General features: G+C 51.2%; 4 protein-coding genes across 8 annotated transcripts; 3 read left to right on the top strand and 1 right to left on the bottom strand.

Moving 5' to 3' along the window:
• Positions 1–204: 204 nt before the first annotated feature.
• MRPL34 (mitochondrial ribosomal protein L34) lies at positions 205–2,495 on the bottom strand. 4 transcript variants are annotated; one of them, XM_077331899.1, is made up of 2 exons: positions 2,346–2,495; positions 205–844 (listed from the first exon to the last, which is right to left on the bottom strand). In XM_077331899.1, exon 2 carries the CDS (start codon positions 820–822, stop codon positions 517–519), a length of 306 nt encoding a protein of 101 aa, XP_077188014.1. In that variant the 5' UTR covers positions 823–844; positions 2,346–2,495; the 3' UTR covers positions 205–516. The 4 variants fall into 4 exon arrangements, with proteins under 4 accessions (XP_077188014.1, XP_077188013.1, XP_077188012.1 ...); XM_077331898.1 differs by having other exon boundaries at positions 2,281–2,491; XM_077331897.1 differs by having other exon boundaries at positions 2,307–2,489.
• A 4,661-nt stretch (positions 2,496–7,156) lies between these two features.
• ELL (elongation factor for RNA polymerase II) lies at positions 7,157–58,622 on the top strand. Its single transcript, XM_077331892.1, has 12 exons — positions 7,157–7,348; positions 23,699–23,746; positions 30,598–30,719; positions 30,976–31,139; positions 34,949–35,202; positions 36,810–36,925; positions 42,432–42,531; positions 46,865–47,336; positions 50,399–50,465; positions 50,644–50,815; positions 51,743–51,787; positions 55,988–58,622. Exons 1-12 carry the CDS (start codon positions 7,217–7,219, stop codon positions 56,102–56,104), a joined length of 1,809 nt encoding a protein of 602 aa, XP_077188007.1. The 5' UTR covers positions 7,157–7,216; the 3' UTR covers positions 56,105–58,622.
• Positions 58,623–72,822: 14,200 nt separating this feature from the next.
• Positions 72,823–88,044, top strand: ISYNA1 (inositol-3-phosphate synthase 1). Of its 2 annotated transcripts, none has more exons than XM_077331889.1 (11): positions 72,823–73,106; positions 73,637–73,755; positions 77,691–77,852; positions 78,844–78,973; positions 79,345–79,538; positions 82,273–82,422; positions 82,730–82,945; positions 84,121–84,285; positions 84,773–84,886; positions 85,061–85,278; positions 87,647–88,044. In XM_077331889.1, exons 2-11 carry the CDS (start codon positions 73,642–73,644, stop codon positions 87,855–87,857), a joined length of 1,674 nt encoding a protein of 557 aa, XP_077188004.1. In that variant the 5' UTR covers positions 72,823–73,106; positions 73,637–73,641; the 3' UTR covers positions 87,858–88,044. The 2 variants fall into 2 exon arrangements, with proteins under 2 accessions (XP_077188004.1, XP_077188003.1); XM_077331888.1 differs by having other exon boundaries at positions 73,632–73,755.
• Positions 88,045–104,741: 16,697 nt separating this feature from the next.
• Positions 104,742–113,324, top strand: LRRC25 (leucine rich repeat containing 25). Its single transcript, XM_077331887.1, has 3 exons — positions 104,742–104,841; positions 106,524–107,393; positions 110,829–113,324. The coding sequence occupies exons 1-3, from the start codon at positions 104,780–104,782 to the stop codon at positions 110,965–110,967; spliced, it is 1,071 nt and encodes a 356-aa protein (XP_077188002.1). The 5' UTR covers positions 104,742–104,779; the 3' UTR covers positions 110,968–113,324.
• Positions 113,325–121,896: the final 8,572 nt, after the last annotated feature.

The following is a 121,896-nucleotide window of genomic DNA, read 5'->3' as shown; positions in this document are numbered from 1 at the left end:
ATTCTTACCACTACGCCATACTGGAAGAGTGTCAAGTACCTTTGACGGGGGACATTATTTTGATAGACATGACATTTCATCACTTTATACTTCAAAGATAAAGCAGCAGAATCTCTGAGCAAGTTTCCTCTATGGTCGATATGCGCAAAGAACCAAGTACTAACTACAAACTGTTGCAATAAAAACACTCAAACACTCCACAGCTGAATGACAAAAACAAACATAAAGCTTGGTATTATCTACACTTGCATCTCAATTTTTCTCATTTTTGTTTTGAAGCCATGAAACATTTATTTTTATAGGAACAGAGCTACTGAAGCATGCCAAATGAGAGGATCCCAAGGATTTCCCCCTTTCCCTTGAAAGTGCAGATTATAGCTAAGGTGGGTGCATGGATGTGTTAACCACATTTCACCAATAAAGCAAGGAAATACATTAATATTCAAACAGATCTTGATCTCAGTTCTTGAACTCATGTTTCAGCTTTGTTCTTCTGGCGCTAATCCTTCTGAGCCATCAATGTGACAAGGATTTCCTGCCCTTCAGCATACGTCGGAGGATCACTTCAATCCCACTGGCTGTACTGATGCGCTTCTTCCAACCATGTTTCCGTTTCCGTTTAATGTTGGATGGCTGGTATTCATTCCCCCGAGCTTTGGTGCGGATCTGCTGATGACTCCATGGTAGACCTTGTCCTAGAAATTTCTGGCAGGCACCCACAGGGTCTAGTGAGATGTGGTGGTCCAGAGGCCGTCCCCATGTCATGGGAAACACTGAAGCAATTCCACGGCGGAAGAGGATGAAGGTGGCCCCTTGCTGCATCTGGAGTACGGAATTTGGAATTCTGAAGTGGAGAAAAACAAAACCAGATAGTCATAACTGAGAATATCCTACCCACCCCAAGCCTTGTGGGTTTTATTACATTTATATCCCAACACTCCCACATAGTGGCTGTGGCAGGTAACAATAACCCTCATAAAACCTCAACAATCATAAAATCTCCATTAAATCTCCATTAAAACCCATTATAACTCATCCTTGATGGCATCATAAACCCACCCTTCACTGCTCACAGACTATAGGAATGGGCTCCAGGAGAGCACACTCTGGCAGCTCAGGATCTGGCTAGCACAGGGAGGGCCCCTTATGTTACTCACCCTGGCATCAACCAAAGACCTGGTGGAAGAGCTGGGAAAGTTCCATCAGGACCCTCAGCTCTCCTGGGAGCTCATAACACCAGGTTGGGGTCAAGACCAAAAAGGTCCTGTCCCCTGCCGAGGCTAGATGAGAGCCCTGGGGGGGGGGGTAAGGCAGTCTCCCAGTGATGTGGGGCCCAAACCCAAATAAACAGAGGCCTAGTGGAATTAAAGGGACACAAATGTTCTATTTTGCTTCCATTTATTCTATTTTGGGGGATTTTTCTCAGAACTGAGGAAGAGCAGGGAAGCAGGATTAGAATTAGATAAAAGAAAGAGGCAGCTGTAAAGAACTAAGATGGATACTGGCAGCATGAAAACCAGACATGCCTCATTTGGGTCAGTCAAATGTTTTCAGGCGCTCATTAAGAGCCAGCAACATAGGATCCACCCCAAGCCAGTTTTTCTTCTGGGCCCTCACATCTCTACCGTAAATGGTATTTGGGTAATACAAACACAGTGGCGAATGGGCAAGTTTTACCTTTACACAATAATAATTCCAGAGTGAAGAAAGGGAAGATGGACGCCCTCAGTTATTCTTCCCCCTGTCAATACTATTGTAAACACCACCATGAACAGCCCTCAGTGTATGTTCACAAGCTCGATTCCCAGCATTATTTAAGAACAAAGTGTAAGTCTGGTGGCACCTTTGAGACCAACAAAGTTTTACTCTCGGTCTGAGCTTTCATGCGTATATATACTTTTTTCAAATACTATCCTGAAAACATGCAGGCACATGAAAGTTTAGATCCAGAGTAAAACGTTGTTGATCTCAAATTTGCCTGGACTGAAATTCGATTGTACCGCTGCAGACCAACACGGCTGCCCATTCTGAATCTATCCACAGTATTTAAGCTCAGGGAACCTTATCCTGCATTAATGATAGTCCATGCACTGTTTGGGATTGTTTTGGCGTGTCCCAATAAGGTACTACACGGCTGTTGCTATGGGCCAACATGCCCGCCTATGACCTCTTGGTCTGAGAATCCCTGTACGTGTTCACTGGCTCACTTTCCCCATCAGTATTTAAGACGCTCTGTGCATGCTCAGAAGCTGCCTTTATCCAGCCATGTGCCACCCCTACCTTTCACCACCAAGCCCTTTACCTGCCTCCCCAAGGTACACGGCTCCCTTCGGCGCTTCTCAAACCTTCAAGTAAAGACGGTGCTCATTGGCCCAAGCGGACGAGCCAATCCAGAAGGCGGTGGCCGGAATAAGCCGGAAGACAATTGGAGGTGGCGCGCGGGATTCTGGGAAAGGCCAGGCCGCGCCGCCCTCTGGTGAGTGGCGGGGGGAAGCGTCGCCTGCCGAACCTTTGCGAAAGTACATTAAATCAGCCACGCCCATCATCCAATCCGCGGTTGAGCAATGAGATTTCCCCCCCGCCCCATCCTGTTACGTCAGGTTGCCTAGCAACAAGCTAAAAGAGGAAAACACTTCATTATTATTCATATAATGCTACTTCAGACCAACACGGCTACCTATTTGTATCTACTTCATTACCCAATATTCTCTGCGCGGCGCTCTTTAAAAACAACCTTTTAAATTGTTTTACTCGTAACTGAGGTGCATATGTTACGTAATTTTTCGTTCTATCATCCTTTTTGCCGTTTTCTCCACCCTCCTAAGTTTCCAAGTGAAAAAATGCCTCCCATAGAGCTTTGCGGCACACTGCGCCTGCGTATTAGGTTCGAGGCTTTTGCAAAATGCCTGAGGGCCGAGGCTTTGATGGGCACCCTTGATGGGCACCCATCCATCCATCCTATGGCAGAGTTACACACAGGAAACATGCAATTATATAAAATACGTATGTGGCAAGTAGGTACACCTGTTATGCAGACCACCTGGGCAATCCCCCTAAATCCTAATTTCTGCATTTTCAGTCCACTCAGTTGCAGCTGGGGAGTGTCCAAAGAGCTCTGTCACATCTCCCTGGAAAACATGATGCTCACATTCCTGGGACACAATGGAAAATAGTTTGGTAGACTGCACCACAACTGCATTTGGGACCGAATATTTTGCCTCAAGCAGACCTGCACAACTGCCAAAGCCAGTTCATATTCTATTAGCTTTCTTTCATACTTTACATGGCTCCTATAGATACCCATTTATAACCATTTGCTAATACAAATACTCAAAAAAGAATTGAACAGAATGGAACAGATTTCCTTAAATGGGGTTAGTTGCCACGAGGGGCTAATTAGAGCAAAGATGCATAAGTAACTGAACAACAAAGACTGAAAATTGGACCTGGCTAGCACTCTTGTGGCGCAGAGTGGTAAGGCAGCCGTCTGAAAGCTTTGCCCATGAGGCTGGGAGTTAAATCCCAGCAGCCGGCTCAAGGTTGACTCAGCCTTCCATCCTTCCGAGGTCGGTAAAATGAGTACCCAGCTTGCTGGGGGGTAAATGGTAATGACTGGGGAAGGCACTGGCAAACCACCCCGTATTGAGTCAGCCATGAAAACGCTAGAGGCGTCACCCCAAGGGTCAGACATGACTCAGTGTGTGCACAGGGGATACCTTTACCTTTACCTTAGCACATGTAAGAAGAGCCTAATTCTGGGAGCGATCGAGGGCAAAAGAAGAAGGGGATGACAGAGAATGAGGTGGCTGGATGGAGTCACTGAAGCAGTAGGTGCAAACTTAAATGGACTCCGGGGAATGGTAGAGGACAGGAAGGCCTGGAGGATCATTGTCCATGGGGTCGCGATGGGTCGGACACGACTTCGCACCTAACAACAACAACAACAAAGCACATGTAACATATGTTAATAGCAGTGAATTGGCATACAACAGATGTGAGAACTAAATTTTAGCCCAAAGCCCCTCCCCCCAAAAAACCCACCATTTCATTTTCTGTCCATAAGTGAGAATGGTGTGATTTAGCATGTGGAAAAGCTGATATATCTGATAAGCCCAGGGGGTTCCATTGTCCTGAGTGTTGTAATAAGGGCATTGTTCGCATTTAATGGCATATACAGTGTTGTAAGATGAACAAGTGAATGGGCGTGAGATGGCATTGGTGATACTGTTAGATTCAGTGACTGTGTTGGCTGGGCATCTGGGTTTGTTGCAAGCTCTGATACCAGTGTTCATGTTCAAATGAGATGTTGTATTATTGTGAGGTTTTGTTTTGTTTTTAGATTGGGGGGCTGCCTGAAAAAGCTTGCTCCCCAGTTCTTGTGAAAGAGAAGTTATTATTCAGTAGAGGTTGTAAGTCACTGATGATGCATTGCAACATTTTGAGTTGAGATCCATAGGTGACCACAAGTACTGTTCTGTCATGGTCTCTTGTGAGCCTGTCTTGCCTTCTGACTTTGTAAACCTGTTTCTTGACTTCATCTGGTGGGTACTTTAGTTAAAAAATGGTTTCTTGTAAACATTTCAGGTGATAATCTCTGTCTAGAGGATTGGAACAGATGCAGATATAGAGTAGAGCCTGCTTGTATACAATGGGCTGTCTTGTATGTTTAGGATGGTAGCTGAAGGCAGGCAGGCATTGTTGATAGTGGGTTTCTGGTACAAGGTAGTGTCTATGTGTCAATTGTGTATTTTTATAGTAGTGTCCAGAAAATGTATTTCTTGCATAGATAGTGTCAAGTGTTGTAAGAACTCACAATGTACTTCTATAAAAAGAAAGCTTTCTTGAGAAGTTATTTCAGACACCTAAACTAGCGAAGTCAAATATGCCCAAAGATACATTTGCAAACCATTTCAAGAGAATTCTCCCGCCCAAAACTTGAAGGTTCCCAAGGGAGGGGGGAGAGGAGCACCAGGTGCAATAAACCAGGGTGTATTACTTCTCCCACGTCCTTGGGCTGCCCGGCGCCTACTGACAAGATAACTGTTTTTGTTAAAAAGAGCAGGCCTTGCTGGCCAGTTCAAAAGACAAATAGTTCACAGCAAATCATGATAGCAGGGTACAGCAGACAAGTTTTGATTTCAGGCAGACAGCTAAATATAATGGGTCGAGGTTACACAGAGACCCAGAAGCGAAAGGTAAAACTAAGGCTAAGCAAACATGGAGAGACTCAGGCTAATATAGAGATTCATGGCAGAGAGCAGGCACTGATCCTGACAGATAGGTTCATTGTCAGGTTGGTGGGAGAGTGGAGTGAAAGTCACTGAATGCCTGGAGAAATATGTCCAGGGCTTCTTTCCCATGTGTCCACATGATAAAAACGTAATCAATGAATCATGTTGCTCAAAGTCAGCCATAAAGTTGTTGATATGGAAATGTAGAATCATAGAATCATAGAGTTGGAAGGGGCCATACAGGCCATCTAGTCCAACCCTCTGCTCAATGCAGGATCAGCCCAAAGCATCCTAAATGTAGATGGATGTGACGTCCCTTATCCCTCCTTAGGGAGCACACCAGTAGGCCCGCAGCAGTGACACCAGATCAGAGAGGCCTAGCCCTGGGGTGCACTTGTTGCTCTGGTGCTGTTTCCACTGCCAGTCTTCCAAGGCTACTCCCACCATCCGATGAGCATGAGCAGTCTTGGAAGACTTGCAGGCAGGCAGGCTGGCGGTGGCTAGCGCACCTCAGCACCCTGGCTTACTGTGCTGGTGCCACCCCCGCCAGGCTTCCAAGGCCGCTCCCACACTCCAGAGACCGGGAGAAGCCTTGGGAGACTGGCTGAGTCAACCTTGAGCCGGCTGCTGGGATCGAACTCCCAGCCTCATGGGCAAAGCTTTCAGACGGCTGCCTTACCACTCTGCGCCACAAAAGGCTCTTAGGTGTAGTGGTTAGGAATGCAGAATTCTAATCTGGCAAGCCAGGTTCGATTCTACATTCCCCCACATGCAGCCAGCTGCGTGACCTGGGGCTGACTGAGCAGTGATATCAGGGCTCTCTTAGCCTCACCCACCTCACAGGGAGTCTTGTTGTGGGGAGAGGAAAGGCAACTGTAAGCTGCTTTGAGACTCCTTTGGGTAGAGAAAAGCAGCATTTAAGAACCAATTCTTCTTCTATGGTGGCTAAAATAGTATTTTCTGGAAGGTTGTATATTGTGTTTTCCTCAAAACATAACTAGGAGCTCTGATGGCATAGGGTCCTAGAACAGAGTCCATATCTCTCCAAGGTGATAGTCCTATGCCTGAGACAATTGGGTGGCCTGGCATGCCAGGTTTGGGTATCTAGGGAGGAAGATCATAGAATCCTAGAGCTGGGAGGTGACATTTAGGCCACCTAGTCCCACGGCCTACTCAATGCAGGATCAGCCTTAAGCATCCAGGATAAATATCTGTCCAGCCCCTGCTTGAAGACGGCCAGGGAGGGGGAGCTCGTCACCTCCTGAGGAAGCCCATCCCACTGCTGATCTACTCGGACTGTGAGCGAGAGAAACTGCCTTGGTTCCCGCGGGGTGTGTGAAAAGCCCTCTTCCTCAAACATCCCATCGGTTTATAAGCTCCTTTGATTCTTTTTGGATGTCCTGTGTGGGCACTTGAAGGAGCCCCTGGACTCAAAAGCTGGTCCACTCCCCGGCATCTCCAGAGAGGACATGCAGTAACAGGTTTAAACGACAAGTACAACGATATAGGCTAGATATCAGGAGACAGAGTAGTGCAGCAGTGGAATAGGCTGCCTAAGGAGGTGGTGAGCTCCCCCTCACTGGCAGTCTTCAAGCAAAGGTTGGATACACACTTTTCTTGGATGCTTTAGGATGCTTTGGGCTGATCCTGCGTTGAGCAGGAGGTTGGACTAGATGGCCTCTATGACCCCCTCCCAACTCTATGATTCTATGACTTTTGTCCCCGACCGTCGCCCCAGGCTACACTTGGCTGCCGCTTTCCGCGGTCCGTTCTGGCCACGCGCTTGTTTAAAGCCCGCGGGAAGGGGAGGGGGGGCCATACGGTCCCCGGGGTGCTTTGCGGCTGCGCGGTTTGATGACGCCGCCCGCCGAGGGGAGGGGAGAAGAGGAGGGGAGGAGCGTGGCGCGGAGGGGGCGGGGCTGCTGCATTCCCGATGAGGGGGCGTGTCCTCGGCCCGTCCGCGGCCGCCGCCGGAGGCTCCCAAGATGGCGGCGCTGGCGGAGCGGGGCTACGCGCTGTCGTGCGGGCGGCTCGGCCGCGGCACCCGCGTCTCCGTCTTCCACGTCAAGCTCACCGAGTCGGCCCTCCGCGCCTTCGAGGCCTACCAGGGACGCAAGGTGGGTCGGAGGGCAGCGGGGAGGGGACCCCCCCAGGAGGGGCGTGAGGTACAGAGCTCTCTCCCCCCCCCCAGCCCTTGAGGCCGAGGCGAAGCAGCAGCCCCCCCCCCCACACCCGTTGGCACGGCTCCCCCGGTGGTTTGCTTACCCCCACCCCCCAAAAGGTATAAGCAGGCCAAAGTGGGGGGCAAACCGGGTCCCGCCCCCGCGGGAAGTGCCAAACATTCCCCCCCCCCCCAAAAAATAACAAGCCTTCCCAAAGTGGACAGGCCTGGGCCAGGAAGAGGGGGAAGGAGATGCTCCCCACCCCCTGAAAGCAATGGGAGGAGAGCCCTTCGGCTAGGTGAGTCGGATGCCAGGAAACATCCCCCCCCTCCACTAGGGAGATCCTTCCAAGAGGAGTTGTGGGGGGGGGATCGTTGGGTCAGGCACCCCTGACTGCCAGATGAAGACCCACCACAAGCGGGAGCCCTCTCACCCCCCCCCCTCCAAGTCGCTAGAGGGATCAGGGTTTTATCTGGGACTAAGTAGGAAGAACAACCTTTGGCGATAGTCCCATCTCCCCCTCCCCCCCCCGTGAAAAATTGGGGTGAGAGGATGGAAACTCATGGACTGGGGGGGGTGGGGGGTTGCAACTTTTCTTCAGCGCAAGAAAGCATTTGAAATAGGGGAGGTTAGGAGGGGAAGGGGGGGCTCAAAGTGGGAGACACTCCCCTCTTTTCACAGGGGAGGGCCAGATTGTGGAGGGAGGGAATAAGAGAGCAGAGGGGCGACTGGGTCTCCTCCATGCAGGGGGCATTCAGTGTTGAGCCTTCTTGATGAGCGGTCTCCCATCATGGCACAAACCAAGGGGTCAAGCAGAGCGGCTGTCCTCTTGGCTGCAGCATCCTTTATAGGAGATTCCCCCCCCCCCCCGGCCTGGGCTGAGGTGGCCCCTGTCATGGAGTGGCAAGCTTGCTGAGTGAGAGAGGTGTGGGCAGGCTTGCTCTTACTCAAAATGAAGGCCAGAGCAGGCTTCTGTGTCACATAGAACCCTTCCTCGGCCTGGTTAATACACACATTCTAATGCAGCAGAACAAACGTAGGGTCCAGTCAGGCACCTTTAAGACCAACCAAGTTTTTTTTTTCAAGGTATGAGTATTCGTGTGCAGCTTGTGTCGGACTGCGTTTGCAGACTTTTTCAAAACTTAGCGTTCAGATGGAAGTCACAAGCTGGTGTGTCACATCCCTTGCAGGAGCACCTTCAGAATGCTATTCCCTCCCTTGCACCACCACCACCTCCATAACTTAGAAGAGCACGTTCTCCTCTTTGGACACCACTTGGCTGAGATCTGTTGGGTTGGCATGGAAGCCTTTGTTGGGGCCTGTTCTCCTGGCCTGTGGCCTTTCCCATTTGCCCCCAACATGAGAACAGTTGACTCCCTCTCCTCCCCTTTCCCCCCAGGTCTGGCCAGTTGATACATTTGGTGACTTCCCTTGGGTGCTAATGTTTAAGTGGTAGTTTTGAGGAGCAAAGAGGGAGTGTCTCTATGGGACCAGGGGCATCTACAGCTGATCTGGGTTCTGCTTGGACTTGTGTAAACCTGCCCCCCCCAGTGGCTGAAGTGCTGGCTTGAAGGGGAGGGGGCCAAGCATCCTGCATTTCTGAGGCTTTCCTCTGGTGGATGGGCATGAACACTTGGAAAGAAGAACTGAAGCTTGAACAGGGGGAAATGGCAGCTTTGTTACCTTTCTTGCTTGGGGGGGTCTGTGATGTCTCCAAAGCAGGAAAAAACCCATCCCCCTCTCAGTTCTGCCTGGGGCTTGTCCTCACACCTTCCTCTCCTTTTCTCACCCCAAGGTGGGTCAATAGTTGCATCCTTTTTGCCAGGCTCCTAGTGCTGTAGCAGCTGCCTCATGACTCTATTTTTAACCCTAGGGGTGTGGGGTTACCCAAAGCCAGAAGGAGGGTTCCTGCTGATGACATGCTTGAGGCACTGATCAGCTGTGCCTGATCTCCTTCACACACACACACCCCACCAGAAGAGTGTTCTGCAGCTCTTGGACCAGTGGGGGGAAACTGCAAGGGGGGCACGGGGAGTGGTGTGCTTTTCTTCAGGGTGGAGCTCGCTCTCTCTGGTCTGTGGATAACTGTGCTGGGTTAAATGCTGCACAAGAGAGATGGAGGTGGGCTTAATTCTCTTCACAAAGAAGGGAATCTTCTCACACGTGCCTGCCATACAGCTGGCTGTTGGTGCATCAGGCTCTAGTGTGTAGCTGTAGACCTGAGGATATCTACTACCATGGGACACTGTGGGTATGCCGCCTGTGGCCACTGGACTGACAGCCTGATCAGGAGAAGGCTTACGGACTGGATGATTTGAAATTGGAGTGTGGACTGATGAGAAGCACCTGGCCCTTCGATACCAAGGGTTAAGGCATTTGCATACAGCCTCCTTGTTGAGTGTTCTGTGAATGTGACTACCAGGTGTTAGTGTCTGCGTGAGTTGTTGTGGAAGGATGACCGCAGCTCCCTATCAGGCATCTAGACTTGTTCCTGTATGTCATTAGCTTCTGCTACTCTCCAAGCCCTGGCTTTCGCCCGCAGGATTTGAGTTGGAATTCCTCTTGGTGACTGAGCAGCTCTCTGGCCTGGAGGATTCTGGGAGAGGATACTGTACAGCCAAGGCCTCTCCAAAAACAGTCTGAGACCAGGAAACAGTCTGAGTCCAGGTGTACCTTTAAGACCAACAGCGTTTAATTCATGGTCCGTGCCCATGAAAGTTCATACCCAGCGTTCAACTTTGGCAGTGGACTCAAACTTGATTCTGTTGTTTGGGACCAACATGGCTGCCCACTTGAATCAGAGGCCAGGAACGGCTCCTGCGGTGGATTATTCAGAACTGCTCGGATAAAAGTGCTGTGGAGTTGCCCTGGTACCTTCACCCACCACACTGGTGAATTTCCTGCCAGGTTTTATAACTTACCAAACAGAACAGAGAACTTACATCCAGAATTAAACTTTGCTAGTCTTAAAGGTGTCCCTGGATTCAGACTTTGTTCTGTTACTTCAGATTGTCATGTCTACCCACCCACCTGAATGTGATACCAGCTTTGTAAAGCACCAAGCTGGAAACTTTGTCTAAAGCTTGGCTGGTCCTTGCATGTGCATTTGGGCTTTGAGGCTGGCTTTAAAGGAAAATATTTCCTTCTATTGTCTCCTAAGCTTTCGCTGAGTCTCAGAAGTTGGGAGGAACTAGCTATTTGGGTGCCCGGTAACTACTCCAGCCTTTCTTAACTTTTTTCCATTGAGGAAACCCCAGTAGTGAACCATACAGAATATGGTTGGTAGGCATAGCTGTGTACATGCCCACCAAGGGCCCTTCCCCTTCCCACCCCCTCCAGGCCCATCATTGGCCATTCAGGGAGGGGTGTGTGGGTTTGACCATATGGTCATGTCACCTAACAAATATTTAAAAAATAAATTCACTCCCACCCAGTCAGGAAACCCTTCCAAGACCATCAAGAAATCCCAGCTGAGAAAGCCTGAACTTCTTTGTAGGTGGGACGGAAGGCTGTGCTCAAGCAGGCAATGGGGAGAGGTTGGGAAACATAAAGAGCTCTCCCAAATGGCCTCCACTTTGCAGGCCCTAGGGCAACATGGGCTCACTCTAGGCCTGGAGCAAAATGTGGCTTCTCGTGAGCATTACTGTATGGCACCGTGGCATGTGGGCACCCTCTTTGAGCTGCTGGCAGGTGTACAGTGGGGCAAGCAGGTGGCTAGACCCTGCTTAAGACGTTCATGCGGGTGAAGCCAACCTGAATGCTGTCAAGGTTTATTCAGATATCTAGGAACCAGCACAGATCCCGCTGCTGTGTGTGCCGTTGCCACTGCAGAAAGGGTGAAGACTGGCCCATGATTGATGCGTTTTTGCCTAGCCCCACCCTATATTTAAGCCTTCCCCAAGAGCCTCTCTCCTGAGATTCCCTCCCGCAGCCGGGCAGACCTGTCTGCATACCCTGCGAGCTGTCCCTCCTCCCTCCTCTTGCATGCTGGTGCCAGGATCTGTCGTAACCACAGCCCAGTGGCGTCACTCGAGACAGAGGGTGGTTGTGGTATCCCAAAAGGAGTCTGCCTCTGGGCTGCCGGCTCAGTAAGAAGGCCTTCCTTGGGGCGTGAATCCCTTTCCGGCCTGGCCATGACACAAGGCTGCTGGGTGATAAAATATCTGTCCTGACCACTTGTTTGTTTCTTTGGGAAGGGATCTAGCATTTTTGGTAACATGTGGGGCTGAATTATAGAGAGTCAACTCTTTTTCTCCTTGAAACATTTGCGATGCCTGGATTGCCAACCAACTGCTTCATGTACTCCTGCTCAAGGTGGGTGGCTGTGTTAGCCTGTCCTTGGCAGTAGAAAAGAGCAAGAGTCTAGTAACACGCTCAAGACGAACACAATTTGGTATCTGAAGAAGTGACGAGTGACAAATGTGATTAGTCTTGAAGGTGCTCCTGGACTCTGGCTCTTTTCTACTCCTGCTCAGTCATTCTGGCAACTTAATATTGCTGGCTGACAGGCCACTGTTTATGTTATTTATTTTGGGATTCCTATTCCTCCCCTTCTTCAAAAACTCAGGCTCCCTTTACTGTTTCCCCTTTTGCTAGAGCAGCCATCCGCAGAAGCCTCAATAAGGTACTAGTCCACAAAGAATGCTCCCATCCTGTGCTGCCTCAGGTGTCTGTTAGTCATTTGTGAATCATGGCTTTGCAGACAGATGCTGTTTTCTCCTCTCTTGGTTGGGAGCCGGCTCTAAGCAATTCAGATCTCAACCTGCCGCATCTCCTTGCCCACTTTCCATACATCCAGTGGGACAGTGACACCATCGCCTGCCTTGCAGGGTCAACGAAAAGGTTGTCGAAGGGGAACCTGCATCTTAGATATCTTGGGGAAACTGCAATATAAATACTATCGTCAGAAGGAGAGGCTTTAACCTTGTGTTTGGGGACGGCTCCTGCTTCTGCCCCTGCCTGATTATGAAACAGCGTTTCCGCTGAGAGCCTTGGGTTTTTGCAGGTTTTCAGATAAGCGAGGAAGGATTGTCTCCCATTTTTGTGTCCAAAATGAGTGGTTGCTTGTAGGGCCTGGCAGCAAACCAGGAGGTAGCTCTCCTTTCTTGCACCCTGTGCTGTTGGTTGACTTGGGGAGAAGGGATGAAAATAAAAGGAATAAAACGGAAGTATTTGGACAGGGTTGAAGTTTTTAGCAGCAATCCTTTGCCGGGTGCAGGGACCCTCATTTGCTTGAGCTGGGGGCAGGAAGCAGTGTGCAAGGAGAACTCTGGCTGAGCGGCTGCTGCAGCTCCCTCTGGCTATGTTTACCAAATGGCTGCTCCAGGGCATGTATCTCTTTACCTCCCATGGGTGCGCGGAGAGAGTGGGCAGCACAGTTGGGTGCTCTTCTGTACCTCCTTGCCACCCCTCCTGCGGCCCATGCAGGGAGAGTAGATGTCTTGGGGGCCCCAGGAGCTCTTTGTCCATAGTGCCCAATATCAAGTAAGGAAGAGGAGTGAGTCCCAGCTGATCTTCAGGAGCCATCTTGGCGCCCAGGTTCCAAGGGCCACAGTGCACTGCTCCCAGAACTGTGCTGAAGTTCACAGGACTGCAGCTTGTCAGATACTGAAAGTAGCAAATGAGCCCTGCCTAGTCTGATCTTGCCAAGGTGGTTGCCTTATGCAAATGAGACCCATAGCGCTCTTTAGGAGAAGGTGGAGGTTCCCTGCAGATCCACCCCTGAGGCTGCCTTACTGCCCATCGCACTCCTGGCCCACCTGGCTCAAGTTCAGAAGGCTCTGGGGCAGAAGGCTGGCCTTTCTTTCACTTGGGGTCCACCCTGAAGCTGTGAGCTCTCTACTTCCCTCTATTCCTCCTCCCTGGGGGAGAGGGTTCTCACTGAGCCACCAGGGATTGGGGTGGGTGACTTGGATGTGCTTATAGGGATGCAGACCTGGTGTCCAAAGTAGAAATCCATCCGAAACTCTTGGCCAGCTTGGCAGAGCTGTGACCTTGAAAGCCTCTCTTCCCCCAACAAAACTCTGGTTGCAAATTGGGGAAGGAAAAAACTCTGCATGTACTTCGAGGACTTCCCATTATTTCACATGGCCCAGCTTTGCTTGTAGCACTAATGCAGTCTTGCAGATAAAACTGCCTCATTCTGAGGTGACTTCCTTCTTTTCATTGACAAAACATGGGCCTTATTTCTGTTTCTTTCTTAGGCTGTAGAGAGCAGAGCTCAGGAACCAGACAGGGAGTAAATCTGGCCAAATCCTGCAGAACCTGGTTTCCTTCTTACTGCTTTAAAGGGGGAAGGTGACTTCTGAAGAGGGCTGCAACTCCTCCTGCAGTCTTGGGGATTGCTGCTTCACCTGTCCTAGAAAGGAAAACCAGAATTTGCCTGATCACCTGGGGCTGATATTGACTCACCATAGGTGAGCAAGTAATGGTTACTAGCAACCCGGCATTAATAGGCAGGTCTACCCTGGATTTAGAATTTCTGTTCCCCTGAAGTTTTGCTTCCTGTATATAAATGTATTCCATTTCTGTACTTTGGTGGAAGAGCCCACATTCCTGATAATTGGATTCAGCCCCACCTTCTTTTCTCAGGCTTTGATGCTTCGAGTATTATTCGTATGTGTGCTAGCCTGTAAGGGCCATAAACATGCCACTTGGGTAGAAACAAAATGCTAAACTCCATACAACAAAGTTTGAGTCCAGGGACACCTTTAAGACCAACAAAGTTTAACTAATTCATATGCCCAGAATTAAACTTTGTTGGTCTTAAAGGTGCTCCTGGACTCAAACTTTGTTCTATTGCTTCAAACTAAGGCAGTCGCCTACCTGAATCTAAAATCTGTGAAATCCCAAACCTCAAAAGTAGCTTTGAGGTGGCTGGTGATGAAGGATAGACCAATGAGTGTCAGTGATTGGTCCCTCCTGTCTGCTGATCATTACATAGGGGCAAGGAGGTTTGTCTGGAGTTCTCTGCGTGTGTATGTGTGTGTGCGCACGCACACATGTGTTGCCTCCTTCCTTTATTTCTCAGGATTAGCTTTGAATGTTGAAGGAGATGGCGCAATGCAGTGTGTGATCCTGTCATAACAAACTGATGTGTACAGCTGAGTTGGAACTGAGTAGCCAGCCTGTAATAACAAACAGGGGACAAAAATAAGTCCTGCAAGGAAGTGGGTTTTGGTTTCCAAGTTTCCTCAGTGATTTCTGTAAACAGGGGAGAGCTGTCTGTTGACTCGGTGGCATTTTCACGGGAGAAAGAGGGGGCCCTCTTTGACCTGGGCTTAAAGCATGTCCAGAGTTCGGCGCAAATCCCTTCTTTTGAGAACATTGAACCAGGATTGGCCTGTGTCCCTTTGAAGCTGCTAGAAAGCCAGAATTAGGCAGACTGTTGATGTCCTCAGCACGGGCATTAACGGGCACTGCATCTTCAGGGGCAGGGGCAGAGGACTGTTTGCCCCGCACCCCAAGTCCTTCCCCGAGGTTCAAGCTGGGGTGTTTTGCTGCTGAGCCGTGGCCCCCTCCTCTGACTCACCGGGTTGCTTGGGCTTGTGATCTTCTCTGCAGTGATCTGGCTTGGCCATGATACAGCCATCAGCCTTCCTCCCTAGGAAGGGTCAGCTTCCTCTTGGCCCAGGGAACGAGACCTTCCTGGCTTGACAGCATTGTTAGGACAGCATGTCAGCTGGAGGGATGGGGCCTGTGATGGGATGCAGCCCCTGCAGGTCGGGGGGGGGGGGGATGCACCAGTGGCTTTGTTATCACTGCATCCTGCAATGGGAATGTTTCTGAGGTCCAGGCAGGGCTTTAAATCACATCCAGAAGCACTAATCTGGAGGTCACTTGAATAGGTGGCTTACTCCAAGGAACTGTTGCTGGCCTGAGAGAAGGCAGTGAGGAAATAAGTGGGGGATTTTCCCACCCCCCACCCTTTCCTATAGGAAAATGAAGCATGGAGACAAAACACTTGGGAAGGATTTGAGCGCTGAGCAAAGGGCTTCTTAAGACACCCCCCTCTCCCCTGGTCAAAATGTATTGTATGAAAATATCTCGGGATATTTTCCATTTTTCCCGTGGGGGGGAAAGCAGATGTTGCCAGGAGCAATTTAAGGTAGGGTTTTGCTTGGATGGCAGACAACACTCTGCAACATCAGATAATCCCTGACTTGTGGATGCTGCCATCTACGGGGAAGCCTTTGCTTTTTGCTCCGTGTAGGGCAGGGCTGGGCCCAGCTCATTGTGCATTAGGATGGGTTACGGGATTGTAAAGCGGGGGGTTACGATTCACGGCCCCCCTCCCGTTTGTGCACTTTTCAGAGGCCTCTAAAAAAGCTGCTGCTTGGCTCTTGACAATTATCCTGTCTTCTCTGGCCTTGGCTTCTCCTCAGCCTGGAACTTAATCACTGGGGAAGACAGGAACACCAAGTTAAAAAGAAACCTGCCCAGCTGCAGAGGTACACACACCCTCACCTTCCAGCCCAAATCCTGCATCCGAAGAATACTTCCGTATTCAGATGGTGCTTGCCTGTTAATCCTGCTTGTATCATTTGTGGCCATCTCTGGGTTCTGCACCTACCGAGTGAGGCAAGATCAGCTGTGGTGGGTGCAGCTCAAGTGCTTTCAGCCACTCTGAACCTGGCCCCATCCAACTGTTAGTGTTGCCCCACTGGCTTGAGGCCTCCTCCAGGCCTGGCCCCCTCATGTCTGGTCCAGAGGATGGGAAAGAGTGTCAAGGCCTGGCTAGAAATGGGCTCTTCTCCCCATCTCCCATCTCCACCCCATACCGAGGGTGACCAGCACAGGCATGCAGTTTGCGAAACAGTCTGTATTGCCTATCTGGGTGCCAGGGCAGCCTTCTGAACCATCTCCCTGGAATGGCTAGTTGTCTTGCTGAAGGCATGCAAATGCTCTTTCTGTTAATGATTGTGACAAACACACACAAAAGAAAATTCACTCCCAGCTTAAGCGTGTGTGTGTGTGTCCCCCCCCCCCACTTGCCTGGAGACAGCTTTTAATTCGCCACCAGTGGCTGGTCAGATCCTTTATTGGCAGGGCTGCCAATTTTCCCCTCCCTTCAAATGTCACCCCGTTACCCGCCATGAGTGTGTAGGAAAGGCAGGCTATAAAAATAAAGATTTATTTATCTTATCAACTCGACAGGTGGTGTTGGGCTATCCATTCCCTTCACCTGAGGAACCTTACTGGGCCTTTGAGAGGCTTTCTAAAGGTACATAAAGAAAGTTGGAGTCCAGGGGCACCTTGAAGACCCACAGTGTTTGTTTCAAGATATAACCTATTGTGTGCATGCACACTTGAAAGAAAGCTTGTACCTTGAATAAACCTTTGTTGGTCTTCAAGGTTCCACTGGACTCCAACTTCCTTCATGTACGTTTAGACCCAACAGGCTACACACCTGAATCTAAAGCTACGTGAGGCATTTTGATAATGCCGACTGACCCATAACATCTACAGGTCCCCCCCCACCCCCCCAGACTGAGAGATCGAACCTGCTGAGGGAGTGTCAAAGTTATTGTTGAAGAGCTGTTCTAGTTGGTGTGTTATTGTTATTGTTGTACTGTAATATTAATTTTGATAGTGTTCTATCTAAATGTTCCAAAATGTTTTATGTAAACTGCCCAGAGCCGTAGGGAGGGGTGGTATAAAAATATAAATAATAAATAAAATAAAATAAAAAATAATTCAAACATGGTATAAACCACAGAATGGTGACTTTTGACTCAAAACTTTAGTCTCAGTTCTAACTAATGGACACTTAATGTGGTTTGACACATATTCTTGCGGATGTGGTAGGAAGTTGTCTCCTTAACATTTCCCTCTGTTGTGGAGTCCCACTCCTGGCAAAGCATTGATAAGAGAGATCGGAGGCATCCAACCTTTTCCACCTGTGAATTGCCAAAGGGCTCCTTGCTGCTTCTGGGGGAGGGGAATGGTAGCCATGAACTACAGGGTCCCTTGGTCTGTAACAGGAGCCTCTTTGTGCAGGAGCAGTCTACATCTACACAGGGAGAAGGGCCCTCCCCAGAATGCCCAGTTCCTGAGCTTTGGGGAATCATTGAGTAGGTCACTGGGTAATGGGGTGCTTATGGTTCTGTCCAGTGAGGCCATAGAGGTGGGCAACTTAATACTGGGCCGTTTTGAGCACTGTTATTTATTTGTTTGGCCACCATTTCTCCTTGCAGAACTCAAGGCAGCTTACAATAGAAATAAAACGCTCCCAATAGACACAGTAAGAACACTATGAATAAAACAGGAATTATAAAAACACATAAGATGACACTTCAAAAGCTACAATTAGGACTTTTGATAAATAATGGTCACAACAAATGGCAGTCCTTGAATAAAATGTCTTCAGCTTCCTCCTGAAGGTCAAACGTCATGGCCTAGCTCAGCAGTCCGCAAGCTTCTGCTTGCCGCGGACTGCTGCGGAGTGGTGGGCGGAGAGGGCAGCCCAGGGGCCCGCGCACGCGCTGCAGCCCCAGCACAAACGCGCATGCGCAGTGTGCCGCACACGTGCGTTTGCGTCCGACAGTCCGCGCACGTGTGTTTGCGCAGCTGCCATGCTGGCGGCCGCGGCCGCCCCTCCGGGCTGCGAGCATACCGGCCGCTAAAGCGGCCGATTAGCTTGCGGCTCAGCAAGCTTCTCTTCCCTCCTCTCCCGAAGTGAGAAGCTTGCCGGGCCGCGAGCTAATTGGCCGCTTTGGCGGCCGGTTTGCTTGCGGCCTGGCGAGCTTCTCGCTTCGGGGGGGGAGGGAAGAAGGAGCCGCGGCCCGGCGCTGAGGCCTTCGCAGCCCGATGCCGGGCCGCGAGCCGCGGGTTGGAGACCACTGGCCTAGCTCACTTTCTTGCGGAGGCTGGTGTGCAGTTGTGGGGCTGCCACCGAAAGGCCCTCTCTCATTAGCAGTCCCCAACCTTTCTGTGGTCAGGGACCGTCTCCGGGGCGAGGGGAGAGCTGACGGCCCGGGCGCTGCACGGCAGTTGCGTGGAAACGTGAACTCGCAGTTGCCGCGCATGTGCGTTTTCACCACCAGGGGGGCGCTAACGCGCACGCGCAACAACTGCGTGTTTGCGTCGCCGGCGTGCCAGGCCTGCCTCTTCCCCGAGCTTCTTGCTGTGTGGGGGGAGGCAGGCGCGGCTGCCGGCAGCCTGGTACCGTGGCCTTCACGGACCAGCACCGGGCCGCGGACCGTGGGTTGATGACCCCCGTCTCTCATGTTCCCACCAGACAAGTGTCTGTGATGGGTGGAGCAGTGAGGAGGGCCTCTCCCTGCGCTCTTAATTCCCAGGTAGAAACGAGCAGTTAGAGCGGGTGCTGTGTGGCTCACCCCTCCGCCAGCACCCGCAAAAGAGGATGATTGTGCTTGGGGTACAAAACCTGAACGGGCCGTGTCACCTCATGCAGGAGTGTGCAGAGAAACCTGGGAGACCAGGTCACTGCTGGCTCAGCTGGCCGGGCTGGGCTTGGCAGCTCATGCGCCGCCAGAAGCCCAGAGCCAGAGCTAATTGCCACCTGGGTGGAGCACAAGGGTGCCCATTAGCAAGGTGCCATCTGACCCCATGCCTGCCCTCCTTTGGGCCCTTCCTTCGGCACATCCCACAAAAACCTCCTGGATATTTTGAATGCCTCTTCCCCCCTCCCCCCCCCCAGCAGCAAACAATGGCAAAGCCACTTCTTCACCATTCACACTCTCTCCCCTTGGGTGCTGCTCTTCCACTCCTCGGCTTCTCGCTCTGGCTCAGCTGGGCCTTGGAGCAGTGCTTGGTGGGGAAAAGAGATTGGGGAGGGGGCATAGCAGTACCATGAATAGCCCCAAGTTCTGGAAGGGGGAGACTTGTTCCTAAGCAGGAGGGAAGTGCTGAGTTCTGAGCAGCCCAAGGGTTCCAGGTTCAGTGAAAGAAAAGCACAGGCCCTGCATACAGAGAGCCCCTTTCAGACAGAGTGGCTGCCAACATTGTGAAATTTGCCAAGCGTATGGAGCCCTTTGACCTGAGTAGTTCAGGGGGTTCTGTTTTACTGTGGGTGCCTGGGCCTCTCTGGAGCGGGTGGAAGGGGGCTGGTGTATTTCCTTGCTGCCCCCCTGCCTGGTGCCCTGTCGTGCCAAAGGTAGTGCCACGTTAGAGAGAAGCAAACCCACCAGTTTCTTGGAGCTCCATGAAGACATCTCAAGGGGGGGGGGGAAGCTGGTTGCTGCAGTGCTTCTTAACAAGCCAAGGGACTCTGTGCCTGCGTCCCAGGTGGGCTTTGGAGGCGCCGTGCGCTGTTTGCGTTTTCCGCACTTTGTGTCTGTCCTCAACCCCTGTCTGGAGAGCTTGTCAGCCTCTCCGTACAGCGCTTGGTGCTGGGCCATCGGGCGTTAAGGCAGCCTTGCTGGGGACTGCAAAAATCCCCCAGGCCAGTGTCAGGGTCTTAACTAGCCCAATTCCTTATGCTAGCCCCTTTGCAGCCCGCAAGGAGTGGAGGAAAGTGAGAAGCTACGTAAACGTCCCAGCCTGGGGTCACCCAGAGACAATGCGACTTGTCACAGGCAATTAGGGAAGCAGCTGTGTGCAAGCCCACTCTAAGACTTGGCTCATTGCTGGGGGAGCATTGGGACTTTGAGTCCTGCTGGAAAGACAAAAGGAGTAGCCTTGCGGGATCGTTCTGATGGTCCATCCAGCACAAGCAGGGACACTAGAGGCCAAAGCTTTCCCCTGTTGATCCCCCCCCCACTTGCATCCAGTATTCAGACCTGGGCAGTCTCTGCTCATGGAGTGTCACTTTTACTATCAGTGCTAATAGCCACCCGTGGGTCTGTTTCTCTCATGAAATTGTCTAAGCCTCTCCAAAGCTGTCCCCGCGGGTATTCCTTGCTGCATCTTGGTGACAGTGAGTTCCAAAAGCCAATGCTGCACTGTGAATGAAGGAATGCTTTCTTCTGTCTGTCCCGAATCTTCCCCTGGTCATCTTCAGTGCGGGCCTTCCCCTGACCTTGTTCTAATCCAGGGGTAGTCAAACTGCGGCCCTCCAGATGTCCATGGACTACAATTCCCAGAAGCATTCGCTGGCAGGGGCTCCTGGGAATTGTAGTCCATGGACATCTGGAGGGCCGCAGTTTGACTACCCCTGTTCTAATCGGAGGTGGAAAAGGCCCTCGCAATCTTTTTTTACCCTCTGAATAATCACGTGTTTCATTCCTCAGCTGTCCTTTTTCCTTCCCAATCTGAACTAGTTCTCCGGGGTGGATGTAGCCCCCCCCCCCCCCCAGTTTCTGTTTCAAAATCTCGAAAGATTTTTTTTTTTTTAATTCAGGTGCCGGAGAGATGGGAGTTTAGGCTTACTGGAAAACCAAAAGTTAGAAAGGCATCGTAGAAGACCGCTGCTTATTGGGCAGAGGTGGGAGATGTTGTTTTTTTGATATTTGGAAGCTGAGGGTTTTTCTATGAAAGAAGTTGCTCAAACAAAATAATGGGCTGTTGAATCTGGAGGTGTGGTCAGCGGCTGAGAGTAAGGAGTTGCAGGGAGGGCTGCAGGGAACTTCCACATTCCGTGGCAATCTCAGGGAAGGTCTCGGCTTCTCGGCCCTGTTGTTGGTCGTCCAGAGGAACTATGTGGGACTAGGAGGCTGTACTAGACGGGGTCTCATTGGTCTGATCCAGTCTCTCTCTCTCTCCCTCTCCCTCTCCCTCTCCCTCTCCCTCTCTCTCCCTCTCTCTCTCTCTCTCTCCCTCCCTCCCTCCCCCCCTCCCTCCCTCCCTCCCCCCCCAACGCTTTCCCCTTTTGATCCCCCCCACTTGCATCCAGTATTCAGACCTGGTCTGTTTCTCTCATGAAATTGTCTGATCCTCTCCAAAACTGTCCCTGCGGGCATTCCTTGCTGCATCTTGTGGCAGTGAGTTCCACAAGCCAATGCTGCCCTGTGAATGAAGGAATGCTTTCTTCTGTCTGTCCCGAATCTTCCCCTGGTCATCTTCAGTGCGGGCCTTCCCCTGACCTTGTTCTAATCGGAGGTGGAAAAGGCCCTTGCAATCTTTTTCTACCCTCTGAATAATCACGTGTTTCATTCCTCAGTCCACCCCAGTTGTCCCTTTTACAAAAAGGGATGGACAGAAGCATAAGGTTTGGGGTTAGGATTAATCTTACTGAGTTACTTTTTAAGACAAGGAAGTTACTGGTCCTTATTGTTGCAAAGGCACAGAACAATCTTGGAGGAAGAAGGAGCAGGTGGACTACACTATTGCGGGTTTGAGAGTCATGAAAACGTCAAAGGAAATATGCAACATCAAAGTGCTGAATCATAATGCATCAGAAAATTAAACTCTGCACGTCATCCTGGCTTAAACAGAAACTTAGGTTTCCTTAGTCCCCATGCCTCTAATAGCTCTATGGGACCACTTTTTAGAAATTTTCATTTGCTCTTCTTAATTTAATTCTTGCTGTTTCAATCTCGACACTCCTCACGTCTGTTATATGGCACTGTTATGTCTGTTGATTGATGATGGGAGCCACACCTGACCTTTCCCCCTCAGCTCCTCCCTTTCCCCTTACATAGAGATAGAGAACTTACACACGAGAGGACTCGGGAGAATTCACACTAAGCCCTCGTTCCCCACCCTTGCCCATGACTGTATGATTTTCCTTCATGTAGCTGTCTTCCAAAGTGATCTGAGACTTGCCAAAGCTGGTTGTGAAATAAAGGTATTTATTAATGATTATTATTTGGATTTGTTTCCCACCGCTATTGGAAAACATCTTGTGGCGGGTTACAGTAATAGAAACCCCGCAATAACCGGTAGGAAGCTTACAAAAACCCCACCCACCCTTGAAGGTACAGTTGTCTTTTAGTCTTTAAGGTACAGCTGAACTTTTATTTTGGTGTAAGACCTCCACCAGCCAAGCCTTCCGTGCAACGTCTTGTACCTGCTGGATCAGCTTAACTTGGTGAGGTCCTTAGAGTGTCACACTAGCAACAGTAAAATCAGAGTCCAGTAGCATCTTTAAGACTAACAAAGATTTATTCAAAACGTGAGCTTTTGAGTGCAAGCACCCTTCGTCAGACTATGATCTTGCATGATCATAGAATCATAGAATCATAGCGTTGGAAGGGGCCATACAGGCCATCTAGTCCAACCCTCTGCTCAACGCCGGATCAGCCCTAACCATCCTAAAGCATCCAAGAAAAGTGTGTATCCAACCTTTGCTTGAAGACTGCCAGTGAGGGGGAGCTCACCACCTCCTAAGGCAGCCTATTCCACTGCTGAACTACTCTGTGAAAATTTTTTTTCCTGATATCTAGCCTATATCATTGTACTTGAAGTTTAAACCCATTACTGCGTGTCCTCTCCTCTGCAGCCAACAGAAACAGCATCCTGCCCTCCTCCAAATGACAACCTTTCAAATACTTAGAGGGCTATCATGTCCCCTCTCAACCTCCTTTTCTCCAGGCTGAACATTCCCAAGTCCCTCAACCTATCTTCATAGGGCTTGGTCCCTTGGCCCCAGATCATCTTCGTCGCTCTCCTCTGTCCCCTTTCAATTTTATCTACGTCCTTCTTGAAGTGAGGCCTCCAGAACTGCACACAGTACTCCAGGTGTGGTCTGACCAGTGCCGTATACAATGGGACTATGACATCTTGTGATTTTGATGTGATGTCCCTGTTGATACAGCCCAAAATGGCATTCGCCTTTTTTACTGCTGCATCACACTGTCTGCTCGTGTTTAGTTTACACTCGAAAGCTCACGCCTTGAATAAATCTTTGTTGGTTCTTAAAGGTGCTACTGGGCACTTCAGACCAACACGACTACCTATTTGAATCTACACTAGCAACCGATTCAGGTGGATGGCTGTGCTGGTGAAGCACTAGAACAAAGAATGAGTCCAGTGGCATCTTTGAGACCAACAAAGTTTCGCTCAAGGCCTAAGTTTTTGTTTATTTCAGGGTATCGGCAGAATGCGTGCCCATGAAAGCTCATAGCTCGAATTAAGTGTTGTTGGTGTCAGAGGCTCAGTGCAGTGCCCTTGGACCTCACCAGTCTCACAGAGTGATTTGAGGATCAAAAATGGTGGAGAAAAAAAATGGAGGAGGCCTAGTCAGCATTTAAAGTGAGCCTGTGGGGGCGGGGTGAGGTTTATCTGGTCCTTGAAAGGTGTGCTCCTTGGCCAAAGGCTGTGCCCAGCAGACAGACGGATGTTCCCTTTCTGCAGGGAAGCTGCACTCTTTGCTGTAGACATCAGAGCCTTTGTGTTAACCTAGGCTTTCAAGTCGGTCTTCCAACTCAACCAAAGCCCCCCTCTCTCTCTCCTCTGTTGCAGGATGCTGTGGTGCTGAGACCATCAATCCAGTTCCAAGGAAATCAGGGGGTGAGTTGATTAAGGGGCATGGGTGGAAGATTTTTATCTGTTGGGTTTTGAGGATTTCTTTTTAAGGTTCCCTATGGTGCGGGAGTCCTGCAGGCCAGGGCTGTATCCAAGTCCCTGCAGCCGTGGCCAAATGTTCCATGGGAATTGTCGACCCTGTATGATACCATAGCTGGGTTGAGCTGCCAGGGGTGATGAGTTCAAAAGAAGTACTTAGCAGTTTCCAAAGGCAAAAATGTATGGGTTTTATCTTTCTCCCTCCCTGGTCACATGCTCTCAACCTTGCCTACCTCACAGGGTAGTTGTGATGGTAAAATGGGGAAAGGAGAACCATGCAGATGATGGAGGAAGGTCAGGAACAAAATTCTTGGTTTGTTAAATGGTTGTATCGTGCTGACTAGGCAAAGGAAGTGGACAACAGAAAAGGGGGTGTGAGGGCTAACTAAGTGTATACATACCTATCTATGCACTGGTTTTTGAGCCTTGCATTTGCCAAGCACCCTAAGAACTGTATCCTCAATCCCTAAATGCACGACACTGTTTGTCCACCCACACACACATACCAACCTAGGTTGGCTCTTGGCTAATACCACCTGCCCCAAGGCAAGACTTGTGGAACTAAGCCATGCATCTTTCTGCCTCCATGAACCCCAGAGTGACTGGGGCCTCTGTAGTCCTGGGACTGCTAGTCTTGGTGGCCCTGTTGAAATCTCTGAAGCCACCAAAGTGAGCCTGGGCAGGGATCCCTGGCTCCCATGCCTCCGTTAGCCCTCTACGTTGCCCCTCCCCCACAGCTGGATGAGTCATGCAAAGCCAAGTGGGCACGTGCAAATCAGCATGCGCTTCTGCAACGGGGACTTCGGCTTTTGGGCAAAGAGTTTAGAAGAAGATTCCCTTGAAGGCGTTTGGAATGCCCAGGTCCCTGGTCTTGGTCCAGCTACCTTTAAATCCGGGGATGCAGCAGCTGAAATGAATCTGCCCAGTGCAGATAATGGGAACAGAGTGGAGGAGGGCGAGAGAGACTTGGCTGCAAATATACCCCTCCCTTGCTCGGTGAGAGCGTTTGTGTTGAACGACATTGTGGGGCATGGGGATTTGTGAGCCTTCCACCCCAGGGTCTTGACCATGTCTCCTGGCGAGTGACAGACTGAGGGGCTGCTTGGGTTCAGTCTCCAGCTAGAGCAGTGGTCCCCAACCTTTATTAGGCTGGGGACCGGCAGGGCATCGGGCCGCGCCCGCGGGGACCGCGCCCGCGCGGGCCACGCCCACGCTTCTGCCCGCGCCCGCGGGCCGCGCCCGCGCATCGAGCCGCGCCCGGCCGCGTCCGCGGATCGGGCCGCGCCCGGAAGCCACGCCCGCGGATCGGGCCGCGCCCGCGAGCCATGCCCGCGGATCGGGCCGCGCCCGCGAGCCACGCCCCAGATCGGGCCGCACCCCGCGGGCCACGCGGGCGCGGCCTGCACGGGCGCAGCCCGGCCCTGATTCCCTCTTCCCGCCCTCCCGCAGTAAGTAGCTTCCCGGGCCGCAAGCTTGCAGCCTGGGAAGTTTTTTACTGCGGGGGGGGGGGGCGCCATGGCCTTCGCGGCCCGGCGCCGGGCCGCGGCCCGCAGGTTGGGAACCACTGAGCTAGAGGGTCCCAAGTACTGGTGCTCATAGAGAGCTGCTGCTGGTTTGAGGAAGCCAGGTGGAGACAGAAGGACCAGAAGTCTGAAGGCCTGGAACTCAGAAGCTGAGTCCCTGCGTCGCACACATGGAGGAAGATCAGGAACAAAATTCTTGGTTTGTTAAATGGTTGTGTCGTGCTGGCTAGGCAAAGGAAGTGGACAACAGAAAGGGGTGTGTAAGGGCTAACTAAGTGTATACATACCTATCTATGCACTGGCTTGTGAGCCTTGCATTTGCCAAGCACCCTGTATCCTTAGTCCCTAAATGCACGACACTGTTTGTCCACCCTGGGTTCAAGGCCCAGTATCTCCAGTGTAAAGGGCTTCCTCCCCTTGAACCAACACCAAGCTAGATGGTGAGCAAAGGCTCTGACAGGGGCTAAGGCAGCTTACTTGGCGTAGATAGAATAGCTGAAAATGAACCTCCGCCCTCCCTGGTGGTCAGAGGCAACCTGCTGCTCCTTGCCACATGCTCAGGGCCTCTCTCCTCCCTTGCCCCCACTCTGGGTCGACCAGGGGCATCCAGTTGGGAAGGCAGAGGCTTAAGGGGACAGAAGGGGTAGAACTCATTTCCTGATCACCTTGATCTGGCTCCAAGTGGAGCAGGGGTGGGGGACAAACTAACCCGAGGGGGCCACGATCTGAGACTGTAAGCTCCTCTCACTGACTCCCTCCCTTCCTTGCTGTTCCCTTTCTTCTGAGGACACCTGGAAAGCTTTTGGGAAGATGCAAAAACGAGTCAGCTTTGCTGCCGCATGGGTACCTTGCAGCTGGCCCATAGAGAGGGTGGGGGTCCGTTAGGTGTTTTACCTGGGCCCCAACCTTTCCAGTTGGACTCACAAAGCCATACAGACTCTGCTTTTGAATAAACTTTCTGGGGTGCTGTTATTTTTTTAAAAATCCTGTTCAGCTCTTGCTTTGCCTTTAGCTTGATTAAATGATGCTAAAAATTGGGCTGTTAACAGGCAGATTAGTTGGCTGCTGGTGTTCTTTTGGCTTCTTCTGGACTCAGAGGCTGAGTCAGTCGAAGCCTCTGGGAGGGACGGCTCTGAGCCTGCTTGACTTCTGTAGGAAGGTGGGGTCTTTCCCACTGTGAGCCCTCCATTCTGCAGTCCGCTCCTTGTGATTTTGTCCGGGGCAAATCTGAAAAGTTCTTTGTGCCCTGTGCAGACCTCTCTGGCCATGCACTCTGTGGCCGGTGAGCTTTGAGCAGCTTCTGCCCGCTGGCTGATCAGTCCTCACTGCTTATGGCTCTGGTGTTGCTGCAGGTCATTTGAGTTTTTCACCTGGTGCTTTCATTGGTTTACCCCCTTGGGCTGAGAGCATGGGCTATTGGTGCTGTGGGCTAAATGAACGCAAGATGCACTGCCTGGTGGTCTGGGGAGGAGAGGGGGCTGAGATAGGCGGTCTCTTTGTGGCTGTGGCTCTCCAACCCTTGCTGCCCCTTCCAATCCGTGGACTGGTAGATGGCAGAGCCAAAGGGTGCAGCAGAGCCCCTGCCAGGAAACACCAGCTGCCTTGGGCTTTCTCTCTTCTGATTGGCTGCGGCCCTCTAGGGGGGTCCTTCTGACAAAGGTCCCCTGAAGTGAGGGCTGCCAACTGGCGCAGAGCCAAAATGTATCATCCCATTTCCACACACAGGGCCTCTGATAAATGTGGGCCACTGGAGCTTTCTGCAGCGTTTAATTGAGCAACGTCCCACTGAGCAGCTGTCTCAGGAGCAGGAAGTTTATCCTGGGGCTGAATGTGAGGGGGACTGAGCTGGATTCCTCAGCCCCTTGGGTGGGAAGCCTCAGAGGCGCTGTTTGCACACTGTCTTCAGTAGGTCCTGCTCCAGCAGTTGTGGCGTCTGCAGGGGCTCTGGCCAGGAAAGGGCGCTTCCTGAACACAGCACATTGATCCCCTTTGGACGTGAGATGTCAGGGACTGAACTTAGGGCCTTGTGCCCATAGAGAGTGTCCTCTGACCCCTTGGGTCTGGATTTTGCAGTGGACAGGCCCCATAAAAAATAAGTATCTGTCTTTTCCGGAACACCCCAGCCCTAGATTGCATACCAGGTCTTAGCATAAACTTGGAGGTGCTATTTTGCCTCAGTTTAGCGCTTCCTGGATTTTACCTGGATCTCAGTAAAGACTTTGGACAAGATTCCCCATGATGTTCTGATGGGTGAACTGGAGGACCACAGACTGGATTTTCGGAACCGCACCCAAGGAGTGGTTGTCAGTGGTATCTTATCCGAGTGGGAGGAGATCATCAGCGGGTGCCACAGAGCTCTCTACTGGGTCCAGTACTTTTCAGCCTTTTAATCAATGATCTGGATGAGAGGTTATGGCGGCTACTCATTAAATTTGTGGATGACACCACATTGGGAGGAGTAGCGAACACCCTAGAAGATAGAGAAAGATTTCAATGAGTTCTGAACACTCTGGAAAAGTGGGCCAATGAGAACCACATGCAGTTCAATAAGGAGAAGTGTAGAGTTCTACATCTGAGTCACAAAATGAGAAATATGCATACTGCATGAGAGATACACTTGTGGGTAGGAGTGTGTGTGATGAAGATCTTGGGGTACTTGTGGTCTGTAAGCTAAATATGAACAGACAGTGGGATGTGGTGGTAAAGAAGGCAAATGCAGTCTTGGGTTGTATCAACAGAAACATCGAATACAAATCACAAGATGTCATAGCCCACTGTATACTGCATTGGCCAGACCCCACCTGGAGTCCTGTGTGCACTTCTGGAGGTCTCACTTCAAACTGGATATAGACAAAATTGGGAGGGATCAGAGGAGGGCAACAAATATGATCCAGGGCCTGGGGACCAAGCCCTTGAAGGAAAGGCTAAGGGACTTGAGAATGTTCAGCCTGGAGAAGAGAGAGGACATGATTGCCATCTTTAGAGAGAACCAGCTTGGTGTAGTGGTTAGGAGTGCGGACTTCTAATCTGGCATGCCGGGTTCAATTCTGCGCTCCCCCACATGCAACCAGCTGGGTGACCTTGGGCTCGCCACGGCACTGATAGAGCTGTTCTGACCGAGCAGTGATATCAGGGCTCTCTCAGCCTCATCCACCCCACAGGGTGTCTGTTGTGGGGAGAGGAAAGGGAAACTATAAGCTGCTTTGAGCCTCCTTCGGGTAAGGAAAAGAGGCATATAAGAACCAACTCTTCTTCTTCTTCGTATTTGAATCCACTTAGAGGAGGACAGGGAGCGGTTTGTTTTGGCAACAGAGGCTAGATCCAAAGTAATGGGTTTAAACTAGTTGGAGAATGATATCTGCTAGATATCAGGAAATAAATTTTCAGAGTAGTTCAGCAGAGGAATGGGCTGCCTCAGGAGGTGGGGAGCTTCCCCCTCACTGGCATTATTTATGCAGCAACTCGACGTCCTTATTCTAGATGCTTGAGGCTGATCCTGCATTGAGCAGTGGATTGGACTGGATGGCCCCTTCCCACTCTAGGGTTCTCTGAGTCTAATTCAGCAGTGGAATGTGCTGCCTCAGGAGGCGGGGAGCTCCCCCTCACTGGCCGTCTTCAAGCAGTGGCTGGACAGAGAATGATCCTGGGTTCTTGAGACTGACCCTGCACTGAGCTGGAGGGTAGGACTGGATGGCCTGTGTGGCTTCTTTCCACTCTAAGATGCCAAGGGCCCAGTGTGCTTTGTGTCTCTCTTCTGGAAGTCTGCCAGGTGAGCTGTTGCCTCTGTGTTCCTGAAGCCAGGACAGTGGCCCTAGCCAAGGCTGGGGGCTTACAGCAGAAGCACAGGTGTGCTGGGGGATGGGGAAAGGCCAGCTGAGGAGCCCTGGCCCTGAGATGCAGATCTTTTCCATTCTAGTTCAGAGATGAATCTCCTCCAGGAAGCAAGGCCAGTTACTCTCTTGCTCTGAGGTGGCTTCTCCTCACCAGCTGCTCGAAACTGAACATTTTTTTTTAATCTCCGCGGGGTCACCTATTCCCCCCCCCCCCGAAACAATGGCCTGTAAGAAAGGCAAAAGTTGCAGCTGTGGCCTTGGTCTGTTTTTCAGAGGTGGTTGCATATAAGCAGCAGCAGCAGCAACTGGGGGATCCCCCCCCACACACACACACACACACACACACATCTCAGCCAGGCAGCCAAGAGGCCCTCAAGTGTCTGTTTAAAAATAATCCTGAGGAGTTCTTGGTCAGATCCGCTCCAGTACTGAAAGGAGCCTGTCTTAACGGACATGTTAATGGGGGACTTGCAGCCACACAGCGTGACCCTTTCCTGCTTTGCTGGCGTTTCCTTGGAGACAGTGCCAAAGAAATTCTACAAAAGTGCCAGATCTCATTTTTTATCCACACGAAGGCGGAAGGGAGGGCTCAGGGGCCCTGTGCACTTGAACTGCTTGCCCTAGCACTGCAGGCTGTGTTTGCAGGGACCCTCCTTGTGCATTTGGAGCCAGCTTGTCACGGGCCAGGACTCAGCATAGCCTTCCCCCCAGTGGGAGATGTTTTTACACTGGGGAGCACTAAAGTTTGCCCCCGAAGTGACTTCAGGCAGGAGCCTGGCCCCATCATTCATCTGAGCTTAGCAGAAAGGGCTGTGAGGACAATCCTGCTGCAAGGAAACAGTTCAGGCATTCAGCAGGGACACATGAAGTAGAATCATAGAGTTGGAAGGGGCCATACAGGCCATCTAGTCCAACCCCCTGCTTAACGTAGGATAAGCCCTAAGCATCCTAAAGCACCCAAGAAAAGTGTGTATCCAACCTTTGCTTGAAGACTGCCAGTGAGGGGGAGCTCACCACCTCCTTAGGCAGCCTATTCCACTGCTGAACTACTCTGACTGTGAAAAATCTTTTCCTGATATCTAGCCTATATCGTTGTTCTTGTAGTTTAAACCCATTACCGCGCGTCCTCTCCTCTGCAGCCAATGGGAGGGTGGAGGGCTGTCTCAGTGGCCCTGCACATTCTGGGCATGTAGAAGTTTCCCAGATCAGTCCAGACATCTGCAAGTGGTTGGAAAAGGCCTTTTTTCTTCTTGCCTGAGAACTGGGTGAGGCAGCTGCCAGGCAGTGCCAGGCAGTACCAGGCTAGATGGTGTTGGGCATCTTCTCCTCCTGGCCATGAATGGTCTGGATCGCTCCTTATGTCTCTTGCTTTGTTTTTTCTTTGCTGTGCTAAAAGTTGGAGCCCTGCGGTTTCCCCTAAGCAGTCCTCCTCTCCCAACAGCACATCTCAATACCCAGGCCAGATTCTCCAACGGAAGCCCGGACCTTCTCGTTTTATCTCTCCCATATTGGCAAGGACAGCCCCCAGGGGAGCTTTGACTGCATCCAGCAGTATGTGTCCAGGTGAGTGGGGCTTGCTCCTCAGCTGCTGTTTCTGAAGATGAGGCCCCTGAGAGCCAGCTGCCTGGGAATGTGTTGGCCTCTGCCCCTGGCTGGCCTCACGCTGCTGGGCCAGGCATGCCTTGGCCGTGATCCAGCAGGACAGCTCTTACGTTCTGGATGTGCCGATACATCTATGCTGCATCCCCCTCTCCCTGAGAGCAGCTCCTTCTGCCGGTTTTCTTGCTGGTCATTTTAGTTTTCTTGCTTTGTTCCACAGTGACGGGGACATCCAGCTGGATTGTCTGGGCAGCATCCAGGACAAAATCACCATCTGTGCCACTGATGATTCTTACCAGAAGGCCAAGCAGAGCATGGCCCTGGCGGAGGAGGAGACGCGGAGCAGGAGTGCCATCGTTATCAAGCCCGGAGGCCGCTACGTCGGTAGGTGAGGGGAAGGGGCACAGCGTGTCAGCTCTGGACAGCACATTCCGAGCCACCTTCCGGAGGGCAGGATGCTCGGGAACTTTAAAAGTTGCCTTTCGCGTAGATTTCTGAATAATGGGAGAATATCCTGTCTGAAGCTCCCGCTTTTAGCGGGTGGGAGCAGAATGATGCAGTTTACAAGTGGAGTCCACTGTCGAGAGGGACTCATGTACTGTGGTGTCCTTATTAGGGCGACCAGAGAGAGGTGCTTTCAAGGGGAAGTCGACAATTAAACTGGGAAGATGCACTTTTGGCAAGATGGTATTTAGGGCACATGTCGGTTGGAGCATGTGTCATCAGGAAAGTTCTGAACAGGACTTTTTGAAGAAGAAGGAGAAGAAGGAGAAGGAGGAGGGGGAGGGGAAGAGGAAGAGGAAGAGGAAGAATTGGTTTGTCTATCCTGCTTTTCTGTACCTTAAGGAGTCTCAAAGTGGCTTACAGTCACCTTCCTTTTCCTTTCCCCACAACAGACACCCTGTGAGGGAGGGGAGGCTGAGAGAGCCCTGATCTTAATGTCCAGTCAGAACAGCTTTATTCGTGCTGTGGCAAAGCCAAGGCCACCCAGCTGGCTGCATGTGAAGGAGGAGCTGGGAATCAAACCCGCCCCGCCCCCCATTAGAAGTCAGTGCTCCTAACCACAACTCCAAGTTGTCTCTCAAGCAAGCTTGTTACACAAAGGACCCTCCCCCCTCCTTGCACATTCCTGCCAGGTTGCACAGCACTTCCTCTCCTGTATTTTTAAAAAATATCTGCCAACTTCGTAGCATCGAAGGTCTGCTCTTGCACAGAGAGCTTTATAAGAGGAAGGTGAACAGGAGCACGAAGGGGAGGGGGCTGCTTGGTGAGCCTACAGCTTTTAATATCTATCCACCTGCTTGCAGGTATGTTCAGAGCCTGATACAAGCTTGTATGCTGAGACTCTGGGCCTCTCTCTTCCAAGAAACATAGTACTTGTTTAGCTGTGTGTTGGCCTGTGGCAGAACGGCTATAGATTGCAGTCCGGTAGCTCCTTGGGGACCAACCAGACTTTGGGGACTTTTGAAACTCAGAGCTTGTCAGATAGCTCAAAAGCCAGTTTGGTGTACTGGTTAGCAGTACAGACTTCTAATCTGGTGAGCCAGGTTTGATTCTGCACTTCCCCCACATGCAGCCAGCTGGGTGACCTTGGCCTCCCCACAGCACTGATAAGGCTGTTCTGACCCAGCAGTGATATCAGGGCTCTTTCAGCCTCACCCACCTCACAGGGTGTCTGTTGTGGGGAAAGGAAAGGGAAGGCGACTGTCAGCTGTTTTGAGACTCCTTTGGGTAGAGAATAGCAGCATGTAAGAACCAACTCTTCTTCAAGCCTCCCCAAATCTTGTGGGTCTCTAGGGCAGGGGTGGCCAAACTGTGGCTCTTGAGATTTCCATGAACTACAGTTCCCCAGAATGTGCGGGCAGGGGCTCATGGGAATTATAATCCATGGATATCTGGAGAGCCAGAGTTCTGCTCTAAGGTATTCCTGGACTCCAGTCTGTGGCTGTTGTACAGCTGTTGTGCAATCCACACAAGGCAAGCACATGTGTACCTACCCTGGGTTTGTTTTTGAAATGAAAGGTTTATTGAAAGGGCTGTTTAAGTGCCAGTAATGGCCACACTTCTTGCCTGAGGTTCATTGGCTTTCTGCCGAGCAGTCCTAGAACCTTTGGGGGACGGGATGGGGCTCCTTAACTCATTTTCCACCTGCTGCTTCCTCAGAATCCTCATTCTTCCTCTTTGCTCAATCTCTTTTTTGCCACACAGTGGGGAGAAAATATTTTTTTTTCCTTGTCGGGAGATGGAGTGGGATTTTGAGCACTTGATCACAGGGGAGCATAAAGGGTAACGCAAACCCATAGGCTGATCCTTGTGCCTCTTGGCAGCATCCCGTGGCGGATCTTTGTTTGGTACTCTTCTGAATAGCGTTGCTTAGTTGAGACCTGGCGGTGTGCAAGGAAAATCCACTCCATGTGAAGACCAGTGGACCAGATAATCCTATGCTGGGGGCCAAATTTCCTGCTCCACGGACCCTTCTGGGTGTGCTTCCTAGTTCTTTGTCCAGGCTGCCTTCTGCAAAGCGTAATGAGCAGCTAGAGATAGTTCTTCCCCACCCCCCACGGGTGGTTTGCAGATTACCCAGTTATCCCTGACTCATCATGTGGAGTCAGCCAGCACTTCCGCCTGGGGAAGGAAGAAGCGCCTGGTCTTGCACCCTGCTGGGGAGAGTAGCAGAGCAACTGAGCAGCTCTTGCATCCACACTCCCCCCCCCCCGCCCGAACACGCAGTTAAAGCAGATTAATGTTGGTCAGAAGAAACAGAAGAGAGTTGGGAGTCCAGTGGCACCTTTTAGACCAACACAGTTTTATTCTGGGTGTGTGCTTATACCCAGAATTAAACTTTAGTTGATCGTAAAGGTTCCACTGGATTGAGATTTTGTGCTGTTAAGTGGCCTTTGGTAATTGGGGTCAACAACCTTTTTGAGACTGTGAACATCTTTGGAATTTTGAGAGGGGATGTCAAGCAGCTTCCCAAAATGTCTGCTGCCGAAGGTCAAGCCAGACAGAACCACCCCCCCCCCCCTAATCCCCTTATGGGGGAAAAGAAAGGTTGAGGGCCTCGTTTACTTTCTGGAGCACTTGATGGGCAATGTGTGTGAGCTCCAAGATTCCTGTGGGTGTTGTAATGTGTTAAAGGAATACATTCTTGGCTGCTTTTGAGTCAGGAGGTGTGAACAGACCTCTGGAAACTCCCCTTGCCACCTGCTCGCCACTGGCACCTGGTCATGCCTTCTGACGCTCTCTTGGCTGTTGGCAGCTGGCCGAGCTGGGCACGGAGGCGTCCTTTCTCTTATCGAGGGTCCGGCAAACCTTGCCCGCTCCTTCTGAGTTGTCAAGACAAGGGAGGCGGTACTAAGGCTTTGTCACACCACAAAACAGCACCCGAGTTTCTTGTTTTCTTGGAGAACCATCAGTGCCCCTCTCCTGCTGGAGCTGGATCTTGCACAGACGTAAATGGGCCTGCATGAAGAGGGAGGAACTAAGAGGAAATCTCCCTGTTGCAGTTCTGGGTAAAGTCTGATGCGGTTGATCCTGATAGCCCTGCTCTTCAGTCACGCTGTCAATCCTCAGGCACAATGCTGTATGGGAGGCTTTCTCAACTTCTTTACCATTGAGAAACGCCAGAAGTGGCACAATGATGCAGAATATGATTGGGAAGCAGAGCTGTGGACACGCCCCCCAGGCCTCCCTCCCCTTCCCACCCCCTCCAGGCCCATCAGTGGCCATTCAGGGAGAGGTGGGTGGATTGACATGGCCATATATGGTCTTTTCACCCTATAACTGTTTAACACATTTAAAAAATATATTAAAAATTAATTAACTCCCACCCATTTGGGAAACCCTTCCAGTGCTGTTGAGAAAGCCTGCTGTAGAGGGAAGCCAGGTTTGGAGAGACCTGGGGGGGGAGTTAATAGGAGCATGTGGCAATGTGCTTCTTCCATTTAGATTCAGATCCCCACTTGGACGTGAAGCTGACTGAGCCAGCTGGCCTTTCTCAGCCTAACCCAACTCACAATCCCTAAGATCCTTGGAGGAAGGGTGGGGTAAAGAGTCAGATATGGAGTTTGTTTTCCTTCTCCGTTTGCTGCTGGACTTGAACAGGAGCCACCCAGCTCCATGCTTTTCTTCTTTTGGTCCTGCTTTTGGCCACGAGTTTTCAATCCTCACTGTCCCTCCCTCCTCACCCCTAGGCAAGAAGGTCCAGATGCGTAAACCCGCACCAGGAGCATCTGACACGGTGCCCTCGCGGAAACGGCCAACACCCATCAACCTCGCCAGCGCCATCAAGAAAAGCAACAACGTGGTATCTCAGCGACCCTTCAGAGACCGGCTGGTGCATTTGCTGGCCCTGAAGCCCTATAAGAAGCCGGAGCTGATCCTGAGGCTGCAGAAAGACGGCCTTACTCAGCAGGACAAGGATGCCCTGGACAGCCTCTTGCAGCAGGTAAGTCTGTCCTTGGTCCATCCTCTAACACAGGGGTCCCCAATCCCCAGTCCGTGGATCAGTCGGTACTGGGCTGCAGCTCCTCCTGGTCCTCCTTCCCGGCTGCTGCCTCGGGGGCTGCCCTTCCACTCTGCTTCTGGCTCACCTTTGGTGCTCTCTCCCCACTATGGCTGGGGCTCCCCCTAGGTGTGGCACTGCGCAGCTGCTGCTGACAGCGCCCCCCAGTGGGTGGTGGGAAGTCAGGGGCGCTGGCGGGAAAGCAAGTGGAGCAGGGACTCAGGTGGCAGCGGCGACTTCCCTCGGCAAAAAACTACCACCACCACCACCACCACCCCGGCCTCAGTAAAATTGTCAAGCGTTGACCGGTCCCCGATGATAAAAAGGTTGGGGACCACTGCTCTAACACTCACACACCCTTTCCCTGCCCCTGCAGCCAAGAGGTGGCCTCCAAAGGACTTTTGCTGGTCAGCCTTTGATACACCAGTTTTAATGGAGCCTCCACATGCAACAGCAGCGTGCCTCTGAATACCTGTAATGCTGCTTTTGTGTTCTCCTTGAGTATTGTTCTGCAAAGCGTCTCACTATTGGTAGTACTGGGAAACGGGATGAGGAGCTTGGAATTGCTCAAGGCAGCAGGATGCGACCCTCACCTAAGCCAGAGGAAGTCGAGATAACATATGTGGCCCAGCTTTGGATCTCTGACTCTGAGCACTATATGCCCCTTTCTCCATCTGGCATCAACCCCCAATTCTCACACCCATATCAACCCCAAAGCCTTTCCCAAACTCCCTGGTTCCATCTTTAGCAGTGCTTGCTCCCTTTTCCTAAGATGTGTGTGGGAAGGGGAGGCGTGTCTGGAATGTCTCTCTCCATTTGCTTTTTAACAAAAATGCTAGCCGTGTATTTTTCATGATCCCAGATTCTGCACAGGATGGTCGTCTCCCCAGAGACGTAAAATCTGTACTGCCCTGTGAATTATTCTCCCCTGTGCTATTGATGGACACCTACAGTAAATCTGGCCAGCCAGTTTGGTGTAGTGGTTAGGAGTGCGGACTTCTAATCTGGCATGCCAGGTTCGATTCTGCGCTCCCACATATGGAACCAGCTGGGTGACCTTGGGCTCGCCACGGCACTGATAAAACTGTTCTAACCGGGCAGTGATATCAGCGCTCTCTCAGCCTCACCCACCCCACAGGGTGTCTGTTGTGGGGAGAGGAAGGGAAGGTGATTGTAAGCCGCTTTGAGCCTCCTTCAGGTAGGGAAAAGCGGCATATAAGAACCAACTCTTCTTCTTCTTCTTCAAAACTTCCTTCCAGAGCATGTAAACATTTCTCAGCAGTGTAGTGTTGTTGTTAAGACTGGTGGCCTGTCGTCTGGAGAACAGAGTGTGATTCCCCACTCCTCCACAAGCAGCATTCTGAGTGACTTGGGGTCAGTCATAGTTTTCTCATAGCTCTCTCAGCCTCACCTCCTTCACAGGGCGTCTATTGTGGGGAGAGGAAAGGAAAGCCACTTGGAGACTCCTTTGAGTAGTGAAAAGCAGGGTATAAAATCAACTCTTCTGCTCTTCCCGCTCATCCCTCCAACCCCCAACCCCCCCTTTACAGGTTGCAAACGTGAGCACTAGAGATGGAACGTGTACCCTGAAGGATTGCCTCTACAAAGAAGTGCAGAAAGACTGGCCTGGGTATTCAGAAGGAGACCAGCAGCTACTAAAAAAAAGGTTCCTTTTCCAGTATTAGATCTGGTGTCTGACTCAAGATTGGGGCCTCCGGGTTGTTTTATGTTCTCAGGAGCCTCTAAGATTCGTTACTGGGAGTAACAGGATTCTGAGGGAGCCTGAACTGGAGTCCTGCCCAGAGCATTGTGGTCATGTGGGCAAGAGATGCTCTGATGGATTCTGGCTCGACATGTAAAGACAAAACAGGCTCGTTTTCTGCTGTATGCCATCCTGCCTGCAAGCTGGTGTGCTCGGCATGGAGGATGGCATTCCAAAATTGAATCTTCTGACCCTGCAAAGGACATAATGATGGCCACAGTCTTTGAAAGATGATTAGATGGAGGTCTGTCGGTGGCTACTAAGTCATGGGGGCTAAAGGGAGCCTAGAATCACAGAATCAGAGTTGGAAAGGGCCATACAGGCCATCTAATCCAACCCCCTGCTCAACGCAGGATCAGCCCAAAGCATCCAAGAAAAGTGTGTATCCAACCTTTGCTTGAAGACTGCCAGTGAGGGGGAGTTTTCTCAGAGCTCTCTCAGCCTCACCTCCTTCACAGGGTGTCTATTGTGGGGAGAGGAAAGGTAAGCCACTTGGAGACTCCTTTGAGTAGTGAAAAGCAGAGTATAAAATCAACTCTTCTGCTCTTCCCACTCATCCCTCCAACCCCCCCTTTACAGTCTGCAAACTTTACAGGTTGCAAACTGCACTCAGAGGCAGTCATTTCATTCAAAAGAAAGTCCATCTAAACTTCCGGAAGAAGTTCCTGACAGAGCGGTTTCTCAGTGGAACAGTCTTCCTCGGGAGGTGGTGGGTTCTCCATCTTTGGAAATTTTTAAACAGAGGCTAGATAGCCATCTGATGGAGAGGCTGATTCTGTGAAGGCTCAAGGGGGTGGCAGGTGACATTGGGTGAGCGATTGGGATGTGAGTGTCCTGCATAGTACAGGGGGTTGGACTAGATGACCCAGGAGGTCGCTTCCAATTCTATGATTCTATGATCTATGGCATCCCAGTGCTGAGAGGCAACATCAAGGGAAGGCCTTGGCGTCACTGCCCTGTTGTTGGCCATCCAGAGGGACTGGATGGACCCTCAGTGGTCTGATCCAGCAGGGCTGTCCTGATGTTCTTATGACGCAGTTCCCCTTGTTCTAGTCTTGTCCTTGAAGGACTGCTATTGGTGGGGAGAGGACAATTAGCATGGCAAGGCCAGACTCGAGGCATGGGGTTCTTCTACCTGTTGAAATGCTTGTTGCTAAAGACGCTTGTCCCGGATTTCCCTGGGAGGTGCATTTGGGTCACTGAGGAGAAGGCAGGCTCGGTGGTTAGAGCACGTGCTTTGCCTTGGAGAAGTGCTGCCAGGCAGAGTGAGTGAGACCAGCCATCTGACTAGGTATGTGGCAGCTTCAGGCAACTGAGCAGAAGTCCAGAGCAGTTTCTTCCTTCTGGCAGCTCAGCAGTGGAGTGCCAGTTCCATATGCAGGAGAGCCTCTCTGGCCTAGTCTGGAGAGCCCTTGCCAGTTCACACGGCCTGGCCTTCTGTGTAAGTTTCAGGTGTGTAGATAAACCTGCTGCTCTGGCTCCTTTCTGGCCCACAACCTCCCCACACACATGCAGTATGGCATTGGGGCTGAGCTTCCTGAGGGCCTCTGTTGGTTTTCTCTTAAGTTTAAATGAAACAAGGTTCTAGTTTTGTCGGTTTAAATACATGCTTGGAAACATGGGTAGCATCTAGAGGGCAGCGTGCAAATTTCATCAGTTGACAGTCTGGGTGTCAGATGACAAGGACTGCCTCCCAAGACTCTGACTGGAATTCCACAGCTTGACTCCCTTTACCTAATCTCCACCTGACCCTTGGGCTACCAGGAGCTGCACATTTTGGGGGCACAGCCCTGCTCCTCCCTTGCTGGAGCTTGTTTGGGTCTGTGTTCAGGGGGTTCATTTGCCCAAATGAGTGCAAGGGAGACATGAAATGCCTCCTCTTCTGCATGATGGTTTGAGGTGCTGCAGCTCTCCCCAGGCACAGCCTCCCCTGAGCTTTCCTGCAGTCCATTGTAATTTTCCATTCCGCTCTGATTTGGCATGGAGAATGTTTGCATTGGTTACAAGATCACTGGAGGTTCCACCAGCGCCAAAGCAAACGCCGGGCATTTCAGACTCCTGTTTAAACCAACAGCGTCTCGTCTCTGTGCCAGCCAGGCTTCCCAGCGGAGGGAACTGTTCCCAGAAAGGGAAATGAAACAGGTGTGGGCGGGGGAGCCTTTCTTTCCCTTCAGCCAAAAGGGGAGCAGAACAGATCCAAGCTGCGAGGACCGAATATTCATCTTATCTGTGAGGGGTCCTTCTCCCCATAGGTATAAGAAGATATCCTGGAGTATTTTCATACCTTGGTTCAGGGAGGCAGGCTCACTTCCTCCCACCCCCCATTTCCTGTGTGGGCGTGCCTTTCTGCTCCAGTTCAAGACTTCCAGAGCAACACTGAGGATTCCGCCCATAGGACCCACATCATCAGTGGAACAGATCTAGCCTCTAATATACTCAACAAGAAAGAACTAGATGGAAGAGGAGTCTGAAAACTTAAGTAAAAAAGAGCAAATTGCTCACAGGCTTAACAATGATAAACAAACTTATAACCATAGAGAAGTGGAAGGAACAGTTAGCAACTCCTAGGGAGGGATGAAGATGTCTTCCTATTTCTCTGGGGAGAAAGACCCTTCACAGCTAAGACTAATGTTCATTCTCCGCAGAGGCGGAAGACATCTTGGGACCTTCCCGAGCAGTGTGCCTATGGTGGGAAGTTGCTTAGGAAATGACTTCTTCAAGAACTGCTCTGCCAAAGGAGGCATCTTCAGAGCTAAAGAGGTTGACTTTGTAGTGCTCCGTGAAGGTAGATATTGAGGACCAATGTGGATTAAAGAGGAAGAGGAGGAAGGTTGGTAAAAGTAAAGTTTGGAGAAAAGAGAAGAAAAAGATCAAAAAGTAGAAAGCCGGAGCCAAGAGACACACCCACACAGGAAACGGGAAGGGGAAAAAAGTGAGCCTGCCTCCCTGAACCGAGGGATGAAAGCACCCCAAGATGTCTTCTGCCTCTGCGGGGGAACTGAGCATTCTCCTGCTCAGGGGGAGCCACACTTCCAGGGAAGAGCCCACCTGCAAACAGATGGATGTTGTCAAGGAGCTGAAGTTGTTCTAGGATTAAATCTGAACCATTTATTGGTAATTCAATGATTCTTTTTGGATCTGACTAAACCGATTCAGGCCAAAATCGATTCATGCCAAATATGAATTCAGGCACATATTTGGGTTCCTTGTTTGCAGATACCTCCCCATCCCTTCCCAGAAAAGGATGGGGAAAAGGGGGTGGCACCGGCACCCCCATAATGCATGGCCTCCCAGTAACTGGTGGAGCCTCCAGTGATCTTGTAACCAATGCAAACATTCTCCGTGCCAAATCAAGAGCGGAATGGAAAATTACAATGGACTGCAGGAAAGCTCAGGGGAGAGCTGCACGGCTTTCCTGTCACTTGAGGACCTGAAATGGTCCCAATGACTTTCCAGCGTTTCTTCTAATCCCCTCCTCCCAGTAACTGGAAGGAGGTGGACCCAGACCTTGGGCCCATGAAGTCCATTATTCCCCTAGACCAAGGCTTTCATGTAACTCTGGGATTCCTGGAAGCGTTTCCCGAATGGCATTAATTCTGTATATGCTAAAGTTGTTAGAACATTTATCAGGTGATGTGAACCTATATGGTCATGTTGACTTCCCCCACCAGAAGGCCAGTGATGGGCCTGGAGGGGGTGGGAAGGGGAAGGGGTCCTGGCTGGCTATCTATACAGCTCGGCTTCCAAACCATATTCTGCACAATTGTGTCACTTCTGGGGTCTCTTGGAGCCTGAAGAATATTTCAGGGGGTTTTCAATGGTATAAAGTTGAGAAAGGCGGCCCCAGATGGACAGAACCCCAGTAATTTATTGTTTATTGTTTATTGTTTATTGTGTAAGTGTTTCTATGCCACCTTTCCGTATGGTTCATGGCTAACAGGTTGCAACAGTAGTTAAAAACATCCCCAGCTAAAAATGAAAATAAAATTGCAGGCTTCAAATCCCACCCACCCACCCCCCAAAAAAAGATGCCTGACATTCATCCCCCCCCCCCCCAAGAAAAAGCCTTGGCAAGCAGGCAGGTGGTCAGCTCTCCCCCTATCCCTTGCCTTAAGTTTCCACCTGAGCCTCTTCCTCCGCGAAAGGCAGGCTCCTCTCTTGTTGGGCGGACCTCATGGGCGCTATTAATGCCAGCGTCCCCATTTGTAGCCGCAGTGAGTGACAGCGACTGAATTTTGTCTGAGCCCCAGTGGGAGGCAGCCCGAGTCCCAGCCAAAACTGAACTACAATTTTATTTTCATTTATTTAGTTTTAGATTTATTGCCTGCCACTCCTAGAGGAAATACAGCATAAAATGTAAACTCTAAAAAACCCAAAGTTACACAAAGCCCAACAAGATGGCAGCGAAGATTAACCACGTTTCCCTCTAACTCTGCACTCTCTTTGCAGCAGGCCCTGTGCTTCACAGGTAGAAGGCAATGTAGGGTGTCTGAATAGTCAAAGGCCGGGGGCAGAATGTTCCAGCCCTAGCCTCAACCAAACACCTGGTGGAAAAGCTGTCTTGCAGGCCCTGCGGAACTGTGATAGCTCTGTCAGGGTCCTCATTTTACCAGGAAGGGGCCAAGACTGAGAAGGCTCTGATTGAGGCCAGGTGCACTTCAGTTGATCAATACCTGCAGAGCAGAGGGCCCTGCGCAGGGCATTGGGAGATAAGCAGGGCATTGGGAGATAAGCAGTCCCTCGAGTAGGTTAGGCCCAGACAGTGAAGGGCCTTAAAGGCCAAAGCCAAAACTTTCAACTTTATCTGGAACGCCACCAGTAACCAATGCAGCTGCTTTAGCACTGGTCGAATATGGGTCCTCTAAAACAGTCGTCCCCAACCCCCGATCCAGGGACAGGTACCGGTCCGTAGATCAGTCGGTACCGGGCCGCAGCGCCTCCTCGTCCTCCTCCCCAGCTACTGCCTCGGGGGCTGCCCTACCACTCTGCCGCCGTCTCACCTTTGGTGTTCTCCGGCAGCCACCATGGCTGGGGCTCCCGCTCAGCGTGGCACTGCGCAGCTGCTGCTGGCAGCGCCCCCCAGCAGGCGGCGGAAAGTCAGGGGCGCCGGCGGAAAAGCAAGTGGAGCAGGGGCTCAGGCAGCGGCGACGTCCCTCAGCAAAAGACTACCCCAACCCTGGGCCTCAGTAAAACTGTCAAGAGTTTACCGGTCCCCGGTGATAAAAAGGTTGGGGACCACTGCTCTAAAATGTCCCAGTGAGGACCCTGGTAGCTGCCTTCTGCACCAGCTGTAATTTCCAGGTAAAGGAAAAATTTTTTTTTAAAACTTACCAATAATGTTGCTATGGCATGTGGCATGTTGCTTTGTCAAACCCTGGATCTGACCCCCCAACTCTTCCTCTCCTTTCAGGAGACTCTGTCAGCCACAGAATGCCAGCTGTGCCCTGGAGAACCCTGCTCTCAGCCCCCCCAAAGACAGTACTGCACGTTTTTCCACTTCCCCTCCTCAGGTAAGCTGCTCCGTATTAGCTGTGGTGGGACCCCCAAGGCTGGGGAGACGTGCGGGGGCCAGGGTGTGGGAGGGACACAACCCTCATGGATGGGGATGCAGCAGCCGAAGGGTCTGCCCTTTGAGTAAATTATGCAGACACAAAGCTTCTTTTAACATCCATCCGACATATAGAATATAATAAAGGCCAGGCAGGTCCTGGTTGAGTCATAAAAAGTGAAGCCCCAAACAACTCAATTGAATTCTCAGAGAATGTGGATCTCACAGTCAGAAATTGTGTCCAAGAACTACCATTCTGACTCAAAACGCTTACCTGCCTGGCTTTTATTATATTAAATATTAAAGGCCAAATGGGGATTTTTTGTATGTGTGTGTTATTTACTTGGCCACCCAAGAAGACCCTCTGGGTTGAAATGCATCAGGTCATTGGTAGCCATGAATGGTGTTCTTGGGGACTATGATGATGATGATGATGATGATGATGATGATACCTGTTCAGTCGTTTCCGACCCTCGGCGATTCTATAGGAAAGTGTTTGCCATGTGTCCCTGTCTCTGACTGCTTCTTTTAGTTGTTTCATGGTCATCCCTTTATCGGCTTTCCTTTGGCGACCATGTTTCCTTTTGCCGCTGACATGCAGCATTTCTTTGGTTGCTGTAAATCAGGATTTGTTTTTAATTGTATTTTTGTTTGTAGTTTTTATGCCTATTGATGATTGTATTTTATTCTAATTTTCAATTTGCTCCACCTTTGAGTTCCTTCCAGTTGTCTGCCGTGCAGGGGATAACGGCATTCCTGGAAGAAGCTTCAGTCCTAGACCCATCCCAGTCAGGTTTCTGGCTTGGCCATAGGGTAAATACAGCACTAGTCGCCCTGACAGATGACCTCCATCGCCAGTTGGACCGAGGCGGGTCGGCACTGCTGATATTACTAGACCTCTCAGCAGCGTTCGACACAGTCGATCATGAGCTTCTAGCTCGCCGCCTCATCGATGCCAGAATAAGAGGGACAGCCCTTCAATGGCTGATCTCCTTCCTCTGGGATCGTAAACAGAGGGTTGCAATAGGAGAGAGAACATCAAACCACTGAGTTCCACAAGAACCAGTTCTCTCTCCTATCCTATTCAGAAGAAGAAGAGTTGGTTCTTATATTCCGCTTTCCCCTACCCGAAGGAGGCTCAAAGCGGCTTACAGTCACCTTCCGTTTCCTCTCCCCACAACAGACACCCTGTGGGGTGGGTGAGGCTGAGAGAGCTCTGATATTACTGCTCGGTCAGAACAGCTCTATCAGTGCCGTGGTGAGCCCAAGGTCACCCAGCTGGTTGCATGTGGGGGAGCGCAGAATCGAACCTGGCATGCCAGATTAGAAGTCCGCACTCCTAACCACTACTCCAAACTGTTACAATTCAACATCCTCATGCGTCCTCTCACACAACTGGTGCAGAAGTTCAGGCTGGGTTGTCATCAACCTTGAGCTGGCTGCTGGGATTGAACTTCAGACAGCATGTCGCTGTCTTACCACTCTGCACCACAAGAGGCTCATTAGCCAAGCTACTAGCGTCCTATCTGGTCACAGTGACCCATGCAACAGTCACCTCTAGACTGGACTTCTATAACTCACTCTATGCAGGCCTGCCCTTAGCCTTGACCCAGAAACTACAACTGGTCCAAAATGCAGTGGCCAGGATCCTCACAGCTACATCGTGGAGGTTCCACATCCAGCTCATTCTCCATCAACTTCAGTGGTTGCCAGTTGAATTCCAGATCAGGCTAAAGGTTTTGGTAGTTACCTTCAAGGCCATACATGGTCAGGGTCCCAGTGTACCAGAGGGACCGCCTCCCTGCCTATGCTCCTCAAAGAGCTCTACGCTCCGCCACTACCAACCAGCTAATGGTCCCTGGGCCTAAAGATGCCTGCCTGGCCTCATCAAGGACCAGGTCCTTTTCGGTCCTGGCCCCCACCTGGTGGAATGAGCTCCGGAGGAGATCAGTGCCCTGACGGAGCTAAAACAGTTCCGCAGGGCCTGCAAAAAGGAGCTCTTCCGCCAGGCATTTGGTTGAGATCAGACTTAACCAATAACATCTACAGGGCCCCCGCTCCCTCCCTCCCAGGACTCCATCAGTACACCCTGGGCCCGTTTGCACTGTTCATTGTTTGTACTGTTGCACTGTTACAATTATCAGTTATTGGTATTATTGTTCGGATATTTATATGTTATGGCCTGTTTCATGTATTGTTTATATGTTTTTATGTAAACCGCCCTGAGCCTATGGGGAGGGCGGTATATATAAATATAATAAATAAAATGAGAGCAACTTTGTCAACAGGGAGTTTTTGACTCCCAACAACTCATTCCCCGTGTTGGCCTTGAAAATGCTACCAGGCTCAAATCTAGTTGTGCTGCAGCGGGCCGACACCGCTGCCCTCGGAGTGCCCTTTGTCAGCAGCAGCTCTTCCAGGTGAAAGGCAGGCAGGCAGGCAGATGCCTAGAGAAAAGCCTGCAATTCCCACAATTGAACGACCATTGCCCCCCCCCCCCATCTTGTATGAGCAGACTGCAGCCAGTAAACCGCAAACCCCTTCCCTTGGGTTGCCCTTTGCGTGAGGCAGCTGAAGGAAAAGGACTGGGTTGTCCTTTGGATCCTGCCCATTCATTCCACTAATGGCAGCCCTTTCCCTGTGCTCAGAGGTGCTCAGAGGGCAGCTGTGGGATCCAACCCTGTTAAATCCAGCATGGGATGAAACAAATTCCTGTTTCAGTCTGTCTTGATTCAGCAGTGGGTGTGCCGGACTGGGAATACCTCTGTTCAGATCCACACTCTTACCTGATGCTCCCTGGGCCAGTTGCACACGGCACATAAACACCCCCTTGGCCTGAGGCACCCTGTAAGGCTGTTGCAGGAACCAGAGGGAACCTGGGAGCATTCTTTGAAGCAGCTTTCTTCAACTTCTTTTACCATTGAGAAACCCCTGAAACATTCTTCAGGCCTTGAGAAGCCCCAGAAGTGGCACGGTCGTGCAGAATAGGGTTGGGAAGCAGAGCTGTGGACACGCCCACCCGGGGCCCTTCTCCTTCCCACCCCCCTCCAGGCCCTTCACTGCCATATTTGGGAGGAGTAGGTGGTGGATCAACATCAAATTATATATATGGTCATATCACCAAATAAATATATTAAAATATATATAAGAAATTAATTAACTCCTACCCGTTTGGGAAATTCTTCCAGGGCCATCGAGAAACCCTGGGGTTTCAGAGCCTGCTTCAGAGGAATGGCTGGGCAGCAGCCGCTCAGCCCTCCTGCTTGGGCCTTTGGTGTTGGATTGGCTCCCATAGGCTGGGGTGACTGCTGGCAGGCTGGCCTAAACTTCTCCAACAAGAAGTTCCTGACAGCTAGAGTGGTTTCTCAGTGGAACAGGCTTCCTCGGGAGGTGGTGGGTTCTCCATCTTTGGAGGTTTTTAAACAGAGGCTGGAGAGCCATCTGGCTGAGAGGCTGATTCTGTGAAGGTTCAGAGGGATGGCAGGTTACAGTGGATGAGCGAGAGGGTTGTGAGTGTCCTACATATTGCAGGGGCTGGGACTAGATGACCCCCGGTCCGCGACAACCCCCGGTCTGCGATCCGCTACCGTGCCGCAAAGGCCTCGGTGCCTGGCCATCATGCCTGCCTCCCCCCCCCCCCCCGGCAGAGCGAAGCTCACCAGGCCGCGAGAGAAGCAGCCGCTTTACTCGCGGCCCGGCTAGTTTTCTGCTGTGAGAGGGGGGCGTGGCCGCTGGTGGGCACAAACGCACATTCGCGGAGCTGCCGCGCATGCGCGTTAGAGCCCTCTGGTGGTGAAAACGTGCATGCCGTGGCAGTTCTGTGCATGCACATTTTCACCACCAGGAGGTGCTAACACGCATGCACGGTGCCCGGGCCGCCGGCTCTTCACCACCCCCAGAGGCGGTCCTCAACCTTAAAAAGGTTGGGGACCACTAGACTAGATGACCCAGGAGGTCCCTTCCAACTCTATGATTCTATGAACAAAGTGTGAGTCCGGCAGTACCTAAAGCCCAACAAAATTATTTTGGGGGGGGGTAAGCAGTTGTGAGCCAGTGCTTCCGTAGGGGAGGGGCTGTGGCTGTGTGGCAGAGCAGCATGCGGGATGTCCCTGGCTCAATCTCCAGTACCATCTCCTGCTCAAGGGATCAGGTTGTGATAGGAAAGACCCTGGAGAGCCGCTGTCAGTCTTGAGTAGGCCGTGCTGAGCTTGTTTTTCCAAGGGTCAAGGGCCAGGGAAGGCAGTCCCATGTTTGCTTGGCGCTTCTAAGTGTTTGTTTCTGTTGCCTTCCCCCAGAAACGATCTCAGCCGTCAGAATTCAGTGACCCGCTCTCCAACAAAAAGCCAAGGATTTCTCGCTTTACCCAAAGGACTCCGCCCGTTTTCAACGGCAAGCTAAACTCCACCAATGAGAAGGAGCCCTCTTTGCCCACCGCAGTGGATTCGATCCGCTCCAGCTCCCTTTTGCCGCTCCTGGAGCCCCCGAGGCCTCACGACCCCCTAGCGGACATCGGCAACGACGTTAGCCACAACGGCAAAGACTTTGAGACGCCAGAGCCAGCTGAAAGGCTAGTGGCGACTCAGCCAGCCACGGACTATGCCCAGGCGAGCCAGCACAGTTCTGGCCTGCATTCAAAAACCAAGAAGAAACCTAAGAAGCACAGGGAGAGGGAGAGGAAGGAGGAGGAGGAGGAGACTAGACGGAAGGCGCCCAGCAGTGCTCTTAAAAAGGACGATGCGAAAACGTGTTCCTCGCAAAGCACGGCAGGTGGGCGCAGCTCGTATGGGCCGCAAAGGGAAATCCTTTTTAGGAGGAGAAGGGAAAAGCAAGTCTGTATCATTTGCTGCCTCCTTGAGCAGGTCCTCTTGGCCCAGAATTGCGATTGACTTCCAAGAGTTGTGTTTTGCTATACAGCAGTGGTTTCCTAATGTTGGGCAGTCTTTTAGGGGGAGGGACTGTGGCTCCGTGGCAGAGCCTTCTACTCAGCATCTCCAGGTAAAATAGCCAGGTGGGACCTGACGTGAAAGACCTTTCTCAACTGGAGACCCTGGAGAGTTGCTGCCAGTCTGAGTAGACCAGAATGGCCCTGGATGGGCGAAGGGTCAGATTCATAAGGGAGGCTGGTTGACAGCAGGCTGGCAAGTCGTAAGCTTTTTGTGGGGCGGCCAATCTGCCCTTGGCTGACCATCCCCATGAAGTGCAAATCACGCCCTGCATGAGTGTTCCACCATCCTGAATTGATAGAGACAGACGGCGTCTGGCTTCAGCACCTGTCATTGCTGGGGTCACCCCCCCCCCCCGGCGCTAGAACCTTCAGGCCCCTTGTTAACTAGAGAACTGGGTTCTGGGATCTTCCTGGGGAACCTCTGCCTAGGAGGTATGAGAGGAGTCCATTTCGTTTACTAGAACCTTCCTGAAACAAACCACCAAACAGAGGGCAGGCCATTAGCTCAATGGCTAAGCAAAGAAAGGCAGGGGGAAGAGGCAGTCTGTGATGAAAAGCCCCCCCCCCCCCAGCAAGAGTGCAGGTTGGAATGGAGGACAGGCCCCTGTGCATGGGTGGTGCTGAGCAAGCAGAGTGGCAAAGCAGCTCCGACCTCCCAGGCTGCTTGCTTTGCCAAGTGCCCCCCCCCCCCTGTGCACAGGTGCTTTGGCCCTTCTTCCTCCTGCCTCATGCAAAGCCTTTGGGTCCAGTGTGCTCTCTTCGGACAGGCAGGGGCTGAGAGAGGCCCTTCCCAGACCACAGCAGATGTCCTTTTCTGCTGCAGCCACATGCTGAAACCGTTCCTCCCAGCCAGCTCTTTGGTTTCTGTTTCTCTCTTTGGTCGGCATTCAGCCCTGCCGAGAAATCTCCTGCGAACTTGGGAGCCGGCTTAGAAGCCTGGGATGGCTTCTGTTGGTCCCGCTGAAAACATTGCTTGACCTGCCTTTTCTCATGAGCATTCACTTTGCTGCCTTTGGGGCTTCCACGCTAACTATTCTGCCAGATAAAGCGTGCTTCCCACGTGTGGCCAGGAGGTGGCAGTCAAGTGCATTACTTCTTTTTGCTTGGGCTGCTTTTACTCTTGCAGCTGCCTCTAATCTGGAGAGCTGGGTCTGATTCCCCACTCCTCCTCCTCCTCCTCCTCCTCCTCCTCCTCCTCCTCCTCCTCCTCCTCCTCCTCCTCCACGTGCAGCCAGCCGGGTGACTTTGGGCTAGTCACAGTCCTGTTAGAACTGTTGTCACAGAGTAGCCTGTCTCAGAGCTTTCTCAGCCCTACCTACCTCTCAGGGTTGTTGTGGGGAAAGGAAAGGAAGGTGACTATAAGCCGCTTTTGAGACTCCTTCGGGGAGGGAAAAGTGGGGTAGAAAAGCCCAGCTCTTCTTCTTCCCCTTTATAAAAGCTCCCATGGGAGAAATCGGCTCCCTCACAAAAATCCCACAACCCAAAGCTAAAACTGTAGGGAAAACTTTGAATGCCACAATGGATGCCAGCCTGCAGGCCTGTGTTCCTTGGCTCCTGCATGGGACAGGGATGGACCCTCTCATTCCACACATAACCCCCCCCCCCCCCCCGCCCTCAGCAGAGCAGTTCGCCTCCTGATCAGAAGTGAACTCCTGTGATCTTGCACGGGGACAGGGGCAGTGAGTGGCAAAACCTTTTGCGCCTCCCCATGGCTGCCGAGTGGGGCTTCCTGTGTTTCTGGGCCGCTGCTCAGCCACACGGCTGAGTGGGAGCCCTGAGGGGCTCCTCAGGGCTCCCACTCAGCCGTGTGGCTGAGCAGCTGCCTGTAGAACTGGGGAAATAACCCTGTGATGCAATGAGAGAACTCATGGCAAAATGCAGCCCAGGTTTTCCATTAAGGGTATTAAAATCCAAATCGAAAGCACCCACCAAACTTTTTGGTGCCTTTAGGAAATGAGTTCAGAAATGAGGCTCTTCTCCAGCATCCAAACTGCGACTTTTGGCCTGATGCTCCCCTGCAGTCTGACCCCGGAACTACTGCCTCTGTGCCAGCCACCGCATGCTGGCCCTTTGCCAGCTTCTTGTCTCCCACCAAGAGCCTCCCACCTCCCGTGACGACAAGAGAGGCAGGCAGCCCCTGTGCTGCAGGTGAGAGAGGCAGGCAGCCCCTTCTTGCTGGGCTGGAGGCAGCTCTGTGCTTTCCTGCACCCGGCTTGAGTCCGGCCCGTCCTGGAATCTCACCCCACTTTGCCTCCCACGAGGTCATTCCCAACAGCCAGGGTTCCCACTGCTCACTCCGGTTTCCCAGGGGCAGAAAGCATGCAGGAGAGGGGGAGCTGTGTAAGTAGGTGGCTAGATCGCGGTGTCCAGAGACCCTGCCCATGCCGCACTTGCAAGGGGCTGCTGGAGCCTTTTGACGCAGCTCCTGGAAAAGAAGCTTGGGGGGTTTTGTCACTGGACTCTGCAGCCTCTGAGCTCCCTCAGCTCTGGTGTGTGTGGTTGGGGAGCTTGTGTGGGGTTGCAGACCACCCTGCCTTATGGCTGCTCAGTCCAGCATCACTTCAGGCCCCTTCAGGTGGGATTGCTTTGTTCGTAATGTGAAAGGGGGACCCTTAGCCCAAGCTGTGTCAGGCCACAGTAGCGTTTGTGCTCTGATGGATTTGAGGGCAGGCTTCCTGTACGTTCCGATTTCCTCTTTGGCGATGTGTTCCAATCGTGTGCCTCTCAAGGTGCCAGTCCTCAGTGAAGACTGCAGTCCAGTGGCCCTCTGGGACCCCAGAGGCCGTTTTATTCCAAAGTGGGATGCTTTCACAACTGGGCATATGAACAGTTCTCTTGGGAAAATGTTGATTGCTTTTCTTCCCTCCCTCTTCCTGGTTCTCAGATTTGAGCAGAGCCTGCAACAGCTGCAGTGTTCCGACGTCCACCTCAGAGATGCCGGATTATTTGCTGTGAGTCTCAGAGGCTGCCCTGCCATGGTTGCGGGGCGGAGGGGGGGGGGGGGGAGCTTGGTCTGCCCCATCCTCATGGAACTAAAGTTAACTCGAGCTTGGCTGCTTGAAACTCAGCTTACGGGTTGAGGACGAGCGAGTGTTTAAAATCTTGGCTTTCTCATTCTTTCTGCCGCAGCAAATACACGGCCGTCTCCAGCTCAGAGCAGCGGCAGAGCTACAAAACTGACTTCAACACCGAGTACAACGAGTATCGGGACCTGCACAGCCGCATCGAGAGGATAACGCGGCGGTTCACCCAGCTCGATTCGGAACTGAAGCAGCTTTCGCAGGACTCCGCTGAATACAAGGTGTGCATGGGGGGAGGCAAAGAGCCTTCTCGCCGGAGGCGGCTGGAGAGGCCACGGAATAAGCTGGGGATGCTCCAGGGCTGCCCTCCTGGAAAGTTTGCCAAAAGTCGCCAGCCCAGAGCAGTTTCCTCTGGACTGCTGTGCATCTGTGCAGCAGCCCTAGAGGCGAGGGAAGGGAGCACACCAGCCGCTGGCCACAGGGCAGGAAAATTAGGCTGTGGTCAGAGGGCCTGGCACAAAGCCAGTGAAAGCCAGGGCCCAGTCCTGCATCCTTATCTCCCCCCAGTTAGGGCATGAGGGACGGGGGGTGGGGTGGGGGGAGAATGGCATTAGAAGCAGTTTGGGGCAGGAAACTGGGGTGTCAATATCTGCCTAAAGAAAGATTCCGGTGGGTCGCTATGTTGATCTGGAGCAGCAGAGTTGGGAGTCTTGTGGCATCTTGAAGGCCAACCAAGTTTCATGCAAGTTTTCATGCACATGCGCACTTCCTCCAGTAAACGTGGTCTGTTTGACTGTATTCACCTTCTGTTCACCTTGGATAAAACTATGTTGATCTTAAAGGTGCTCCTGGACTCCACTTTTGTTGGAGAATTTCCTTAGGGGGATAGTGGCTGTTTTACGATGGCCTCAGAGCCATATAAGGGTGAACAGCCCCATCGCTGAGCAATACTGAGCAGCTTTCTGAAAAAGCATGGAAGGTCTGAACTGTCATTTGGACTGAGCGATGGAAGAGCTACTTATGTTGCCCTAGTTTCCGTGGGAGGGATTGGGTGTGGGACAGGGCAGGAGGTTTAGGATCCTCCTGATCCCGCCCCCCCCCCACACACACACTTAAAGCTTAAAGGGAGGTCGTGTGCTGGACTTCAGACTTGTGTTTCTTCACGCTCAGAGCTCAACCTGACACAGGGCATGTCATTCCCCTTGCAGATCATCCGCGACCAAATCCTGCAGGAGTATTGGAAAATCAAAAAGGTGAGTTGGCTGGCCTTTGTGAGAGCAGCACAGCGAGCCTCCGCTTCACCATGCTTGTCCAGCAGGAAAATCCCAGCAGCCAAGGACATCTCAGGGGTTAGGGGTTGTGGAGGTGCTTCCCTTGCTAACCCGGCCATGCTTGAGATGTTCTCTGCTCCCTGACCTCTCTCCTCCTTTTGGCTTCCTGTTTCTACCCTGTGCCCGGTCCTTGGCAGGGTCCCCTCTTTCTGATGCCCTCCAACTAGGGTTACCACTGTCAGGGAGTTGGGGAGGGGGCAAGTTGGGAAACTCCAGGAGATTGGGGGGGATGCACCTCAGTAGTGTACAGTGCCAAAGAGTCCACCCTCCAGAGGAACTGACACTTGTAGTATGGGGATAAGCTGTAATATCAGGGGATCCCCATGCCCAATGTGGAGGCTGGTATCCTTGCCTCTGGCCTGCTCCACAGGGTTCCTTGTGTTTCCAGGATCCTGTTCCGTCACAGAAGCCTGCAGGTGGCTTTGTGGCTGGGATGGCTGCAGCAGCTCGGCCCGATGCCTCGCCACTTGAGGCTAGATGGGGGGCAACCTGAGAAAGGCTGTGGCTCCAAAATTGTGGAACTCCTCCCCAGGGAGGTTTGTCTGCCTCACTCTCTGCGTCTTCAGCCAGTGAAGATTTCATTGTTGGTCTGGTACGCCCACAGTGGCTGTTGTTGACTCTTCTGCTTAATTGTTTTAATTGTTTTCATCCATATGCATGTGCTGTAATGTTTTAATTATTTTATTCTTTACTGCTTTTGGGACCCTATGTTGGGTGGCGCATCAGCCAAAAATGCTTCTAATCAAAGAAATAATGTCCCTGGTATCTACCTTAATAGTCTCTGGTGAGATTGGAATATATAAACTCAGCCCTGCTGGACCAAGCCAGGGAAGGTGCATCCCGTCCATGTGAGATGGTGGCCCAGTGGTTCCTCTGGAGCAGCCAAAAAACAAACAAACATTATTCAGTCTTTGCAAAACCCCGGAAGTGATGTCAGCAGGCCACACCTCCCTGCCATGCCCCCAGAAGTCATATAATGAGAAATGACATCATCCAGACACTCCCACCATCATGCTCCAGCCTTGGGCAGTGGAGCAATGGATGCCCACCCGAGCCCTGTAGAGTAGGCTGCTGGGCAGTTTCTGGTGTGTGTGTGGGGGGGGGACACACACCCGAAACTGCCCAGCAGCCTACTCTACAGGGCTTGGGTGGGCATCCATTGCTCCATTGCCCCCTCCCACCCACCCCTCAATGCAGTTAAGCTTGAGAGTACTTAACTCTCTGAAGTCCAGTCACTACTATGTGTGATGAGCCTCAGCCAGCAAGGATTTTTATGACTGCCCCCCCCCCTTTCCATCCCCTCCAGGCCGAGGGGGGTGCAGCATATGATAATACAAAAAACTTTTTAAAATATATATTAAAAATTAACTCCCACCCAATCAGGGGTAACCCTTCCTTCTGAGGCTGGTCAGAAGGGTAACCACAGGATTTCACAAAACTCCTGCTGAAAAATCCTGCTCTGGAGGGCCAACAAAAGGACATAGCGGCCTGATATGAACCTCAGAAGAGCCTTGCTGGATCAGACCAAGGGTCCATCTAGTCCAGCCTCCTGTCTTACACAAAGACCAACCAGTTCCTCTGGAGAGCCAGCAACAGGGCAAAGAGGCTGAAGCCTTCACAATAACGAAAGAGCCCTGCTGGATCAGACCAGTTATCTGTCTTGTCCAGCCTCCTGCCTCACGCAATGGCCAACGAATTCCTCTGGAGGGGCAACAACAGGGGTATAAGAGGCTGAGGCCTTTCCCTGATGCTGCTTTTGGCCCTGGGATTCAGAGTTTGACTGCCTGTGAATTTGGAGATTCCTTTTCCTAACCATGGCTAGTAACCACTGATGCACCTCTCCTCCACAAATCTATCTAATCTCCTAAGGATGTCTATGCCTGTGGCCATCACTACATCCTCTGGCAGCGAATTCCACATTTTAATCACCCATTGAGTAAAGAAGAACTTCCTTCTGTCTGGCTTGAATCTCCCACCCCTCAACTTCATTGGTTGTCCCCAAATTTGAATATTTTTGGGAAAAGGAGATAAAGGTCTCTCTGTCTGCTGTTTACTCTTTGCTTAAGTTTATAAACCTTTATGACACCCCCTCCTCAGTTGTCTCTTTTCTAAATTGAGAAGTCCCAGACTCTGGGGTTTTTTTTGTTTAATTTCTTTATAAATGTACAGACTGCCCTCTCCGCCATAGCAGACTCTAGGCGGTGGACAGAAGTTCAGCCTCTCCTCCCTTAATCACCTTGGTTGCCCTTTTCTGTACTTCTTCCAGCTCTGCAGTGTCCTTTTGGAGAGAAAGTGGCCAGAACTTCACTCAGTATTCCAAATGGGGCTGTACCATAGATCTCTGCAGGGGCATTACAATATTGGCTGTTTTGTTCTGACCTCTTTCCTAATGATCTGCTGCATGGAGTTTGCCTTTATCTCTGCCAGGGCACACCGAGTCAACATTTTCATTGAGCTAATCACTACAACCCCATAGTCTCTTTTCCTCTCAGGCTCCATAAGTTGGGAAGCAGCTTAAAACAGGAAAATTTTTGCTCCATTGTGGATCAGCTTATGCCAGCCTTCCTCTACTTTTTTTACCATTGAGAAACCCCTGAAGTGTTCTTCAGGCTTCGAGAAACCCCAGAAGAGGCGCAATTGTGAGGAACATGGTTGGGAAGCAGAGCTGTGGACACGCCCACCCAGGGCCCCTCCCCTTAACACCCCCCTCCAAGCCCATTAGCCATTGGGAGGTCAACATGACTATATATGGTCCCACCCGTTCAGGAAACCCTTCCAGGGCTTCACAGAACCCTCATTGAGAAAGACCGGATCACGCCCTTCTACACTGAATTTCATTTGCCACACTGTTGTCCACACACACAATTTGTGGAGATCCTCCTAGAGCTCTTTGCCTTCCAGCTTGGTTTTCACCATCCTGAATAATGCGATATCCTCTGCAAAGCTTGGCTACAGCCCTGCTCACCTTGCCTTCCAGATCATTTAATGAACAAATTAAGTAACACTGGTCCCAGTACTGATCCATGTGGGACAGCCCTGCGCATTTCTTTGCGAAAACCATTGTTTTATTCCTGCTTTTTCGTTTCCTGCCCTGGAAGCGCATTTTAATCCTTAAAGAGGACCTGTCCTGTTATCCCGTGAGTGCTAGGTTTACTTAGGAGTCTTTGGTGAGCTACAGGGTCAAAAGCCTCCTGCAAGTCCAGGTATATAATGTCTGCTGGGTCACCATGGTCTGCATGCTTGTTCACTCTCGGAGAATTCTGAAAGGACTTCCCTTCGCAGAAGCCATGCCGATTTCCCCTCTGCAGGCTTTCTCTAACCGTTCTATCATTGATTACTGCTTCTGCTCCTGCGTCTGGGACAAGCATTAGGCCGACAGGCCTGTAATTTCCGGACTCCCTTCTGGGACCCCCTTTTAAAAAGGACGTAACATTTGCTACTCTTAGAGACAAGATCAACAGTCTCAAATTTGAGTTCCTTTAAGACAGGGATGGCCAAAGTGTGGCTCTCCAGATGTCCATGGACTACAATTCCTATGAGCTGCCAAGGGGCTTATGGGAATTGTAGTCCATGGACATCTGGGGAGCCACAGTTTGGCTACCCCTGCCTTAAGAGTTCATGCTCTTACCTGAATGGCTGAGACTAGCCCAATTTTGGAATGCCAAGCAGGGCTGGATGGGAGACCATCAAGGAATTCCAGGAAATGGTAAAACACTTCTCAGCCTTGAGAGTGACAGTAAGTCAAACTGCAGCTTGATGGCACAACCCCCCCCCCCCACACACACACACACAAAGAACTCTTGGGTGTATGCTGTCACAACCTGGAGACTTAAACTTTTCCCAGTAGGTCTCTAGAATTTCCATTTCTCTGACTCCCCCTCTGAACTGGATGCTTTACCGGAGTGAACACAGATGCATAGAATTCATTTATCTTCTCTGCCCATCTCACTTTAGCAATCCTTTTTATTCCTTGGTCCTCCCCAAGGCAGGTTTCCTGCTCTAAATATATTCAAAGAAAGGTTTGTTTTTTTTCTTGATAAGTTTGGCAACCTGCTTCTCTCTCTTTTCATGTGCCTCAGTCATGTTTGTCCCTTTTAAAAACAAAACCGTCTCTCCTTGCAGACAAACCCAAATTACAGCCAGGAGAAGAACCGCTGCGAATACCTTCACAACAAACTAGCCCACATTAAAAAACTGATAGCAGACTACGACCAACAGCAGTTCCACTCTTGGCACTGATGCGCAAGGGCTGCGGGAGAAGGGCCCGGTGGACATGATCCTGTGAACTATTTCCAGAAGGAGAGAGGAAAGGATCGGGATCCTTACTGATGAGGAGAGCTCGGCTTTCAGAGCCCAAGGAGGACATGCCCCCACCCCCTGGACTCCTGTCCTTCTGCTGTAGGAACCGGCCTGCAAGAAGTCTCCACGCCTGGGGACACTCTCTCTCCATCTCTCTCTCTCTCTCTCTCTCTCTCTCTCTCTCTCCAACCCCAGATATTAAAACAAAAATTAAAGGAAGGCAAGGCTGCTTATCTTTTAATGCCAGCCAGTGACTCAGGAGGGGGAAGGAATGGTACTGCGGGAATTTGAATGACCTCACGGGTTCAGGTTCCGAGTTGGAATTCAGAGGTGTTCGGGCCCCCCCCCCTCCCCAATGACCAGTCGGTTACAGAGCTGACGGCGCCTGAAGGCAAAAGCCGTGGGGGTGACCCACTCTTCTTTTCTGGAAGTGGGGATGTGCCCGCCGCTTGGGCCCGCATCACAAGCCTGTGCGTACGCTGTCCATTAAATGGTTGCTTAACTCAAAGCTCTCTCCTTGTGTTGTAATTTGCTCAGTTCCCCGCCCCCACAAGGCCACCATGTCCCACCGTTGAGGGCCCTGCTGTGACCCCATCTTTCTAGGACAGGATGCCTGGCATTGCGTGTCCCCTTAGAGCACCAATAATTGCTGGGAGGAGGGGGGGGGGCTCTATTCTGGCACATTCTGGTCATTCCGTACACAGCAGCCAGCTTTTAATTACCAACACAAACTGGTTCCCCTGTTTCTGTGGGAGAGAGCGACCAGCTGCCAGACCTTAACCACTTCCTCCAAATTCCCTCCAATCCCAAATTTGGAGGTGTCAGTAAGTGGATTTGGGGGTAGGGCGGGTGTGAGCTGTCTTTCCAGTAAATTTCCCAAAGAAACAGCCTACGATCAAAGCATGTTCTCCCCCTCTGGGGGGGGTGTGATGTTGGAACCCCTGTGTGGAGCATCTCTAGCCGGTTTGTCTCCCCCCTCAGTTACCAGCTCAGCCCAGACTATTTCCACTTGGAGAAGATCAGCTTCTGGCCTTATTCCAGTGGGGAACCACCCAGCAGTCTCTCCTGAGGCCTGGGCAGCCTCTGTGTGGCTCCCCAACCACAGGGCCCTCCTGATGGAGGCTGACCCACTGCCTGGGCTAAGTCTTGACACCCACTGGGGAAAGGTCTTGTCTGCTGCAGCTCTCCTTGCTGTTTCTGTGGCAGGTGGGTGTGGGGGTGAGCTTAGAGCAGTGGGCAGCAGATGTGAAAATACTGGGGCGGGGGGTGGGATACCCCAGAAAAGGCATTTGTTGCCACAATGAGTGTTCAAGTAGGTATTTGGAGATGGGGGAAGCCTCTGTTTTTGTAGTTGTGGGACGGAGAGGACAAGGTGGAGGGTGGGGTTAAGGGCAGGCATTTTCAAGAGGGAAATCCACCCCTCCAAAGGGATGCCCCTTCAAGACCTTCCCTGGAGACCAGAGAGTGGCTTTTTTCAGGGATGCTGCAGAGGTGAAAGTTTGGCATGGAGTGTGTGAGTGCAGCCAAGAATGTCCTGGGAAAAAACTGCACCCCCCCCCTTTTAATCTGTGAGCAAATTTGCATCTGTACGGGGAACAGTCTTGTCCTCTTCGCAACAGCATCTCGGGCCATCCCAATCTGTAGGAAGGGGTGATGGTTTTTATCAGGACTTCTCCTCACCCCTTAGGGAGGTTTCTTTTATTTACTATGAACAGATGACCAAGATAATGCTGTATAAAATACCCAGCAAAATGCTTCTCAGAAACCAGCAGCAAAAAAAATAAAAAAAAATTGGGGTGGGGGTGAGGTCCCTGGGAAAGAAGAGGAGGCCCCCTCTGCCATATCATAATACTTGGGAAAATTGCCCAGGGGGGATGGCATATCTGAATATTTTTGGAGGGAAATTATTAAAGAGATGGATCTCAATACTTTATACAATTTAACCTGCTATATATATATATTTTTGCAGATGAGAGTTGGATACAAAGATGTATTGTGTACATTACACAAGTGCGCGTGTTTTTGTGTGTGTGTGTATATATACAAAATAAATATATTCTGGAGTTTTCTAGAATTTGGAATAGAAAGATATTTAAGTGACTGTCCAAAAAGGAGGGGGAAAACTGTGACATTTGCTGTTTTCATTCATGTGTTAAAAGGAGCAGAGTTGCTTTTTGGGGGGTGGGAAGCCTTTTGGTTTTTTATTTGTCCTTTTCAGCAATTTGCAGCACTCAAGGCAAAAACTTGTGCTTTCCTGGGGAGGGGGAAGGGGTGGAAGTCCATTAATAAATTGACTGAATATGCTTTAACTTAAAAGCGTGTTCCTTTTCTAATCGAAAGACAGAACTATTCCTTGAGCCATGGAGTTTTGTTTACAAAAACAGTTTTTAAAAAAAGCTTTTCACTCTGCCAAACTGCTAGCATTTATGAACGGCATAAATAAATTCTTCTCAGCTTTCCTATTTTTTTTTCTTTAAAAGCTCATGTCTGTTATCTCTTTTTGTACACGGGGGGGGGGGTGTCCAACATTGAATGCTGATGGGGGGGGCGCGATGTATAATAAAGTTCATTGTATTGGACATACTAAACATTGTGTGCGCTTTTTCACTGTGCTCCTTGCCACCCCTCAATTTAGACATTTTTGGCTGTCCTTACAGCAACCTGCAAGGTCCAGCCAGTGTTATCATTCCCAGACTGCAAACAGAGTGCTTGAGCCGTCTAGAGCAGGAGTCCCCTGGCTTATGGGGCCTGCAGAGCCCTTTCCTGGTGTTGGAGCAGCCAAGGTCTACTGGGCAGCAGTTCAGCAGAAAGATGACAAGGACATCTTGCGGGGGCAGTGAAGGGGGACAGCTACCGAGCTTCGCAAGGTTAGGGACCTCTTCCTGTTTCTCTTGACTGGCTTGTTAAGGTTTTCCAGGTTCTTCAGAGACCTGTTGACTTTCTCCAGCCTAGGTTAGACAGACAGGCTGATATGTGATCTTTCCTGCAAAGTTGGTTCCCTTCTTTAATAAACCGGTTTTATTCTAAAGTGGCTTGCGCTCTGCTTTTCTGCGTATTTGGGCTACCCAAGTACATTGAGAAAATCAGTTAGCAAGGCCTCAGGTTGATGACCAAAGCCCCTCCTCAGGTTATCTGGGGTGGATGGCTGTGGGAAATGGGGGGGGGGCTTACCTTGCCAAACTTTGTTCAGGTTGCTTTTAATGTCCTGTCGGGATTGTTATTTATGGGAGTCGATGGGGTTTTATATGTTTTATGGGGATTTTATAAAGTAACCTGCCAAGGGTTTCTAGAAGAGTGGCAGGCTCAAAATATAATAATAATTGGAGATCTGATTTGCTATGTGGTATTTTTAAAAAATGCTGCTTTGGCAGCAGCTCCCAACCCGGCCTCTTGTGCTAGCCCCTCCGTGGCAGCCAGTTTGTGGCTGGTTTTGCCAAGTGCATGAGCCCTTCTGTGGCTCTGACTACTGTGCTGTGTCTGAATTCCAAAAATGCCCACACGCTCAAAAGGGAACCCCAGTCTAGAAAGACCACAATTAGGGCTGCGAGCTCTGGGTTGGGAAATACCTGGAGACTGGGGATAGAGCCAGGAGTGGGGCAGGATTTGGGGTAGAGAGGGACCTCAGAATATAATGCTAAGGAGTCTACCCTCCAAAGCAGCCCTTTTGTCCAGGGGAACTGATCTCTTTAGTCTGGAGACGAGCTCTAATTCCAGGGGGTCCCCAAGCCCCACCTGGGGACTGGCATCCATAAGGGAAGATTTGAACTTGGTTCCTCGGATTTGTGCCTCAAAGCTTGTTATATAAATATTTTGCAGGAGGGGCACTACGATTTGCATAGCACTTGGCGTGGAAGTTTGATGTTTTCCTCTTGACATTTATATAAATACAAAAATGGGGAGGAAGGGAGATTCAAGAGAGCTGAGAAGAGCATTTCCTATGATGATGGGACAAGGGACAAGAGAACCACAGGTGTTCCCTGTCTTGCTAGGTAGGTGCAAGGTCTCCTTGTGAGTTGGTGGCAGTGACAAGGTGCAATGCTGCACCTTGAGTTAAAATGAGGTAGGCACTGCACCTGGGGTTGCACTCTAAGGTGGGCTGCGTTGATGCTACAATCTCTAGAAGTTCAGGATACAAAAGTTAGCATTTGAAGAGTTAATTAAAAACAAAACAGGCCTAGGCCCTCCTAACCACCAAGTGGTGTGGGGAAAGAGCTGGGCTGGTGCCCACAGCCGTCTCCAAAGGAAGCAGGAGTGCAGGAGAGGAACAGATGCGTCAGCCGGGCCTTACCCAGTGACTTGAGTCAATTTATGCAGAACTACAATAGATTGCTTAACATTGCTTAGATATATGGCTTGAAAGACGGATTAGAACAGGGGTAGTCAAACTGCGGCCCTCCAGATGTCCATGGACTACAATTCCCAGGAGCCCCTGCCAGCATTCGCTGGCAGGGGCTTCTGGGAATTGTAGTCCATGGACATCTGGAGGGCCGCAGTTTGACTACCCCTGGATTAGAAAGACCAAGGTGCCTTAATTGTATATCATGGTCACTCGAACCTCCAGCACCAAGGGGTTGCTGTGGCTTTCATATCCTGCTTGGGGATTTTTCTTCTCGTCAGGCTGGCTGCTAGTAAATGAGATACTGAAATTCATGGACTGGTCTTTCTTATGGGAACTTTCTGGATTATTGTATGTCATAGCTTGGGAGGGAGGCTGCATTGTGTTCTAATTCTTATCATCCTGGTTCTATAGTACTTTTGATTTTTTACAGTGTCTTATTGTTGTAATTATAGTGGTTATAATCTGCCTCGACTCCTAGTGAGAAAGGCAGGGGTGTAAATCAGTAGAGAAATACTGTTGGCTTTTAACTTTGAGAGCTCTGTGGGCAGGAGCAGTCTACCTGTGCCTCATAGATGCTGGCTGTCCCCATCAGTCCGGCCCATCTTTATGGCCATTCCAATGGGGGCTGGAAAAAAAAAACACATTTGCAGTTGCGTTGTTGTTGCACCCCATCTCTGCCCGACCCAAACGGTGACCGGGGCAGAGTCTGCACTTTCTTTATTCCATTGTCAATCCTGTTGAATTCAGATCGCTTTGAACTCGGGTCTTCCTCTCCCCCCCCCCCCCATTGAAACAGGAAAGTCTTCTGCACGTGGTTAGGGAGGCTCAGAAGGGGGGGGGAGCCAAGCCTCTTTCTTTTTTTGAAGGAGTGGGGGACAGGATCAAAAAAGGCAGAGGAGGGAGGAAAAATCCAGGACCGACAGAAGTTGAGAGAAATTAGGGGCTTCTCCTTTAAGGCAAGTGTGTCACATGACCAGGTGTAGCCTATCAGAGGTTCTCTACCACCAATCCGGATATTGAGGATTAAAAGCACTCCAAGATATCGCACAATAAAGGTAGGGTCACTCCGGATCAATCCTTCTTGCTGCAGAAGGAAAATTTAAATCGTCCCAAATCCAAACGGAAATCGCATTCTGTGTAGAGGGCAGGGACTGAATCGATCTGGGGTTGGAATAAAAGCTCCGTGCAGTTTACACCCAAGCTCTCCTGGTTCCTGGAGCACTGCAACTGGCAGGAGCACCCCGTCAGCTGGAGAGGCCGAGCACTGGGGCTAGCCAAGCTGGAATTTTCCGTCTGTTACAGGCAGTGACTCCCACAGAGGAACTGCTGTGCCAAACTGAACAATGTATGGAATGCAAATGCCCAGGCGGGACACTATGTGTCTTTGGCATCTGTCTGTTGCAACCCGGTGGTTCCCTTGGGAGCCCCCTCCGCACAGGCACACGTGCCGGTATTCTGCAGTGGGTCCTGAAAAATCCCATTGCCATTCTTCGTGTTTCCTATAAGGCAGGGTGTGTTGTGGGGAGGGGGAACGATGACTGAAGCAGGTGGTCTCCCACCGCCACAGGCCTAGCCTCCCTGTTGCATGCATGCAGGAGGTATGTGTGTTTCCTGGGCTATGTGTCCACGAGAGGCGGTGTGCTGCAGGAGGTCAGTATGATGGACTCTAGTCTGGAGAATGGAGTTCGATGTCTCACTCCTCTGCATGAAGCATGCTGCTGGGTGGCCTTTGGCCAGTCACAGTTCCGTCAGAGCTCCCTCATCCTCACTGGCCTCACAAAGTGCCTGCTGTGGGGAGTCGCAAGAAAGGGGATCGGAACTTCTTGGAGATTCCTTTGGGTCATGAAAAGCCCAGTACAGCTTCATCCTTGTTCCCCAGCCATCTGCCCACCCTCCGCGGGATCACTGCGGCGTCAGCTGCATAGTAGGCCAGTTAATAACCCACAGAGGTCCCTCTTGCCTTCAGCCTGTGCACCCAGAAGGGCAGGGAGTAGGGCTCCCTTTGGATTGCAGGTAACCCTTGAGCAAAAGAAGCAGCTGGACCATGGATGAAACCGCGCTGCAGAGGCTTGTTCCGCATGTTCACAGTTGCCAGGCAAACCTCTCCGCTTTTTTTCTGCCCCGCAAGAGACACGTTGCTCCAAGGTAGCAGCTCCTCGCTGGGGAAGGCCTCTTTGAGGAAAAACTGCTGACCACAGGCCACCCCCCCTCCCCCAAGGTCTATCAGTATTGCCCTCCCAGACTGGCAGCAGCTCCCCTCAGGAAATTAAGGGGAGGTCATTCCCTTCAGTGCCGCCCAGTTGTTTTAACAGGAGATGCCAGGGAATGTCCTTTTGAGCGCCACAGTTACGGTCCTATCTAGGGCAGGCCTCACTTGTGGGAGGGAGTCCTCCAGTGCATGCCGGTGTCCGGAAGCCGGAAACAGCAGATCTGTGGCTGCAGCATGGGGAAGGAGTGAAGAGAGGGGGAAGAACTCAGCAGCAGACTGACCTGGCCACTGCATCCTGCTAAAAGCAGGGGCTGCACACAGTGCAGCTGCAGGCCAGGTGACCCCTGCTGTGACCAAAGAAACCCCTTCCTATGACACAATGGTCGCAATTCCGTCGTCTCGGCCCGCAATGGTGGGCTTCCCTGGCATCCTAGAAGCTTTTTTCTCCTCGACCCAGGGCTTGCCTGAGGCTTTCTTACAACAGTTCCCGGCGGGCCACACAAAAGAAGACCCCTTCTTGGTGTCGGGATGGGGAAAGAGGTCTCTTGGTTCAGGGTGTGTCCTGTCCTCTGGCAGTGCTGGCCGAGGGAAGCAGCAGGGTGGCGGAGAAGCCAGGGAGGGCGTTAGCTTTAGGGGCCAGCCCAATCAGGCCGGAATTGAGTCCGGACCGTTTTCATGGAGCCCAACAAGCTCTACCCACAGGCTCAGAAATATATAAGGGAACCATGGATAAGGATAAGAATATATTCAACAGGTAAACTGGCAGCTCCCAGTCGTTAATTAGTATTTATACAGAGCGGAATTATTCTTGGTCTTCAGATAGTCAACCTGTGTTCTGTTACTTCAGACCAATGCAGTGACCCCCCCCCCACAAGCCCCCAAATCTCTGCAGTGAAGCTGATGGGCAGCAACATTCCGAATGGACAAAATGCTTCTTCACTCGGTCCATCAAACTAGGGAAAGGGGGAGGGAGCAACAGAACAATGTTTGAGTTCAGGGGCACCAGGAAGCCTAAAAAAGTGGAATTCTGGGTATAAGCTTCATGTGCACGCGCTGCTTCTACCCATAATAAAATTTGGTTGGTCTTAAAGATGCCCCTAAAAGCCTCTTGTGGCGCAGAGTGATAAGGCAGCAGACATGCAGTCTGAAAGCTCTGACCATGAGGCTGGGAGTTCGATCCCAGCAGCCGGCTCAAGGTTGACTCAGCCTTCCATCCTTCCAAGGTCGGTAAAATGAGAACCCAGCTTGCTGGGGGGTAAACGGTAATGACTGGGGAAGGCACTGGCAAACCACCCCGTATTGAGTCTGCCATGAAAACGCTAGAGGGCATCACCCCAAGGGTCAGACATGACCTGGTGCTTGCACAGGGGATACCTTTACCTTTAAAGATGTCCCTGGACTCAAACTTTGTTCGAGTGCTTCAGTCCAACACAGCCAGCCACCTGAAAGTGTCTGCTAAGCAAGGCTTTGAAAAAAAATAATGGGTCGGAAGCTGTCAGTGTCATAAACCCTTTTGGTCCCTAAATCCCACTCCCTAATTTTTGGGAGTCCAATTCAAGTTTTCCTGACAACCTTGAAAGGCCAACACAGCCTGGGACCCACATCTCCAAAGACTGCCATTCTGCTCGTCCCCCATTTGAGGGAAAAGTAATCAGGGCTTTTTCTGTGCTCCAACCTGGAGAACAGACCCTTCTTATTTGCCAGGGCTTTTAATGGAGCATAAACTGCAGTGTGTGTGTATTTCATTTTTTTAATTTATAGCCTGCCACTCCCAAACTGGCTTGTGGTGAGTTACACAGTTAAAAACCCCACAATAAACCCCCAATAAAATAATAACAACCCACTCCAGCAGCAAAACTAACCTCCCCCCCTTCTCTGCAACTTCCCAGTACCCCAGGCCTCAGGGGGCAGATGATAGAGGGGTAGGGGGGTAGGCAGATGTTCTAGCCAATTGAGGGTGGGGGTAGATCTCATTGCCCTGGTAGAAGAGCTCTGCCTTGCAGGCCCTGGGGAACTGGGAAAGCTCCGACAGGGCCCTCAGCTCTCCCGGGAGCTTGTTCCACCAGGTTGATGGTTTGCAATGCTTTTAACTTAGATTCAGGTGGGTAGCTTGTGTTGGTCTGAAGTAGGAGAACAAAGTTTTAAGGCCAATGGCCCCTTTAAGACCAACAAAGTTTTATTTAAGGTGTAAGCTTTCATGGGCACACACAAACTTCATAATGTTTTTAACTGTGACTTGGAAGCTACCTTGAGCCGCAAGGAACAGCAGGTTATATCTGTTTAACTAAAGAGAATTAACTCGCCTGAGTTTGGGGCCAGAGTGTCCAGGGGAAAGCCCTGCTTCAAAACACTGATCTGATAGTGCCAGTGGAAACTGATCTGCTCCTGTGACCCCCCTGAGGGCTAGAAGCTTGTCTTGGGAAAGTGAGATTCTTGAAATTTTTGAGATTCTTGAAATTTTTGAAGGAAGGGTTGCTTTCTTCAAGCATGCCAGTAAACAAGGTAGCATTAACCAATCTGGGCTGCTCCTATTTCTCCTAACCAATTGTGTGGGGGAGGGCAGAGGTTGGGGGGTTTAGAGAAATTCAAAGCCAGGGTCTGTTGGCTGCCTGAGCAGCGGCATTGGTGCAAATTTATTCTTTGAACAAAAAAACCCATCAAATCCTTTAGTACCTACCTATTAGGTAAACTAGAGGGGGGTTGCAAGAGAGAGAAAGAGAATCCAGGGTGAGGAGGTGTATATGTTAAAAGTGCTTCCAGCTTATGACAACCTTAAGGATGAGCAGGAAAAGTGTGAGTCCAGGGGCACCTTTGACACCAACAATGTGTTATTCTGGGCATGAGCTTTTATGTGTGCGCACTTCTACCTGGAATAAAACTATGTTGGTCTCAAAGGTGCCCCTGGACTCATGCTTCATTCCACTGCTTCAGACCAATCCAGCTGCCCACCTGGCCCCCTGCGAAGGAACGTCCTCTGGCCCCGGCCTTGGCAGGGCTCCGGCCCTTAGGGCTCCTTGGCTGTCTCCTGCTGCCTTCTAGCTTTTTCCAGGAACCCCTCGGCTCCTCATTGTGTGATCAAAGTACAAGTGCCCCAGTGGAGTCACGTCCCAGCTGCCAAGGAGATCTCGGGAATGAGTGGATCAAGAACCCACTTTCTGCATCCATAAAACTCTCCTCTGGCACCACATTTCAAAGGAACCCCCTTTCTCCCAGCCCTTCTTCCCATGTGTGGACAGGGCCCTTTAAATGCCCTTCACTGCCAGAAAAAGTCGCTGGAGCTATTTGAACTCTCCACCCCCCCTGCCTGCCTCCTGGCTCTGAGCCAACAAGTCAGCCAAGGCCATTGTTGATGGTCCAGTGGAAATCTACCCACTTGGCCCTGCCCCACCTGGCCCAGCAATGCCTTGAATAGGCTGGACAAAAAGCAGTTACTTTTATGGCTCAGGACTTGGTGAGAGTTGGGAATTCTAGTGGGAAGGCTTGTCCTGTTCTGTATCCAAACTGTCTGTGAAGCTTTGTGATGGATTTGGGGGAGGGCTGGCGTGAGGCGGAAGGACCTTGGGGAAGAAGTGGTTCCCAGCCCCTTGAAGAGAGAAAGTTGCATTTTGTTTTCTTTCTTCCCCAGAACCTGGAGCTGGAGAAGCCAAAACAATGGGGGGGGGGGAGAACAATACATGCCTTTCAAAGACTATTTTCTAGCCGAACAAATTTAGAGTCCAGTGGCACCTTTCTGACCAAGAAGGTTTTATGCATTTATTTATTGGTCTTAAAGCTAAATTTGTTCTGCTGCTTCAGATGGCGACCCACTTGAGTCTGTTTTCAAGTTGAACAAAGTCCACTGCCACCTTTAAGGCCAATTAAGATATACTAGTAGAAAAGCCCGTTGCTTGATGTAATACAACGGGGGCTAGCTCATGGTGTGGTGTGGGCTTTGTGCTTCACTTGGAAGCTGGAGGTCTCTCTGTGCACAGTAGTCTTGACCCTAGTCAGGTTTGTGCACACCTAGGAAGTGTGGAATTCCAGAACATGAACCCACCTATCTGGCAACCTTCTCTCTGCAATGTTTTCTTGACCTGAAATAGGCCAGGAGCACTATGTGGCTGGTAAGGTGGCTGTGGAGGCATTATACCCTTCTGAGGCCCACTTTCAGACTTCAAGGAATATTTCCAAACCAGGAGTAGCCAACCTCCAGGTGGGGCCTGAAGATCTCCTGGAATTACTGCTCATCTTCAGACTATAAAGATCACCTTTTCATGCAGAAACGGCTGCTTTTTTTGGGGTGGTGGTGGTTAGAATCATAGAATCATAGAGTTGGAAGGGATCTCATGGGTCATCTAGTCCAAGCCCCTGCAATATGTAGGACACTCACATCCCAATTGCTCACCTACTATAACCTGCCACTCCATTGCCTTCACAGAATCAGCCTCTCCGTCAGATGGCTATCTAGACTCTATTTAAAAATTTCCAAAGATGGAGAACCCACCACCTCCCGAGGAAGCCTGTTCAACTGAGAAACCGCTCTGTCAGGAACATTTTCTGAATGATTAGATGGAATTTCTTTTGAATTAATTTCATCCCATTGGTTCTGGTCTGTCCCTCTGGGGCAAGAGAGAACAACTATGCTCCATCCTCCATATGGCACCCTTTTAAATACTTGAAGATGGTTATCAGATCCCCTCTCAGTCATCTCCTCTCCAGGCTAAACAGACCAAGCTCCCCCAACCTTTCTTCATATGTCTTGGTCTCCAAACCCTTCTCCATCTTTGTTGCTCTCCTCTGGACACATTCCAGTTTGTCAACATCCCTCTTCAATTGGGGTGCCCAAAACTGAACAGAGTATTCCAAGTGAGGCCGAACCAGAGCAGAGTAAAGCGGTACCATAAGCTCCCGTGATCTGGACACGATACTCCATTTGACACAGCACAAAATCCCATTTGCCTTTTTAGCCACTGAGTCACACTGCTGACTCATGTTCAGTGTATGGTCTACTAAGACTCCTAGTCTTTTTAACACATGCTACTGCCAAGACAAGTCTCCCCCATCTTTTATTGGTGTATTTGGTTATTCCTACCTAAATGCAGAACTTTACATTTGTCCCTATTGAACTTCATTTTATTCAGTTTAGCCCTCTTCTTGACCCTACCAAGATCATAGAATCATCCTGTATTCTGTTGCTGTCTTGAGAAATCCGTGCTGAGTCTTAGAAATCACAGCTCTCTATTCCAGCTGCTCAAGGACCGAGTGTTTGATCATTTGTTCCAAAATGTTGCCAGCTACAGATGTCAAGCTGACGGGTTGATAATTACCCGGATCCTCCTTTTTCCCTTTCTTGAAGATGGGGACAACATTTGCCTGCCTCCAATCGTCTGGCTCCTCACCTGTTCTCCAAGAAGTGTCAAAAATAATGGACAGAGGTTCAGAGATGACATCTACAAGTTCTTTTAGTACCCTTGGATGCAATTCATCTGGCCCAGAAGACTTTAGAATCATAGAATCATAGAGTTGGAAGGGGCCATACAGGCCATCTAGTCCAACCCCCTGCTCTGCGCAGGATAAGCCCAAAGCATCCTAAAGCATCCAAGAAAAGTGTGTATCCAACCTTTGCTTGAAGACTGCCAGTGAGGGGGAGCTCACCACCTCCTTAGGCAGCCTATTCCATTGCTGAACTACTCTGTGAAATTTTTTTCCTGATATCTAGCCTATATCGTTGTACTTGAAGTTTAAACCCATTACTGCGTGTCCTCTCCTCTGCAGCCAACAGAAACAGCATCCTGCCCTCCTCCAAGTGACAACCTTTCAAATACTTAAAGAGGGCTATCATGTCCCCTCTCATCCTCCTTTTCTCCAGGCTGAACATTCCCAAGTCCCTCAACCTATCTTCATAGGGCTTGGTCCCTTGGCCCCAGATCATCTTCGTCGCTCTCCTCTGTACCCTTTCAATTTTATCTATGTCCTTCTTGAAGTGAGGTCTCCAGAACTGCACACAGTACTCCGGGTGTGGTCTGACCAGTGCCATATACAATGGGACTGTGACATCTTGTGATTTTGATGTGATGATTTTGATGTGATAATAAAGTAATCCTTTGTTTCATTTAAAGAAACTACAGTAGGTGTTTGTGGACTGCCCCACAGTGATCTTGGGCCACCATTATATGTTATATTCTTAGAGTCTAGAGTTTAATAGAGTCTAGATAGCCATATATATTGTTATTTATTTATTTATTTATTATTAGATTTTGAAAAAACATCATAATATCAGGCAGGATTCAAATATCATATTCACGCCATAGCTTCTGTAACGCCAGTTATGCTTTCCCTGAATGCACTCTTTGTTGTCTGTTTTTAAAAACAAAAATAATTAGCAATATTGAACATTGTGGCAATCTATGCCCCCCCCAAACAAAACAGCCCCCAGAGTCATCCAGTGTGGAAAAGATCTATGGGTAGTGACCAATCTCTGGATAGTAGGATAACAAACTGATTCTGCTATTATTATTCTGCTAATTTTTTATTTTTTAATTGTTTAATGTTAAAATTAAACATTATTATATCGATTTTAACTTATTGTTAATTCTTGATTGTATTATGTACAACCCCCTCAGCTAGTTTGGGGAGGGCAGTATAGAAAAAATTAATAATAATAAAGTAATCCTTTATATCAGGGGTAGTCAAACTGCGGCCCTCCAGATGACCATGGGCTACAATTCCCATGAGCCCCTGCCAGTGAATGCTGGCAGGGGCTCATGGGAATTGTAGTCCATGGACATCTGGAGGGCCGCAGTTTGACTACCCCTGCTTTATATACTAGACACAGTGAGGTTGCTGGTCATTTGCAGACCGGGGAGAGCACCTAGCCCAAAAGAGAAGCTCCGCTCATATAGAATCATAGAATCATGGAGTCGGAAGGGACTTCCAGAGTCCTCAATCCAACTTCCTGCAGAATGTAGGAAATTCACAACTACCTGCCCGCCTCCAGTGACTCCAGTTCCATGTCCAGACGGTGCCCCCCTCCCCCAAAACCGGAATTCCTCGGCAGTCCGGCCTGGAGGAAATTCACCTCCTGACCCCAAAGTGGCGATTGGCATTTCCCTGGGCATGGAAGAAAGGGCCACAAGAGCCAAGCATGGACACAATCCCTTCAGCTCCCTCACTTACAATCTGCCTAATTTCATAAAACCAACATTTCTGTCAGATGACATCTAGCCTCTGCTTTAAAAACTTCCAAAGGAAGAGAACCCACCAGCTCCCGAGGAAGCTGTTCCACTGAGAACCATCAGGAACTTCTTCTGGATGTTAAGCTGAAAATGCTTTTGAATTGATGGGGATGGGGAAGAAATGGAGATAGTGACAGATTTTATTTTCCTGGGCTCCAAGATCACTGCAGATGGGGACTGCAGCAAAGAAATTAAAAGACGCTTGCTCCTGGGAAGGAAAGCTATGGCAAATCTAGACAGCATCCTAAAAAGCAGAGACATCACCCTGCCAACAAAAGTGCATCTAGTCAAGGCTATGGTATTCCCAGTTGCAATGTATGGCTGCGAAAGTTGGACCATAAGGAAGGCTGAACGTCAAAGAATTGAGGCTTTTGAACTGTGGTGCTGGAGAAGGCTCTTGCGAGTCCCTTGGACTGCAAGGTGAACAAACCGGTCAGTCCTAGAGGAGATCAGCCTTGACTGCTCCTTAGAAGGCCAGATCCTGTAGATGAAACTCCAATACTTTGGCCACCTCATGAGAAGGAAGGACTCCCTGGAGAAGAGCCTAATGCTGGGAGCGATCGAGGGCAAAAGAAGAAGGGGACGACAGAGAATGAGGTGGCTGGATGGAGTCACTGAAGCAGTAGGTGCAAACTTAAATGGACTCCGGGGAATGGTAGAGGACAGGAAGGCCTGGAGGATCATTATCCATGGGGTCGCGATGGGTCGGACACGACTTCGCACATAACAACAACAACATTGTATGACCTTTTAGTCATCTCCTCTCCAGGCTAAACAGACCAAGCTCCCTCAACCTTTCCTCATACGGTGCCCCAAACTGAGGCACCACCTTTGCAAGCAGGCGAGGGGCCCATCTTTCCTGGGCACAGATCCCTCCTGGCAGGAGATTCCATCCCAGCTATTTTTAGCATGTAAAATCAGATTATGGGATCAGGCCAAATCTTCAGATTTTCGCCTCTGGCTCCTTTTCCCCACCTGGCCTCCAAGAAGCCCTTCCACAAGGCTCTGAGGCACCCTAACTGGTGCCCACAGCATGGTCCTCGGCTGTTGGGGGGAGGTAGGGGGAGAGGGAAGGGGGAGGGCAGGGGGACCTGAAGAGCAGACGCTGAGTCGGAAAGGGGTGACCAAGGCATGCAGAGCCCCAGTGAAGCAGGGTCTTCTGAGGACAAGGACGCTAGGGCCTGGACACGGTCAGAGATACTGCAGTGCATTGTGGGGTGGGGCCGGGGGAGCCACCTGGGAGACCTGCATTCTGGACAGTTCTGGGTGGGCGCCAGGTGTGGTCTCTTGGGGGGGGGGGCTGTTTTTTCACACCAGGCCTTTTCCTGGCCATTTTGTTTGGCAGAGGAGTGTTGCCAGTACGGCCTGGTCTCCATGGTGCTCAGATGGCACAGCGTGCATGCTGGTTTGGGAAAGAGCCAGGCCTTGATCTCCCCACCTCCCCCCACCGCAGAGAGGGCTAGCCTGCATTGCAGAGACTTCCAAGAATAGGGGGGAGCTTCTGTGGGGGTGGGGGGGATCAGTTTTGCTTCCGGGCCTTTGGCACCCCAGTGCCTGAGTCGTATGGACCAGCCAAGATTTTTCTTTCATCCAATCAAAATTTGCCTCTTCTCTTGGGATCCCATGGACCACTGGGGAATAGTTTGTCCTCCACAGCGGGGCACCCGCTTGGCACACAGAAGGGTCCAGGGTTCAGTTCATGCCCTTGGGGAAGCGAAGACAACTGAGAGGGGATGTGATAAGAGGAGACGACTGAGAGGGGACCTGATAACCATCTTCAAGTATTTAAAAGGCTGCCATATGGAGGATGGAGCAGAGTTGTTCTCTCTTGCCCCAGAGGGACAAATGCCCCAGAATGAATGGGATGAAATTAATTCAAAAGAAATTCCATCTAAACATCTGGAAGAAGTTCCTGACAGTTAGAGCGGTTTCTTAGTGGAACAGGCTTCTTCGGGAGGTGGTGGGTTCTCCATCTTTGGAAATTTTTAAACAGAGGCTGGACAGCCATCTGATGGAGAGACTGATTCTTTGAGGGGCTGTAGATGAGCAATTGGGATGTGAGTGTCCTGGGTAGTGCAGGGGGTTGGACTAGATGACCCATGAGGTCCCTTCCAACTCTATTAACAATTTTTTTCCCAAAGGATCCAAAATCCAGGGGAGCTGACCACACACTGGGATCATACCAGCAATCCATCTACCTTCTTTGTGGTGTGAATCCAGGGGCAAGAGATGAGCACAAATCATTTTTCATGTAGCAGAAGAGGCAGGATTCACCCCTTCGTCCTGCAGAGAGATGGCCACCCTTCTGTCACACACACACAGGATGAGGCATTTTTTCAGAAATCCAATTTGCAAATCCAGCAGCAGCCCTGTGTCCTACGATCGATCTCCTCTGCCACCTATGGAGTCTGTTGCCTCTGCCTTCCTGCACGTGGGGAGCCCAGTAGGTGGTCCCAGATGCAACATGTCCCTCTTTGAGATGGGCCAGATCTGGAGATGCATGTGAAAGGGTACTTTTTGGGTCTGCAGCTCAGACTCCTGCTGACACCCCTTGGAAGGGGGCATGGGAGCCCCATCCCACTCGGGCCCTGGACAATTCTTAGAGATGGCGGGGTGGGGTGGTGGAGTTGAGCTGAGCTGAGCTCAACAGGGCCAGGAGCCCCACCCACCTATGCTGGCAGGGGCTCATGGGAATTGTAGTCCATGGACATCTGGAGGACCACAGGTTGACTACCCCTGTTTTGGAGGACCCAAGTCCAGGGTTTCCTAACCTGTGCCTCATGCCTCTGGCTTTTCCGGGGCCAACTCCCCAGTCAGGGGTTGCCAGCCGGCTGGAGAAAGAAATCCCCTGTCCCTTTAACAATCAGGTGTTCCTTTCCCGGCAACGCCCCCAGAAGCTTCGGCGGCACACAGGCAAGGGACGTTTCCAGGGGCGCTGGGTCGCCTCCCCTCCTGCAGCTGGACCCCCGGCCGGGCAGGGCTGAAGGCGGGCGGCGTCCTCCCGCCCGGGAGGCTGGCATCGCCCGTGCGGGGGCCTGGCCGGCTGGAAGCTTCTCCGGGGGCGGAGCCTGGGGGGCGGGCCGGAGAGCCCCTTAAGCCGGCGGCGGCGGAGCGGACCGGGGCCGAGCGGAGCGCAGCGCAGCGCACCGGAGCCATCGAGCGATCCAGCGCCGTGGGGAGGTGCGAGGACGCGCGCGCGCGGCTCCGCCGGCCTTTGTCCTTGGGGCGAGGGGTGCCAACAGGCCTGGAGGGCGCTGGGAGCTTGCCGGGGGGAGGCTGGGCAGGCTCTGCGGCTCTGCCCGGGAGGGAGTTGGCACTTGGCTGCCTGCGAGGCTGGCGGGGCGAGCTTGGGACGCGGGCTCTCCCCGCGGGGGTGCTTGTCCAAGGGAGCCCCCGCTGGCCCGCTCGCTACACCCGGGCTGCCGTTCGGCCTCGGCGCCCCACCGTGCGGGGACATGGAGGAGGGTGCCCGCTGCGCCCCTGCCGGAGTCAGCCCTGCTGACTTCCAGTGAATTGTTGCTTCTGGGCGTCTGCCGCTCCGCCTGCGGAGTCTTCGACATGCTTCGCCCTGCAGCGGGGTGGGGGTGGGGTCATGCTATGGCGCCTGCCGCCACCTGTAATTGAGGGGGGGGAGCCTCTTGGCAGCTTGTCGGCTTTGCTTTCACCTGTGCTTGGTTGCCATCCTCCCCTGTCCCCCCCCCCCAGAGCAGGCACCATGGCGACAGCATTCGTGGTGGACAGCCCCGACGTCACCTACACCTCGGACTTCATTGAGGCCCACTACACCTACAGCACGGCTCAGGTGTGCCAGGAGGAGGGCACAACCAAGGTGAGGCTCTTGGGAGGGGTCAGGGACAGGTGAGGCGAGGCGAGGCGAGGGGCCAGAGTGGTGGGGTCAGAAGTCAAGCCTGGTGGCTGAACCGGGGAGGAGGGGGATCTTGGCCAAAGGTAAGGACACGGAGGGCGGGGGGGAGGGGCACGTGGAATTTGCTATCTCTAAGAGCTGATGGCAGCGAGGCCTTTGGGTGCTGATTGGCTGAAGGGCTGTGTCCAGGCTGTGGAATGTTTGCAGACATTCCAACTGTTCCAGTTGCTCAAGAAGCCAAACTGTCAAAACTGTCTCCAACTTCTGTGAGGGCAAAGGGGGTCGTTGGGCCGCCAGGGCAAGCTTCAACCTGGTGCTGGGGAGATGGCGAACTGAGCAAGGCTGGCCGAGTTCTCCTAAAAAGCGAAGCAGGGACAAAAAAAAGAATGGAAACAAGGGCTGGAGACGGGATGCGTTGGGGGCCTGCTTCTCTCGGAGGCTGGCGGTCGGGTTTATCTTTCCCGTCTTAATAATTCGTTAAGGGCTAAGTGGGCGGAGAGTGGGCGGGACCAGTCCGCAGCGCCTTCCGATTGGCCTCTCACCAGGACAGACAGCAGTTCTAGCCAATCGGGTGAGGCCACAATCTAGGCCCTCACCAGGACAGGACAGAAAGTGATGGGGAAACGGCAGGACACCATGAGTAAAGAAGGAGGCCTTCCCCTCGAGCTTAGAAGCAGGCCCCGGGTGTGCTGCTAGGCCGAGGGGAAGGCCACACCGCCGGGGGTGGGGTGGGGAGCAGGCCTTCCCACCAGTCCTAGAAACGCCGCACCTGGGGGCAATGCCGCCTCTATGTGTCTGCTGGGCGGCCACGGTGGGGAGAGGGTCTTTCAAAGCCAGTTCTCACGAACGGGCATTGGATCTTGTTTATGTGATATTTATCTAAAATTATATAGAATCATATAGTTGGAAAGGCTCCTCAAGGATTATCTAGTCCAACCCCCTGCACAATGCAGGAACTCACAACTACCTGCCCGCCCACAGTGACCCCAATTTCATGCCCAAGTGATCCCCCTACCCCCACCAAAAATCTCCAAGTCCAGCCTGGCCTGGTGGAAATTCACCTACCATCCCACAGTGGCAATTAGCAATTCCCTGGGTATGCAAGGAAGGGGCACAAGAGACAAACACTGGTACATCCCTTCCTGCCTACCTACTCACAATCTGCCTAAGTTAATAAAATCATCATTTCTGTCAGATGACTATCAAGCCTCTGCTTAAAAACTTCCAAAGGAGAACTTACCACCTCCCGAGGAAGCCTGTTCCATTGAGGAACCGCTCTAGGTGTGAGGAACTTCTTCCAGATGCTTAGCTGAAAATTCTTTTGAATTTATTTCAACCCACTGGTTCTTGTCCGATCCTTTGGGACAACAGAAAATAACTCTGCTCCATCTTCTCTAGGACAGCCCTTCAAGTATTTGAGGATGGTTATCACCTCACTTCTTAGTTACCTTCTCTCCAAGCTTAACAGACCAAGCTCCCTCAACCTTTCCTCATACAACTTGATCTCCAAACCCCTCACCATCTTTGTGGCCCTCCTCTGGACATACTCTAGTTTCTCTACATCTTTCTTCCGTTGTGGTGCCCAAAACTGAACACAGTACTACAAGTGAGGTCTTACCTGAGCGGAGTAAAGCAGTAACATCATCTGGACACTTATACTTCTTTTAATATAGCCTAAAACCCCATTTGCCTTTTTAGTCCCCGAGTCACACTGCTGACTCATGTTCAGTGTCTGGTCTACTAAGACCCCCAGTTCCTTTTCACGCGTACCACTACCAAGACAAGTCACACCCATCCTATAGCGATGCATATGATTTTTCCTACCTAAATGAAGAACATTTATCACTATTGAAATTCATTTTAGCCCAGTTTTCTAGCCTGTCAAGATCATCCTGTATCCTGATTCTGTCTTCTGGCGTGTTTGCTACCTCTACCAGTTTAGTGTCATCTGGAAAATTAATATGGACTACCTCTTTTCCTTCATCCAAATTATTTATAAATATGTTGAACAACATAGGGGATCTCAGGGGATCTCCACTCATCACCCCTCTCATCACATGATGAACCATTTACAAGCACCCTTTGAGTACGATCTGTCAACCAGTTCTCGATCCACCTAACAGTAATAGGATCTATCCCGCATTTTACCAACTTTCCAATAAGAATATAATGCGGAACGTTATTAGAAGCCTTGCTGAGATCAAGCATGTTCACAGCATTTCCCTGATCTAGCAAGGTAGTAACTTTCTCACAAAAAAGATACGGTCAGTCTGACATGAATTATTCTTGAGAAAGCCATGCTGACTCTTAGTAATTATAGCCATCCGCTCTAGCTGCTCAATTCTGACTGTTTGATGATTTGTTCTAAAATTTTGCCAGCTATAGACATCAAGCTGATGGGTCAGTAGTTACCCAGATCCTCCTTTTCTCCCTTCTTGAAGATAGGGACAACATTTGCCCGCCTCCAATTTTCTGGCACTTCACCTGTTCTCCAAGAATTGTCAAAAATAATGGGACATAGGCTCAGAAATTACACCTGCAAGTTCTTTTAGTACCCTTGGGTGCAGTTCATCTGGCCTAGAGGATTTGGTTTCGTTTTTAAAAACTAGGTGTTTATGGACTACCCCTACAGTGATCCTAGGGCACAACTCCCATCCCTCATCACATGAAATGATTTTGACCATGATTCTCCTTGCAAGAGAAGATTGAGGAAGAGGAATTGAACAGTTCAGCCCTCTTTTCATTGCCTGTTACAATGTCACTTACTGGTCCTCTCAATGGTCCCACCATGTCCCTGTTCTTTTTCTTGCTTTGAATATAACTAAAGAACCCTTTCTTGTCGTTTTTAGCATTTTTTTTGCTAATCTAAGCTCATATTGAGCTTTAGCTTTTCTAACACTCTCCCTACAAGCCTTGGTTATTTGTTTATATTCCTCCCTGGTTATAAGGTCCTCCTTCCATTTCCTAAATGAGTTTGTATTATTCAGTTATTTCGAAAACTGTGGAGCCATCCTGGTTTCTTTAGGTTCCTCCCTGTTTTCCTTCTCAAGGGAATTGCCTGCGATTGTGCCTTCAGTATTTCTCCTTTGAGAAACTCCCAACCTTTTTGGACTTCCGTCTTAAGTTTTTCTGACCATGGGATTCCAGCCAGCATAACTTTTAAGTTTGTTCAAATTTGCTCTCCTGAAGTCTAGCCTGTATGTGTGACTGCATACAGCTTTTCTCTTCCCCAAGATCATAAAGTCCAAAATCCCATGACTACTTGCAAGCAAGCCCACCCGCAGCACTAGAAGGAGCAGGGCCATTTAGTGAGGTTATGCCAGAAGAAACAATAGGGCTTCACCGATAGAGGGAGGCGGGCAAATCTCCCTGGGTAAGGAGCTCTCAAATTTGGGTGCTGTGACTGAGGAAGCCTGTTCTCAGATTGCTGCCCCTCTAGCCCTGGAGGGTGAGGGAAACTGAGGCAGGACTCCTGAAGAGGGAGGCTTAAGACTGGGTCTCCCCATGGATTGGGTCCCGCATTCATCTGGGAACTGAGGGCCCAGCAGGAGATCCAGGCACTGCAGTTCCACCCCATCCCTGGAGATTTCTGTAGATGTCGCGCTTCCACATTCGGCTGGCTTTCACGAGGACTTGGGCAACAAAGGCCAGAAATTGGGGAGTGGGGGGGAGTAGCTGAATTCTCTGTGTGTTTCTCCTCTGCCCAGAATGGCACTCTGTATAAACTCTTGTCTTGCGGCAGAAACAGCCCCCATCTGCTAAGCTCCCCTTTGGTAGTGGCGAGCCAAAGGGGCTCCAAAAGGACGCAGGTGGTGCGCTTGTTGTCTTTGTCTGAGCCGTCAGCCTTCCTCAGCTTACAGTGTCCGATGCGGGGTGGGGTGGGGGCGGATTTCCCACAGGTGAAGCCCTGCTCCACTAAACTCACCTTCCGCACAGAGAGGCATGTTCCAAAGCTGGGCGTCATGCTGGTTGGCTGGGGCGGGAACAACGGCACCACGGTGACTGCGACAGTCTTGGCCAATCGGCTGGGGCTCTCCTGGGTGACCAAGGCAGGCACTAAGGTGAGTGAGCCATTTGTCTTTCCGTTATGAGGGCTGTGTCTTCTCTCTCTGCATTCCCAGAACCATAAAAAGCAGGTAGCCGTGACTGGCTCATGCTCCCTGGAGCTCCCTGGAGCTCCCATTGCCAGGAACAGAGTCCAGAACGGCAGAAAACTCCCTCCCTCTGGGCTCCCCCCCTGCACAGTATTTTGGGAAGAGGTGAAGGGCAGAGCTTTCCTGTGATGATGGGCTGGGTGGGTGCTTGTCTTTTTCCGGGCTGCCTGGGAAATTTTATTTCAAAATTAAATTTTGATTTCAAACTCCCTCATGCCCAGATGCCTGGGTGATGGGCATAAAGGAATCAAATGAAATTATCTGTCAGGCTCCCAACTACAAATGAGTCCTTTTTTAAAAAGATCTAGGTCTGTCTAACTGCTGCAGGATGAGGCATGGGTACGTTTATTTTTATAATGATGATTTAATGTTCTTAGCTGCCTGAAGAACTTTGGAAGGCCAGTCTCAAATGCGGCTAGCCTTCAGCCGGTGGCAGTGCTGAGTTCAAGTCAGAGGAGCTCCTTTGGGCTCCTATGCCTTGTACAAAGGCTACTTTCTGGGCGTCTGCATTGCCTCACTTAGCCAGTTCAGGGGTGGGCCGGTTTACCCCCTGCCATCTTGCAAAGGGAGTGAGCTGATCTGTCCGTTCCCGACTCCATGAATTTGTGTTTGTGTGTGGCCATTGGCTTTGTTGCATGGCTGCATCTTGTTCTGTCTCCTCTGTTACATTCTCACCGTGGCCCTATCAGGTAGAGGAGTTAGAGAGCAAGAGAGGTCCAGTAAGCCATAGGCAATCCTGGGAGTCAGACACAACATTGTCAAAGGTCTCTGACAGCCTGTCCATTGGTGGGGAATGTTCTCCGCATGAGGTGGTTAGTAGAACCTCCCCCTGACCTTCCAGCTGCAGCCCACCCCTGTCTCTGCTCTGATGCCACCTCTCTCTCCTCCTGGCCCTCAGCATGCCAACTATTACGGGTCTCTCTTGCAAGCCTCCACCGTGTCCCTGGGCACTGCCCCGTCTGGAGAAGTTTACATTCCCTTCCGGGACCTCCTCCCTATGGTGCACCCCGACAACATCGTCTTTGACGGTACGTAGCTCAAGGAGGGTCACCGCTTTTGTGTGTGTGCCCACAGCACACCGTGAAGGTGGCCAGCTGGGACTGGCGAGCTAAGCAGAGAGGCTGCCGCTGAGAGCAAAAGTCTACCCGCTCTGAGTTTTGTATTTTTTTAATGTGGTTTTGGTCCAGGTACGTTCCTTCTTCTGGGGCATTTTGAAATGCAGGCTCCGTAGGCTGCCTTCAAGAGCAAGCACCAGTCTGTCTGATGCGGAGCATCAATCTCCGCATATCTTTCCATGGGGGGCACCTTGGCCTCCTGCTGGCTGATCCGGGCTTCCTGGGTGTGGCGGGAGGTCTTCCCAGTTGCTGCTTGCTTGGAGCTTGCTGTCTTCCCCCACCAGGGTGGGACATCTCTTGCATGAACCTGGCCGACGCCATGCGGAGAGCCGAAGTTCTGGATTGGTCGCTGCAGCAGGAGCTCCGGCCGTTCATGGAGGGCTTGAAGCCTCGGCCAGGCATTTACAACCCAGAATTTATTGCTGCCAACCAGGAGAAGAGAGCAGACAACATCCTGACGGGAACCAAGGCTGAGCAGGTGGGTGCCGGAGGAGCTCAGGGTGAGGAGCATTGGGACGCCTTGGGCCTGTCCGTGGCATCGGGCTGTCGGTGGCTGCCTGGATCTGCTGCTTTTCACTTAGTGGCCATCAACCAGTGGATTTTTGTCCAAAAAGCAGGTGTGGTACCACTTCTGGGCAAGTTTTTAAGGGATTCTCTGGGGTGGACTAAAAATGGGCTAAGAAGAAGAGTTGGTTCTTATCTGCCACTTTTCTCTACCCGAAGGAGTCTCAAAGCGGCTTACAATCTCCTTCCCTTTCCTCTCCCCACAACAGACACCCTGTGAGGGAGGTGAGGCTGAGAGAGCCCTGAGATTACTGAAGAAGAAGAAGAGTTGGTTCTTATATGCCACTTTTCTCTACCCGAAGGAGTCTCAAAGCGGCTTACAATCTCCTTCCCTTTCCTCTCCCCACAACAGACACCCTGTGAGGGAGGTGAGGCTGAGAGAGCCCTGAGATTACTGAAGAAGAAGAAGAGTTGGTTCTTATATGCCACTTTTCTCTCCCCGAAGGAGTCTCAAAGTGGATTCCATTCACCTTCCCTTTCCTCTCCCCACAACAGATACCCTGTGAGGGAGGGGAGGCTGAGAGAGCCCTGAGATTACTGAAGAAGAAGAAGAGTTGGTTCTTATATGCCGCTTTTCTCTCCCCGAAGGAGTCTCAAAGTGGCTTCCATACACCTTCCCTTTCCTCTCCCCACAACAGACACCCTGTGAGGTAGGTAAGGCTGAGAGAGCCCTGGTATTACTGCTCGGTCAGAACAGCTTTATCAGGGCTGTAGCCCAAGGTCACCCAGCTGGCTTCATATGGGGGAGGAGTGGGGAATCAAATCCAGTTCACCGGATTAGAAGTCCGCGCTCCTAACCACTACACCAAGCAAGTTATCAACCTCCTGGTGGCACCTGGAGATTTCCCAGAACTATGAATGTTATCCAGACAACAAATTAGTTCCCCTGGTGAAAATGTCTGCTTTGGAGGATAAATTTTGTTTGTTTGATGAAGACCCCTCTCAGACATGCCACTTACAGAAGTTAAAACACAGTAAAAACCAGTATAGTCTATATATAAAACAGATTCAGATTTAGAACTACGATTAGACATAGCAGCATCAGCTAAGGGTATTGGATTCGATGACTTATAGCCTGCCGGGTGTTCTGTACTAGGAGGATTTGGAAGCTTTGTGGTGGGAAGATAGTCGGACTTTCCCAAGTCACTGAACCCCCAAACTTTATGATGGAATGTTTCTTCTTATCTAGGCTTCCCTCCTCCAAAGGCATAGAAATGTTTTATGTCCATCTCTGTAAGGTAGAGGCCTGGTGTTGTCCTTCTGCTTCCTAAGTGGAAATTGAGGCTTTGTGCAGCTGTTTATTTCTTTTTTTTGTGTGTGTGGGGGGTGTTATAAAAAATAGTGGCATAGTTCAGGCTAAAGGCGATCCAAGTGTCTCTCATGTGCAGCTTCATTCTTTTAACTGTAGTCAAGTAATGAGTGTGACCAAGGGAGCAGGTGGGAAGAGAATGCTCCAGAAGAAAGGTAACCCAAAAGGTTGAGAGAAACCAAATTATTATTATTATTACTAGCAAGAAAGCCCATTGCAACTAGGAATACAATGGGTGCTAGGCCCCAGGGGACACCGGGAGGTGCAAATCTCTCTCTCTCTGTCTCTCTTTCCCTCTTGCGTGTGTCTTGGTGTGACTCACAGCAGGAGGCATAGCAGGTAATTAGGACTTGTTCTTAGGAGGGAAACAGGGCCGGTGTGCAGTTTGGAGCGGCTCTCTGTCTCTCCCTCTGTCACAGCAGGGGCGGCTCTCTCTGTGTCTCTCCCTCCATGGCAGCAGGAGCCATAGCAGGTAATAACCTTGTACTTAGTGTGTACTTAGGAGGGAAGCAGGGCTGGTCAGCAGCTAGGGCAGCTCTCTGTATCTTTCTCTGTCTCCCTCGCAGCAGGAGCGATAGGAGGGAATGAGGGCTCGTGTTCAGTCTGGCAGGGCTCTGTGTGTCTCTATCTCTGGCGTGGCTGAGAGGAACGTGGCTCGCGTCCAGGGAGGGAGGATGGGAGCTGTCGGGGCAGGGCCAATCAGAACTCATGCCCTATTCCAACTTGGACAGCCGGACATGTTCCACCCACAGGCTGTTTCACAAATATGTAGAGGAACCATGGATGGATAAAGATAAGTATGCAGTGCCAATGTACAAAAATATTTTAAATTATGATACATTCAAAGGTGCTAAAATAGCTTTTAAAAACCAGGTATGGTTCAGCATATATAGACAAATGTCCAAACATGTAAAAACAGGTTAAGAAGGTACAAATTATGTCCATGTAGAAGAACCAAACATGTTTAATCCAATAGCCTTCCTCAGGGATCAAATGCAAAATGAGCATTCCATAAATTATACAACAATGCATACTATATAACTCATTATGTATAGGATGGGCCTAAAACTCAGCATATGCAGCCTGGATCTTGCTCACACTGAGATGTCCGCCTGTGGAGTAAGTGGCCATCTGTATTCTTAAGGGCCAAGGTGGGCATTTCCTCCAGTTGTGTGATGTTTCATGCCCCCATGGCTCTGGCTTAGGCCTAGTCGGCAGTGCTCAGAGGTCCAACAGGGAGTGCTCAGGCACAGAAGAAGAAGTGTCTGGTCCCAGGCTGTCTGGTAAAGCATGGTCTGTGGCACCTAAAACTTTGAACTCACCCCTTCCAACACCACAGATGGCTCAGATCCGCCACGACATTCGGGACTTCAAGAACTCCAGCGGGGTAGACGAGGTGATCGTCCTCTGGACAGCCAACACGGAGCGGTTTTGCGATGTGCAGCCCGGCCTCAATGACACAGCTGCCCACCTGCTGAAGGCCATCGAGGTGAGGCACCTGCTGGCCTTTTGTGTTTGCTGCTGGGATTCCATTCTAGCTTCAGCATTGGGGGCCTGATCAAAACGGGTTCTGGCCCTGAGTGGTGCGGTTTTTGCCTGAGGCACTCCCATTGAAGAAGAGTGCTCTGCAAAACGGGGCTCAGGCCCACCTGTCCTAGACTGGAAACTGCCTGGCGCTTTAGCCGAGACTGCAAGGGCACTCTTGTCAAAGTCCATGTGGATGGCCTCCTGCCCTGGGATCGGGGAAGGGCTGGCTGCCACTGAAGGTGTTATGATTCTCCCCCCTTCCCCTGCAGTGTGGCCTGGAGGTTTCGCCTTCTACCCTGTATGCTGTGGCCAGCCTCCTGGAGGGCTGCGCCTTCATCAATGGCTCCCCGCAGAACACCTTTGTGCCTGGGGCTGTGGAGCTGGCCATCCAGAGAGGGGTCTTCATTGCAGGGGATGACTTCAAGTCTGGCCAGACGAAGCTCAAGTCCGTCCTGGTGGATTTCCTGATCAGCTCAGGGCTTAAGGCATGTGAGGCTTGGTGGGTTGGGCCGTTGGGTACATGGACAATGCCCTCCTCTACGAACGCCAAGCAGGTTGGGTGAGCGCTGGTGTATTGCCTCTTGAGTCACAAGAAAATAAAGGGCCACCCCAGTCAGCGGAGACAAGAGATGAGGCCAAGGCTGAAGGCGCAAAATCAGGCAAAAATGATTTTATTACACAACTGAATTTCAAAAAAATTTCCCTGCGCATTTTGCAAACAGGCTTTTATCAGGGGAATCTGCTCATCTTGCAATAATTCTTCAGAAAGTTAGAAATCAGGGCCATTCCGCACAGCGTTAATGTTGCTGAAGTGTTACCATTGTGTAATGCTATTTATTTTTCATTATTCACGACGTCGTACATAATCTGCAACACTCCTGCAACACTCCCTCAAAAATCGCTTCGATGTAGCGATTTTCGGAGAATCCACAAAAGTGGACTCTTGAGAACAACCTGCAACACATCCAAAAAGACATGTGCATTCTCAGTATAGTGGAAGCAAGTATGTCCCTCCCTAATCTCTCGCACCTGAGCTTCCGGCATTTCGATCAACATTTTTTCCCCTTAAAAAGCGTGTAAACGAATAAGCGCCAGCTCCTAAGCCAGCGAAAAAGGTCTTTCTGATACATCGAATGAATGAATATACGTTGCTACTGTTTTCCTGTTTTTTTTAAACGTTTTTAAAGGGAAGCACGAACACAACAGTTAATTGGCTGGTCTGTTTGATTGATGGCCAGGAGCGGGAGGAAGCGCGGAAAAATATCGCCTCCTTTGTTGCGATTTTGGCAAGACCGGAAACATGCGCGTTACAAGAACAGCGCTAGTGGGAGAGCCTTTTTTTCGATTGGACCGGTTGTGTGCGTTACCGAGACCTGCTGCTTTTGCTTGCAGTGCCTTTCAATAGTGCTCAGATTTAGCGACATTGCCTGTTGTGCGGAATGGCCCTCAGTTGATACTCTTTTACTCTCCTTGAAGAAGAACAAAATCTAGTAGCCCCAGAGAGCCCCCTCCTCCGTGAATCCATCTGATCCCCTTGTAAAGCCATGTAAGAGGGCAGGCAGGCAGGCAAACGGGAGTTGGGCCTTACAGGGCAGCTTTCTTAAGGTCTCAGAATGTGGCCTGGGGGTTCTCTTTCCTTTAACCACTTTTTCCCCTGCAGCCCGTCTCCATCGTCAGCTACAACCACCTGGGCAACAATGATGGCTACAACCTCTCAGCGCCAGCCCAGTTCCGTTCCAAGGAGGTCTCCAAGAGCAGCGTGGTTGACGACCTGGTGCAGTCCAACCCTGTCCTCTATGGGCCGGGGGAGCAGCCAGACCATTGTGTGCGTTGCTGTCAGGCTCTGGAGCAGGGCGGAGGGCGGAGGGCAGGCCTCCTCTGCAGGGGACCTGACTATCTCCGGAAAGACGGGATCTGGGAGAAATGGCTGCCCTGGAGGGTGGAGTCTCTGGTGTACGACAGAGCAGGAGCGGCCAAACTGTGGCTCTCCAGATACCCAAGGACTGCAATTCCCACGAGCCCCTGCTAGCACCATGCTAGCAGGCGCTCATGGGAATTGTAGTTCACCAACACCCCTGGTCTAGGAGAAACTGAAGTCTCCTAGCGCAGGGGTGGTCAACCTGTGGTCCTCCAGATGTTCATGGACTACAATTCCCATGAGCCCCTGCCAGCTGGCAGGGGCTCATGGGAATTGTAGTCCATGAAAATCTGGAGGACCACAGGTTGACTACCCCTGTCCTAGCATCCACCCCAAATAGCCAGGAGTGTTCCAGTTGGAGTGAACCTGTGCCTCACAGCCTCTCCCCTCCCAGGTGGTCATCAAGTATGTGCCCTGCGTGGGCGACAGCAAGCGGGCCCTGGACGAGTACACGTCGGAGATCGCCTTGGGGGGCACCAACACCATTGTGATACACAACACTTGTGAGGTGAAGAACCATGTAGTGCCCGGGGGATGGGCAGGGAGAGGGTGGAGATGTGGTTGGTCCTCCCCGCCCCCCCAGTCCTTGTGCTGAGCCGGGGCAGGCAAGAGCAGATGTTTGGGGCAGTGGCCAACTAGGTCCCTTCCAATTCTTGGCTACATCTCCCCTTCCCCTCCACAGGACTCCCTCCTGGCCGCACCCATCATCTTGGACCTGGTGATCCTCACCGAGCTCTGCCAGCGGATCCGTGTGGGCATCGAGGGTGAGACAGAACTGCAGCCCCTCCACAGCGTCCTGTCTCTGCTCAGCTTCCTCTGCAAGGCCCCCCTGGTGCCCCATGGCACCCCTGTGGTAAACGCCCTCTTCCGCCAGCGGGCCGCCATAGAGAACTTCTTCAGGTAAGGGCAACGGTCACTGTGGAGCCTTAGGTGTAGCCCCTGTCTCCATCTGGGACCAGGACAAGGAGGGAAGCGCAGGCCCCACTCTAACCCATTTTCACCCAGACAAAGAGGATGGGCAACAAAGAGAACTTGTGCCCCCCTCCCAGAGAATGGAGCCCCCGTTCCAGTTTCGGTGCATCACAGAAGTCGGAGCCTTCACAAAACACCCACTTCCTGCCACCTGTCCCAGAGCTAAAGACTCTGTGTGGGTGAAATTGGTATGAAGGACCACTGTCCTGAAAACACGGGCTAACATAGATGGGATATATGACAAGTTCAGTACTAGAAAGCACCCGTGTAGGAAATACAGTGTGGACTTTGCGACTTACGGCAATCCTGTTCCAAGTATGTCTTCTCCAGTACAGCTTATAGAATGCAAACTAATACAAACAATGGTATTCATTATTCTGTAATAATACATGCACTAGCGAGAAAGACCACTGCAGTCCTAAATGGAGCGGGCGCTAGCGGGAGAAAGATTGGGGGGGAGGCAGCTCTGTAGAGGCGCGGAGTGGCCTCACCTTGCCGCGGCAACCTTCCCCTTCCAAGGCGGTGGGGTGAGCGCACATTGCCAGTGGGGGTAGCGGGCCCAGGGCTGGCTGTCACTGCCTCGTCCCCAACCTGCAAGAGCTCTCAGGGCCGTCTGCCGCTGTCAACTCCTCTGGCCCGCCACCACCACAGGCTCCTCTCTGTCCTGCGTGCCTGTAGTGGCTCCTCCATGCTGCCGCTGGCATGTCTTCTCAGGCCTCCTCCTCACTGGCGGGATTGCCGCCAGGCCCTGCAGGCTGCCGCTGTCACCTGGGTGGAGCAGCAGGGTGCCACAGGTGCGCAGAGAGGTTTATGTGGGGCAGAGACTGGCAGCTGGCTAGGCTAGGGAGGGGCACCCTGATTGGCCCAGAAACCTGCTCCCAGGGCCCTGGACATGCTCCACCCTCTGGCCCTTTGTCCGATTATTATAGGGCCACTAATGGTTACAGACGACACCTCATCAGGGTGATTACATTTACAAAGTGCACGTCGAAATGAAAACACATATCCTTGAGAACAAATTGCTGACTCACCATAGGACATACAGGAGTCAAAGACAATCTTAAAACATCTCCCCTGTTTTCTGTGACCTCACTTGGCAACAGCCCTGTGGCTAAAGGATCAGTCACATGTTGCTGTTTTAAACTCCTGTCGTTGGACTGAATGTCACATTAACCTGGTGCGTTTAAAGAGAGAACTTAATTGTTAGGTCGGCCCACTCTAGAAAACAAGGTCAGTCTCATTCTGAATTCAGGCCTTGAAAGGACAACATGTGTTAATCCGTCTATGAAATACGCTTCATGCCACAGTAACCAGTTTGACAGAACACTGTGGGCTATTTGGAGGGACCCTTGGAGAAGCATTAAGAATGGTCTGTGCAGGTGGGGGCATTGCCCTCTCCCTCTCCCGCCCCCACTCCTTCCAGCGGGTGAAAACCATTCACATGTGCGCTTGGGTGTCGTTTGCTGAAGGAGCATGTCTGAGCAAGGTGGGTGTTTTTTTGCATCTTGCTCCCTGCCCCACGAAACCCATTGGGCCTCTCAGCAGAGCTGCTCCAAAGGGGGGGGGGCACTGTGGACCATCCTGACTCATCTGAGTGCCTTTATGGGGATGCCTGGCTTACTGCCTGCATTCTGCTGATCTTTAGCTGGGAACTCTCTGTGGAGCTGCTTTCGCTTAGTGGCCACTGTGGATTGCAGCTGCTTCACGGTTTAATCCCATTCTTCGGTTCGTCCATCCTAGAAGTGAGGGGGTATCCGAGTCTTCTAAGGAAGCTGGGCCCTGCTGATTGGATCGGCAAGAGAGGTTCTCTCTGAACCATGTTGCCCTGATGCTTCCTGTCGCTGTGGAGGCCTCTTTCATCTTGTGGGGAGAACCTGGCCTGGTTCTCACCTGCAGGCCCAGGTGTCAGTGGGACCAGCTAGAGCTGAGTGGCTCTTCTGCCACTTGGACATCTTTGTTTAGGTGCTCTTCGGAATGTCTTGGGTTCAATCCCAGGCAGCATCTCCAGGTAAAAAAACACTGGGCGGGAGGTGATGGGAAAGACCTTTGCCTGACACCCTGGATAGACGCTGCCTGCCAGAGCAGACAAGACTGACTGACTGACGGCCAGTCATGGGTCTGATGCAGTCGAACGTCGCTGTGTTCATGCAGCCCCTCCCCTCCTCCCAGCCCAGCTTTCTTCCCTGCTCTCCCTGCTTCCTGCCTGGGCTGTTTTGGTGTTTGTGTCCCTGGGCCAGGATTCCCTCTGCAGGGAGGGTCTTCACTGACTCCCCCCTCCCTTTCTGTCTTGCCCTAGGGCTTGCGTGGGCCTCCCGCCCCAGCACCACATGCTCCTGGAATACAAGACCCAGCAACCGTGGGGCTGTGCCAAGCTCCCCGGCTCCCCTTCCACACCTGAGTGGCCTGCCCCGCTCCAGAAGAAAGCCTCCCACGTGAACAGCTTCTTGTGCCCCCCAGAAAACAACGGGTCTGTCCTGCCCGGGCTGGGTGCAGGCCACGCTCGCTGATGGGACTTTCCCTTTTCTCCGTGTCTGTCCTTTCTCTTTTTTTGTACTCAGTAGGTTTAGGAAAGGAAGGAGTAACCGTGCATTATGGAAGGTGGACTGAATAACTTTCCCCTCCCCTTTTGAGTGGCATTTGTTTCAAAAGCTGTGAATGTTCAAGTCTGAAATAATAAAGGTTTGGAGAGAAGAACTGGGGGAGGGGGGAGTTGTGTCATTCATGGTTGGGTTTTCATTTTACATTCGGGAGGGAAGCAGAAGCTTCGGCACAGCTGCTTGATGGCTGGCAACTCAACAGGTGAAGCTGTGAGGCTTGCAGTGTCCTGTGCATGTGGGGGAAGAAGGCAGCAGTGAGTGCTGGGTGCGGAAGATGGGGGCAGATGCTGTTGGCTTGTCCTGCGGCTGAAAGAGGAGGATTTCTGATGGAGCTGGAAGCCCTGAAATTGTGAGGAGGGGGAGAGTTCCAGGGGGCGGGTTGCTCACAGCATCACCTACCTGGCCCCCAGTTGTTGCTGCTGCTGTAGGGCTGGGGTGTTCCCATAATGGTCTGGTTACATTTTTCAACTGTCTTCTGCAAATAGGCACTCCCTTGTTCCCCTCCTGCTCCCTTTGCTTTCCCCTTCCTTCTGGCTTCGGCTTTAGGGAAATCCGGCAGTGATCTAGCCAGTGGCACATGAATAACCTCACAGTTGCAGCTGGAGCTTCTGGGGAAGCCTGAAAACTTTGCCTCATGTTGACCTTGTTCGTCTGACCCAACATCCCCCCCCCCCCTCCAAGCTTCATCCCCCTTTTTCGTTGTTCTGCAAATGGTTCGAGGCCAACAGATTATCTGGGGAATTGTTGTGCTGCCAGGCCAAGAGAGGCTTGTTCCAGGCACAATAAAATATTTTAAATCAATGGAGAATGGGTCAGGGGCATATAAAACCTTTCAGCACCCATGAGGCGCCAGCCCCATATTTTAGGAGAACAAGGAAGAGAGCCAGTTTGGTGTAGTGGTTAGGAGTGCGGACTTCTAATTTGGCATGCCAGGTTCGATTCTGCACTCCGCCACATGCAACCAGCTGGGTGACCTTGGGCTCACCACGGCACTGATAAAACTGTTCTGACCGGGCAGTGATATCAGGGCTCTCTCAGCCTCACCCACCCCACAGGGTGTCTGTTGTGGGGAGAGGAAAGGGAAGGTGACTGTAAGCCACTTTGAGCCTCCTTTGGGTAGGGAAAAGTGGCATATAAGAACCAACTCTTCTTCGTCTTCGTCTTCGTCTTCGTCTTCGTCTTCGTCTTCGTCTTCGTCTTCTTCTTCTTCTTCTTCTTCTTCTTCTTCTTCTTCTTCTTCTTCTTCTTCTTCTTCTTCTTCTTCTTACGTCATTGGGTGTGTGGTGGACAGGCAATTCCCACCCTGCAAGGGCTCCTACCAGCAAAGCCTGGAGGACACAGAAGTGGTGAGCTGTAGGCTTCCTGCCTGGGCTGGAAGTGAATGGCCAGGGGATGGAGGGGTAGGGTTGTCAGACCTAGGCTGGGGAACTCCTGGAGATTTGGGGCTGGGGCTGGGGCTGGGGGGGCACAGACCTCAGCGGGGTACAAAACCATGTTCTCCGGGGCGCTGTAGATGGGAGATACTGTAATCCGGGATTCCCGGGCCTCACCTGGAGGCTTGCATCCCTACAGGGAGGCTATTCCACAGACGCAAGGTGCCTTTTGACTCAACTTGCAGCGGTTATAGACCAGCAGGGTTACATGCAGCTAGCACAGAGCACAGACCCAATATGGCCTCTGAATTCTGGCCCAGGCTAAACTACCCCCAGTGTAAGCCATTCCCCATGCCAAGCTCAGGAGGGGGCCAGAGGAAAGGCACTCAGAGGGCCCCTGAAGGAGAGGAACGCCAGCTTGGTCCTTTTCTCTGTATCCAGTTTTAAAAAGCCTCCAGAGCCAGAAGTGATGTGGTCTCAGATTGTTGGTGCGACCAGTTGCGTTCTGTGCCGTTCTTGGCACCCAGCTGCAGGGAGCGCCCGCAGGTTTCCACAAAGCTGCAGTTGGAGGGGGTTGGGCATCCCTTCCCCCCACCTTTCTGCACCACAGTCTCCGCACCGTCTGGAGTGCCCCCAAACCAAGAATGGCTCTGGCTCTGGTTCACGCAACATGTCTGGAAGTCCTTGGACAGGACAAGAAGTCTTGCCAATCTTCTGGGTAGACTGCCTCTCCTTGGGGAAGCTCCATACTCTGCTTTCACAAACAGTGTCGCCAGACAAGCCAAAAAGGCCTGTGGAGTCCTGCTATCCTCCTCTAACATGGCCAAGTCAGTGTGGTGGCCACAAGCAGTCATGCACACAGCCTTCCCCTGCTGCTTGGCCTCAGGAGGCCTCAGTCTTCAACGATAGACTGCTACTGTGTGCGGGAGCTCCACAGAACCATTGGCAGCCCCCATACTGCCATTTTTGGACCCGCCTAATGGTATCTGGACCAAGCCAGACACAGAGGACCACTCTGTTCCACACAGGACCTTGTGGGACATTTTTAAATGTTAATGAATCCCATAGGGAGAGAGGCATTTCCCCCAGGGGGAAATCATCCCCTCCCATCTAGCTCTTGGTATGAAGTGGAGGAGGCAGGAGGGATAGGAGGGGGTTGAAAGACAGGTCTGTTGAAAGACATGGTGGTCTCAATGAGGCCTGGAGTTCCTTGTGGAGAGAAACATCAGTTTTTTATTAGATCTCATCCGAGAACTAGAGAGCCACAGCCCACCACCCAAGCTTCTAGACCAGGGGTAGTCAAACTGTGGCCCTCCAGATGTCCATGGACTACAATTCCCAGAAGCCCCTGCCAGCATTCGCTGGCAGGGGCTTCTGGGAATTGTAGTCCATGGACATCCAGAGGGCCGCAGTTTGACTACCCCTGTTCTAGACCATCCCGGGGTCCCACCACAGCCTGTGATTGGCTCTGTGCAAGTCCCCAGGTTTAAACTAACTGGATCGTCCCACCCATCCCGTGGCAGGACAGGTCCGGTGCGGTAAAGGTCCTCACTGCTTGAATTGGGGTTCCCACTCCTCTGCCTATACAACAGGTCCATCTGGGACAACCAAAAACCCCGCAGTACTTACTGAAATGCCAAACAAGGCCCTCCACCCCAGCCCACCCCAGATAAAGGTAAAGGTATCCCCTGTGCAAGCACCGGGTCATGTCTGACCCTTGGGGTGACGCCCTCCAGCGTTTTCATGGCAGACTCAATACGGGGTGGTTTGCCAGTGCCTTCCCCAGTCATTACCGTTTACCCCCCAGCAAGCAAGCTGGGTACTCATTTGACCGACCTCGGAAGGATGGAAGGCTGAGTCGACCTTGAGCTGGCTGTTGGGATTGAACTCCCAGCCTCATGGGCAGAGCTTTCAGATGGCTGCCTTACCACTCTGCGCCACAAGAGGCTCATCACCCCAGATACACCATATTAAAACGGGGAATGCCTTACACTGGCACACATTATAATTATGTCCAGAAATTTTAAAAAAATTGGGGGGAATAGAATGCTTTTAGGGGGTCACTTACATTTGGGCTCGTCTTCCTGTCCAGTAAGCACTACCCGGAGCGGATAAATGGAATTCCCTGCCACAAGATGGGTGAGTTTTTACAGGGATGGCTTTAGGTGGAATCACAGTGGATAGGGTCTGTTATTCACCATGATGATGGTGAAATGAAACCTCCAGGTTCAGAGGCAGCCTACCTCTGGTTGTTGAGGCGGGGAGGGCACAGAAAGGCCTTCATGCCCCGCTTGTAGACTTCCCTTGTGGAAACTGGCTTGCAGTTTTAGGGCTCGCCTGCAGATGGCACACCAAAACCACTGAGACATGGGGAAGGCTAGTTGAGTCTCCAACCTTGAATAGCTACTGGAGTCTAGCGGCCCAAGAAGTGGGGGACAGTGAGCTGGGACAAAAATTAACTTCCAATCTCCCCCTTTCCCCCCCCCACCAAAATTCCATCTCTTTATTTGGCTCCCTTCATGCTCCCAAAACACCAGTTGCAAGATGTCTTTTGCAAGCGCTGGGCTGCACACAACGTTCTTTGCAAGGATGGCCCACCAAGGACATCGGAAGAGGCCAACTGCTCAGGTCCGGATTTAAATGATGGGGGGGGGGGGGATGGCTAGGCTATTCCATTGGTGAGGGTCACCCAATCCCCACCCACCCTAACAACTAAAGGAAAATGGAAGAGTCAAAAGTGTTGTGACGGAACAGGCCACCTCCCCGGCTGATGCAAGCCTGTGGGCCCTGTTCCAGCCTTCCACCCCCTTCCCAGGGTGGGGCCCACCTCTCCTGCATCTCTGCCGCCACTCACTGACTGGAGAAACCCTTCCAGAGGGACAGTGAGCCCCTCGACTAGATTCCTGATGTCTTGAGGTTAAAACATTGCATCTTTGCGTCCCACCTGGAGAGTTGGAAACCATCCAATTTTGCTTAATTTTCCTCCCCTCCCCCTCAACCATGTGCTAGGATGACCCAAATGGGCTATGTGGTCCAGAGCAAGGGTAGTCAACCTGTGGTCCTCCGGATGTTCATGGACTACAATTCCCATGAGCCCCTGCCAGCTTTTGCTGGCAGGGGCTCATGGGAATTGTAGTCCATGAACATCTGGAGGACCACAGGTTGACTACCCCTGGTCTAGAGCACCAGCAACTTTTTTTATACCAAAAATTCATTGAATTATTTACACTTTAAGATTTGTAAATTAATAATCCAACCAGCAATCCACATAAGATAAAGTAACAACACTTTTAAATACACAGGACACAAACTAAAAGGGTGAACAACAAAATCAGTCTGGTAGCACCTTTAAGACCAACAAAGATTTATTCAAGGCGTGAGCTTTCGAGTGCAAGCACTCTTCCATGGCTACCCACTTGAATCTAAAAGGGTTGAGAACTGCTCTCCTCTTCCCTTACACTCCCTTACTGAAAAGGGGGGCAGGTTCCCTTTGTCACTCCCAACCCAGTCTCACTGTCTGCTTCCTGCCCTTCAGGAGGTAGAATCGTGGAATCAGAGAGACGGAAGGCACCTCCTGGATCATGTAGTCAAACTCCCACATTATGCAGGTCACTCACAACCCTACCGTAACCTGCCACCCCCTTGAACCTTCACAGAATCAGCCTCTCCGTCAGATGGCTATCCAGCCTCTGTTTAAAAATCTCCAAAGATGAAGAGCCCACCACCTCCCGAGGAAGCCTGTTCCACTGAGAAACCACTCTGTCAGGAACTTCTTCCGGATGCTTAGATGGAATTTATTTTGAATTAATTTCATCCCACTGGATCTGGTCCATCCCTCCGGAGCAGGAGAGAACAAGTCTGCTCCATCCTCTACATGGCAGCCTTTTAAATACTTGAAGATGGTTATCAAATCCCCTCTCAGTCGTCTCCTCTCCAGGCTAAACAGACCAAGCTCCTCCAACCTTTCCTCATATGTCTTGGTCTCCAAATCCCTCACCATCTTTGCTGCCCTCCTCTGGACACGTTCCAGTTTGTCAACATCCTCTTCAACTGTGGTGCCCAAAACTGAACAGAGTACTCCAAGTGAGGCTGAACCAGACCAGAGTAAAGTGGTACCATCACCTCTGGAAATGATACTCCATTTGATCCAATTAAACTCAGAGACATGATGAGTGTCATACCATGGACAAGAATGCTGGAAGGGAAGGGAGCATGTGAAGGGTGGGCGCTACTCAAACAAGAGCTATTGCATGCTCAATCCATGACTATCCCAGAAAGACGAAAACACTGCAGGAGCTCTAAGAAGCCTATTTGGATGAACAGAGAACTTCAAGAGGAACTAAGAAAGAAAAGGGAAATGTTCAGGAAATGGAGGGAAGGACAGAGCTCTAAAGAAGAGTACCTACAGGTTACTAGGCACTGTAGATCAATCATCAGAAAGGCCAAAGCTGAGAGTGAGCTAAGATTGGCCAGGGAAGCCCACTGTAACAAGAAAAGATTTGTTAGTTATGTGAGGAGCAAACGTAAAGGGGGCAATAGGCCCACTGTTGGGTGCGGATGGACAAACTCTAACGGAGGATGCAGAGAAAGCAGAAAGGCTCAGCGCCTATTTTACATTTGTTTTTTTCCCACAGGTCCCATCTAGAGATGGCAGTAGCCAAGAGATAGTGTCTGGGTGGCAGGTTGACATGGACAGAGAGGTTGTCGAGAGGCATTTAGCTGCACTGGATGAGTTCAAATCCCCTGGTCCGGATGAAGTGCACCCGAGAGTGCTCAAAGAACTTTCCAGAGAACTTGCACAGCCCTTGTCCATCATCTTCGGGACCTCTTTAAGGACTGGAGATGTCCCGGAGGATTGGAAGAGAGCAAACGTTATTCCGATCTTCAAAAAAGGGAGGAAGGATGACCCAGGAAACTACAGACCAGTGAGTCTGACCTCTGTTGTGGGGAAGATAATGGAGCAGATATTAAAGGGAGCAATCTGCAAACCTCTGGAGGACAATTTGGTGATCCAAGGAAGTCAGCATGGATTTGTCTCCTACAGGTCCTGCCAGACCAACCTGGTTTCCTTTTTTGACCAAGTAACAGGTTTGCTGGATCAGGGAAATTCGGTCATTTACTTGGATTTTAGTAAAGCTTTTGACAAGGTTCCCCATGATGTTCTGATGGATAAGTTGAAGGACTGCAATCTGGATTTTCAGATAGTTAAGTGGATAGGGAATTGGTTAGAGAACCGCACTCAAAGCATTCTTGTCAATGGTGTTTCATCAGACTGGAGGGAGGTGAGTAGCGGGGTACCTCAGGGCTCGGTGCTCGGTCCGGTACTTTTTAATACATTTAGTTTGATCAAAATTGTTAATTATTTTATTAGGGTTTTTATGTATTGGGGTTTTATCTTGTTAGCCGCCACAAGCCCTTGTGGGAGTGGTGGGATATAAATGTAATAAATAAATAAATAAATAAATAAATAAATAAATAAATAAATAAATGCATACATACATACATACATACATACATACATACATACATACATACATAATAAAGATGTTCAACAAAGTGGGGGAGAGGACCGCACCCTGAGGGACCCCACAACGGAGTGTAGGGCTGTGAGAACTCATCCCCCACAGCAACCCTCTGGGTCCGGTTCTGGAGAAAGGAGAGCATCCAGCGCAAGGCTGTGCTCTGTATCCCCGTGCTGGCAAGGCGGTGGACCAATAACTCATGGTCCACGATGTCAAAGGCTGCCGACAGGTCTAAGAGGACCAGCACGGCTGACCTGCCTCTATCCAGCTGGTGACAGAGGTCATCCAGCAGGGTGACCAACACCGTCTCCACTCCATGGCCAGGACGGAAGCCTGGATCAAGTGCCAAAGTTTCTTCCAAGAATGCCAGGAGCTGGTCGGCTGTGGCCCCTTCCCACTCTAGGATTCTATGAGTCTAGCCTAAGAAGGTGGTGAGCTCCCCCTCACTGGCAGTCTTCAAGCAAAGGTTGGATACACACTTTTCTTGGATGATTTAGGATGCTTAGGGCTGATCCTGCGTGGAGCAGGGGGTTGGCCTAGATGGCCTGTATGGCCCCTTCCAACTCTATGATTCTGTGATTCTATGATTCTAGTTCAGCAGTGGAAAGGGCTGCCTGAAACCTGCAAAAAGTTGCAGCTCAGTGGCAGAGCATCTGCTTGGCATGCAGAAAATCCCTGGCATCTCCGATTCAAGAATCTGGCAGCAGGTGAGATGACAGATCCTTTTCTGCCAGAGAGGTTGGGAAGCTTCTGCAGGTCTGAGGGGACCAGACTGACTCAGATAGGCTTTTAAAAGGGATTATTCAGCAGGAGGCAGCATCACACGTGTCCATGACGAAGCCCAATTCCCCTTCATGTTCAGACAGCAATTTCTGTTCTGCTTCCTGTGTTGCGTCTTTCTCATTTGCACAAATGCTCCGTTTGGGGGACGGGCGGGGTCAGGAAAGGGAAAGAGGAACTTCTGCATGGGCTGGAAGGAAAGGGAGATATGTGTAAGCCCCACGTTTCTAGTTTCCCTACATTGCAAAATTCCTAATCTTACTTTGTAGGCAAGATTTTGACACCAGACTTCAAGACTTTCAGCTAGGGTGGCCAACACTCAGTGGGGACATTTCTGGGAAATATCTCAGACGGGTATAATGCCAGGACGTCCATTCTGTCCAGGGGAACTGATGTCTGCAGTCAGGAGATCAATTATAATTCTGGGAGCTCTCCAGGTACCCTCTTGCAGGTTGGCAACTCCACCGTCAGTCCTGTTGGTGTTCATTTTTGCAACGACTATGGGCTATGTGCAATAAACTGGACATTTTTGTAATAGGAGCAGGCACCTTGAGTAGGGATTCCAGTGCGTAGTGAGCTGGAAGTGACAAATGGATCACTGTGAGCCTCCAATGCTTGGTTTGGTTTTAGCAAGGGTCGCACAGAAATGTTCCAGAAGTTTTGCCCCTGTGCCTGCTTCTGCTGTGTCCTCCTGGCCTTTCTCCTGGGCTGCCTGAAAGTACAAAACATTCGCTGATTGAAGGGATACTTTCCTGGGCTGGGGCACTATTTCTGGGGGAGGGGGTGAGCCAAGAAGGAGAAAAGGCTACCAAGGGTTTCCCTGAAGATAGAGCCAGGTAGGTCATCAGGTGGGTCTGAAGCAGCAGAACAAAGTTTGAGTCCAGGGAGACCTTTAAGACAAAACAAAGTTTAATTCTTGGGACAAGCTCTCATGTGCATGCATGCTTCATTTTTATTTATTTTATTTAAATAAAATAAGCTCTCATGCACATGCACACTTCATGCACACAAAACCTTATACCTTAAATTAAATGTTGTTGGTCCTAAGGGTGCCCCAGGACTTTAGTTCACTTTAGGAATGTGATAGAACAAGATTTGAGTCCAGGGGTACCTTTAAGACCAACAAGCTTTAATTCTGGGGATAAGCTCTCATGTGTGCACATACTTCGTGCACACTAAAGTCAGCCAGCACGTCCAGTTTTCAAGCATGTTTTCAAGTTTGCAGAATTCTTCTGCAAAAAGAATACAACTTCCATCGCCCCTTCAAGGTTGGAGAAGTCTTTCAGGGAGACGAGCCACAGGCTCACTCAAACATGTCTGCAGGGTTTTGCAAACGCAGGACAATAAATATTTGCGGCACCATCTCTAAAAAAAGCCTACTCTATGTTTTCACCCTAAATTATGCTTGCAGAGAATAAAACAAGAAGGAACTAGAGGGGGGAGGGGGGAATCTAGGATGACCGAGAGGGGAGCAGCAGAAGAGGACGAAGAGACCGTCTCAAGAATTTTCAAAGCCTTCACCGGAAAGGAGACTAATTTCCATGCTATGTGCCTCATGTGCAGCTTTGGAGAAAGATCTCTGGCTTTCCCAGCATGTCCAAAATTCAAAGCTCAGCATGGGCAAGAAGGAGGAAGCCAGTGCTGCTGGGGCAGAAGCCAGGGTCAGCACGCCAAGAGGTGGCAGGCTCACTCAAGTAGGCCGTGGTCAGCAAGAGTCGGATCTCCCCACTGGACCCCGCCCCCAGTGTGGCTGTTCCCTTATCCAGGTAAAGGTAAAGATATCCCCTGTGCAAGCACCGAGTCATGTCTGACCCTTGGGGTGACGCCCTCTAGCGTTTTCATGGCAGACTCAATACGGGGTGGTTTGCCAGTGCCTTCCCCAGTCATGACTGTTTACCCCCAGCAGCAAGCTGGGTACTCATTTTACTGACCTCAGAAGGATGGAAGGCTGAGTCGACCTTGAGCCGGCTGCTGGGATTGAACTCCCAGCCTCATGGGCAGAACTTTCAGACTGCATGTCTGCTGCCTTACCATTCTGCGCCACAAGAGGCTCATGTTATCCAGGTAAATGCCTCCAATTAGTAGCAACAGTGCAAACAAGGTTGGGGGGGGGGAGTAGGGTTAATAGCTCCACGTTGAGATTTGGGGATGGAGCCTGGAGAGGACAGGGACCTTACAGGGTACGACATTAGAAAGCCCACCCTCCACAGCAGCCTTTTTCTCCAGGAGACCTGATATCTGTGGTCTGGAGATGAGTTGTAATTCCAGGGGATCCCCAGGCCCCACCTGGAGGCTGGCATCCCTAAGTGCAAATAAGACAAGGACTCACCCCTGTGTGGAAGCAGCCTTAGTCTGTAGGTGAAAAACAGAAATGACTGCCTTATTTTTCATGCAGTGCATAGTTAACCAGAGAAACTCATGGCCACAAGAAGGGACAACAGTAATAGAAGATTGTTTTAAAAATTAGACTAATTCATAAAGGATAGAACACTGGCTACCATTTGTGAGAGCTGAAATGTCTGCAGTCAGGAGATCAATTATAATTCTGGGGATGTTGACAATTATAATTCCAGAGGTAGGGCCGTTCTGCATTCGTCCAAAATAGCACAATGGTTACTAATTGAAATCGCTACAGTTTTGCCCTTATGCACAATGTCATTGACAATCTGCAACACTCCTGAAACCGATCTGCAAAAAGCGCTTCGTTGTAGCGCTTTCAGGGAAATCCCAAAAAGTGGATTCACCCTCCGGAAAGCGCTACACTCCTGCAACCAATCTGCAACACTAGCGGGAAAGTTCTGTGCGTTACCATTGTTGCGGTTTCTGCAAAGTCCCTCCCCCTGGCTCTCTCCTCTGATCTTCCGGCGAAGCGATCACCATTTTTTTTTCTCCGAGCAAGCGGAGATCAACGCTCCGGCGAGCCTTCATTTACCCAGCGAGGCTTCCCTGGCTGCAGTCCCTCTGTTTAAAGTCACTAAGCACAAGCAACACAGAAGCCCGTTTGCTGGTTTATTTTCCCTTTATTTTTCACACTGTTTTCAGCCGAAAATTGCACCCGTGGGGGGGGGGATTTTTTTTTTCACTTGGGGGGAGCGTGGCAACGATGAAATGGCAGCTCAAACACCACCTGCTAGCTGGATGGGTCTCTCCGTTGCAACGAATCAATGCATATTCGTTGCAACGTGTGTGTGTGTTTTTTTAAAACCTTCCTTAAAGGGAAAGGGGCTGTTTGGGAGCATGATAACGGCCGCCCATTGGCTGCTTGACGGCCAGGGGCGGGACACAGCTTAGCAATAGTGCTTCCTGGCTAGCGATTTTTGCAGAGACCGGAACCCTGTGGGAAACGATAGAAACGCAACTGGATTCCACTACAAAGGCAGGTATGTGTTACGCCAAATTCCACTATTTAAAATGGTGATTTTTCGTTCAGCAAACAATTTGCTACATGGATCCCGGTGCGGAATGGCCCGTAGTCTGCCAGATTCCGGGGACAAATAACCAGGAAGGGCTGTGGCCTCCATGCCTTGGGTATGAACTTCCTGGCTTCCCACCATTGAGATTACAGGCCTGGATCCTGGCCTGACCATCAGTGGAAGAGCCTCTCGAACTGGAGGAAGGCTCCAGGCTTTCCTGAGCAGAGAGGAAGAGACTTTATTCCAGTTATTCAGGTCTAATATTTTAATAAGAGGAGCTACAGTTTTAAGAGCTCAATATGTGAACAGTGGCCTTTTTTGCACTGGCCGTTGCCATCACATTCACACTGTGTTTCCCTCAACAGTTTCCAGCCCTTCTGATTTCCAATCAAATCCTAGAGTGGGAAGGGGCCACACAGGCCATCCAGTCTCACCACCTGCACAGTTCAGAGTCAGCCACAAGCATCCAGGATAAGGATCTGTCCAGCCACTGCTTGAAGACCACTAGTGAGGGGGAGTTCCCCACCTCCTTAGGTAGCCCCTTCCACTGCTGAACTAGACCCATAGAATCCTAAAGTGGGAAGGGGCCATGCAGGCCATCTAGTCCCACCCCCTACTGAATGCAGGATCAGCCTGAAGCACCCAGGAGAAGGATCTGTCCAGCCCCTGCTTTAAGACAGCCAGGGAGGGGGAGCTCCCCTCCTCCTGAGTCTGCCCATTCCACTGCTGAACTAGAATCAGAATCTTAGAGTGGGAAGGGGCTATACAGGCCATCTAGTCCACCCTCTGCTCAGTGCAGGATCAGCCTCAAGCATCCAGGAGAAGGATCTGTCCAGCCGCTGTTTAAAGACTACCAGTGAGGGGGAGCTCCCCACCTCCTTAGGCAGCCCCTTCCACGGCTGAACTAGACTCCTAGAATCCTAGAGTGGGAAGGGGCCATGCAGGCCATCTAGTCCACCTCCTGCTCAATGCAGGATCAGCCTGAAGCACCCAGGAGAAGGATCTGTCCAGCCGCTGCTTGAAGACGGCCAGTGAGGGGGAACTCCCCACCTCCTTAAGCAGCCCCTTCCACTGCTGAACTATTCTGCATGTGACCCCCCCCCCCATATCTAGCTGCCCCCATATCTAGTTTAACACCATGTCTCTTCTCAACCTCCTTTTCTCCAGGCTGAACATTCCCAGGTCCCTGGACTAGTTTGACCCTCACTAGTCAGATCCAGCTGGTCTCTTGTTATGCTCCTCTCAGGGGAAGACCTCAGCCTCTCAGCTGTGTTGTTGGCCCTCTAGAGGAACTGGTTGGCCTCTGTGTGAGATAGAAGGTTGGACTAGATGGACCACTGGTCTGATCCTGTAGGACTCTCTTGAGGAGTTCCCTAGGCCCTATCCCTAGGCCTATTCCCTATCCCTACAGCACTGCCCATTCCAAGCTCCAGGCCTTGCTTCAAAAAACTCACAAAGCCCCATTGCCTTTCAGCTGTCTCGCTGCGTTCTGGCTGTGGGGTTGGTCTCTTTAACCACTCCCTCCCCAGGGCTGTCAGCATCAGCTGTAACGTGGGCACTGGGCAGTCCCAGTGCATGGGAAAGCACACACATCCCTGTGCAGGGCGGGGGAGTGTCTACAGGGACTGGGGCCGCCCGCCTTACAGAACTGGATGCCTGGAGCCTGTTATATTTTTCCTGCAACGGGCTTTGTTTATAATTTGTAACTGGGTTTGGTTTTCTGCTTATTCATTTATGTAAATATTTTACACACGATGTGTGTAATATATGCATGATCCCAGTTTTCCTGAGGCAAATTGCACACTGTCAGAAAATCCAATTCTTGTGAGGGACAAGGTGCTCTGAAACCTTGGGGGATTTGGGGGCTGAAGACAGTAAAGAGGAGGCCCTGTTTCAGGAGGTCCCAGGAAGCAGAGCTGTTTGCATGGGCTGCAGGGACTACAGGCCAAGGCCAGGCAGGGCTCTGCTGCTCCATGGTCCATTTCATAGAATCATAGAGTTGGAAGGGACCTCCTGGGTCATCTAGTCCAACCCCCTGCACCATGCAGGACACCCAAAATCCTGTCGCTGACAAACATGATACCCCCTTGAATCTTCACAGAATCAGCCTCTCCATCAGATGGCTGTCCAGCCTCTCTTTTAAAATCTCCAAAGATGGAGAACCCACCACCTCCCGAGGAAGCCTTATTTCACTGAGAAACTGCTCTAACTTTCAGGAACTTCTTCCAGATGTTTAGACAGAAATTCTTTTGAATTAATTTCATCCCATTGGTTCTGGTCCGTCCTTCCGGGACAAGAGAGAACAACTCTGTTCCACCCCCTTTTTTTAAAATAGATTTTTATTTTTCATGAAAGATAGAAATAGAGTTGTTATACATCATATACGTGATGTAGCTTATACACTTTATAATAGAGATATTTTAGTAATAATTCCCTTCTCATCCAACATTTATTATCCTTTTAGATATTTCAAATAAGGACCCCATTGTTCTTGAAAGACTTCTTCAGATTTCCCATTGACCATCAGCGTCAATTCTGCCATCTTGGCCAGATCTGCCATCTTGGCCAGCCAGTCTTCTATCGAGGGTAATTCTTGCACTTTCCATTTTCTGGCCATGACTAATCTAGCTGCTGTCGTTGCAAAAGAAGAATAAACTTCTGGTTTGCGTTGGGAGGCACCGCAGTGATAAACTGAGTAACACATGCTCTAGTTTCATTGGGATGCTAAAACCCCACATTGTCTGCATCAGGGGTAGTCAAACTGCGGCCCTCCAGATGTCCATGGACCACAATTCCCAGAAGCCCCTGCCAGCAAATGCTGGCAGGGGCTTTTGGGAATTGTAGTCCATGGACATCTGGAGGGCCGCAGTTTGACTACCCCTGGTCTGCATAATAGTGTGAACTTTGACCCAACATTTGCATACTCTATCACATTTCCACCACATATGATAAAAAGAGCCAACACAATCACTTTCGGTGTTACATACCACCTATAAAACATTTTGTACTAGTTTTCTCTGAGAATTTGACTTAGTGAGCTTAGGAATTCTAGGCCATATATATTCCCATTATAAGTTTCTCTGGATAATAAATGGCAAACATATAGAACAGGTCAATCACTAAAACTATTTAGGCATAAACTTTACTTATAATAACTGTGGGGCCAACCATAGAGAAAAAACAATCAAATCTGCAAAAGGCCAGTTGTCCCTTTTAGCCAAGTTTTATCATCAAAAAGGCAACAAAAACCTTCAAGCAGCCATTAAAATCTACAACGCCAAAATAATTCCTCAGATTCTTTATGGAATCCCAATATGGATGGATGGATTTAATAATAAACTAGAGAACATCCAATCTTTCTTTTTCAAAAATCTGCTAGGAGTCCCAAATTGTGTGGCCAATCATACACTTGTCGCAGAACTTGGCCAGCAGAGTCTAGAAGCCCGGGCTTGGTCTCAGTCCTTTAAATACTGGTTAAAAATTCATTTCCATGCTCAAACTGGTAGTTTGTTAATTAACCTTTTGAGTGAGCCTTATTCTTTCAGCTGGCTAAGCAAAATGTCAAAGAAACTTCAAATTATGGGTCTGGACATCTCAGCCCTTAGCATGCAAGACAAAAAGACTAAAACTAAGATCACAGAGATTAGAAGATATGTGTGTATGTTCTCCCCGCTTCTGGGATATTCCCTTAACATACAAATCCATGCTCATGTATCTCCTAATTTTGGAGACACACCAGTTAAGAAGAGCATTTCTAGTAGCTCGCTTAAACATCTTTCCCTCAAATGTCACCCGAGGTAGATTTTTGAAGAGCCCTCCTCAGGAGAGATACTGTTTACATGGATGTAGTGTCCCTGACACGTTGTACCATATACTTCTGGTGTGTCCTAAGTTTGAAGTATTTTGTCGCCCGTTAGATTATCATCTGAAGAAATTGAAATTCAGCTGTGTTAATGAGAAACACCGCATTAAAATGATACTAAATGTGAGGGACAGAGCAACTATTATAAAAGTAGCAACGTTTTTGCTGGCAATTATAAATGAAAATCTTTTTACAATGGATTTTAGATCTGGAACTGTTTGAAATTTTTGTTTTATGCTTTGCAATTTTATGCCAATAAAGGTACTCTAAATCTATTCCCATTGTTCTACTGTCACATTCATCTCAATATGTTGCATCCGTTTGATCATACACGGTTTGACCTGTTCCATCTCTGTCTCGTACTTTAATAACACATTTCTCCCTGCAGATGAGGTTTCTCTTGGATTAACAAGTTCTCAAATTCTGGTACTGAAGCCCCTTGATCTTGTTAAGTTATTATTGTTATATTGTTATTACTGTTACCAGCTACCATATGTTAATTGTATCTCCTCCTGTTTTCTGTAAACCGCCCTGAGCCCTCAGGGAGGGCGGTATATAAATATAATAATAAATAAATGATAAATAAATAAATAAATCTAGGGGTTGACGGAATTCAGCTTTGAACCTGGATAGCAGTTGATTATATTCTAACCAATGGATTTCTACTCCTCCTTTTTCTAATACTTGTCTTCCTTTGAACTTGCCATTTTTGGCTAACAAATCTTTATAGTGAAGACAGGTCAGTCTCTTTTGCAGAGCTTTGCTAAAGTTTGCTTCAATTGGGGATTTTAATATAGGCAGGTAGACCATCTTCTTCTATACTTTCCCCACACCTTCAGTGCTCCATCCTCTACATCAGTGGTCCCCAACCCCCGGTCCGGGGACCAGCACCGGTCCGTAGATAAGTCAGTACTGGGCCGCAGCTCCTCCTCCCCAGCTGCTGTCTTGGGGGCTGCCCTGCCACTCTGCCGCCGGCTCACCTTTGGTGCTTTCCGGCGGCTGCCACAGGCTGGGCTCCCCCTTGGTGTGGCACTGCACAGCTGCTGCTGGCAGCACCCCCCAGCAGGCGGCGGGAAGTCAGGGATGCTGGTGGGAAAGCAAGCGGAGCAGGGGCTCAGGTGGCGGCAGCAACGTCCCTCAGCAAAAGACTACCCCTCCCCCAGGCCTCAGTGAAATTGTCAAGCATTGACTGGTCCCCAGTGATAAGAAGGTTGGGGACCACTGCTCTACATGGCAGCCTTTTAAATACTTGAAGATGGCTATCAGATCCCCTCTCAGTCGTCTCCTCTCCAGGCTAAGCAGACCAAGCTCCCCCACCCTTTCTTCATACGTCTTGGTCTCCAACCCCCTCACCAACTTTGTTGCCCTCCTCTGAACACGTTCCAGTTTGTCAACATCCCTCTTCAACTGTGCTCCCCAAAACTGAACACAGACCTTCAAGTGAGGCCGAACCAGAGCAGATTAAAGGGGTACCATCACCTCCCGTGATCTGGACACGATACTCCGTTTGATACAGCCAAAAATCCCATTTGCCTCTTTAGCCACCGAGTCACACTGCTGACTCATGTTCAATGTATGGTCTACTAAGACTCCTAGATCCTTTTCACACATGCTACTGCCAAGACAAGTCTCCCCCATCCTATATTGGTGTAGATGGTTTTTCCTACCTAAATGTGGAACTTTACATTTGTCCCTACTGGTTTTCAAGCTGCCCAAACAAAGCAGGCCTTCCAGGCGCTAAAAGGCTCCGTCTGCTGCCAGAGGGTTGAGAAAGCAGTTCTTCCCTGATGCAGTTTCCTCCTTCCTCCCCCCCCCCGCACCCAGCCTCTGTCTTTCAAGAGAAAGAAGGAACTTCTAAGTAGCCCCCCCCCCTTTTCTCCAAATGCCTGAACCAAAAGGACAGCCTCACAACAGCCGAGATCAGCAGAAGGATCCGGATGTCAGGTATGGGGGCTGGAAGGGGTGGGGTGGGGGAGTCATAGGTGTCTCTGAATGTCTGACTCCTTTGGACGTGGGCATTTGGGTTGTTTCCTCTGAGCCTGCAGGGTCAAGTGCGCCTTACACATCTTGCAGGGCTCTTGCTCTTAGCCCAAACACCCCAAATCAAAGCGTGGCAACATTTCAGACTCTGGGTGTGGTCGTCGAACATTTTGAAACCTGTCTTTTGACACTTGGCTTGCAGAGGTAAAGAGACGGACCCAAAGGGAGGAAGGGAGGGATGGACCATCAGAAAGAAGGCAGGTGGGGTGTTGGATACATAGGTAGAGCTTAGAGCAGGTGTAGTCAAACTGCGGCCCTCCAGATGTCCATGGACTACAATTCCCAGGAGCCCCTGCCAGCATTCGCTGGCAGGGGCTCCTGGGAATTGTAGTTCATGGACATCTGGAGGGCCGCAGTTTGACTACCCCTGGCCTAGAGGAGCCTTTCAGGGAAATCTCACGGTGCTCAACAGGACTTTTCCCTGGTGCAGAGGAGCTTGGCCTCTCTCGTGGTGAGGCATTTTAAGAGAACGGCAGCCGACTTGCCATGGTCAGATTGTGGGGGCACAGCTGCGTCCTCTTCTCTGGGCCAAGGGGGATTCGGGATGCTCAGTCGAGATCCCTCTCCAAAATTCAGGGGATTTTGGCTGTGTGTGGTGTGCACAATCGTGGTGTGTGATGGGGTAGACCACAAGGTGGGGCACAACAGAGCTCATGTCGCTGGGGCCCAGTTTGTGGCTGTGGGGCTCCCAGGCTCAAGGAGACAGTCTCCGACCCTCTGTGTCTTTCTCAGCACCTGTCTTTCTCCAGACCTCGGCCACCGTTGGGCTCCCTGTTGGCCTCAGCGATTCTCACAGGATTCTGCCTACTCCCCACCCACCCGATGCCGGGTGCTCTGAGTTGTTTCCAGCTGGCCAGCCAGAAGGCCCTTTCCCCGCAACGGGGGTGCTGGATGGCCTCCCTCTTCACACAGCTTCCCTCAAGATCTCATTGTCCATTTCCTGTCTTCATGTAGCTCTTTCTCTGTGCCCTCTTGAGCCCCTTTGGAACCAGTATGAGAGAGCCCAGGGGAATGACGGGGAATGCAAGGAAAGCCAACAAATGCCAAGCAAGGGAGGGGGGGAGGGAAAGCGGCAGAGAAAGGGGAACAGCTGCTGGTCAGCACTCAAACAGGGTGCAAACAGACCGCAAAATCTCCCTGGACCTCTTCCAGCAAAGGAACATTTGCTCTGTTTTAAGTAATTCAGAGTAATTCAAGATCATCCGCAGGACCAGACAAGATCTCTGTGGACCATCAGCAGGCACTTGCTAGACCCGTAGGTGGGGCAGCTGCCACCATCAGGGCTTGAGGGGGGGGGACACACCAGTGCTACCACTGCCTGCCACATGCTGCTTCCTTGCCTGCTCCCTTAAGCATGCTATGCCACTCATGCATCCGGAGCATCAATGCGCACATGACCCAGTGCCACTAAGGAACAGGCAGCAGGAACATGAATGGTGCATGAGCAGAGTGGGGGAAGGATGCTCCTGGGAACTCTCTGCCAGCCCCCCCCCCCATGATCTGGAACTGGCTCTAGCCCCCCCCCTCCCAGTCTTGGAAGTGATGTTCCCCCCCCCCCATTCACTCATCCATTTCTGCTTCTCCAGGATGCAGGCACTCCTGGCTACCCTGCTGCTGCTGCTGCATCTCCAGCATCCCTTGGAAGCTGCCTGCCCAGCAGCCAATCTGATGAACCGAACCAGCCCCTCGGGGATCCTGAACTGGGAGTGGCTGGGCACCCCACAGGCCTGCATGAACCTCAGTGGCACAAACATCGCCAGTATCAGTGGGACCCCCGGCTGGAGGAGCCCGCTGAAGGAGCTGGATCTGTCCCATAACAGCCTCAGCAGCCTCCCAGCAGGGTTCCTCGATCACACCGAGGGACTGGAGCGTCTCTTCCTTCACGGCAACTGTCTCCCTGGGCTCCCCGCCATGTTCTTTGAGAAGACCAGCCGCCTGAAGGAGCTGAGGCTGGAAGGGAACCCGCTGACCTCCATCCCCACCAGCCTCCTCCGCCTCTGCCTGGAGACCCTCCATGTGGACTGCCGCTGCGACGTGGCTGGGAGCATCTTCCCCTATTGCCAGAGGCAGCTCAACTGCACACAGAGCGTCTCGTGCCTCTGCTCCTCGCCTCGGGGCTTCCTCAACGTCACCGGCTTCTACGCCCAGCAGTGTCAAGGCCTGCCCGTGGCCGTGGCCGCTGCAGTCACGGCCTCCGTCCTTGCCCTGCTCGTGGGAGCCGCTGTGGCATACGTCCTGGTCCGGAGGAAGAGGCGTGCCAGCATGGTCCAGGAAAAGCGGGAGTCCACTGGCTCCAATGGGGCACAGCCGAGGTACATCAGCCACACCGGCCCACAGTTCGATGTGGCACAGGCCAAGGGTGGCCAAGCCGATTACGAGAACGTCTTCATCGGCCAGCCCAAGGAGGCCAGAGGAAGGCGCCAGGAGCAATCCCGCAGGAAGCAGCCCAAGAGCAGGTGAGTGGTGGACCAGAAGATGTCCAAAGAGGCGTTGTGCCAAAGCTGAAGACCAGCAGCTCCACATTAGATGCAGACACAGAGGGAGAAAACCGACATCAAAGAATCCCACCCCTAAACTCTGGCCGGCAGGAAGTGATGCATGGCTGGCACGTTCGCTACAGAACTGCCACACCCTTGGATGGCCAGGTGGGAGATGGGGGGACTTCCCTGGAGAAAGGGAAAAGCTAGCATCGCACAGGAAGTGACGGCCACCAGTAGTGTCCAGCTGATGCTCTGGCATTCAGGCAAGAACTCTATGGCAAAATCAGCTTGATCAAATACCAGAGCATCACCTGGGCATCACTGGCATGATGACATCACTTCCTGAGTGACTGGTGACTAGGCTGAGGCAAAATGCACACTTTTACAGAAAATCCAATTCTTGTGAGGGACAAGGTGCTCTAAAACGGGGATTAGGGGGAGGGGGCTTTCTCTTTCTCCAGGAGAATCCCTCTGCAGGACACTTGACCAGTAACTTGGGAAGTGGGGCCTGTTGATGGGGGACCCCCCCCTCTACCAGGGGATCTGGCAGCCCCACCACACACACACACACCCAAAGATTCTGGAACACCTTCATGGTGGCACCCAAAATGCCAGCCTGGTATTTGTGGGCAGCATCTAGCTTGTCCTTTGGAAGGGGCCTGTTAAGCCCTGACAGCTTGGTGTAGTGGTTAGGAGTGCTGACTTCTAATCTGGGGAGCCGTGTTTGAATCTGTGCTCCCCCACATGAAACCAGCTGGGTGACCTTGGTCTCGCCATGGCACTGATAGAGCTGTTCTGACCAAGCAGGAATATCAGGGCTCTCTCAGCCTCACCCACCCCACAGGGTGTCTGTTGTGGGGAGAGGAAAGGGAAGGTGAATGGAAGCCACTTTGAGACTCCTTCGGGTAGAGGAAAGCAGCATATAAGAATCCACTCTTCTTCTGAGGTTCCTTGGGAGCAGGGAGGCCCTCTCTGAGGAGGAAAATACCTGGGGCCTTGGGGAGGGAAGGGTCTGCAGTGGGAAGGGACCCCAGTGGGGTATAATCCAGGGGTAGCTCTCCAGATGTTCTCAAACTACAATTTTCCTGAGCCTCAGCCAGCAGTGCTGTCAAAGATTCATGGGAATTGTAGTTTATGGACATCTGGAGAACCACATTTTGGCTGCCCCCAGTAACAGTACCATGACAGAATCCACCCTCCAAAACAGCCATCTTCTCCAGGGGAGCTAATCTATCATCTACACCAGGGGTAGTCAAACTGCGGCCCTCCAGATGTCCATGGACTACAATTCCCAGGAGCCCCTGCCAGCGAATGCCAAGCCGATTACGAGAAGACCAGCCGCCTGAAGAATGCTGGCAGGGGCTCCTGGGAATTGTAGTCCATGGACATCTGGAGGGCCGCAGTTTGACTACCCCTGATCTACACATTCTGTACAGTTTTCAAGCCCCACCTGGAATTTGACAAGACTACATGGGGAAAAATTGCTCCCTGCTAGGAAAAAATTAGAATCTAGGAGGGTTTTTCAGCACCAAATTTTGCTTACTTGGAATGCAAAAAACCCTGAAGTTGGAGGGGGAGGGGGTGTGCCTTCCCAGAGAAAAACTTGAACTTGTGTGTGCCAGTGGTGGTGGTGGTGGGGGGGGGAGGACCCCAGCTGAGAGGTGCCTGGACCCTGCCCCGTGCGATTGTGCCGTGAGTTACTCAGCGTGAGTGCTGGCTGCAGCTTTTGGTATCAGAAGGACACTGAGGCTGATGTTTGGAAAAACCCCAACTGAAGGGAGGAGAGGAAGCTCCCCACAACCGAGCAGGATTGAGGGTCACACTTTTGTGAACTGAGACCCCCCCCCTTTGGCTGACGACACCACTCACTTCCTCTTGGGCAGCCTCTTTCTCTCTCTTTCTCTTGGCTGGCCCCTGGGGAGAGATGGGTGGGGGTTTCCCAGCTGCTGCTCCTGTGAGCAGAAGGGGGAGAAGAGGGGCAGTGTGCTGTGCAGAAACATCCACAGCCCGAGGCAGGGGTGTGCGTCACTGGACCTCTGGTTCCTGCTGGGATGTGCCCCCCAAAAGTTAGGAAGCAAACTGAACTGACAACTGTATGCCAGTAAAGGCTATGCTTAGAACTCTCATTTTCTCTTCCTCATTTTGAGCTGCAACTAAAAATATTAATTTAAAAATCAGGGCGGGGGAGCTCTTCTTCCGGTTCTGGGTGTGAGACAAAAGCCGGAGCTTCCCAGAGGAGGAACTGCCCACCGCTGGGACTGAGAGACACTTTGCACATGCTCCGGGCTTGTGTGTGTCATTTAGCATGAGGAGCTTCTCACTGAAGTAGGCCAGGATGAGAACCATGATTGGCCCAAGGTCAATTAACCCAAATGCCGCCAGGGCCCATGGGATGGCCTCACCCGGCTGCAGCTTCAGGCACTTGTGATGTCATCAGCGCACAGACCCCTTCCATTGGCTGCTTGAGGCTGCCATGAAGCCAAGGCAGAGCGAGGGCAAGGTTCTTTGAGGAAACAGGTGGGACAAAAATCACACTGGCTGTTCCTTCCTCCTTGCCCTGTCTCCTCCTCTCCCAAGTCCCCAGCCCCATGAGCCCTGACTCCCCTCCCCCCTGCAGCTTTGCTTCCCCAGAGGGCAGGATATAAATAGAATAAATAAATAAACAAACACACTTTTCACGGAGCCCTCAATTTTTCAGCATGAACGCTCCCTCCTCAGGGTGGTTGATATGAACTGGGGGCCTTGGTTGCTGGGGAAAGGGGAAGTGAACTCTCTCTACTTACTTCTCCAGTCAAACTGCAAACTGTTGCAGATTGTTTGCAAGAGTGTAGCGCTTTTCGGAGGGTGAATCCACTTTTCCCGATTTCCCTTTAAGCGCTACAACGCAATGCTTTTTGCGGGATTGTTTCAGGAGTGTGGCAGATTGTGTGCGACGTCTTGCGGAACTGCAAATTAGTAGCGTTTACAATTTGCAAGCCTTCTGCTACATTAAAGTCGTGCGGAATGGCCCTCTCTACTTGCTTCTCCAGTCAAAAATGGAGCATTTCACACGAGTACCCAAATACAGGAAGACAGCGAGGGGTGCTGGCAGGGTTGCCAATTCTGGGTTGGGAAATTCCTGAAGATTGCGGGGGTGGAGCCTGAGTAGGGCAGGGCTTGGGAAAGAGAGGGACTTCAGTGGGGTCTAAGGCCAAAGAGCCCCCCTCCAAAGCATCCGTTTTCTCCTGCGGAACTGACCTCTGTTGTCTAGAGATCCATTGTGATCCCAGGAGGTCTCCAGCCACCACCTGGAAGTTGCCAAGTGTCAGTTGCCCCCCCTTGAAACCTCACTGGCATGGACCTTGGCAGAGCTTGCTGGCAGCACTCTGAGTCCAGCCAGGCTCAAGGCGTTTGCTTTGTTCTTGTGTCCAGGTCGCTCCAGAAAAGCCAGGAGAAAGAACCTCCCCCCACAGAGCAGCCTGTCTACGCCAACACTCAGGAGGTGTACTACAACTACGTTGGGACCCCAACCTCGCTGGAGGAAGATGTGTACGTCACGCCAGACCAGTAACACAGCCGTCTCCCATTCACCTTAATTGCATCAAGGGGGGGGAGGCATACCAAGAGGACTGCCCCCCCCCAAATTAAGACTCAAAAAGACAACCAGCCTCCTTTAGTGGCTGCAGGTTGACATTCTTCTCTTCTCTTAATTTTATGGCAACAGGCTTTACACTTATTTCATTCCTTTTGAAAGGAACTGCATTCCATTTCATTCTCTTGGAGAGAGGGATCCTTCCAGCTCTGAAACACTCCACCCCCCCCACCCCGCACAAACTGTAAGCTCTAGGTAGCATAAGACCCTCAGAAGAGCCCTGCTGGATCACACCACTGTGAGTTCACCCATCCAACATCCTGACTCCCACAGTGGCCAACCACTCCCTCTGGAGGGCCAACAACAGGGCAGAGAGAGGACACACACTAATGGGTTTTAAGCCACATGTAGAACGGTACCAGCGACTTATCAAAGGGGGGGGGATTTCAGAGAGAAGTTCAGCAGCTGCCTCAGGAGGTGGGGAGCTCCCCCTCACTGGCAGTCTTTAAGCAGCGGCTGGACAGATATTTATCCTGGTTGCTTTAGGCTGATTCTGCACTGAGCAGTAGGTGGGACTAGATGGCCTGCATAGCCCCTTCCCATTTTAGGGTTTTTTTGACAAGAACCTTAGAGGAGCCCAGCTGGGTCAGACCAGAGAGGGTCCACCCAGTCCTGCATCTCATCTCACACAGGGGCCAGCCAGTTCCTCCGGAGGGCCAACAACAATTGAGGGACTTCCCCAACATCTCCTACTGGTACTTAGAGGCTTAGTGAATGTGAAGGCTTCCTTTAGTCACCACGGATCAACGTCTCTCCCACAGAGCTATCTAGCCCCCTTGAAAAGTTGCCTGTGCCTGTGGCCATCGCTGCAGCTTTGGACAGTGAACTCCACAATCAATAACTCATTGAGAAATGACTCGGAAAAAAAAGAATTTCCTCGTGTCCTCGTGTCTCTCCTGAATCTATTCCCCAACAACCGCTATTGTGGAAGACGGACAAAGAGCTCTCTTATGCGCTTTCTCCAGCCTGTGCATTACTTTATACACATTATATCAACCTCTCTTGGCCTGCAGGAGGCAGCAGTTCTCTTTGGTTCCGCCAGGAGCGCTTCCTGTGGGCAGCAGTGGCTTTAGAGTAGAACAGTACGGGCTAGAGAGCCTCTTGTGGCGCAGAGTGGTAAGGCAGCAGAAATGCTGTTTGAAGCTGTCTGCCCATGAGGCTGGGAGTTCAATCCCAGCAGCCGGCTCAAGGTTGACTCAGCCTTCCATCCTTCCGAGGTCGGTAAAATGAGTACCCAGATTGCTGGGGGGTAAACGGTAATGACTGGGGAAGGCACTGGCAAACCACCCCATATTGAGTCTGCCAAGAAAACGCTGGAGGGCGTCACCCCAAGGGTCAGACATGACTCGGTGCTTGCACAGGGGATACCTTAGTACGGGCTAGATTGGGGGGGGGGTCACAATCTGAGGAGTTCAGCGGTGGAATGGGATGCCTCAGGAGGTGGGGAGCTCCCCCTCACTGGCAGTCTTCAAGCTGTGTCTTGACAGGTCCTTATCCCGGATGCTTGAGGCTGATCCTGCATTGATCAGGGGATTGGACTAGATAGCCTGTGTAGCCCCTTCCCACTCCAGGTGTGGAATGGGCTGCCTAAGGAGGTGGGGAGCTCCCCCTCACTGGCGGGCTCTAAGCAGGGGTGGACAGGTACTTATCCTGGATGCTTTAGGCTGACCCTACTTTGGACAAGAGAATCTGCATGGCCCATTCCAACTCTAGGGCAGAGTCTGCACTTACTTTCTTTATTCCATTGTCAATCCTGTTGAATTCAGATCGCTTTGAACTCGGGTCTTCCTCTCCTCCCCCCTCCCCATTGAAACAGGAAAGTCTTCTGCACGTAGTTAGGGTAGTTTGGAAGGAGGGGGGAAACAAGCCTCTTTCTTTCTTTTCTTGAAGGGGGGGGGAGGAGCCAGGCAGGGAGCCTCTTTCTTTTCTTGGAGGGGAGGGGGAGAAGATCGAAAAAGGCAGAGTGGGAGGAAAAATCCAGGACCGACAGAAGTTGAGAGAAATTAGGGGCTTCTCCTTTAAGGCTAGCTTGTCACATGACCAGGTGTTGACTATCAGAGGTTCTCTACCACGGAGATTTCTTTCCCAATCTGGATATTGAGGATTAACAGCACTCTGAGATATCGCACAATAAAGGTAGGGTCACTCCGGATCAATCCTTCTTGCTGCAGAAGGAAAATTTAAATCGCCCCGAATCCAAATGGAAATCGCATTCTGTGTAGAGGGCAGGGACTGAATCGATCTGGGGCTGGAATAAAAGCTCTGTGCAGTTTAAACCCAGGATTCTATGGTTCTGTGATGGGATAGGGGTACAAAAGATTATTTAGGGCTTAAATTCTTCATAAATTCCTGCTTTCCATTTTGAAGTATACCTTTATGACAAGAGAGAAAGGTCAGCCAACAGCAAACGCCCAGCCCCCTTTCTGAACGACACTTCCCAGGATTCTTTGTCCAAAGACAGGCTGGTTCAATTTGCAAACAGCTGCGGTTAATTTTCAGAGCAGGCGGCCATCTCCTCAATGATGGGCTCGAGGAGACACAACCCGGAGCTCCTTCCCCACAAGAACCTCCAGTGGAAAGCCAGTGCTGGGCTGGAGCAGGCCTCCTTGGGGGGCTCCCTTCTGCCCAGCCAGGCTGCACAGAAGCGCTCTTTTGTCTGCCCTGGCATGGCAGCTGGGAGGTTCCACCCAACTAGCCCCAGTTTTGAGCCATTGGAGGTTAAAGGTTTGAGGCTGTCTCACCCCAAAAGGGAAAGGGCCAAAGCCAGCAGCACCCCCCCCCCTAGGACTCCGAGGTGGGGCTTCCACCAGGGCTGCTTTGTGGCCAGGGCACCCCAGCGTGACAAAGAAGAGGAAGCCACCTGCGGATGGGATGTGTCAGCTGAGCTTTGACCTCCTGCCTGCCACAAGGAATGCCGCCCTGGAAGAGGAGTGGAGGATGACGGGAAGAGCTCGGGGAGAGCAAGGTGCACGGCTGTCCTTCCCTTCACCCAGCCAGGAGGCAAACTCCTCTTGCTGGGCTGAGAATCAGGGGTGTGAGAGGCTGCAAAGGCACCCACACTCACAAACACGCTCGCTCTCTTTCTCTGCAGGAGCAACAGATGACCTCTGGTGCGGCATTAAGGGTGAGAAGGGGGGAAGAGCGCCTGGGACAGACAACCTGGTTCACAACAACACCTGAAGCCATTTTTTTAAATGAAATCAGATCCTATTCGGTAGCCTATTCAGACTGGGAGGGCTGTTTGAAGATGGAATGTGCTGCCTCGTAGGGTGGCGGAATTTCCTCTGTTGGAAGTTTTTAGGAAAAGAGTGGATGAACACTGGTCAGGAGGAGTGTGTGGTTTTTAAGTCCCCAAGAAGGTGTGGGGCTGGAATGGATGGGCCTCAGTGATCTCTTCCAGCTCTGTGTGTGATTTTGATTCTCCAGGGCCTCAGTCTTTCCCATCACACACACACACACACACACACACACACACACACCACTACCCATCTTTAACTGGAGATGCAGGCATTGAACTTTTTGCAGCTTAACAGTTATGCTCGTACTGAATCACAAATCTCTAGCTATGTGACCCAGCAGCTACTGGGGCAGCGTAACTCTGCTCTCTTGGGCCTGTGAATTCAGACATCAAAACAAACAAAAAATCAATATAAAGAACTAGGCACTATGCCTACATCCAGGAGAAAAACAGAAGTGATTTCACTCCCCTCTAGGAATTGCCAGAAGCTCCATGGTAAGTTTCCAGTGACCCCTCGAGGGGCATGATGCCATTTCTGGGGTTTTCCGTGGAAGTGGTGTAACACAGTGCCTGAAGCTGTTTTTTTAGGCTCTTTTTCCTCCTGCTGATGGTCAGAACAGCCAATGGAAACTTGGGGCAGGAGAGGGAGCCTACGGTAAGCCTAAATACAAGTTTGGGGACAAACCAGTCGTGAGCAGGGCCTGTGCTTTCTGTAAAGTGCTGAGAGCTTGCCAGTGCAGCTGAGGGGCTCAGAGATTCCAGCAGATTCCTGATCGCCACAGCCCCTTGGGGCAGGTGCTCTGCCCATGCTGTATCACAGACCCTGCTTTTCTCACACATTTTCAGGTAGTTTTCATCAGGACCTTGAGAATGGGATGCTGTACACACACAACTGCACAAACAAACCTGTCCCGCCTCAGGCAGCAGGGTTGATTTCACTCTAGCTTCTGACCCCCACTTGGAAATTGGTCAATGTTTTTCACCTTCAATTTGTTTTGCTCCAGCCCAGGATCTGGTTTGACTGGAAATTCTGGCCTTGAAGTAGGGGCAGACTGGCTGGCCCCAAAGGACATTAGACTCAGAGGCAGGGGCAACCCCGAACTTCTAAGCTCTACAATGCCTCCCGCGACCCTGGTGAAGAAAGAAAAAGAAGCATGCCCAAGTACCAAAACCTGAGAGCAGGTGTAGCGCAGGCACTTAGAGAATGAGGAAAGACTGGGAAAGCTCCCTAGAGAGCCAGCGTGGGGTTGTGCTTAGGAGCAGCAGCCTCTAATCTGGAGAACTGGGTTTGATTCCCCACTCTTCCACGTGCAGCCAGCTGGGTGATCGTGGGCCAGTCACAGTTCTTTGAAAGCTGTTCTTACAAAGCAGTTCTCTGTGTGCTTTCTCAGAGCCACCTACCTCACAGAGGAAGGGAAAGGAGTTTGTAAGCTATTTTGTTACTTGTTTGGGTAATGAAAAATACAGTATAGAAACCAACTTTTCTTCTTGAGAGCCAGCTTGGTGTCATGGTTAAGAGCAACAGGAGTCCAATCTTGAGGGCCATTCCGCACGGCTTAAACGTAGCAGAAGTCTTACCTTTGGGAAACGCTACAAATTCAACGTTCCGCATGACGTCGCACCCAATCTGCAACACTCCCGCAAAAAGTGCTTTGTTGTAGCGCTTTTTGGGAAATCCAGAAAAGTGGATTCCCCCTGAAAAAACAGCTACACTTCTGCACACAAGCTGCAACAAACCAGCGAAATACATGTGCGTTCTCAATGTAGCGGTAGAAAGAAAGTCCCTCCCCTGCTCTTGCCCTGAACTTCCGGAGAAGCGATCGCCTTTTTTCCCCCCTTAGACCTGTGAAAGCAACAAATGAGCGAGACTTCTCTGGCTAAAGTCCCTCCACAGAAGTGAGTTAAAGTAAAACAAAGCTCCCTAAGTTCCCAAGCACAACACAGCCCCCTGTTCGGCTGTGCCTGTAATTTCAGCCACAAATCCTGCTCGTGGGGGGGGGAGGGTTTTTTTTTTCTACTTGAGGAGCGTGTAAACGATTAATTGCCAGCTCCTACGCCAGCAAAAAGGTCTTTCCGATGCAACAATTTAACAAAGATTCGTTGCAACGGGTGTGTTTGATTAAAAAAAAAAACAGTTCTTAAAGGGAAAGGGGCTTTTTGGGAGCACGAACACAACAGCCCATTGGCTTTTCCATTTGATTGACGGCCAGGGGCGGGAAGAAGCGCAGAAAAAAATTGCTTCCTTTGTTGTGATTCCAGCGAGACCGGAAACCTGTGGGGAATGAATGAAACGCTACTGGGACTTCTATATGATTTAATATAGCGTTTCTGCATTCTGTGAACATTTGGCAACATTGGTCCTTGTGCGGAATGGCCCAGAGAATTGAGTTTTATTTCCCACTCTTCCTCCACTGGGTGACCTTGGGCTAGTCACAGTCCTCTTAGGGCTGTTCTTGCAGAGCAGTACTCTCTCTCAGCCCCACCTACCTCACAGAGAATGTGTTGTGGTGAGAAGAAGGCAAAGGTGTTTGGGACTCCTTTGGGCAGTGAAAAACCAGTTCTTCTATTTGAATCTCCCCCTCCCTTCACCCCCCCCCCGGCCTATGGCCTAATCAAAGGAATTATTTTTGTTATTGTTTATCTAATTACTATGCCACCCCTAGAGCCTCTTGTGGCGCAGAGTGGTAAGGCAGCCGTCTGAAAGCTTTGCCCATAAGGCTGGGAGTTCAATCCCAGCAGCCGGCTCAAGGTTGACTCAGCCTTCCATCCTTCCGAGGTCGGTAAAATGAGTACCCAGCTTGCTGGGGGGTAAACGGTAATGACTGGGGAAGGCACTGGCAAACCACCCCGTATTGAGTCTGCCATGAAAACGCTAGAGGGCGTCACCCCAAGGGTCAGACATGACTTGGTGCTTGCACAGGGGATACCTTTACCTTTTATGCCACCCCTACCCAGGGGCTGGGGCAGTAAGATTGAGCCTGGGGGCTCTGATGGGAGGGAGGGGGGGAATAAAGTGCTATGCAGATATTGATGGGGGCGCCATGGTGTCCAGATGTTATTAGTTATTGGCCCAGGTGACCAAGAGACAGAGGCCTTGCAGGCGAGCCTTGTGCCAGGGAGCCAGGGGTCCTTCCGTGTTAGAAGAACCTCCTCTGCAGACAGCCTTCCGTCTGCAAGTGGTCCTCCAAAGGGTGGGGTGAATGCATATTAACAGCTGCATTATGAAAGGCACCCAGAAGGCCACCAGTAGGGTTGCCTTATTTGGGGATGGAGCCAAGGGAAGGCAGGGGCCATGGAACCCACCCGCCAAAACAGCGGTTTTGTCCAGGAAAAGTGAAGCATTTGTCTGGAGAAGAGCCGTAATCCCCCGGGGGATCCACAGGCCCCACCTGGAGGATGGCATCTCTGCCCCCCCCCCTTTGTGGCCTCCTTTTGTCCTGAACGGCAGCCAACAGACATGGAGAAGCCTCCGCTGCCCGCCCTGCACCATCCTGCAAACAACAGGGCTATCTATTAATGGGGGGAAGAGCCTCAGATAAGAAGGCGTGGGAAGCCGTCTGTCCCCAGCAAATATTAACCCGAATGCCCGCTGTCATATTGCTGTTTCCTTCCTTCCCTTTCCGTGAGAAGGAAAGCACTAACGACCCCTCGCAGAGACGAGTTTTTGAGAAAGGGGAAGGGGGAGAAAGATCCACGAGAGGGCGGCATGGAACCCCCATGTCCCTGCACAGACTGCCCCTGAGTGCCAGCCCTGGGGACAACAGTGGAGGGAAAGGCTTCGCCAGCCAGTTTGGTGTAGTGGTTAGGAGTGCGGACTTCTAATCTGGCATGCCAGGTTCGATTTTGCGCTCCCTCACATGCAACCAGCTGGGTGACCTTGGGCTCGCCACGGCACTGATAAAACTGTTCTGACCGAGCAGCGATATCAGCGCTCTCTCAGCCTCATCCACCCCACAGGGTGTCTGTTGTGGGGAGAGGAAAGGGAAGGCGACTGTAAGCCGCTTTGAGCCTCCTTCGGGTAGGGAAAAGCGGCATGTAAGAACCAACTCTTCTTCTTCTTCAGTAATATCAGGGCTCTCTCAGCCTCACGAACCTCACAGGGTGTCTCTTGTGGGGAGAGGAAAGGGAAGGCGACTGTAAGCCGCTTTGAGACTCCTTCGGGTAGGGAAAAGCGGCATATAAGAACCAACTCTTCTTCTTCTTCAGTAATATCAGGGCTCTCTCAGCCTCACCCACCCCACAGGGTGTCTGTTGTGGGGAGAGGAAAGGGAAGGCGACTGTAAGCCGCTTTGAGCCTCCTTCGGGTAGGGAAAAGCGGCATGTAAGAACCAACTCTTCTTCTTCTTCAGTAATATCAGGGCTCTCTCAGCCTCACGAACCTCACAGGGTGTCTCTTGTGGGGAGAGGAAAGGGAAGGCGACTGTAAGCCGCTTTGAGACTCCTTCGGGTAGGGAAAAGCGGCATATAAGAACCAACTCTTCTTCTTCTTCAGTAATATCAGGGCTCTCTCAGCCTCACATCCCTCACAGGGTGTCTGTTGTGGGGAGAGGAAAGGGAAGGCGACTGTAAGCCGCTTTGAGACTCCTTCGGGTAGAGAAAAGCAGCATATAAGAACCAACTCTTCTTCTTCAGTAATCTCAGGGCTCTCTCAGCCTCACCCACCCCACAGGGTGTCTGTTGTGGGGAGAGGAAAGGGAAGGCGACTGTAAGCCGCTTTGAGCCTCCTTCGGGTAGGGAAAAGCGGCATATAAGAACCAAATCTTCTTCTTCTTCTTCTTCTTCTTGGCCCAGCAGCAGGCCTGGGGGCGGGAGGGGGGGGTGATGTGCTCAGGCACAGGGATATTGGACTTCTTTGATCTTTGGCCTGTCTGGCAGGGCTCAGCTATGGAGCCTTCTTGAAAAGGAGCAGAAGGATCCCTGGAAGACCACTCAGTTTGCCATGGCACCTCTGCCTACAGAAGCGGTCACCCCCCAGACTCCTCTGCAATCACCACTGGGCCCCTGACCCCCGTTGTAAACAAGACCATAGGCCAAAGGGGAGGCTCCTTGCCAAACGGAACGCCACATGTCACTGAGCAGAGCCCCTCCCTGGCTGAGCTCTTGTTCTGCCCTGCCTGAGGGTATGTTTTGCTAAGCCAAGGAGAAGGAGGGAAGGGAAGTGCCGTCACAAAGCCGAGGGACAGGACAAGGAACGAGAAGGCCTGGCCCACCCCACCCCCTAAAATTGCCTGATGATCTGGGCTGCCCCACGGCCACATTCCTTGCCCTCCCCCAAATATGACAAGCACTTCTCTCCTAGCCCTGTTTGTCCTCACACGGTAGCCCAGTTCCTAGAAATGCAACTTGGCCAAGGGCTGCCGCCATCAGTGACCGCCCTGCGGGCATCTCTGCCCCCTGCTGAACCTCGCCTGGTGATTTCCATCCTCTTCAGCTCCTGCCCTTCAGAGCAAAACAAGAGGCTCAGTCCTGGGCTGGAGGGGGGGGACACTGCTCTGGAAGCTTCTGCCTCCCCCCCCCTCCCCAGCGCATGTGGGAGTCAAAGGACCCTCCCCCGGCATATACACCCACATGCTCCACCAGGAGGAGGAGAGGCCTAGGTTGCCAACCCCAGGGTCACCACATGTGCTTCCTTTCAGGTATATTCTTAAGCACGCAGGGATTCTCTAACTTGAGTTTCGAACTCATACCCAGAACCACGACCACTTCGAGGTGAAAACCTCATCCTGCATCCATCACCTGGCTAGCGTGGAAGACACCCCTCTTGCCCAGGTGAGATTTATGGGTCAAAGCAGACAGCAAGCCCCCAAGAGGCTACCAGCCACCCCAAACCTTCCAGATCTTTCCCAGAGCAAGTTTACTGGACCTTATTAAAGGAACTATAAGAGTTGTTGTTGTTGTCAGGTACAAAGTCGTGTCCGACCCATCGCAACCCCATGGACAATGATCCTCCAGGCCTTCCTGTCCTCTACCATTCCCCGGAGTCCATTGAAGCTTGCACCGAACTATAAGAGAGCAGGAACTGAAAAGGAACTCCAGCATGAGAACAGCGGAACTGTTGTGCTCAAGAGGATGTGCTCATGCAGAATTATGCGAGCCCAGAGAAAGGGAAAGGAAGTCTCCGGCTGAGTGACTGAGAATTCTACAGCAGGGAATGACCATGGAAGGTGGTGGTGTGTGTGTGTGTGTGTGAGAGAGAGAGAAAGAGAGAGAGAAGGATTTCAATAAGGGGAAAGGAGAGCTTTTAAGAGACAAGGAATGGATGGCCCAGGCCATTCCCGTAGCTACAGCGGTGCAAAAGGGGGTTGGGCCCCATCAATTACTTGTCATGCCCCTCCAATCATCATTGGGGGTCAATGTGAAATCTGCCACACAGTCTTTCAGGTAACAAGGCATGGCATTCCAAAAGACATTGATTCCTGTTTGTTGGGTTACAATGTCACCCCTCCCTTCATCTTTGGAGTTTGGGGGCTCAGATGGTCTCGCTCACCACACTTGGCAACCCGGTGATTAGGGCAGGCTGAGTGGCAGAGCCAGGGGCCATGCCGGGGAATTCGTGTGGACGCGAACCCAGGACTCCCCACTGCATAATCTGCTCAAGACAGCAGGTCACAAGGCCTCCTTGGCTAAGCAGCAGAATGGGGGTCAACAGGGAAGGGAAGGAGTTTGCTCATCGGCTTTAACAGCACAGCTCTTTTGGATGGCTTGCAGGTGCACCTCACCAAAACATACACACCCCTGGATGTCCCTGCAAGGCAAGCAGGCCGGATTCTGCACATCCCTCCACCAGCATCTTCCAGGCTCCTCCACTGCCTTTGGTTGGCCAACATCAACAGGGGCTATCATCATGACTCCACTGGCTTCAAGCCATGAATGTCCACTAGCTACACTTCATCCCTCTGCCATACACACCCATGAACCATGCTTGCCAGCAATACACACACCATTCAGTCCACCCCATTCACACTTCTATTCAGCCCATCACACACTAGGCATGGGCACGAACCAGAGAAATGTGATTCAATTTGTGGTTGAACTAAAATCCAAAGCGCAAATCAAGTGGTCTGTGGGGAGGAGAAAGAAGGGATTTGAAAGGACTGGGAGTCCTTTTTAACCCTTGCTTTCTGGTCCCTGTGAAAGACAAAAACAAACAAACAAACAGCTGAGCAGCAGGGAGCAGAAAGCAAGGGTTTTGGACTCAGAGTGCCTTTCAGCCCCTGCTTTCAGGTCTCATAGAAAACTGTGAAAAACAGCGAAGTGGCACAGAGCAGAAATCTGGGGCTTAAAGGGACAACCCTGACTCCCTTTAGACCCGTTTTTCATTCCAAACACGAATCACCACAAACTTGTGAAAAGTTCAAAAAAGTTTGTGAAGGCAAGCTGCCACAAACTTCAGTTTGCAAAGCAGAAACTGACTAAAATTCAACATGAACTTTTGTCTGTGAGCCAGTTCATGCCCATCCCTAACCAATGCATTCATTCTACATCTCCTATACACAGACAAGCTCTGTTCACCAAGAGGAACAGGCACCCCAGCTCTGTCCAACTGAAGGGACAGGCACCATGCTCCATTCATCCAAACAGACCAGCACTCAGGTCCTGTCCATCTGAAT

This window comes from Paroedura picta, chromosome 4, assembly GCF_049243985.1.
Source record: "Paroedura picta isolate Pp20150507F chromosome 4, Ppicta_v3.0, whole genome shotgun sequence".
Lineage (NCBI taxonomy): Eukaryota > Metazoa > Chordata > Lepidosauria > Squamata > Gekkonidae > Paroedura > Paroedura picta.
The sequence above is the reverse complement of the archived record's forward strand: the minus strand, read 5'-3'. Positions and strand labels throughout refer to the sequence as shown.

What these genes read in the sequence shown, in the direction of transcription:
- MRPL34 (XM_077331899.1), bottom strand. Translation starts at nt 822, where the DNA reads ATGCAGCAAGGGGCCACCTTCATCCTCTTCCGCCGTGGAATTGCTTCA.
- ELL (XM_077331892.1), top strand. Translation starts at nt 7,217, where the DNA reads ATGGCGGCGCTGGCGGAGCGGGGCTACGCGCTGTCGTGCGGGCGGCTC. An exon ending in AGTTCCAAGGAAATCAGGGG is followed by an intron (nt 23,747 to 30,597) that starts GTGAGTTGATTA and finishes CTCTCCCAACAG; the next exon opens with CACATCTCAATACCCAGGCC. An exon ending in ATCCAGCAGTATGTGTCCAG is followed by an intron (nt 30,720 to 30,975) that starts GTGAGTGGGGCT and finishes TTTGTTCCACAG; the next exon opens with TGACGGGGACATCCAGCTGG.
- ISYNA1 (XM_077331889.1), top strand. Translation starts at nt 73,642, where the DNA reads ATGGCGACAGCATTCGTGGTGGACAGCCCCGACGTCACCTACACCTCG. An exon ending in TGATCAGCTCAGGGCTTAAG is followed by an intron (nt 82,946 to 84,120) that starts GCATGTGAGGCT and finishes TTTCCCCTGCAG; the next exon opens with CCCGTCTCCATCGTCAGCTA. An exon ending in GGGAGCAGCCAGACCATTGT is followed by an intron (nt 84,286 to 84,772) that starts GTGCGTTGCTGT and finishes CTCCCCTCCCAG; the next exon opens with GTGGTCATCAAGTATGTGCC.
- LRRC25 (XM_077331887.1), top strand. Translation starts at nt 104,780, where the DNA reads ATGCCTGAACCAAAAGGACAGCCTCACAACAGCCGAGATCAGCAGAAG. An exon ending in CAGAAGGATCCGGATGTCAG is followed by an intron (nt 104,842 to 106,523) that starts GTATGGGGGCTG and finishes CTGCTTCTCCAG; the next exon opens with GATGCAGGCACTCCTGGCTA. An exon ending in AGGAAGCAGCCCAAGAGCAG is followed by an intron (nt 107,394 to 110,828) that starts GTGAGTGGTGGA and finishes TCTTGTGTCCAG; the next exon opens with GTCGCTCCAGAAAAGCCAGG.